This window comes from Rhamphochromis longiceps, linkage group LG14, assembly GCF_057381845.1.
Source record: "Rhamphochromis longiceps isolate RC_006_pf linkage group LG14, R_longiceps_female_GT1.1, whole genome shotgun sequence".
Classification (NCBI taxonomy): Eukaryota; Metazoa; Chordata; class Actinopteri; order Cichliformes; family Cichlidae; genus Rhamphochromis; species Rhamphochromis longiceps.
This window is the reverse complement of record NC_140570.1, coordinates 37,417,821-37,540,320: the sequence shown is the minus strand read 5'-3', so window position 1 is coordinate 37,540,320 and position 122,500 is coordinate 37,417,821. Positions and strand designations below refer to the sequence as shown.

The 122,500-nt window shown below is 41.3% G+C and overlaps 3 protein-coding genes, 2 long non-coding RNA genes and 3 pseudogenes across 7 annotated transcripts; 3 read left to right on the top strand and 5 right to left on the bottom strand.

Annotated features, from left to right (window-relative positions):
* Nucleotides 1–35,729: 35,729 nt before the first annotated feature.
* Nucleotides 35,730–38,239, bottom strand: LOC146654645 (uncharacterized). The gene is made up of 3 exons (XR_014914759.1): nt 38,170–38,239; nt 36,852–36,974; nt 35,730–36,116 (listed from the first exon to the last, which is right to left on the bottom strand). It is a non-coding gene; the product is annotated as an uncharacterized LOC146654645 (long non-coding RNA).
* An 8,460-nt stretch (nt 38,240–46,699) lies between these two features.
* LOC146654642 (hemicentin-1-like) lies at nt 46,700–92,101 on the top strand. The gene is made up of 2 exons (XM_085429334.1): nt 46,700–47,270; nt 91,325–92,101. The coding sequence occupies exons 1-2, from the start codon at nt 46,710–46,712 to the stop codon at nt 92,099–92,101; spliced, it is 1,338 nt and encodes a 445-aa protein (XP_085285460.1). The 5' UTR covers nt 46,700–46,709.
* Nucleotides 49,343–64,789, top strand: LOC146654643 (hemicentin-1-like). 3 transcript variants are annotated; one of them, XR_014907216.1, is made up of 4 exons: nt 49,435–49,785; nt 63,007–63,119; nt 63,205–63,316; nt 63,397–64,789. XR_014907216.1 is itself a non-coding variant. In XM_085380287.1 (2 exons), the coding sequence occupies exons 1-2, from the start codon at nt 49,769–49,771 to the stop codon at nt 61,311–61,313; spliced, it is 1,491 nt and encodes a 496-aa protein (XP_085236413.1). In that variant the 5' UTR covers nt 49,343–49,768; the 3' UTR covers nt 61,314–61,986. The 3 variants fall into 3 exon arrangements, 1 of the variants encoding a protein (XP_085236413.1); XR_014907217.1 differs by lacking the exon at nt 63,007–63,119 and having other exon boundaries at nt 49,436–49,785; XM_085380287.1 differs by lacking the exons at nt 63,007–63,119; nt 63,205–63,316; nt 63,397–64,789 and adding an exon at nt 59,840–61,986 and having other exon boundaries at nt 49,343–49,785.
* LOC146654644 (tubulin alpha chain-like) lies at nt 55,727–57,081 on the bottom strand (annotated as a pseudogene).
* Nucleotides 92,102–96,234: 4,133 nt separating the features above from the next.
* Nucleotides 96,235–97,589, bottom strand: LOC146654641 (tubulin alpha chain-like; annotated as a pseudogene).
* A 5,726-nt stretch (nt 97,590–103,315) lies between these two features.
* On the top strand, nt 103,316–116,749 carry LOC146654639 (uncharacterized). Its single transcript, XR_014907320.1, has 3 exons — nt 103,316–103,665; nt 116,494–116,606; nt 116,692–116,749. It is a non-coding gene; the product is annotated as an uncharacterized LOC146654639 (long non-coding RNA).
* LOC146654640 (tubulin alpha-1C chain pseudogene) lies at nt 109,226–113,539 on the bottom strand (annotated as a pseudogene).
* Nucleotides 116,750–117,311: 562 nt separating the features above from the next.
* LOC146654638 (uncharacterized) lies at nt 117,312–118,744 on the bottom strand. The gene is made up of 5 exons (XM_085380871.1): nt 118,552–118,744; nt 117,911–117,972; nt 117,772–117,834; nt 117,628–117,687; nt 117,312–117,545 (listed from the first exon to the last, which is right to left on the bottom strand). The coding sequence occupies exons 1-5, from the start codon at nt 118,742–118,744 to the stop codon at nt 117,312–117,314; spliced, it is 612 nt and encodes a 203-aa protein (XP_085236997.1).
* Nucleotides 118,745–122,500: the final 3,756 nt, after the last annotated feature.

Sequence of the window (122,500 nt, the reverse complement as noted above, 5' to 3'; positions counted from 1 at the left end):
AATTGCTACTCAAGAACATTAATGGAAATTATGATCCGTCAGAAAGGATGAAATAATAATAAAACTATAACAGTGAAATTTTAAATTCAAAACTCATCTCTTGGTCGGCTGTAAACTCAGTTTTGATGTCAGAACTGGGAGGAGAGTACGTGGTGGGTACAAAATATCATCCTAAAATAGTCCTGAAAAAGTTGATTAATAAGGCATCAGTCAGTCACTTTGTTATACGTCAAAGTAATGCAGTGTGAGGTTGGCTTTTCATTACAATACAGCGGCATCACAGCCCACTTTGATCTTAAGTGGGTCGGACCAGTGAAACTTTTTTTTCTGTCTGTGTGAAGAAGGTTAATTACACATTTAATCCCTGATAGGTCTTAATAAAAGAAGAAGAAGTGCCGCTTGAAACTTTGTTTTCCTGCATAATAAAGAAATGCTGCTGGAGTAAAGGAAAGCAATGTTTCTTGGTCCACTCATGCCTATTTTAAATTGTGTTCTTTTTTCTGTATTTCTTTTATTTCTTTATCTTTTTTATCTTCAAATAGCTGTTCAGCACTTTGTTTGAAAGCACTTTATAAATAAAGTTATTATTTTATTTACCTGCATGGTTAAAGGACAGTCGCCAGCTTTTGGAGTTTTACCAGCTCTGATGGAGTTAAAATTACTAGCTTGTGCTTTTTTTTGTATAAAGCAGCAAAAACAGCCTCTTGATTTTTTAGTAGATGAGTCTTGTTTGCTCCATATTAGCAGGACTGTCTGTAATGCATCTAATTTTGCTTTTCAGTGTCATAAAGCTGTTGAATTTGACTTAGAATAGAATAGAATAGAATTAAACTTTATTGTCATTGCACATGCACAGGTACAGGGCAATGAAATGCAGTTTGCATCCATCCAGAAGTGCTTTAGCCATGATATAGATATATTACAATATATATTAGCAATAATATAGATATGTAAGTATATTACAGAAATGGGTCTATTACGGTATGTTATAATGTACACGGTATGAAGTATGTTATGAATGTGCTATAACTATAAGTATGTACAGGCTATGAACAGGACATAAATATGAAAAACTATACAGAAATCTGAGATATACAGCTATACAGAAATGTGAACTATGCAGGTTATAAACAGTTGTAGAATTAAAAATTATCGTATTTACAGAATGATTATTTACACAGAACTATACAGTAGTGCAGTTAAGATAAGTGAGATATGTGGATAATTTCTACAGAGGCTATATAAAGTGCTAGTGGTTGTGAGTGGTGGTTCAGTCCATGTTATTATTGTGTGTTTGAGGGTACAGGTGTCCATTGTGTGTGTAGGTGGTTGTGGGTGTGTGTATGTTCAGTCCATGAGTTTAACGTGGGTCAGATGTCAGGAGGCAGAGTTCAGGAGTCTGACAGCTGTGGGGAAGAAGCTGTTCCGGTACCTGGTGGTCTTAGTCCGGAGGCTCCTGTAGCGCCTCCCAGAGGGCAGGAGGGTGAAGAGTCCATGTGATGGGTGACTGGGGTCTTTGATGATTTTCCCAGCCCTTTTCAGACACCGCTTCCTGTAGATGTCTTTTATGGCAGGAAGTGGTGCTCCGGCGATGCGCTGGGCAGTTTTCACGACCCTCTGCAACGCCTTCCGGTCCGAGGCAGAGCAGTTCCCGTACCAGACTATTATACAGTTGGTCAGGATGCTCTCGATGGTGCAACGATAGAAGTTCCCCAGGATGTCTGAGGACAGGTGGTTCTTCCTCAGAGTCCTCAAGAAGAAGAGGCGCTGGTGAGCCTTCTTGACCAGCTTGGAGCAGTTGGTCGTCCAGATGAGATCCTCAGAGATGTGGACTCCCAGGAACTTGAAGCTGCTCACACGCTCCACAGCCATCCCCTTAATGTGGATGGGTGGATGTGGGTCAGCATTCCTCCTGTAGTCCACGATGAGCTCCTTGGTCTTCTCGGTGTTAAGCAGCAGGTTGTTTGTGTCGCACCACTCAGCCAGACGATCCACCTCCTCCCTGTAGGCGGCCTCATCATTGTCACTGATGAGGCCAATCACCGTGGTGTCATCTGCAAACTTAATGATGGTGTTGGAACCATCAGCAGGTCTGCAGTCGTGGGTGAAGAGGGAGTAGAGGAAAGGGCTCATCACACAGCCTTGTGGTACACCGGTGTTCATTGTGATGGTAGATGAGCAGCGGTTATCCAGCCGGACATGTTGGGGGCGGTTGGTCAGGAAGTCCAGTAACCATTTGCAGATGAGGGAACTGATACCCAGGTCTGTCAGTTTCCTGATGAGTTGTGAGGGGTGGATTGTATTGAATGCTGAACTGAAGTCTATAAACAGCATTCTGGCGTAGGTGTTGTTGTTGTCCAGGTGTGAGAGGACAGAGTGCAGTGCGATGGAGACTGCATCCTCTGTGCTCCTGTTCCGGCGGTATGCGAATTGGTGGGGGTCCAGGGTGGGGGGGGAGACAGGATTTGAAGTGTGCTAGGACCAGCTGCTCTAAGCACTTTGTGATGATGGGGGTGAGTGCTACTGGGCGGTAGTCATTGAGGCAAGATGGGTTGGAGTTTTTGGGTATCGGGACGATGGAGGTGGATATGAAGCAGGCCGGTACCACAGCGTGGGCCAAGGACAGGTTGAATATGTCTGTCAGCACTCCTGCAAGCTCCCCAGAACACGCTCTGAGAACACGCCCGGGGATGCCATCAGGACCTGCAGCCTTGTGGACATTGATCCTGCTCAGCACCGCTCCTACATCGGTGGGGGAGAGAGTCAGAGGTTGGTGGTCTGGCGTCACGTCTGCTTTGGTTGTGATTGTGGGGTTCCCTCGCTCAAAACGAGCATAAAAGTTGTTGAGCTCGTTGAGGAAGGAGACATCAGAGGATGCGGGGGAGGGTTTGGTGGTCCTGTAGTCTGTAATGGTCTGGAGTCCTTGCCACATGCGTCGGGGGTTGGAGTTGGAGAAGTGTTCTTCTACCTTCTTTTTGTAATGGTGCTTGGCTTTTTTTTTTTTTTGGCTTGAAATAGTCTTTCAGCGCAGCAGCATCTTCTACCAATGATGGTGGTCTGAAGTTCAGAGCAATCGATTGTGCGAGAGAATTTGTAAGTTTGTCAAATGTTGACTTACTAATTTTGGTCCTGAAGCCAGTCATTTCATCAGGTTTGGGCTGCCGACACCTTTTGTTTGTCGACCTTCTAGCGTTAACAGCTCCCAGTGTTTCTGTGCTTGTTGCAATATGTTTTGCATTTAGATGGTACCTTCAGGTTGAAGTGCTTCGGTGGTAATGCAAACTCCTTTTTGCACAGTTTGCACAAAACCACGCTTTTATCAAGGCTTCTGTCGGGTAGTCTTTTGAAATGAAATTTCAAAAGTCCGAGATCAGTCTGCGCTTTCTTCTGACTCTTTGTAGCTCCGATGTGTGCATCAGTGGTATACGAGGAAATCGTGCATTGACAAAAGTTCCCCTTTACTTGGAATGCAAAGTGCAATTAAATGCGTTTTTTTTTTTCAAATTAATTAATCACAATTAACGCGCTAAATTCCCACCTCTACTAAATCTCCTTCACTGTACAACATGATCAAAGTGCTTGATAGCTGTACACCAACATATCTTTAATGAGAAGAGTGATTTACCTGAACAGCAACTAAAACACAAAACCTGTGAGTGCTCCACCTCTGCCTGTCTGAAGCATGCATTCATTCAAAGTTTGGAGACAGATGAAATAGAACAGATAATCACGATGCCTTGAGTTACACAGCATGATTTCAAGGCTAGAAACACCCAGAATAACAGAGTTTCTGTTGCTGTTTGAAGCCTTCTATTAAAAACCGTGTTTCATCACTTCTTCCTCTCAGCAGCTTTAGTGAAGTGACACTTTAGCCTGTCACTAATCTCTCATGCAATGAAAAACACAGATGCCTGTGCTGTCACTCACTATGGAAAGCTGGCATAAGCTTTCTCATTATTAATTAGCATAGATCATCACTAGGTGTCATACTGTACCCATGTTTTTATCCCAATTACTGCAATGAAGAGAATTTAATTATTTTATGTTTTGAAATAAAATGTGCTTGAGCTCAGAATCGTTCAATTGTCACAGCTCTGGTTCCTTTTGACTCAGTGTTTTTGACTTCTTGTGTTTTAGTGTTACTTTGTATCATAGTTCATACTCTGGTTCATTTGTAGTCTTAGTTATTCTGTTTTGAGTTTCTTATATTCCCTGTTTAGCTTCTTGATTATCAGATTCCCTCTTGTGTCCTTGGCCTCTGTGTCTCTCTGTGTGTCCGTGTTTATGTATGTTGTGAGTTCTTGTGTCTTGCTTCCCTCCTCATGCTTCCTGTCTTATCGTGAAGGTCTATAGCTGTGCCCCAATTCAGGTGCCGCACTGTATGCGGCCTTCGCGGACTACGTGGGGCAGGAACTCTGAAGAGCCAGAAGGGCAGAAGTGTGAGGCTTGTGAAATGGGACGTCTAGCCTCCGTCACGCTGCTCAGGTTGCCTAGCAACCATGATACTAACCACTGGAAATGTTTCACACAGAATTGTTTGACAGAAGGAGAAAAAATGTTTTTTGTTCGTTTGTTGTTTTATGAGATGTTTTGATTTGTTGAGTATCTGAGGCTGAGACCACAGGACTGTAAAAACATGATTGTTGGGCTTCATTTCTGTACTGAACAGTCATTTAAGATTAGCTAGTAAATAACAATCAGCTAATGTTGTTCATGAGACTAAAGTCATAACACTTTGGTAATGTAAACACAATATGGCCAATATTATATTTATTATTATATTAATTATGATTCATTACAGCAGTGAGTTCAACTTGTTGCTGCCTTTCATGGTGTGTAACTTGAAGGCCCTGAGTACTTTCTCCCACACTGAAAACACTGGGATGATCACATTATTTGAACATTACCTAATAAGACTGATTCAGCACAGACAGTTATGTCAAACTTTCCTAGCAGTCCTTCACAAACAGGGAACAGTCTGTCTATTCTCTCCATCTGTCAGCTGCTGCTGGCTCTTCCTCCTCCTCTTCCTCACACGCTGCTGAGTTTGTCCTGGTGGATCATCAGGGCTGCAAAGCCTCACAGATGATGTGCAGCAGTGGCTCCCTCAGTCTGTCCTCACTCTGGACACTTGCAGTCGTCACACATGGAAATCAAATGTGTGATAAGCTGCAGGATTCAAACACAAGTGTAACTTATAAATACATGTTCATACTTTTATTCCACAATCAGAGAGAAAGAAAAAGAGAGAGAGTGCAGGACAGACAGACAGGTGACAGTCTCAGGTGTAGACACTGCTACAAACAGGAGGATTTAGTGTTTGTGTTATTACGAGTGCTGAACAAGAAGAGTTCCCAGATGGTACAGTGGACACATGTGTGACTCTTTCTTTCAGCTTAACGAGTGAACCGTCTGTTATGAAACGACTGTGTGCAGGCAGGAAAAGGACCCAAAGTGCAGACTCCGGAGACAAACGTGAACTCAAACAGCTTTAATGCTGAACTCAAAGTAACAAACTTCCAAAATACAAACAATAAACGCAGGCAGGCAGAACACACAGCATGAATGAGGGTAGATAAGGGAGATTGCGACACAGATCAAAGAGAACACAGGGCTAATATACACAGCAATCAGGGATTGAGAGACAGGAGGGAAACACAGCTGGGACAAATCAGGGCTGACGAGACAAAGGAAGCAAAACCAGACGCATTAACATGAGACACAGACTTTTAAAGTAAAACAGGAAACATAACACAGAGACATAAACCATAATACAGAACTCTAACAAAGAAGCCAAAGACTATAAATGATAAATAATATCAAAATCAATTTCAATAATATAATAAACTCAAAACTCTGGGTCAACAACCCAGGCACCGTAACCGTCAGCTCGTTCAAACACACGTCAAAGTCCGTTTGGCTCGACAACACCGAGCAGAGGCAGCAATATAACATAGCTAACATTAAAAGTGCAGTGAATCCTGCTTGTGCCGTGATATTCAGGACTGCAAACCGAGCAGCATCACTGACTTTCAGCTTGTTGTGTTTGTGGATATATGACTGACTTTAACTATCCATAAAATCATCACATTCTCTGTAAAATTAAGGTCGACTATTAAACAGCGTATATTTTAAAGTAAAGGCTTTAAAACCAAGTTAGTACAAACATCACTAATGTCACATAACTTTGCCGACATGTGGCCAACAGTAATGTTTTAATGTTCTTCATTATTAAACATTCGCACATAAATAACTGACATAATATTCAGTACTTACTTTTAAAGAATAACTCTTCAGCCGCCCGCCGTTTTTTTCTGACAGAAATATCCACACCCAACGCCGCGCTATGTATTTTGGGACAGGTTGGGTCACAAAGTCTTATGCCGGACACAGCCTTCAAATTTGGGGAAATGAACTGTGCATTGGAGTACACTTCGAATTGGGACACCCTTCGTTGCATCGCTGTGACGTAATCGGGCTACAAATGTAAGTATACGTAAGTATAGTGTCGCATTCTCCCTCATCGCTGTGCGTTTCCCCTGTGTGCCTCTTCATATGTTTAGTTTATATATGTCCCAGTAAAGTTTTGCATTATTGCCCTTTCAGCAAATAAAGCTGTATTTTTGAGCTTCCCGTTTCTGCGAGTCTGCATTTTGTGTTCTTTCTTGCCTGCATTACAGCCGTCTATGACATTAATATCATATCTATTAGAGGTGGGAATCACCATACATCCTACGATATGATATTATCACAATACTTAGTGCACGATACGATATTATTGCAATTTTTTAAAAATATTTTGCAATATTCAGATTCTGTACATAAAGGTAAACTTTATCAATATTCATTTTATGTAATAACAAAGTCTCACACTCAGTCTTTCTCTCATTTCAGTCAGTTTTATTGTTGACAAACTGAACGGTTTGTATTACAGTCTAGTCCAACTTAACTGAATGCAACCATCTGGTACAATTATAGCTATTCTAAACTATGCAATTTGTGAAAACTATGCAGCCCCTTCAGCAACTGAAGAATTTGAAAGTAAATTAAAACGAAATATAATTTTACATTAAATAAAAAAGTTTTAAACTTAATTAAAATAAAACATGTTTATTGCTGCCAAAAAAAAGTTAAACACATTTGGACAGTGAAGGAATGTCAGGGTTCTTGCTCAGAAAAAGGATCAACATGCTCTGAAGTCAGAGTCCACAAAAACTTTTTTGTAACAAAATATCGATTTCTGCTGTCCCTGTATCGATACATTATTAGCAAACAAAATATCACGATACTACACAGTATCGATTTTTTCCCCCACCCCTAATATCTATAAAGTGCAAAGAAGATACTTACTCCAGTGTATAAACTTCACCTTAGACATGCATTCAAAAACACAATCTTGACTGTTAAAACTGCTGCTGTTAGACATTTACATGAGGCAGATATATAGTGATCGAGTATGTATCTCGAGGCGCGATCGTGGCTCAAGAATTGGGAGTTCGCCTTGTAACCGGAAGGTTGCCGGTTCGAGCCCGGGGCCCTGTTTCAGGAAGCCGGTTTAGTGGAAAAACTGAGTAAGTATACCCTGAGTTAACGAAAACTCTGGGTTTTCGGTTTCACAAAGCGAGTTCAGATGAACCCTCCCACGGACATACAAGATGGAAGCGCAGTCAGAGACACCATATGTCACAATCATTTCTTTTGACCCATCACCTCAACATGTTGAAAGAAGAATAAACAGATTTTTTGTTCAACTGGCTTTATTGGTCGCCTGTATTTCCTGTACACAAAGTATTAAAAGATGTAAACCTCATAAAGTGTCTCTGTTGCTTCCTCCTCTGTAACAGCTGTCAATGTTTCTTCATTATTTTCCTGTAGTAAAGAAATAAACAACATTGCTGTTCTACTGTAAACTCATATAATCTGTGGAGTATTACTCACAACTGCATGTTGGTCTGGCTCAACAGGAGGCTGCACCAGATGCAGTACACCACCACCATCAACTGATAGAATATGAGGTTTACACAGGTCACTTATAACTTACAAGGGACCAAATGGCAATTAACAAACATACCAATCACCTTACACTTCATTGTCATTATGCTCTCAAAGACAACCAAGACTGAGGGAAGGCAAAATCAGTAGGAAAATAACTTCACTACAAAATAATCCATTATGGTAAAGAGTTTATCAAATGAATGAGCAGCACTGCAAAGGTGACTGTGAAGAAAGGATGTATGCACATCATGTATTATTTTGAATTTACCCCCTATGTAGGCACTTGTGTCTTGCGGGGTTATTGACTCAGAGGATGTCCCCGCAGAGATGCCTTCGGCCACAGGGCGCCCACTGTTTTGGCTGAGGGCCAACTGCTCAGCCTCTGTGAGTGGTGGTGGTGGAGGACCCCCACCTGTTTTTCGGGCCTCCGCTTTTTTTCTGTTGGCTATAACGGGTCACATTTGAGCACACAGAGTAAGCAAATATGTACTTGTAATGTGCTCAGATAATTTCAATAAGTGCTTACAGAAAGAAAATTAATGTAGCCTCTAACTGCAATTGATTTACATCGGACAAACAGACCAAGCACTATGGCTCATAATACAATTACACCTCACCTGTTTGGACTATATTTTTATATTTCATTTTTACTTGCTGCCAGGAACGTTTGGGGCCTGTTGGGTTGCACCTGCGCTCACATCACGTCACAAAATAAAATGTATAAAATAACAAATAAAATAAATATAATAAAATAACGTGTTGAATGGGTGGAAATCCCTAGATCAATGTTTAAATTAACACTCACGCATTGACTCTGTCGGCTATGTTTTGCCATGCATGCTCCCTTTCTTTTGCAGCTGTGGCTGTGTTACTTTTTTCCGCGGAATTTGCATGTTATCGGCATATGCTGCCATCAGAATTTCGGCCTCAAGCGCTGTGAAATACATTGACCGCGCCTTCTTTCCCTCCGTCTCCATGGTGACTCGCTTAATCTGTGCTCCGCTTATCAGGGCTTTATGTATCCTCGTCCGTGCGCTTCACTTGGGGTTGATGCAACTCCGTGTTGATTGAACTAATTGTTATCAGCCTTTCTGAAACCGAATATTCCGAGTTGGACAGTTCGGGGTTACTCAACCCTGAGTATCATTTTTCACTCTGAGTTTTCTAAACCGGCTTCCTGAAACAGGGCCCTGGCTCCGACAGGCTTGGTTGTTATGTCCTTGGGCAAGACACTTCACAGGTTGCCTGCTGGTGTTGGTCAGAGGGCCTGGTGGCGCCAGTATCCGGCAGCCATCACCAGTGTGTGGATGACTGAATGTGTAAAACGCTTTGTGTCCTTAGGGACTAGTAAAGCGCTACACAAATACAGGCCATTTACTACTGATTTGAGAAGTGTGGATGCTCTGCAATCTGTTTTCATGTTAAAGTTGTTTTTTCTTTGACTTTATAATCTGATACTCTCTCTCACACACACGTGGCTTTTATCTGTTTCGTACACTTTCCCACACGCAGTTCTTTATTATCTCTGAAAACATGTTTACTTCAGTGGTTTGATGTCCGTTTCCTCCCACATATCCTCCACATCTGTCCATCAATCATTTCTCTGCAACAAATGACCTTAATTTTGTGTAGATTTGGTATAAATCCCTACACATACTAAAAAACATTTTAACATTTTAGCCTTTTTCCTGAAAGGGTAAAAAGCATGTAGCAGCATGCTGGGGTCAAGACTCTTGCAAAAGAGATTTTATCTCTAGAGTCATAATTTTCTGGTTCAGTGAAAGTTAAACAGTTATACATACATACATATATATATGTATATATATGCCCTTGTGAAGTGGCTGTTTGGTATCTCCAATGACCAAACAGCCACTTCACAAGCGCATGGCACAACATAGAAGAGCCACCTCCACAGGACAAGACTCAGCAGTCCATCCGCATCTTAAGGATAAAGGACACTCTTTTGAGGATGCAAATGTTCACATTTTGGACAGAGAGGACAGATGGTTTGAAAGAGGAGTGAAAGAAGCCATCTATGTCCACTGTGAGCGACCATCTTTGAACAGAAGCGGTGGTTTACGACACCAACTGTCTGCCATCTATAATCCAGTTTTGAGATCCCTCCCCAGACACCTTAACGCCCACTCACATCCTGGGCCATCTGACCTCAGGAATTCGCATGATAAGGTGGGGCCAGGTTTCACAACGAGCTCACCTGAAACTCTGGCTGATTGGGACCCACACCCAGTTTCACACCTTGGCTCAGGCGATTAGAGGATCATCAGGAGGTCCTTTTGTCCCTCTGTGGGGGGAAACTCCCACTAGGTTTAAATCTGGGACTCTCCACCATTTGACCTTAGAACTGAAGAAGCTTCTCGGATGAGAGGTGAAACGTCTTCAAGCAACTTAAAGAAGTCCAGACGCTTTTCTTTGCAGGCTTCTTTGACTAAGATGACCTGGATGACTGAGAGCCTTCACAGACAAACTTTGTTGTTGTTTCTCTGGGCTCAATTTCAGCCTCAGGAGCATCTCTCAGAAGAAAAGCGTTTTGCAAATAATAAGATAAAAAGATTGTTGAACCAGGTGGTATTCTCTGGAGTTTAAGACCAAACTCAAACAGTGAATTGACATTAGACTGGAATTCATAAGATGAATAGAAATGCTCCTGAAGCTAAAGGATTCATTCGTGTGGGTGTGTGTGTGTGTGTGTGTATATATATATATATATATACACACACATATATATATACACACACACACACACACACATATATGTCACGGTTCTGGGTCCGTTGGACCCAGTATTTTGAGTTTATTGTGTTTTGATTTAAGTTTTCATCAGGGATTGTGTTCTTGTTCTCTTGTCGTGTTATGGTGATGATTATGATTTCTATTATTAGAGTTCCATGTTTCTGTTTATCTGGGTTTACGATGTGAGTTTAGTTTCATATGTCATTTCCTGTCTGTCTCTCAGTGTCAGGTCTGCGTCTTGGTGTGGTGTTCTCATTTCCTGTTTTATTGTGAAGGTCTGGGTCTCATGTGAGTGTGTTCAGTTTTACCTTTGTCTCGTCTTGTTGATTATTCCCAGCTGTGTCCACCACCTGTGTGTAATTCCCCTGTGGTTCTCTGTGTATTTAAGTCATGTCTTCCGTCATTGTTGTTGCTGGTCCGTCTGTGTATTCCACCCTGCCTGATCTGTGTATCTACCATGTCTCACCCGTGTGTTCTCCCTGCTGTCCATCATCATTCTCCTCTGGTCGTTCTCGTTAAGGTTTGTGCTCTGTAGTTTAGTTTATCCCAGTATAGTTTAGTTCTAGCTCCATTTTGCCGTTTGTATTTACTTTCATGTTCAATAAACCACCTTCACACCTTCACGACTGCCTGCATTTGGATCCTCCTTCATTTCCTCCACACGGCTCACCTCACTCGCCGTGACAGTGTGTGTGTGTGTACATATATACACACACACACATACATACATACATACATACATACATACATACATACATACATACATACATACACACACACACACACACACACACACACACATATATATATATATATATATATATATATATATATATATATATATATATATATATTCCACAATTCATTATTTAAGAACAGAATTCTTTATTTTGATGCACATGGCTCTTGTGGTCCTCCATAGAGAAAATGAGTCCAGTATTATTCACCTCCTCTATTCACCCTGCTCACTCCCCCCCACCCCCAACAACAGCATCCAATACACACTCAACACAAGGCTCCAGCCTGTCTCTCTCAACCACCCAGGTTAGGAGGGAACTGAGGAGGATTAATGGCAAGAAGGCAGCGGGCCCAGATGGCATCAGCTCGAGGGTCGTCAGGTCCTGCGCGGACCAACTGTGTGGGGTGATGGAGCACCTCTTCAACCTGAGCCTGAGGTTGGGAAGAGTCCCACAGCTCTGGAAAACCTCCTGTGTTGTACCAGTGCCAAAGACTTCACGCCCCAAGGACCTCAACAGCTACAGGCCGGTGGCTCTGACATCCCACCTGATGAAGACCCTGGAGCGGTTGGTCCTGGCTCAGCTTCGGCGCCTAACAAGCTCATCACTGGACCCACTTCAGTTTGCCTACCAGCCTGGCATTGGAGCGGATGATGCCGTCATTCACCTCCTACATCGTTCCCTCGCTCACCTGGAGACCGCTGGAAGCACTGTGAGAATCATGTTCTTTGATTTCTCCAGTGCCTTCAACACCATTCTTCCCTCGGTTCTAAAGGACAAGCTGGTGAACTCTGGAGTGGACCATCACCTCACTACCTGGATCCTGGACTACCTCACCGACCGACCACAGTATGTGAGGACTCAGGGCTGTGTGTCGGACAGGGTCGTCTGCAGTACGGGGGCCCCACAGGGAACGGTTCTGGCTCCGTTCCTCTTCACCATCTACACTGCAGACTTCTCCCACAATTCCACCCAGTGCTTCCTGCAGAAGTTCTCTGATGACTCTGCAATAGTCGGCCTCATCACTGATGGGGACGACAAGGAGTACAGAGGACTGACTCAAGACTTTGTGGACTGGTGCCAGCTGAACTACCTCCAGATCAACGCCAGTAAAACCAAGGAGCTGGTGGTAGACTTCCGCAGGCACAAGCATTCTCCACTGCAACCACTGAACATCCAGGGTATGGACATTGAGGCTGTGGACAGCTACAGGTACCTTGGTGTTCATCTGAACAACAGACTGGACTGGACTCATAACTCAGACGCCCTCTACAGGAAAGGGCAGAGCAGGTTGTACCTGCTGCGGAGACTCAGGTCGTTTGGGGTGGAGGGCCCACTCCTGAAGACCTTCTATGACTCTGTGGTGGCTTCTGCTATCTTTTATGGTGTGGTCTGCTGGGGCGGCAGCATCTCTGCTGGGGACAGGAAGAGACTGAACAGGGTGATCCGAAGGGCCAGCTCTGTTCTAGGATGCCCTCTGGACCCAGTGGAGGTGGTGAGTGACAGGAGAATGGCGGCTAAGCTGTCATCCCTGTTGGACAACGTCTCCCACCCCATGCAGCAGACTGTGACAGCACTGAGCAGCTCCTTCAGTGGGAGACTGCGGCACCCACGGTGTGGGACGGAGAGATTTCGCAGGTCTTTCCTCCCCACTGCTGTCAGACTCCACAACAAAGACTTTAACTGAACAAACACACACATCCACACATGTGCAATAACACTAAGTGCAATAATCTTTTCTGGCATCGTTGTATTTTTACTCAGTTGTATATAGCATTCGTATTCTATTTTTATCTTATTGTATATTTTTATTCTATTTTATTCTACTGTATATAGTATATTATTTTATTCTATTCTGTACAGCTGTGTACTGTATTTATTCTTATTGTATTCTAATTTTTGCGTCATAACTTTTGCACTGTCCACTTCCTGCTGTGACAAAACAAATTTCCCACGTGTGGGACTAATAAAGGTTATCTTATCTTATCTTATCTTATCTTATAGAATGAAACCAAAAACACCCGCTGCTGCCTTTTGACGGTGCAAAACGTTTCGTCTATATTTTTGTGTTTGTTGGGGAGAAGACTTACAAACATACTGTACAGCACTTCAGAGTCACACTGCTAGTGATCAAAGATTTATGTAAAATTGACAAGCTGAACGAATTTTGTACTGTACAGGAGACACGGCACCAGATTGATTTGACAATGGTCTACAGCCAATCAGGATACAGAACACAATGCGTTGTTAACCCCCCTCCCAAAAAAAAAAAAAACATGCAAAACTGCACACAAAAAAATCAGCGAAAGGTAAACCGCATTATAGCGAGGGACTACTGTACACAGGACAGAGACAATACGAAGTGGATTGTGCAGTAGGTATTAAATACCAGGTTCAAGTTATGGTCGGGATATAGTAGACACGACAGGACACTGTGTGGCTGCTGCGACCTAGCGCCCCGCCATATTTCTGTCTTTTTTGTGAAAAAAACTATTAATAGTTTAGAAAGGACTTTTACATATTCATAAATATTCAATGCTGTTTGGTAAAGCTGACATAATCTCACTTGTAATGGTTCAGATTGGACACTGTGACTGGCCGGTTCTGTGCTCCAGACCACATGTTTGATACCCCTGGACCCATGCAACGAAGTATAAAAAAAACTATGTGTTCACTCCTTTGGCCTGTGAAGAGTGAAAGCAGATATACGGCGTGATATCGACCCAAATGCTTCAAAGTGTTCCTTGATGATGTGATAAAGAAGTGGCGTTCCTCCTCCAACCACAAACAGGAAGCTCATGAAGCGAGCAGAGTCAGTGCTTGTACGACACTCACCAGGAGACCTCTGAGCAGGATGGCTGCAGTCGCACAGCTCTGCTTCTCCCTGCTGTTCACTCTCATCAGCAACATTCATGCAGAAGAATTTATCGCCATAAGAAAAGAAGGAGGCTCTTTACAGTTCAAGCTCCCAGATCAAAACAGCTCCTGCATCACCTCCAGACGTGTTGGTGAAGATACTCTGGTCCTGTGGAACATCTCTGACCCCTGGAACAGAAACTTCACAGTACATGAAGACCTGACAGGACGACTCTCATTTCCTGAGACATTTCATGGTTCTCCTTCATTTACTCTCAACAACCTGACCCACTCAGACTCTGGACTGTACCAAGATGTGTGCTGGACTCAGGGCAACATGACATATGAGAGAAACATCAGCCTGACTGTGTGTAAGACAGTAAGGGGGGAAGAATCTATCGCAAGTCTTGAAGACACTGTAGACGTACAATGTAAAGGAGCAGGTGAGAATCTGACGGTGCGTTGGATCAGACATGACAGTAAGTGGCAACAAGCCGAGCCGAGTAGTTTTGAAGACAGAACAATTTTGAAGGTGAATAAAGTCCAAGAAAGTTTCCTGGAGGCAAAAAACGCATCTCTTCTTCATGTCAACACACGACCAACGTTTTACATCTGCCTGGTGATGAACCAACAGCAGTGTGTGAGCACTTACTCTGTACGTTTGACCAAACAAACAAAGCTACGTTATGCTTCAGAGGGAGACACAGCTGTGCTGGAGTGTCCCTTCATGGACCCCATTCATGACCAGCCCCCAGTTTGGATGAAGGTAGCAATTTCCCTGGATACTGTTCAAGAAGTTGGTCGAAACTTCTCGCTGGTACTTCCATCACTAATGTTAAATGATTCAGGTATCTACAGCTGTGAAGGTGAAACAGTAGAACATGCGTACTGGCTTTTCGTGTGCCCTAAATTTGGTCCACCTGTAGTAAAGGTTTTCTCAGAGGGAGATGAAGTCACTATGAGATGTAAAGCTGGATTTCTATCCGTTTGGTTCATTAAGTCGATTCAAACAGAAGGTAAAATTGTGTACGATGATGAGTTCTGCAATTACAACAGAATCACTTGTTCCCATGACAGCCTGATAATCTCTAATGTCTCACTGGAAGATGCAGGAGAGTATATGTGTACACGTTTTAAGTCAGAGGGTGAGTGTGTGTCAGGAGAAAAAACAGTTCTGATCTACAGAGAGCCCTTTGGGGTTTACTCGACCTTCTACAAAGTCAGGTGGATACTGCTCAGCGGTCTGCAGGTGATGCTTTGTGTTGTTGTGGTCTGTGTGATACAGAAAACCAGGAGAGGAGAGCAGCTTTCAGCTCAGACACACACTTAATATGCTCATCAGCATTTATTATTATCATTCATGTATCTCTCAGAGTATCATTTTGAATATTCTTCTGTTTCTATCAGTGATCAGTTCGATCTATAAGAAATGTTAGAAACCAGTAAATGTATTCGTTCTTCACTCTGATGTGAATCATTATCATCTCTCTTGGAAAATGTATTTTGTTATTGTGTTTAAGAGCAGATTCATTGCAGCGCCATGTTTATCTGCACTATATTGTTTTCATTGTTGTGAATAAACATGATTGTCTGATACAGCAAACACTTCATAATATGGACTTGACTGCTTTGATTGTGTTTTTATATTCTCCATTTATGTCAGGAAACATTTCTGAAATAAAAATATCTAAATATAATTTAACAGGCTGAATGTTGATGCTCTTCTGTCAATGACTCCACGATGATTTTTAATTTTAATAAACACACAATCCACATATTTCAGTGCAGGATGTAGAGCAGAGTATATCAGTCAACTGGATCAGAGCTCCTAAACTTTGACTTCAAATGAATAATCAGCGTTTTGAACTTAACATGCAGCCAACACACTTTAACATGTAGAGTGAAACATATTATGGAAAAATGGAAGACGAGAGAAGCTGCACATGGTTATCATTTATTATTTTTATTCTATTTTTGTTTGTGGCAGAGTTTAAAGTTTAGGTTTTTTTTTTTAATATTTCATTTTGATGAATTAAAAATGTTTTAATGAAAAACTATGAATTTAAAAGTCATGATATTAACAGCATGATGATGACAACAACTGCCATTACGATTATTACAGTTAATATTATTACTATTATTGCGTAGCACGTAGTATTCAATAATGTAATTTTATTTGATGAACATTAAAACTAAAAGTTACAATTTTACAAATAAATATTAATATGATGAGAAACATTAAGTGACAATGTGTGGTCCAGCTGCTCTGCACAGCGTCCAAGCAGGGGTTTCTTTTATTTACAACAACGGTCCCCAACCCCTAGGCCATGGACTGGCACCGGTCCGTAAATCATTTGGAACCAGACCGCGAGAGTTGAGGTCGGGTGTGAAATTGATGTTTTTCAGGGGTTTGAATAACTCTTCTTTTTTTGGCAGCAGTACTGGTTTTATTTTGTTGTATTTATCCTCGACACCTTAAAGGCTGGTCCATGAGAATATTGCATACATAAACCGGTCCATTGCACAAAAAAGGTTGGGGACGCTGATTTACAGGACTGACGGGACTCCAGGAAACACAAACAAAGTCAGTGTTAGAGCAGACAGTGCTCATCAGCAGACCCGGGCTATCTTTCCATCATCTGGATTCACTTACCCTAACGTTTGTAATCGGGATAAACTGTTTTTAGGACATCCTGATAATAATGAATTACAGCCTGGAAGTAATAAATGCGTGAACTAGTTTTTCAGCGTCACTCTGAGACAGGATATTTCTAACTTTAGAGATGTTGCGCAAATGGAATAAAGCAGTCTTACATATTTGTTTAATATGTGCGTTGAAGGACATGTCCTGGTCAAAAATGACTCCAAGGTTCCTCACAGCGTTACTGGAGGCCAAGGTAATGCCATCCAGAGTAAGAATCTGGTTAGAGACCATATTTCTACGATTTTCAGGGCCGAGTACAATAACCTCAGTTTTATCTGAATTAAGAAGCAGAAAGTTAGCGGCCATCCAGATCTTTATGTCTTTAAGACATTCCTGCAGTTTAACTAATTGGTGTGTGTTATCTGGCTTCATGGACAGATAGAGCTGGGTGTCATCTGCATGTGTAAATGTATGCTATGTCTTCTAATGATGCTGCCTAAGGGAAGCATGTATAGTGTAAACAGAATTGGTCCTAGCACTGAACCCTGTGGAACTCCATAATTAACCTCAGTGTGTGAAGAGGACTCTCCATTTACATGCACAAATTGGAGTCTATTAGATAGATATGATACAAACCACTGCAGCACAGTACCTGTAATACCTACAGCATGTTCTAATCGCTCTAATAGGATATTATGGTCGACAGTATCGAATGCTGCACTAAGGTCTAGCAGGACAAGCACAGAGATGAGTCCACTGTCAGAGGCCATAAGAAGATCATTTGTAACCTTCACTAAAGCTGTTTCTGTGCTGTGATGAGCTCTGAAACCTGACTGAAACTCTTCAAATAAACCATTCCTCTGCAGATGATCTGTTAGCTGTTTGACAACTACTCTTTCAAGGATTTTTGATATGAAAGGAAGGTTGGAGATTGGCCTATAATTAGCTAAGACTGCTGGGTCTAGAGATGGCTTTTTGAGTAAAGGTTTAACTACAGCCAGCTTGAAGGCCTGTGGTACATAGCCGATCATTAGAGATAGGTTGATTGAAGAATTAATTAATGGAAGGACTTCTTTGAGCAGTTTTGTAGGAATGGGGTCTAAAAGACACGTTGATGGTTTGGAGGAAGTAATTATTGAAGTTAACTCAGAAAGATCAATTGGAGAAAAAGAGTCTAACTTAACATCAGTGGTACTAAGAGTAGCTGTAGATAATATTACATCTGTGGGATGATTGTTGGTAATTTTTTCTCTAATGATAAAAATTTTATTTGTGAAGAAGTTCATGAAGTCATTACTAGTTAACGTTAAAGGGATGGTTGGCTCAAAAGAGCTCTGACTTTTTGTCAGCCTGGCTACAGTGCTGAAGAGAAACCTGGGGTTGTTCTTATTTTCTTCAATCAGTGATGAATAGTAAGATGTTCTGGCTTTGCCGAGGGCTTTCTTATAAAGCAGCAAACTATTTCTCCAGGCTAAATGATGATCCTCTAAATTTGTGACACGCCATTTCCTCTCCAGATTACGAGTCATCTGCTTTAGGCTACGTGTTTGAGAATTATACCACGGAGTCAGGTACTTCTGATTAGAGACCTTAGTTTTCACAGGAGCTACAGTATCCAGAGTCGTACGTAGTGAGGAGGTGAAATTATTAACAAGATAATCGACCTCTGTTGGGGTAGCGTTCAGATAGCTGCTCTGCTCTGTGTTGGTACAGGGCATTGAAGATGATAACAGTGGGTGGATTATATTCTTAAACTTAGTTACAGCGCTTTCAGAACAACATCTACTTTGATAAAGTCTACTCTCCACCGCTGTGTAATCAATTATTGTAAATGTAAATGTTATCAGGAAATGATCAGACAGGAGAGGGTTTTCAGGAAACACTGTAAAATGTTCAGTTTCTATGCCATATGTTAAAAACAAGATCTAGAGTGTGATTAAAGTGGTGGGTGGGTTCTTTTACATTTTGAGAGAAGCCAATTGAGTCTAATAACAGATTAAATGCCATGTTGAGGCTGTCATTTTTAGCGTCTACATGGATGTTAAAATTACCCACAATAATTATTTTATCTGAGCTCAGAACTAAATTAGGTAAAAAGTCTGAGAAATCAGACAGAAACTCTGTGTAAGGCCCAGGTGGACGATAGATGATAACAAGTAAGACTGGTTTCTGAGTTTTACAGCTGGGGTGGACGAGGCTAAGCATCAGGCTTTCAAATGAATTAAAAGTCTGTCTTGGTCTTTGGTTGATTAATAGGCTGGTGTGAAAAATTGCTGCCACACCGCCCCCTCGGCTTGTGCTTCGAGATTTCTGGTAGTTAGAATGATTCGGGGGTGTTGATTCATTTAAACTAACATAATCATCCTGCTGCAACCAGGTTTCTGTAAGGCAGAGTAAATCGATTTGTTGATCAATTATTAAGTCATGTACTAACAGAGACTTGGAGGAGAGAGACCTAATATTTAATAATCCACATTTCACTGTTTTACTCTTTAGTTCAGATGTGGCTACTGTATTGTTCTTTCTTTGTAATTGTTTATGTTTAAGTTGTTTGTTGCTGGATTTTAGTTTGTTTTTTGTCTTTTTGGAAGCTGACACAGTCTCTATGGAGATGGGTTTTTGGGGGGGTAGCAGGAGGAGAGAAGCTGCAGAGAGGCATGTAAGACTGCAACTCTGCTTCCTGGTCCCAACTCTGGATAGTCATATTTTGGGGGGGTTTAATAAATTTGTCCATATTTCTAGAAATGAGAGCTGCTCCATCCAAAGTGGGATGGATGCCGTCTCTCCTAACAAGACCAGGTTTCCTCCAGAAGGTTTGCCAATTATCTATGAAGCCCACATCGTTTCTGGGACACCACTCAGACAGCCAGCAATTTAAGGAGAACATGCGGCTAAACATGTCACTCCTGGTCTGATTGGGGAGGGGACCAGAGAAAACTACAGAGTCCGACATTGTTTTGGAAAAGTTGCACACCGATTCAATATTGATTTTAGTGACCTCCGATTGGCGTAACCGGCTGTCATTACTGCCGACGTGAATTATGATCTTACTGAATTTACGTTTACCCTTAGCCAGCAGTTTTAAATTTCCTTCAATGTCGCCTGCTCTGGCCCCTGGAAGACAATTGACTATGGTTGCCGGTGTCTCTAGCTTCACATGTCTGAGAACAGAATCACCAATTACCAGAGTTTGACCCCCGGCGGGTGTGTCTCCGAGTGGGGAAAAACGGTTAGACACATGAACGGGTTGGTGGTGTACCTGGGGCTTCTGTTTAGGACTATGCTTCCTCCTCACTGTCACCCAGCCGCCCTCTTTCCCCAGCTGCTTGGGGTCTGCCGGGGAACAGCTAGCGGGGCCTACGCTATCTTCGGCTGCACCAGCTTCAGGGGCCTGGATAGCTATGGGTGAATGAAGGGTGCGAAGCAGAGTCTCCAATTCAGTAATCCTGGCCTCCAGCGCTGCAAATATGCTACATTTGTTACAGATATCATTATTGCTAAAGGAGGCCGAGGAGTAACTAAACATCTGACACAATGAGCAAGAAAGTGCAGGAGGGACAGGTGAAGTAGCCATGGTGCTAACGAGTCGGCTACGAGCTAAGCTAAGCTAGCGAAACAGTACAGAGACAGTGAGTGAATACTTTGGCTATAAATTAGGTAGTGAGTACACAGAAAGTGTGCTTCGGATGAAGCACGTGAAGATTATACTATGAAAAAGAATGTATTTAAAAGTTGTTAATTAAATTGCTAAGCAAATAAGCTACTCAGAAACACCACTGTGTTTGAGCAGGAACAGGGAGTGATACTCTACCGCAGAGCGAGCGAACACCAAGTGACAGCGCCACCAAGAGTCGATTATGTGGAGGAAAAGGAGCCGAGCCAGCCGGAGCGACGAACAGGTAGGCTAAAATAGCTCAAACAGTTAAGCTAGTGCAGCTCACTGAGAAGACGACGTAAGAGCACATTCAGCTGAAATAGCAGATGTTGAGGACAAGCGTTGCAAATCAATCCCTGGCAGAGATCGATCTGGTCCTGAGTGTGAATGTCCCTGTTCATTCAAATCTGAATCCAAATAATCGAAAATGTACCAGTGAGTAGCGGTAGCCAGGCGCGCCAGCGTTCACTCAAGCCGGAACCCAATTGATATTGATATGAGAGTGGTTAAAAGATATAGTAAGGCTGTTATAAAACCGTTTACGTACATCTGTAATTTATCATTTCAAACTGGTCGATTTCCAGGCAGAATGAAAATAGCAAAAGTTATACCTCTATACAAATCTGGCAACAAACACCATTTCATAAACTATAGGCTTGATAAAAACAAATTATCATTAAATTTGAATAAAACTAAAATTATGTTATTTGGAAATAGTACTTTAAATACAATGCTAAGATTAAACTAAATGGTGTTGATATTGAAAGAGTCAGTGAAAATAAATTTCTGAATGAAAATAAATTATATTATATCAGAAATCTGTTCACTATTTTTATTACAGATTATATCAGTAAGGAAGCTGACTAAATGTTGACGGATAACTTATGGCAAAGGGGTGGGATTAAATAAGTGTGTACTTCTTCCCTCTCCCTTTCGACATATAAATGAATCAGAACAGAAGCAATATTGAAATGTATTAACTTTATTTTGTATAGTATTTTTTTCTCTAATTTTCTTTGCTAAATGTACCTGTATATTGTTTACATGATTGAAATAAATTAACAAACAGACCCAAATACAGGAGAAGGACGGCTGAGAGTGGAAAAAAAAAATCACAAAAATAAATACTGCCAGATTTTCAACTTCGGTCTACAAGAAAATAAGAAGATCATGGGATTAGCCTCGATTGCACTTTGGAACTATTGACGGGATGCGCTCCGTCCCTTGATGCATGTACACTTTCAATTTCTGGTTGGGCTGCTTGGGTGCAAAGTAAGTTTCATCATCAGATGATGAGCTTCATGTAAACATATGCATGGAAACTGGATGCCTGGACTTCTCTGCTTACTTAGGCCAAACCAAACCCTGATTTATGTTGGAAAATATGTGATGTTTTATGAAGGATCACATAGGAAACAACATTTTTTATTTGTTTTTGAAACTAAAAAACTATTCAAAAAGTTTTAATTACAGGGAGTGCAGAATTATTAGGCAAGTTGTATTTTTGAGGAATAATTTTATTATTGAACAACAACCATGTTCTCAATGAACCCAAAAAACTCATTAATATCAAAGCTGAATGTTTTTGGAAGTAGTTTTTAGTTTGTTTTTAGTTTTAGCTATTTTAGGGGGATATCTGTGTGTGCAGGTGACTATTACTGTGCATAATTATTAGGCAACTCAACAAAAAACAAATATATACCCATTTCAATTATTTATTTTTACCAGTGTGTCAGGGACCAAGCAGTAAAGCATAAAGGACACAGGTGGTTTTAATTCAAAAAATGGGTTTTATTGACCCAAAAATATGAAAACATATTTAACAAAGCCAAAACTTAAACAGGCAGACCAATAAAAGAGGTCAACTCAATAGACTAAACTCAAGATAATAATTAACAAAACCTCAAACAAACATATGACAAACTGACCTGCTGAAATGACACACAGGGGGACTTAAATACTGGTTTAGCTAAACCAAATGACACACGGGGGAAAACAAGATGGCTGCCATATAACCAACTAATACAAAACATTTAAACAAACATGAAACACCCCCCAGGCAATGAAGCATGTGGTGCAATCCAATTAGGCTGTCAGTAGTACTTCAGGTCTCCCAGCCCTTTGCCAGACAGGAGGAGACACCAACCCCCAGGTAACTCAAACAAAGAAAGATGTATTAATATAACATAAAACAGAACTTTGACCTTGCAAGGTTAATATGTGTGCACGCCATATAAACATTGGAAGGTGTGATGGAAAAATGAATACATTTAATAAAGAAACGATATTGAACAATAAATAGAATATTTTAAAGTAGTGACTGTAAATTAAACTAAAGTGAATCAACGGGTGATGAGGTGTGGAGCTTACCATGTGTGGCATGCCATCACACACCTCCCCTCTTCAGAGCTCTCGCTGGAACAGCGAGAGAGATAGTCAGCAGTAAGGTTCTCCTTGCCTGGTACGTGGTGGACAGTGAATCGGAATGGCTGTAAGGCCAGGTACCAGCGGGTAATTCGCCCATTTGTGTCCTTCATCTGCTCAAGCCACTGTAGTGCTTTGTGATCAGTTTCCAAGGTGAAGTCTCTTCCCAGTAGATAGTAGCGGAAGGAGTCCAGGGCCTACTTGATCGCTAAGGTCTCCTTCTCTACTGTGGAATACCGAACTTCCCGTGGAAACAGTTTCCGGCTGATGTAAGCCACTGGATGGCGGCCTTCCATGGTTTCCTGAAGGAGGACAGCTCCCAGGCCCCGATCTGAAGCATCAGTCTGTAATATGAATGGTTCATCAAAGTTGGGACTGTACAAAACCGGTTGCTTACTTAGTGACTGTTGTATGTCATGAAACGCTGCCACTGCCTCCTCTGTCCACTGGATGTAATTGGGGGAACGTGATCCCGTCAGGTCTGTGAGCAGAGCTGCCCTGTTGGAGAACTGAGGGATGAAACGACGGTAGAAACCTGCCATGCCCAAAAAGGATCTCAGCTGCTTCCTTGTTTGGGGCAGGGGGGATGATTCCATGGCCTCGATTTTGCTGACTTGTGGCCTGATAACCCCCTTGCCGATGACATGGCCCAGGTATTCTGTCTCAGCAGCGGCGAAAACACACTTTGACGGATTCACCGTCAACCCAGCTGAGTGCAGGTGGTCCAGAACAGTTCGCAGGTGTTCCACATGCTCCTCCCAGGTGTTGCTGTGGATAACAATATCATCCAAGTAAGCAGCAGCAAAGTCAGAGCAGTCATGTAATACCTGATCCATCAGCCGTTGGAAAGTTGCTGGAGCTCCATGTAGTCCAAATGGCAAGACTGTAAATTGGAAAAGCCCCCATGGTGTTCTGAATGCTGTGAACTCTCTGGACCGTTGAGTGAGTGGGACCTGCCAGTAACCCTTACACAGATCTATTGTGGTCAGGTACCTTGCTTTTCCCAGACGTTCAAGTAGATCATCAATTCTTGGTGTCGGGTAGGAGTCAAACATGGATATGGAGTTCAGGTACCTGAAATCAATGCAGAACCACATACTCTCATCCTTTTTGGGTACCAAGACCACAGGGTTGCACCATTCACTCTTAGATCTTTCGATGATCCCTAGGGATAACATCAAATCAATTTCCTTCTTCAATGAAGGCAGCAGACGTTCCGGGATCCTGTAACTTAATCGTCTCACAGAGGCACCTTCTCGTACCACAATATCATGTTCGACAATGTCAGTTCTCCCTGGATTCTCTTGAAAGACTGCTGATTTACACATTTCTCTCACCTGCTGCTGCTTGTCCTCTGGGAGATGGCTGAGATCATAATCCAGAGAGCCAGCAGGTGGTAAATATTGCTCATCTGCTTCATCTTCTTCAGGCACTCGCCGTATGAGCATTGCATCTGCCTTGTGTTCAATACGCTCCACCCACTCCTTCAGAAGGTTTATATGCAAGACCTTGCTGGAGCGCAACTGCCCTGGGGTGGACACCTCATATGTGGTGGGTCCCAGCTTCCTCATGACTTCAAATGGCCCCTGCCACTTTGCCAACAATTTGTTGTTGTCACTGGGGAGGAGCACGAGCACCTTTTGTCCTGGCTCAAACGCACGCTGACGAGCAGATTTATCATACCAAGATTTCTGCTGCTGCTGGGCCTCCACCATATGTGATTGAGCAAGTTCACTCATTTTCTCTAACCGTTCTCTCATCTGAATGACATAAGACAAAATGTTCTTGGGTCCCTCCTCCACCTTGTCTCCCTCCCAGGTCTCCTTTAACAGAGTTAGAGGGCCGCGAACCTCATAACCATACAACAGCTCAAAAGGTGAAAAACCTGTGGAGGCTTGGGGGACTTCTCTATAAGCAAAGAGTAGATATGGCAGCCATTGATCCCAATCGTTACCACTGTCGTTGACAAACTTCCTGAGCATCTGTTTCAATGTCTGGTTAAACCGTTCTGTCAGCCCATCAGTTTGAGGGTGGTATGGTGAAGTTCTCAGACCCCGGATACCCAACAACTGATAAACTTGCTTTAACAAAGTAGACATGAAGTTAGTGCCTTGATCAGTTAGTATTTCTCGTGGAAACCCAACTCTTGCAAAGAACTGCACTAAACAAAATGCAATGGGCTTGGCCTTTATAGATTTTAAAGGGAACACCTCCGGATATTTTGTGGCATAATCTGTTACAACAAGCATGTAACGATTTCCTGCTTTGCTCCTCTCAACAGGCCCTACAATATCCATTCCAAGACGCTCAAAAGGAGTGCCGATGACAGGGAGAGGTTGGAGTGGAGCTCTATGGGGGATTTTAGCAGATGTTATCTGACACTGTGGGCAACTTTTACAAAACTGAGCCACATCTTTGCTAAGACCAGGCCAGTAGAAATGATGTTTGATGCGAGCTGTGGTCTTGTGTTTACCAAGGTGGCCAGCCCACGGAATAGAATGCCCTAAGGTGAGAATGGCGTTTCTAACCTTCTGGGGAACCACCAGCTGCAGCACCGACCCCTGCTGACGATAGAGAATGTCATTTTGCAAGATGTACTCACTGTTAACCTGCTCCACTCCAGGTTCCTTTTCTTTGGCCTTCCGGAAAAGAGATATTAAAGATTGATCAGATTTTTGGAGTTCAGCAATTTCAGTTGGAATATTAAACCCTAGGGGTGACGGTGTTGGCTCAGCGTCTGTTAGTGTATCCACAGGTGAAAATTTGAATTTCTCCTGCCTTCTTTGTCTGCGGGTCTTCCGTGGCTTCACCACAGTTGTCTCAAACTCCTCATTAAAAAAGGGCAGGGCACTCAGGGTCTCAGAGTGGGTACTGACTTGCTTAGCCTGAGCTCTGGTAACAGCTACATTGCACTCCTCAGTCTGCTCAGACTCCAACAAATCAAAAAGCACAGGAAGGTCACGCCCTAACACGGCAGAGTAAGGCAAACTGTTCACAACACCCACATTCAGCAGATACATCTGGTCCTGAACTTTAATGTAGATGTCAGCTGTCAGATATCTTTTCTCATCTCCATGGACACAACAGATTGAAATTGTATCACTGGTGCGAACAATATTAGGTGGGGCAAAATCTGAGTGAATAAGAGACCGAGAACTGCCAGAGTCAAGAAGGGCATTGAGTAGAACCCCATTCACTTCAATCTGGCTCATTTTGATGGATTTGGCACTCTCCTGCTCAGGATCAGCATTAGAACGAGGAGCAAAACACATTTGCACCATTTTAGCAGAATTTCTTGGGCACATAGGTTTTGTATGGCCCTCTAATCCACAAAGATAACAAATGAGCTTCTTACCAGAGGCCTTTGGTGGTCTAGTGGTAGACTGAGAGCTCTTACTGGTGCTTGTATTTGCTGAATCCAGATGGTTTTGCTGAGGTATCTTCCGGGTGTCCCTCGATACCTTCCATGCATTATGGCTCCATGCTTGCCCCTTCTTTCTGGCAGCAACAAAAACATCAGCTAACCGAGCCGCTTCCATTGCTGAACCAGGGTTGTGTTCTCTGATCCAAACCTGAAGCTCAGGAGATAACATTCTGAGAAACTGCTCCAAGATTATAGTTTCACCAATGTCATGAATAGTTTTACCCTTCGGCTGGATCCATTTCCCATAAAGCTCCTTCAGTCTCGCATATAGCTCCCGAGGGCTTTCATCTGGTTGAACGTCCAGGGATCTGAATCTTTGCCTATATGTTTCAGGGTTAATGTCATATTTTGACAGAATAGCTGATTTCACTTTATCATAGTCTAATGAATCATCAATGTCCATGTGAACATAGGCACCTCTAGCTTTACCAGTAAGCAAGGGTATCAAATGAAAAACCCAATCTGACTTCTGCCGTCGATAAGCTGTAGCCATACGTTCAAATGTGATCAGGAAATGTTCAATATCATCAGCTTCAGTTAATCTTTCCAATCTGCCCTCTATTTGTAGGGGAAACTGAAATGCTGGTGAAATGGCTGGATTGGAATTAGTCATAACTGGTTCAGCCTGGGCCTGCTGAACAGAGGAAGAAGGATGAATATCAAACTCTAATGAGTCAGAGCGAGCTTCTGCAGAATCTGATGGTGATGTTCTGACTTGGATTCCTGACTGCAAAAGTCTAAACTGATGTTGAAAGGCTTTAAATCGCTGTTCTTGTCGTGCATTTAACTCACTCTGTTTTGCATCCCGGATGTCCTGTTGTTCCATGTGAGCATGTAGCATATTGACTAGATCAGACAAAGTAGGCTCCTTTTCAACTCTCTCCACAACTTCAGTGACTCCTGAGGCTCCATTTTCCTCCTCTTCGCAGGTTTGCTGAGCAGATCCCTTTTTCTTTTCATTCTTGCCACCACGATGCATTCTTCCTCCTCATGGGGAAAAACAGAAGAAAGAAAAAAAAGAAAAAGAAAAAAGACCTGTGTCCAATACTGGATGATCCCACTGCTTCCACCAATTGTCAGGGACCAAGCAGTAAAGCATAAAGGACACAGGTGGTTTTAATTCAAAAAATGGGTTTTATTGACCCAAAAATATGAAAACATATTTAACAAAGCCAAAACTTAAACAGGCAGACCAATAAAAGAGGTCAACTCAATAGACTAAACTCAAGATAATAATTAACAAAACCTCAAACAAACATATGACAAACTGACCTGCTGAAACGACACACAGGGGGACTTAAATACTGGTTTAGCTAAACCAAATGACACACGGGGGAAAACAAGATGGCTGCCATATAACCAACTAATACAAAACATTTAAACAAACATGAAACACCCCCCAGGCAATGAAGCATGTGGTGCAATCCAATTAGGCTGTCAGTAGTACTTCAGGTCTCCCAGCCCTTTGCCAGACAGGAGGAGACACCAACCCCCAGGTAACTCAAACAAAGAAAGATGTATTAATATAACATAAAACAGAACTTTGACCTTGCAAGGTTAATATGTGTGCACGCCATATAAACATTGGAAGGTGTGATGGAAAAATGAATACATTTAATAAAGAAACGATATTGAACAATAAATAGAATATTTTAAAGTAGTGACTGTAAATTAAACTAAAGTGAATCAACGGGTGATGAGGTGTGGAGCTTACCATGTGTGGCATGCCATCACACAGTGAAACCAATATAACATTTTAGGGGGATATCTGTGTGTGCAGGTGACTATTACTGTACATAATTATTAGGCAACTCAACAAAAAACAAATATATACCCATTTCAATTATTTATTTTTACCAGTGAAACCAATATAACATCTCCACATTCACAAATATACATTTCTGACATTCAAAAACAAAACAAAAACAAATCAGCGACCAATATAGCCACCTTTCTTTGCAAGGACACTCAAAAGCCTGCCATCCATGGATTCTGTCAGTGTTTTGATCTGTTCACCATCAACATTGCGTGCAGCAGCAACCACAGCCTCCCAGACACTGTTCAGAGAGGTGTACTGTTTTCCCTCCTTGTAAATCTCACATTTGATGATGGACCACAGGTTCTCAATGGGGTTCAGATCAGGTGAACAAGGAGGCCATGTCATTAGTTTGTCTTCTTTTATACCCTTTCTTGCCAGCCACGCTGTGGAGTACTTGGACGCGTGTGATGGAGCATTGTCCTGCATGAAAATCATGTTGTTCTTGAAGGATGCAGACTTCTTCCTGTACCACTGCTTGAAGAAGATGTCTTCCAGAAACTGGCAGTAGGACTGGGAGTTGAGCTTGACTCCATCCTCAACCCGAAAAGGCCCCACAAGCTCATCTTTGATGATACCAGCCCAAACCAGTACTCCACCTCCACCTTGCTGGCGTCTGAGTCGGACTGGAGCTCTCTGCCCTTTACCAATCCAGCCACGGGCCCATCCATCTGGCCCATCAAGACTCACTCTCATTTCATCAGTCCATAAAACCTTAGAAAAATCAGTCGTGAGATATTTCTTGGCCCAGTCTTGACGTTTCAGCTTGTGTGTCTTGTTCAGTGGTGGTCGTCTTTCAGCCTTTCTTACCTTGGCCATGTCTCTGAGTATTGCACACCTTGTGCTTTTGGGCACTCCAGTGATGTTGCAGCTCTGAAATATGGCCAAACTGGTGGCAAGTGGCATCTTGGCAGCTGCACGCTTGACTTTTCTCAGTTCATGGGCAGTTATTTTGCGCCTTGGTTTTTCCACACGCTTCTTGAGACCCTGTTGACTATTTTGAATGAAACACTTGATTGTTCGATGATCACGCTTCAGAAGCTTTGCAATTTTGAGACTGCTGCATCCCTCTGCAAGATATCTCTGTTAGGGTCCCTGGGTCGTTGACCCAGTGTTTTGTGTTTTTGGTTCTTTGATTTTGTTATTTCATTATATTCTAGCTTTGCTTTATGGGTTTTAGGATCATTCTTAGTTTAGGTTCTCTGGGTGGGGTTTGGTTAGAGTTTTAGTGTTCTGGTTTTGAAAGTCCATGTCTGATGTTAATGTGTCTGGTTTTGCTTCCCCTTGTCTCGTTAGGCCTGATTTGCCCCAGCTGTGTTTCCCTCCTGTTACCCATTCCCTGATTGCTCCCTCTGTGTATTTAAGCCGCGTGTTTCTTTGTGTCTGTGTCGTGATCTACTCTCATTTATGCTGTGTGGTCCGTTTGCCTGGTCATGTAAGTTTATTTGGATTTTGGATTTCTGTTACATTTTGCCACTTTTTTGCCATCTAGCAATAACAGCTGAGTTTTGAGCCACTTTCCGCCTCCGAGTGTCTGCACTTTGGGTCCTTCTACTTCCACTCCTACCTGCACACAGCCTTAACCTGACAGAAGATCACGACCAGAACATGGACCCCGCAGACTTTTCAGCTTTTGGATTCAACGCTGAGATGGAGCGGATGATTAAGCTCCTTGACCGCATTGCTCAGGCCAATGATTTGAGGACCATGGCCGTTGGGCTAAGCGCTGTAGATGCCATCATTCGGAGCAACCCTCGGCTTACTCAGCTTTCTATGGACACTGTGCTGGGCAGCTCCATAGCTGCCTGGAGGGAGCAAGTCAGGGCTGGCGAGCTTGCTCTCTCTACCTCCACCTCCACTTCTTTACCGCCACCCCAGGACAACGCACACTCACCACCTGCCTCGTCGCTACCTCAGACTGCCTCTCCTTCCTCACACCAGCCGGGACCTTGTTCGCCTGTCCATTCGCCTGCCTTTTTCCTGGCGGCCATGTGGTCAGAGGATGAGGTCTCCATTTCTCCACCGGTTCCTGTTCCCTCGTCTAGAAGGAAGCGACGCCACCGTCACTCCTCTCCTCGGTCATCCGTTCAGCAACCTGCCTCCGCTGGAGGGTCCGAGGGACCACTTCAGCCGTCTGTTCCCGCTGGAGGGTCCGTGGGACCGCTTCAGCCGTCTGTTCCCGCTGGAGGGTCCGAGGGGCCCGTTCAGCCTCCTGTCTCCGTTGGAGGGTCCGAGGGCCCGTTCAGCCTCCTGTCTCCGCTGGGGGGTCCGAGGGGCCCATTCAGCCTCCTGTCTCCGCTGGAGGGTCCGAGGGGCCCGTTCAGCCTCTTGCCTCTTCAGCTGGGTGTCCGGGAGGACCCAGCCAGCACATCCCAGTGTCTGTTGACGGTTCTGGCGAGGCCATTCAGCCACCACCGGCTCCACTGCCTGCAACCTCAACATCCACACCGCCCGCAGCATCTGCTTCCGCCTCGCCTGGTCCAGCCTCTGCAGCTCCGCCTGGTCCAGCCTCCGAGTCTTCAGCTCCGCCTGGTCCAGCCTCCGAGTCTTCAGCTCCGCCTGGTCCAGCCTCTGCAGCTCCGCCTGGTCCAGCCTCAGCCTCTGCAGCTCCGCCTGGTCCAGCCTCCGAGTCTTCAGCCCCGCCTGGTCCAGCCTCTGCAGCTCCGCCTAGTCCAGCCTCAGCCTCTGCGTTTCCTGGTCCAGCCTCGCTCGGTCTCGCTTCGTCTGCGCCTGAGGTCCCCATGCTGTCTGGTCCTGCACGTCCCGTCCGGCCTGCTCATCCTGCACGTCCCGTCCGGCCTGCTCGGCCTGCACGTTCCTTCCGTCCCGTCCGGCCTGCTCGTCCTGTACGTCCGGTCCGGCCGATGACTGGACGTCGTTGCCATCATGGCCGGCTCCCTGAACTACGCCGCCGTCATGGACAGCCCCCTGAACTACGTCGCCGCCGGTGCCTCTCGCCCGGCCGGCCTCCTGATCTGCTCGGTCGCCGCTGGTGCCTCCCGCCCGCCCGGCCTCCTGATCTGCTCGGTCGCCGCCGGTGCCTCCCGCCCGGCCGGCCTCCTGATCTGCTCCGCCGGTGCCTCCCGCCTGCCCGGCCTCCTGAACTGTTTTCTGGGCTCTTGGACCGTCAGCCTCCGGGCCGCCCCCCTGACCATCCCGGATTTGGACTGTTGTGCCATCAGCCTCCGGGCCGCCCCCCTGAACTTTTTCGAGACTGTTGCCTGGGCCTCTGCGCCTTTCATGGGCTCTTTTGTTTGTTTGCTTTTGGACTGTTCCTAGGCCTTAGTGCTGTTGTTTTGGACTTTGTTCCCTGTGTTTTGGTTTATGGCTCGATGTGTATCATTTGTTTCGTGCCCTCCGTCCTGTTTCCCCCACCGCCCGCCCTGGTTGGGTTGTTTTTTGTTTTTGGTGTTCTGATTTGGGCTGTCTGGAAGCCAGCCCTTAAGGGGGGGGGGGGGGTACTGTTAGGGTCCCTGGGTCGTTGACCCAGTGTTTTGTGTTTTTGGTTCTTTGATTTTGTTATTTCATTATATTCTAGCTTTGCTTTATGGGTTTTAGGATCATTCTTAGTTTAGGTTCTCTGGGTGGGGTTTGTTTAGAGTTTTAGTGTTCTGGTTTTCTGTCTGTGTTCCATAGTTGCTGTCTCTCCTGTCTGCTGTATCCCCACATCCAGTCAGTGTCTATGTCTGCCCTGGTCCCACGTCTTTGTTCCCTTTGTTATAGTGCCTGCCTGTGAGTCTGTATTATGTTTCCTGTTTTACTTTGAAAGTCCATGTCTGATGTTAATGTGTCTGGTTTGGCTTCCCCTTGTCTCGTTAGGCCTGATTTGCCCCAGCTGTGTTTCCCTCCTGTTACCCATTCCCTGATTGCTCCCTCTGTGTATTTAAGCCCCGTGTTTCTTTGTGTCTGTGTCGTGATCTACTCTCATTTATGCTGTGTGGTCCGTTTGCCTGGTCATGTAAGTTTATTTGGATTTTGGATTTCTGTTACATTTTGCCACTTTTTGCCATCAAGCAATAACAGCTGAGTTTTGAGCCACTTTCCGCCTCCGAGTGTCTGCACTTTGGGTCCTTCTACTTCCACTCCTACCTGCACACAGCCTTAACCTGACAATCTCACAATTTTTGACTTTTCTGAGCCTGTCAAGTCCTTCTTTTGACCCATTTTGCCAAAGGAAAGGACTTTGCCTAACAATTATGCACACCTGATATAGGGTGTTGATGTCATTAGACCACACCCCTTCTCATTACAGAGATGCACATCACCTAATATGCTTAACTCATTCACTGCCAGCCATTTTCAAATCAGGTAACTCCCCACTGCCAGGGTTTTTGAGCATTTTTACTCATTTTTGAAGAGCCACAGAAAACTGTGTGTTATGATCATATAAACGCTGAACCTACCAAAATGAAGAACAGACTCTCTTCTTTCATCCAAAAAAAAAAGCTTGTTTCTACCATTTTCCATTCTTTAGTAATCAGCTGTAGAAGAGAGGTGGGTTCCACCAAAAATGCCTGTTTTGACCAAAAAAAGGGAGAAAACGAGCTTTTTGTGAAAAATACATTTCAAGCAGAAAAGTGCCTTTGACACTAATATTTCTTGCTTTGTGACACCTCTAACATATAAAATAGTTTTTCACTTCTATAAAACAGAAATAACACTGAGAAAGGTTATGTTTTATCAAAACAATTTATTTACAAATATATGAAAAAATAAAATTCACTGACAAGCTGCCCGAGGTTGTATTCTGGCCCCTCCCATTGAAAAACGTAATTGACGTCTATAGACGTCAATGGCAGTCAACGTAAGTTTTTCAATTGACGTCTATAGACGTCAATGGCAGTGAATGAGTTAATTGGTAGTAGGCTTTCGAGCCTATACAGCTTGGAGTAAGACAACATGCATGAAGAGGATGATGTGGACAAAATACTCATTTGCCTAATAATTCTGCACTCCCTGTAGTTTAAAAAGGACTTTTACATTTTTATAAATATTCATGGCTGTGTGGTAAAGCTGACATTATCTCACTTGTAATGGTTCAGATTGGACACTGTGACTGGCCAGTTCTGTGCTCCAGACCACATGTTTGATACCCCTGGACCCATGCAACGAAGTATAAAAAAAAACTGTGTCCACACTTTGACCTGTGAAGAGTGAAAGCAGATATACGGCGTGATATCGAGCCAAATGCTTCAAAGTGTTCCTTGATGATGTGATAAAGAAGTGGCGTTCCTCCTCCAACCACAAACAGGAAGCTCATGAAGCGAGCAGAGTCAGTGCTTGTACGACACTCACCAGGAGACCTCTGAGCAGGATGGCTGCAGTCGCACAGCTCTGCTTCTCCCTGCTGTTCACTCTCATCAGCAACATTCATGCAGAAGAATTTATCGCCATAAGAAAAGAAGGAGGCTCTTTACAGTTCAAGCTCCCAGATCAAAACAGCTCCTGCATCACCTCCAGACGTGTTGGTGAAGATACTCTGGTCCTGTGGAACATCTCTGACCCCTGGAACAGAAACTTCACAGTACATGAAGACCTGACAGGACGACTCTCATTTCCTGAGACATTTCATGGTTCTCCTTCATTTACTCTCAACAACCTGACCCACTCAGACTCTGGACTGTACCGAGATGTGTGCTGGACTCAGGGCAGCGTGACATATGAGAGAAACATCAGCCTAACTGTGTGTAAGACAGTAAAGGGGGAAGAATCTATCTTAGCTTCTGATTCTAGTGTAGACGTACAATGTAAAGGAGCAGGTGAGAATCTGACGGTGCGTTGGATCAGACATTACGGGGAGTGGCAACAACAAGCCGGGCTGAGTAGTTTTGAAGTACTACTACAACTACTCAGGACGAGTTTCGAAGACAGAATTTTGAAGGTGAATAAAGTCCAAGAAAGTTTCCTGCAGGTGACAAACGCATCACTTCTTCATGTCAACACACAACCAACGTCTTACATCTGCCTGTTGATGAACCAACAGCAGTGTGTGAGCACTTACTCTGTACGTTTGACCAAACAAACAAAGCTACGTTATGCTTCAGAGGGAGACACAGATGTGCTGGAGTGTCCCTTCATGGACCCCATTCATGACCAGCCCCCAGTTTGGTGGAGGGAGGCAGCTTCCTACAATATTATTGGTCAAAACTTCTCGCTGGTACTTCCATCACTAATGTTAAATGATTCAGGTATCTACAGCTGTGTAGGTGAAAAAGTAATACATTCGTACGGGCTTTTGGTGTGCCCTAAATTTGGTCCACCTGCAGTAAAGGTTTTCTCAGAGGGAGATGAAGTCACTATGAGATGCTCTGATGATTGGAAAACTAGTACTTCGGGCTTTATGTTCATGAAGTCGATCCAAACAGAAGGCAAAATTGTGTACGATATTGAGTTCTGCAGTGACAATAGAATCACTTGTTCCCGTGACAGCCTGATAATCTCTAATGTCTCACTGGAAGATGCAGGAGAGTATGTGTGTGCAGGTTTTAAGTCAGAGTATGAGTGTGTGTCAGCAGAAACATTTGTTCTGATCTACAGAGAGCCCTTTGGGGTTTACTCGACCTTCTACAGAGTCAGGTGGATACTGCTCAGCGGTCTGCAGGTGATGCTTTGTGTTGTTGTGGTCTGTGTGATACAGAAAACCAGGAGAGGAGAGCAGCTTTCAGCTCAGACACACACTTAATATGCTTATAATAATAATAATAATAATAATAATAATAATAATAATAATACATAGAAGTGATTAAATCCAAACAAAAATATTATTGTAGATATGAATCTGTGACCTGACTGGACGGTTCAGTCTCTTATGTGATTATATATTTTAAACATTTTGCCTTTTTCTATCTTTTGACTTAATTCTTCTATATTTCTGCTCATATTTTATTTCAGTTATAGTGATTTTGTGCTTTTTGTTTTATGTGATTTGATGTTTATCCACATCTCATTCATGTATCTCTCAGAGTATCATTTTGAATATTCTTCTGTTTCTATCAGTGATCAGTTCGATCTATAAGAAATGTTAGAAACCAGTTGTAAATGTATTCGTTCTTCACTCTGATGTGAATCATTATCATCTCTCTTGGAAAATGCATTTTGTTATTGTGTTTAAGAGCAGATTCATTGCAGCGCCATGTTTATCTGCACTATATTGTTTTCATTGTTGTGAATAAACATGATTGTCTGATACAGCAAACACTTCATAATATGGACTTTACTGCTTTGATTGTGTTTTTATATTCTCCATTTTTATTAGGAATCATTTCTGAAATAAAAATATCTAAATCTAATCTAACAGGCTGAACATTGATGCTCTTCTGTCAATGACTCCATGATGATTTTAAATTTTAATAAACACACAATCCTCATATTTCAGTGCAGGATGTAGAGCAGAGTATATCAGTCAACTGGATCAGAGCTCATCAGCATTTTGAACTTAATATGCAGCCAACACACTTTAACACGTGTCTGAAACATATCAGGGAAAAATGGAAGACGAGAGAAGCTGCACATGGTTATCATCATTTATTTATTTATTTATTTGCCTGTCCCATTTGGATCTTTAGCTATCAGAATTGTTGTTTGAAGGCCGAGAAAGATGCCATGTTGGTCCATTTGATTGACCTTTATTATAATTGTGTATTTATTTTATTTTATTATCAGTTGTTACAGACGGGACAGACATGACTGGGGGAAAGGACAGGGAGAAGGAAAGAATGAAAGAAAGAGGGAGAGAAAGAAAAACAGAGGGGAGAAGAGATGATGAGAAAGGGGGGAAGGAACAAAAAGAAAAACAAACAAAACACCTGGATCACCTGTATGGAGAAAAAAAACAGAAGAGAAATCAAACAAAGAGCAACATAATAAATACATGTTATCATCATTTATTATTATTTTTATTTTTTGATTTTTGGTGGTAGAGCTTAAATTTTTTTTTTAAATATTTTATTTTAATTAAAATATTTTAATGAAAAACTTTGAATTTTTAAGCATTATTTTTTAAAATCTTTTTTAATCATTAACTCTGTTTCCCTGGGTCTTTTCTCATGTGTTTTGAATAACTCTTCTTTTTTTGGCAGCGGTACTGGTTTTATTTTGTTGTATTTATCCTCGACACCTTAAAGGCCGGTCCTTGAGAATATTGTAGGTCTGTGGCACAAAAAAGGTTGGGGACGCTGGTTTACAGGACTGACGGGACTCCAGGAAACACAAACAAAGTCAGTGTTTAAGTGGAGACTCATCAACAGACCCGGGCTATCTTTCCATCATCTGGATTCACGTACCCTAACGTTTGTAATCAGGATAAACTGTCACACAGAGTTTGTTATCAGTTCTCTAACCCAGGGTCTTCCCTGCACGCTTACATGAAAGGGGCGGAGTTTGGCAGGATTGAGAAAAAGATGCCAGCCAGCAGATTCGGATACAACACAACCCACAATGCACTGTTAGCACAATTTGAGTCTACAGCAGCGATAATGTGCAGAGTCTGCAGTGGCGGTACGCTGGACCTGACTTCCCTAAAGGAACCCCACATGACTCCACTCACTCACCTCTGGCAAGCAGAGTGTGTGATTCAGTTGAAACAGCCATCATGTCAGCTCTGCTGGGCACACTGGGCTGTCAGGTGTCCCTGTCCCTTTTTGCCTGGGCTCCAACAGACTTGAGAATCACCCCTGCAGGTTACATAGGAAATATATAAAACCTTTTCTGCTTCAGCAGAGGATCTTTGTCTCGCTGTTTATCACTACTACTGTAACTCGTGTTTTCTGAGAGGTTGCCATCAGTCTGTGAGCTGTACATCTGGACTGCACAGCAGTGGAAAGATCTTGTCCACTATCACTGAAGTGGTTCTGTGTTATCTTAACTGAAACACCTCTTCTGTTTCAAAATACATTTCTAATAAAATCATTTTTAACATTCATGAATGCAGATTATGACTGTAAAAGGAGAAACAACATTAGTGTTCCCATGTTCTTGTTATGGTGCGACTGGATGGCCTTTGAACCCTGGGGCATATACTACGAAGTGATTTCAGCATGCCCAGGTTTTCTTTCCATCATCTGGATTCACTTACACTAACAGTCGTGATCTGGATAACCGCTGGTTAGCAAAGTTAATTCAGGGTTTCTCATGCACCTTCACAAGGAAAGGGAGGTGTTGGCAGCATCTGACTAATCACAAAAAGGAAATTCACAGATAATATGACTTGTCTTGATGCCTAAAATGTTTTTATGCTTGATTCAATTTAGCTGTTAAGTGTCTTTTACTCTGCTGGTGCCGGTTAGGTTCCAGATTAGAGATCAGCAGGTATGAAATCACGACGTACTGACCAATCAATTCTCCAGAAAATAGTGTCACTATTCCTGGAAGATCCCTTTGACTTCTGTTGGGGGAAGAGAGGGTCTAAAGTTTCATTTTTGTCTAATGTCTTTGTGTTTCACTAATGAGCATCAGTAAGAAAAAAACGTGTTCTTAGATGCAACTTTTCTCCTTTGATGTTTTTTTTCTGTTGTCAGCAAACAACCACACGATCTGCGTTAATTCACTAACGGAGATTTGCCGCGTGGCGTTAACGTCATTTTAATGAGATTAACACTGACAGCACTAGTTTTAATATTTAATATATTTAAGCATTTAATTTTTAAATCTTTTTTTCATTTATGTATTTATTTTATTGTTATTTCACTTTCTTTGTCTGTTTATGTTTTTTTTTTTTTTACTATTATCTCAGTTTTTGTGATGGAAAGCACTTTATTCAACCATTTTGGTTTTAACGTACTCTATAAATAAAGTTGGATTGGATTGGACTAATATGATGAAAGCAAGCCCAAGCCTGAAATCGACTCCTGATCTTTGATCCGTCCTCACCTGGTCGTGAACGTGATGGTCAGCCAGGTATCCAGTTTACCTTTGAGTAGACTTGTAGTCAAGACCGCCTAATCCGAGACCAAGACAAGACCAAGACCGAGACCGAGACAAAAAAAGTCTTTAAACTGCAGCCAGATGCTATTCTATATACATATGCAGGACACCTTAAACTAGTTTTTTAATTAAGCAGCAAGGCAGAACAAAGTCGGGCCTGTATCAAGACACAGGGACTAAACCCCAATTCAACCAGACTCAGAACTGATCCGGAATTAAAACAGGACTACAACAGTAACCAAGACAGAACCAGAATCAGAACTAGATGATAGTAGCACTAAAAATCATCATAGACCTGCACTACACTTATTTTTTAATTCTACCAAAGTACAATATTTAGATTGAGAAAAGTTTATATAATTATTTAGCCTTGTTGTGCAAACAAGCCTGCATAACTTAATAAATATAGAATTTGAAAAGTAACAAATGGTATCTAAAAAGAAACACTAGGTACATGTTCTGATGAGTTTTGGCAAACAACCATTTGACTAACATGTGTGTCTCACCTGCTCTTGTTCATCTCTGTTCTGTCGTCATTCTCTCTCTCCCTCTCTGCTCCTCTCCCTCTCTGCTCCTCTCTCTCTCTCCCTCTCTGCTCCTCTCCCTCTCTGCTCCTCTCTCTCTCTCCCTCTCTGCTCCTCTCTCTCTCCCTCTCTGCTCCTCTCTCTCTCTCCCTCTCTGCTCCTCTCTCTCTCTCCCTCTCTGCTCCTCTCTCTCTCCCTCTCTGTTCCTCTCTCTCCCTCTCTGTTCCTCTCTCTCCCTCTCTATTCCTCTCTCTCCCTCTCTGCTCCTCTCTCTCCCTCTCTGCTCCTCTCTCTCTCTCCCTCTCTGCTCCTCTCTCTCTCCCTCTCTGTTCCTCTCTCTCCCTCTCTATTCCTCTCTCTCCCTCTCTGCTCCTCTCTCTCTCCCTCTTTGTGCTGACAAGCTAAACACCAACATCATCAACTATACAGTTGAAACCAGATATTTATGTACTCTTCAGATAAAAACACAAACACTTTTTTAATTGTAACATCAAATCAGACTAAATGTTTATTTTTTTAGATTGCTAAATATAAAAAACATATTTGTTAACTTTAAGAGTAAAGAGAGAAACTATCTGTATTTCTTAATTGCAAATGGCACCAAATTGTATTCAAACTGAGCCACACTTATGGAGCTCCACAATTCTTTTCCTGGTGTTTTGGTTGACATCTCTTGATTTTCCCATGTCACAGAAACAGGCTCTGTGTTTTGCCTTATATGCATCCACAGGTGTGCCACCAATTTACTCACATGGACTCTACTAACCTATCAGAAGCTTCTTCAGCTCAGAATGGAATCGTCTGGAGTTTCTTATTAATTAACAATAAACTTAGTGTACATGTACTCCTACATTTGATGAAAGTGATTAAAATAGACAGCTCCCTCTTTTTATTCCGACATTTCACTAATTCAAAAGATATTTCAACATTTATTTATCTAAAACAAAAGTTTACTCTAAATTGATGTTTAACAGTAAAAAAAAGTTTTTATGTTTTCTCCATAAAGTGTATGTAAATATCTGGTTTCAACTGTGAATATCCTGCTGTGTATTGAAATTCCTCCTGTTTTGCATAGATATACTGAACAACATCCAAAGCATAATATATAAAATAACATCTACCTGAGTTTTTTCTTTGAAAGAAGCTCCTTATGTCCATTGTTGTGTACATCAGTACACAACTGAAACCGATTTAGAGAGTTTGTTTAGCCGTGGAGGGAAACAACTGAAAATATGAAATGTAAGCTAAGACTCTCTAAAAAATCAGCATTGCTGTTCGGCTTTTTATTTATCCATTTGTTGATTCACTCGAAGAGCAAGTAACGCAACCAAGTGATCAGTTTGATATCAATCTTTTGTGATACACCGTCATATTTACATTATTAGTTCAGTATGAATGATTTGCTTTGGTACCTGGTCAAACTTAAGCTCTCCTCTGTCTGCTGCAAACTCGCAGGCAGCAGCTTCTCCCCCCTCGCTCACATGGGTGCTGTGCTCAGTCGCCTAGTGCCTGAGCTCGGATCATACCAAAATTAGGGGGAATTTACGACGGTGCGCTCTGTGCTTCGTGTGTTGTTCTTGTTTTATACAGTTGTCAGTCAGGCATCTAACTAACAAATTACACTCCAAAAGACCCCATGCTTCTGAAAAAATGACCCGGGCTTAAGCCCAGTAAGCCACCCCCCCGCTCCGCTGATGGTTGACTCCAAATCTCCCGAACACTATGTCGATTTGAGAACGCAGGACCGAAACAGCGAGACCAAGACAAGACCAAGACCAAAGTCCGTCGAGACCAAGACCGAGACCAAGACAAAAGTCCGTCGAGACCAAGACGAGACCAAGACCACGTAAAAGTGGTCTTGAGACCGGTCTCGAGACATCCAACTCTACCTTTGAGTGTCAGATTTAGGCAGATTTGATTGCTTCCGTTTCATGATGACAGATTTAAGTGAACTCCTCTGTCTCCATTCCCAGACTTCTACTTTTGAATAAACTTTCCTTTAACTTGCTCCGAGTGCTCTTTTGTCTGCATGGTGTAACTGCAGCCTGGCATGCTGAATAACCAGTGAGTGGACCTTCCAGAAATATGTGATTTTGGCTGTTGAAGTAGGTCAGTCACCTTTGAAGGGCTGAATATTTATTTCATTGAGCAATAATAAAAAGACTGTTATTATATTTTTAACATTATATGATTATATTCACAGTGATGCTTTGAGGAAGACTGCACTGTTTGTCCCAGAATAATCAAACTGCCATGAAATACATTCACTAATTTACTATTTGGAACTAACACACTATTAGTACATCTCAGAGACACCTTCTTTCTCACATGAAGAGTAACAGATTACATCTCTCACTGTGTCCGACCAAACAACTGCTGTGGAAAGTCAGTTATTAGCAGTTTTTTAACTACACCCGTAAATGAACGTTTGACTGAATGCTGATAAGTGAATACTGAGAAGTTAGGAGGAAATGTTTTCAAATTTTCCTCCAGAGAATCTGATTAAAATGTTTTTTGTGAGCAAGAATCAGTTTGATCAGTGACCTTTTTTCAGCCAGAAACCTTTAAGGTCACACATCCGCTGTAATATTATAATTTGCTGTTCTTTTTTTTAATACACCTTTGTAGAGAAGAAAAACATCTGGATGTCCTGATGCAAGATGCTTTTCTTTCCAAGCTCCTTACAGTGGCTTGCAAAAGTGTTTCGGCCCCCTTAAACTCTTCCACATTTTGTCACATTACAGCCGCAAACATGAATCAATTTTATTGGAATTTCACGTGAAAGACCAACACAAAGTGGTAAACATGTGAGAAGTGGAACAAAAATCATACATGATTCCAAACATCCACTAAAATTAAAGATTAAAATCAAAAATTCTAAAATTCACAGATCTGGTTCATTTTCTCACAGCACAAATTATATATAAAGCAATAAATAACCTGCTTCCTGACAATATTCTAAAAATGTTTTCTAAAAGGGAACGGGGATACAATTTGAGGGGGGAATTAAATTTAAAACATCCTCGTATCCGTACAACATTAAAAAGTTTTTGCATCTCTGTGTGTGGAGTGAAGCTGTGGAACAGACTAAGTAAAGATATGAAGCAATGTCCGAGCATGGCGCAGTTTAAAAAGCGGTTTAAGGATATGGTTTTTACAGGGTACAGGGAAAAGGTAGAGATTTGATAGGGTGTTCTTGTCTAATATTTTCATGTGTGTGCAGGTGCACGGGTATGTTGGTATGGGTATATATATATATATATTTGTAGGTTGTGTATCCTTGAGGTGTTAATGGGGTTATTGAAAATGTGTATATGTGCGTATGTGTGTATACATATGTATGGATAGATAGAAACATATATGTATATATATTAAAAAAATAAATAAATACACAGGACATATAATGTAATTGGAAGGAGGTATTTCTGTAGTCTATTGATACTAGATAGTGGAAAAGGGGTGGGATTAAATAAGCTTATGCTTATTATGAGTTGTGGTTGCTCGTTTTCCTTTTGTTTTGCTTTGTTCATTTGTCTCTTTTAATTCTATTTTGTTGTACTTTTTCAACATGTTCAAAATAAAGATTCAATCAATCAAAACATTTTTTACAAATAAATAACTGTAAAGTGCGGTGTAAGTAATATTAGATTAGTATATTATTAGATAATTAATAATTAATATTACTAATAATTATTATTAGTAATATTAGAGTAAGTAATATTATAGAGTAATAACCTGCAGTTCAAAAAAGCTCCCCTCCGACAGCCAAACCCATCTGTTCTCTGATTGGATTGTTACATTTGTGATTGACATGACATTGACCAATCAGATGAAAGGAAGAAAAATAGGGTCAAAATTCGTACTTGTAACTTGCAGAGATTCACACGGGGTTTTTTTTTTGGCTAAGTCCACATACAAATCTTTTTTACACACACACACAAATTCTTTTTACACATACAAAAGTACAAGTACAAAATATTTCTAACCACATTTTGAGCCCACAAAGCTGTACGTGAGCTCCACTGCAGTGGCTCGTGCACCGCTGCGTTCACGGCGTTTGCTGTAAATTACACAGCATTGACATATGTATGTAAAATGTTTACTGAAGTTAGTGAAACAGTGTTTGTAAGGACTATAAGGTCCATAATTACTGAGGCAGTTGGGCTCAGTACACACACACACACACACACACACACACACACACACACACACACACACACACACACACACACACACACACACACACCATTTTTATCTGTATCTAACATTTCCGAGCAGCATGTCTTTATTATCTGTGTGTCTGCACTCTGCAAACACTCTGATTTCTGTGGTTTCAGATCCATTTCTCTCTCAAGGGAAATAAAGGGATTACACGGCCGTCTTTTCCTGTTTCATATGTTAGGCTATGGCTGTTTCCCAATTCAGGGTCTGCAGCCTTAAAGGCCGCATTTTAAGGCCGATTACGTCACAGCGACGCGACGAAGGCTGTCCCACTTCGAAGGCTGCTCGAAATCCGGCCCTCAAATGCGTCCTTCATTTCCCTGAATTTTAAGGATGTGGCGGTGTAGACTTCGTGGCCCAACATATCCCAGAATGCATAGCGCGTCAGTGGGTGTGGATAATTTTGGCAGAAAAAAATGGCGGATGAGGGGCGCCCGAAGAGTAAACTTTAAGGCTTTGTGAACTAGGGGGGTTAAGAAAGATATAGATTCACTAAAAATGTCGCTTTTAGTTATTATAATGTTAAATTATTATATTTTAATTTATTTACGTTATTTTACTTTATTCAGAATTAACCTGGCGGTTAACTTTCTTTTCTAGATTTTGGGGGGTTAAAATTAAGCACACCAGTGATTAAACAGCTCATGTACTCTTTATTAAGCAGCACCTTAATAAAAGAAAGTGCTGATATTGAAAGAACAGAACTACAAAACAAAGTGGTCATGTCTCCATGTTACACTCTCACATAGCATTAAAACACATTTTCAAACACATTTATTTAAAGTTGAAAAATATACACAGGAATGTGTAACAAGATTTGGTAGAACAACGTAACAGTGCTTCTGAGCGAACTTGCATAACTTTGATGATTTTATTGCAATGAACCTACTCCTCACCTTCCTCATCTCCCTCCCCATCAACAGAGTCAACTCCAACCTCTTCATAATCCTTCTCTAGAGCTGCCATGTCCTCTCTAGCCTCAGAAAACTCACCCTCCTCCATTCCCTCACCCACATACCAGTGAACAAATGCACGCTTGGCGTACATCAAGTCAAACTTGTGGTCAAGTCGTGCCCAGGCCTCAGCAATGGCGGTGGTGTTGCTCAGCATACACACAGCCCTCTGGACCTTGGCCAGGTCTCCACCAGGAACCACAGTGGGTGGCTGGTAGTTGATGCCGACCTTGAAACCGGTGGGGCACCAGTCCACGAACTGGATGGTGCGCTTGGTTTTGGCTAGGCTAGGTTAGCCTTCTTGTGTGAGCTTTTCAAGTGCACTTTAAGGTTTGTGGGATTTTTTTTTCCTTTCGAAATGTCCCTCATAATTTGTCTCTTTCCACTACAAGACACTTGCTTTATCCAAAACACAGTCATATTCATAGTAATCCCAAATTGGACTCTGGAGCTTTCTCCTGACTTTTCCTGACATGATTCTGCAGCAACTGGACGGAGCAGCAACACAGACGACTCGACTAACGTACTGCCACCTGCTGGCATAATGAGACACAGCAAGAAAAAAATCTGTAAACTAAACTTCATTTTCACCCTTGACTATTGTAGGACACACACACATCAATGAAAACTAAACACATTTTAGGTCATTAGGTCTCCTATGTTTATTTGCTTATTAGTTCCCCCTTGTGTTTCCAACCCATGTTAAGTCTCCCCTGCTCTTCATGTGTTTCATGTCTGTGTCTTACGTTGTCAAGTTCTGGTTGTCATGTCTGCGTCTCATTATGTTTCCTATTTTATTTTGAAGAGATCTCGTGTTTTTATATTATGGATTATGTTTTGAGTCCTTTGTTGTACTGTTTCTTGTTTCCCTAGGTCTCAGTTATGGTTATCATAGGTTTAGTTCTTTGGCTTTGTAATATGGCTTCCCTGTGTTCCATGTTGTGTCTACTGTGACGTTTTTGTACCATGTTTCAGGTTCCTATGTTCTGTCTCCCCAGTTGCTGTTAAGTTTACATGTCTAGAGTTCAGTCAGTGTGTTTCCTGTTTTACTTTGAAGGTCCGTGTCTCATGTCAGTGTTTCTAGTTTTGCTTCCCTTGCCCCATCCAGCCTGATTACTCCCAGCTGTGCTCTCCTTCTGTGTCTTGTTCCCTCGTGTATTTGAGCCCTGTGTTTCTCTTTGTCAGTGTCGTAGTCTCCCTCATTGCTGTGTTTCCCTGTGTGTTAGTTATCCATGTCCCAGTTTAGTTTTCCATGCCATTCTGCAATAAAGCAGCTTTTTGAGTTTAATTTCATTGTCTTGAGTTTTGCGTTTGGGTCCTTCTCCTGCCTGTACACAGCCGAAACATGACAGTTATAAAGATATGATCTTCTTGAGCTATGAAGAAAAGGGAAAATGTTGAAATTAAGTGAATGTCGCTATTTAGAAAATTTCCTGATGTGATATTATAGTATATATTATATCAGAAATCTGTTCACTATTTTTATTACAGATTATATGGTAAATGGCCTGTATTTATATAGCGCTTTACTAGTCCCTAAGGACCCCAAAGCGCTTTACATATCCAGTCATCCACACATTCACACACTGGTGATGGCAGCTACATTGTAGCCACAGCCACCCTGGGGCGCACTGACAGAGGCGAGGCTGCTGGACACTGGCGCCACCGGGCCCTCTGACCACCACCAGTAGGCAACGGGTGAAGTGTCTCGCCCAAGGACACAACGACCGAGACTGTCCGAGCCGGGGCTCGAACCGGCAACCTTCTGATTACAAGGCGAACTCCCAACTCTTGAGCCACGATCGTCCTTCCTTATCAGTAAGGAAGCTGACTAAATATTGACGGATAACTTATGGCAAAGGGGTGGGATTAAATAAATGTGTACTTCTTCCCTCTCCCTTTCGACATGTAACTGAATCAGAACAGAAGCAATATTGAAATGTATTAACTTTATTTTGTATAGTATTTTTTTCTCTAATTTTCTTTGCTAAATGTACCTGTATATTGTTTACATGATTGAAATAAATTAACAAACAGGCCCAAATACAGGAGAAGGACGGCTGAGAGTGGAAAAAAAATCACAAAAATAAATACTGCCAGATTTTCAACTTCGGTCTACAAGAAAATAAGAAGATCATGGGATTAGCCTCGATTGCACTTTGGACCTATTGACGGGATGCGCTCCGTCCCTTGATGCATGTACACTTTCAATTTCTGGTTGGGCTGCTTGGGTACAAAGTAAGTTTCATCATCAGATGATGAGCTTCATGTAAACATCTGCATGGAAACTGGATGCCTGGACTTCTCTGCTTACTTAGACCAAACCAAACCCTGAATTATGTTGGAAAATATGTGATGTTTTATGAAGGATCACATAAGAAACAACATTTTTTAGTTGTTTTTGAAACTAAAAAACAATTCAAAAAGTTTTAAATAGTTTAGAAAGGACTTTTACATTTTCATAAATATTCATGGCTGTGTGGTAAAGCTGACATTATCTCACTTGTAACTGTTCAGATTGGACACTGTGACTGGCCGGTTCTGTGCTCCAGACCACATGTTTGATACCCCTGGACCCATGCAACGAAGTATAAAAAAAACCGTGTCCACACTTTGGCCTGTGAAGAGTGAAAGCAGATATACGGCGTGATATCGAGCTAAATGCTTCAAAGTGTTCCTTGATGATGTGATAAAGAAGTGGCGTTCCTCCTCCAACCACAAACAGGAAGCTCATGAAGCGAGCAGTGTCAGTGCTTGTACGACACTCACCACGAGACCTCTGAGCAGGATGGCTGCAGTCGCACAGCTCTGCTTCTCCCTGCTGTTCACTCTCATCAGCAACATTCATGCAGAAGAATTTATCGCCATAATTGAAGAAGGCGGCTTTTTACAGTTCAAGCTCCCAGATCACAACAGCTCCTGCATCACCTCCAGACGTGTTGGTGAAGATACTCTGGTCCTGTGGAACATCTCTGACCCCTGGAACAGAAGCTTCACAGTACATGAAGACCTGACAGGACGACTCTCATTTCCTGAGACATTTCATGGTTCTCCTTCATTTACTCTCAACAACCTGGCCCACTCAGACTCTGGACTGTACCAAGATGTGTGCTGGACTCAGGGCAGCGTGACATATGAGAGAAACATCAGCCTGACTGTGTGTAAGACAGTAAAGGGGGAAGAATCTATCATAAGTCCTGATGCCACTGAAGACGTGCGATGTAAAGGAGCAGGTGAGAATCTGACGGTGCGTTGGATCAGACATTACGGGGAGTGGCAACAAGCCGGGCTGAGTAGTTTCGAAGACAGAATTTTGAAGGTGAATAAAGTCCAAGAAAGTTTCCTGCAGGTGACAAACGCATCACTTCTTCACGTCTTCAACACACAACCAACGTCTTACATCTGCCTGGTGATGAACCAACAGCAGTGTGTGAGCACTTACTCTGTACGTTTGACCAAACATACAAAGCTACGTTATGCTTCAGAGGGAGACACAGCTGTGCTGGAGTGTCCCTTCATGGACCCCATTCATGACCAGCCCCCAGTTTGGATGAAGGAAGTACGTTACGATACTGATCAAGAAATTGGTCGAAACTTCTCACTGGTACTTCCATCACTAATGTTAAATGATTCAGGTATCTACTACTGTGAAGGTGAAAAAGTAATGCATATGTACTGGCTTTTGGTGTGCCCTAAATTTGGTCCACCTGCAGTAAAGGTTTTCTCAGAGGGAGATGAAGTCACTATGAGATGCTCTGATGATTGGGAAAATAGTACTTCGGGCTTTATGTTCATTAAGTTGATCCAAACAGAAGGCAAAATTGTGTACGATGATGAGTTCTGCAGTGACAATAGAATCACTTGTTCCGATGGCAGCCTGATAATCTCTAATGTCTCACTGGAAGATGCAGGAGAGTATGTGTGTACACATTCAAAGTTACTGAATGAGTGTGTGTCAGCAGAAAAATTTGTTCTGATCCACAGAGAGCCCTTTGGGGTTTACTCGACCTTCTACAGAGTCAGGTGGATACTGCTCAGCGGTCTGCAGGTGATGCTTTGTGTTGTTGTGGTCTGTGTGATACAGAAAACCAGGAGAGGAGAGCAGCTTTCAGCTCAGACACACACTTAATATGCTTATAATAATAATAATAATAATAATAATAATACATAGAAGTGATGAAATCAAAATAAAAACAAACAAAAATATTATTGTAGATATGAATCTGTGACCTGACTGGACGGTTCAGTCTCTTATGTGATTATATATTTTAAACATTTTGCCTTTTTTATCTTTTGACTTAATTCTTCTATATTTCTGCTCACATTTTATTTCAGTTATAGTGATTTTGTGCTTTTTTGTTTTATGTGATTTGATGTTTATCCACATCTCATTCATGTATCTCTCAGAGTATCATTTTGAATATTCTTCTGTTTCTATCAGTGATCAGTTCGATCTATAAGAAATGTTAGAAACCAGTTGTAAATGTATTCGTTCTTCACTCTGATGTGAATCATTATCATCTCTCTTGGAAAATGTATTTTGTTATTGTGTTTAAGAGCAGATTCATTACAGCACCATGTTTATCTGCACTATATTGTTTTCATTGTTGTGAATAAACATGATTGTCTGATACAGCAAACACTTCATAATATGGACTTTACTGCTTTGATTGTGTTTTTATATTCTCCATTTTTATTAGGAATCATTTCTGAAATAAAAATATCTAAATATAATTTAACAGGCTGAATGTTGATGCTCTTCTGTCAATGACTGCACGATGATTTTTAATTTTAATAAACACACAATCCTCATATTTCAGTGCAGGATGTAGAGCAGAGTATATCAGTCAACTGGATCAGAGCTCATCAGCATTTTGACCTTAATATGCAGCCAACACACTTTAACACGTGTCTGATGTTGAGTGAAACACATCAGGGAAAAATGGAAGACGAGAGAAGCTGCACATGGTTATCATCATTTATTTATTTATTTATTTGCCTGTCCCATTTGGATCTTTAGCCATCAGAATTGTTGTTTGAAGGCCGAGAAAGATGCCATGTTGGTCCATTTGATTGATGTTAAGTCTAATTGTTGAATGTTGCCATTGTGTTTCTTAAATTTGTATAGTCTTAGTTTAAGCAGTAGGATCAAAGCTATTCCTTTGATTCTGACCACCTCTCCAGCCACTCTGTGCTGGGGGAGGTTTTATTGTAGATACATCCTATCTGAAAGATCTGTTTCTTTTGATGTAGGCTTCCTGGGTTTATGACCCTTTGGTCAGCAGGAGGTCACACATTCTCACATAACACACACACACACACACACACACACACACACACACACACACACACACACACACACACACACACACACACACACACACACACACACATTCTCACATAACACACACACACACACTTACATACAGTACCTTGTCTATGTAACCAAAGGGGGGTTGCAAGGGGAGGTGCTTTGTAAACTATTGTTTGAAGATTGTCAATAAAAGGCAGCGAGAGGAGGCCACCATTTGGCGTTCTTTGTCGTGCTGGACACAGACGAGGCCTCCCTTGTGCAAGTAATGGATCGATCGACTGTCTTGTTTTCTTCATGATGAATAAGTCTCTAGAATTAGCGGGGTTTGTGGAAACACAGACCCAACATTTATTTGGTCCTTCGGAGCCGGAGCCTAACACATTGCATCCACCGAGGAGAGGGAGAGGACGCCACCGCAACGTCTGGGATGATTGACGTAAAGCCCTGGTGTTTTTGGCTTGCCACCAGGCCGGGAAGTTTGCGCCTGACCTCCCCTCGGGATGGATGACGATTGACGGGATCCAGAGATTCCCATGAACGTAAACAAACAGTGAGTACAGAAGGCCTTAGAGAGCGGCTACGTGACCCTGCGTTGACCGCAGGTACGGGAGCGCGCTAGCCGCGTGAGAGAGACGCAGGCTTCTCCGCCGTTTGGGGCGTGGAGATAACCTAGGTTCAGAGTCCGGAATCTCCGCCATTTGGGGCGTTTGAGAGTTTTCAACAGAGAGCGCTAGCTGTGCGTGCAGACGCAAGCGATAGGCCTATGTTGTGTGTGTGTGCGGGCCAGACGTGGTCTGCGTGAGTGTGGCTGATTGTTGTCTTGTAATGGAGAATAAAATGTGTAAGTCTGCCTTAGAAGGAGATGTAAAATTTATGCAGAATTTTTTACCAGGCAGCACGCAGTATGTAGGTTGTTGGTGTAAGAAATGTGGATTTGAAGGGACATTAGTGGAAGTTCAGTGTAAAATGCTGGTAGAAAGAATAGCTGTAAGTGTAGCAGGTAAAACAGGTAAAGCGAAGCAGAGGAAGGAATTGCAGTTAGCAGTTGCTAAGTTGTGGCTGGAGCAGGCTCAGAAGAGGAGAGAAGAGCAGAATGTTAGTAGAAAGTAGAGCCAGAGAAGAGCGTGAGAGAGCAGAGGCAGAGGTGGAGGAGAGACTATAGGCTGAGTCAGCATTGAGTCCAAGGCAGACTAGGCAGGGTAGGAAACAGAAAGTAAAGTTAGTGAACACAAACGTTACAACTACATATCCATCCCTGACACAACACAAAAAAAAACATATGGTTTTTCTGTAACAGAGTGTGAAGGGCTCTGCTGGGCACACTGGGCTGTCCGCTGGTTAGCAATGTTAATCCAGGTTTTCTCATGCACCTTCACAAGGAAAGGGAGGCGTTGGCAGCATCTGACCAATCAAAAAAAGGGAAATTCACAGATAATATGACTTGTCTTGATGCCTAAAATGTTTTTATGCTTGATTCAATTTAGCTGTTAAGTGTCTTTTACTCTGCTGGTGCCGGTTAGGTTCCAGATTAGAGATCAGCAGGTATGAAATCACGACGTACTGACCAATCAATCCTCCAGAAAATAGTGTCACTATTCCTGGAAGATCCCTTTGACTTCTGTTGGGGGAGGAGAGGGTCTAAAGTTTCATTTTTGTCTAATGTCTTTGTGTTTCACTAATGAGCATCAGTAAGAAAAAAACGTGTTCTTAGATGCAACTTTTCTCCTTTGATGTTTTTTTGTTGTCAGCAAACAACCACACGATCTGCGTTACAGTTTTTTACAGACGCTAGGACACATTTCTCAATACTTAGGTCACTTGTGCAAAACTCTTCACACAATCCTCCTAACTGACCGTCAGCTTGGCAAAGCAGTTCATTTCACATTCAAAATGCACTACAACTACCAAAACACTTCATTCAGGTCTCAAATAAACACATTCCTCCAGAACACTAGCAAAGGTTGACAGCCGACAAACACACTTTGTCACCCACAAAACAATGACCTAAAAAACACTAACAACATGTAGCATTACAGTGTTTTCCTGTGTAAAACAAGGGCACATCTCTGTTTATAATTTCAATATATGTTACTGGAATGAATCAGACATCATGCAGAATTCGTTAATATTTGTTTATGTATTTTTATTTTTTTGCACTAAGTAATCCCAAAATACAAGAATTTGTGTACACGCCATCCACTGATACACATACAATAGTAATGCTAATCTACTCGGTCTTCTCCATTTGGCCACAGGTTCTCATCCACATCACATCTTATGTCATCTTGGGCAACACACCTAGGAAAGAATCTCCTGGCTGCCAGAATTGAAGGAGTTGAAAAATTGAAGGAGTAACACCTGTGTAGATGTTCATCTACAATGAGAATCAGCTGTGGCTGGTTAAACTGCATTTTTAGATTTAAAATATGTTTCAATAAAATATTGCTGTTGGATTTTGCTGTCTTTTCAAGTTTTGCATTGTGTTATTGTTTTGACCATGAGTTTAACAGTTTTGAAAACAGTATGTAAGCACATGCAAAATGTCCTGTCCGTACAAAGGTTTTTGGCAGTTGTTGTGTCTGAGTGAGAAGATGATTCATGAAATTTGAGAGATGTAGTCATTGAATGCATTTTGTGCCAAAACAATGATAACTGATCCTCAGTTTAGCCCACATAGACTTCTGTTGTGCTCACTGTGTGAGGAGTTTTGCAAACGTGACCTAAGTATTGAGACGTGTCCTAGCGTCTGTAAAAAACTGTAATTCACTAACGGAGATTTGCCGCGTGGCGTTAACGTCATTTTAATGAGATTAACGCTGACAGCACTAGTTTTAATATTTAATATATTTAAGCATTTAATTTTTAAATCTTTTTTTCATTTATGTATTTATTTTATTGTTATTTCACTTTCTTTGTCTGTTTATGTTTTTTTTTTTTTACTTTTATCTCAGTTTTTGTGATGGAAAGCACTTTATTCAACCATGTTGGTTTTAACGTACTCTATAAATAAAGTTGGATTGGATTGGACTAATATGATGAAAGCAAGCCCAAGCCTGAAATCGACTCCTGATCTTTGATCCGTCCTCACCTGGTCGTGAACGTGATGGTCAGCCAGGTATCCAGTTTACCTTTGAGTGTCAGATTTAGGCAGATTTGATTGCTTCCGTTTCATCATGACAGATTTAAGTGAACTCCTCTGTCTCCATTCCCAGACTTCTACTTTTGAATAACCTTTCCTTTAACTTGCTCCGAGTGCTCTTTTGTCTGCATGGTGTAACTGCAGCCTGGCATGCTGAATAACCAGTGAGTGGACCTTCCAGAAATATGTGATTTTGGCTGTTGAAGTAGGTCAGTCACCTTTGAATGGCTGAATAATTATGGAGTCATCAGTTGACGTTCGTTTGTGGAAGTCTGTTTTCACTCTGATAATAAAGAGGATTTATTTATTTCATTGAGCAATAATAAAAAGACTGTTATTATATTTTTAACATTATATGATTACATTCACAGTGATGCTTTGAGGAAGACTGCACTGTTTGTCCAAGAATAATCAAACTGCCATGAAATATATTCACTAATTTATTATTTGGAACTAACACACTATTAGTACATCTCAGAGACACCTTCTTTCTCACATGAAGAGTAACAGATTACATCTCTCACTGTGTCCGACCAAACAACTGCTGTGGAAAGTCAGTTATTAGCAGTTTTTTAACTACACCCGTAAATGAACGTTTGACTGAATGCTGATAAGTGAATACTGAGAAGTTAGGAGGAAATGTTTTCAAATTTTCCTGCAGAGAATCTGATTAAAATGTTTTTTGTGAGCAAGAATCAGTTTGATCAGTGACCTTTTTTCAGCCAGAAACCTTTAAGGTCACACATCCGCTTTAATATTATAATTTGCTGTTCTTTTTTTAATACACCTTTGTAGAGAAGAAAAACATCTGGATGTCCTGATGCCAGGTGTTTCGGCCCCCTTAAACTTTTCCACATTTTGTCACATTACAGCCGCAAACTTGAATCAATTTTATTGGAATTTCACGTGAAAGACCAACACAAAGTGGTAAACATGTGAGAAGTGGAACAAAAATCATACATGATTCCAAATATCCACTATTCTTAAAATCAAAAATTCTAAAATTCACAGATCTGGTTCATTTTCTCACAGCACAAATTATATATAAAGCAATAAATAACCTGCTTCCTGACAATATTCTAAAAATGTTTTCTAAAAGGGAACGGGGATACAATTTGAGGGGGGAATTAAATTTAAAACATCCTCGTATCCGTACAACATTAAAAAGTTTTTGCATCTCTGTGTGTGGAGTGAAGCTGTGGAACAGACTAAGTAAAGATATGAAGCAATGTCCGAGCATGGCGCAGTTTAAAAAGCGGTTTAAGGATATGGTTTTTACAGGGTACAGGGAAAAGGTAGAGATTTGATAGGGTGTTCTTGTCTAATATTTTCATGTGTGTGCAGGTGCACGGGTATGTTGGTATGGGTATATATATATATATATTTGTAGGTTGTGTATCCTTGAGGTGTTAATGGGGTTATTGAAAATGTGTATATGTGCGTATGTGTGTATACATATGTATGGATAGATAGAAACATATATGTATATATATTAAAAAAATAAATAAATACACAGGACATATAATGTAATTGGAAGGAGGTATTTCTGTAGTCTATTGATACTAGATAGTGGAAAAGGGGTGGGATTAAATAAGCTTATGCTTATTATGAGTTGTGGTTGCTCGTTTTCCTTTTGTTTTGCTTTGTTCATTTGTCTCTTTTAATTCTATTTTGTTGTACTTTTTCAACATGTTCAAAATAAAGATTCAATCAATCAAAACATTTTTTACAAATAAATAACTGTAAAGTGCGGTGTAAGTAATATTAGATTAGTATATTATTAGATAATTAATAATTAATATTACTAATAATTATTATTAGTAATATTAGAGTAAGTAATATTATAGAGTAATAACCTGCAGTTCAAAAAAGCTCCCCTCCGACAGCCAAACCCATCTGTTCTCTGATTGGATTGTTACATTTGTGATTGACATGACATTGACCAATCAGATGAAAGGAAGAAAAATAGGGTCAAAATTCGTACTTGTAACTTGCAGAGATTCACACGGGGTTTTTTTTGGCTAAGTCCACATACAAATCTTTTTTACACACACACAAATTCTTTTTACACATACAAAAGTACAAGTACAAAATATTTCTAACCACATTTTGAGCCCACAAAGCTGTACGTGAGCTCCACTGCAGTAGCTCGTGCACCGCTGCGTTCACGGCGTTTGCTGTAAATTATACAGCATTGACATATGTATGTAAAATGTTTACTGAAGTTAGTGAAACAGTGTTTGTAAGGACTATAAGGTCCATAATTACTGAGGCAGTTGGGCTGTTTTGCAATCTTGGCTCAGTACACACACACAGTTTGCTAAATCCACACGGAGCCATGAAGCTGCAGTAACACAGGTCAGCTGATCACGGCCCGGAAAAGGAAGAAAGGAAGGAATGCAGGAATAAAGAATGAATGAATGTAGAAACAAAAGAAAATAATTGTTTTTCTTTTATTACCTAAAGAAAAAATATCCGGTTCACAGTGCAAATGATTTTGTGATTTCTTTCTTAACGAACTCTCTCCTCCCTCGTGCCTACACAGGAACTTCAGGTTCCCCACCTGAAAGTGCAGAGTCCAGACTCAAAGTTAGTTTATCTAAAATGTTGTCACATCAGACAAATGGAGTGGTATTAAAACTGCACCCATCTACTCTGACACACACACACACACACACACACACACACACACACACACACACACACACACACACACACACACACACACACACACACACACACACACCATTTTTATCTGTATCTAACATTTCCGAGCAGCATGTCTTCATTATCTGTGTGTCTGCACTCTGCAAACACTCTGATTTCTGTGGTTTCAGATCCATTTCTCTCTCAAGGGAAATAAAGGGATTACACGGCCGTCTTTTCCTGTTTCATATGTTAGGCTATGGCTGTTTCCCAATTCAGGGTCTGCAGCCTTAAAGGCCGCATTTTAAGGCCGATTACGTCACAGCGACGCGACGAAGGCTGTCCCACTTCGAAGGCTGCTCGAAATCCGGCCCTCAAATGCGTCCTTCATTTCCCTGAATTTTAAGGATGTGGCGGTGTAGACTTCGTGGCCCAACATATCCCAGAATGCATAGCGCGGCAGTGGGTGTGCATAATTTTGGCGGAAAAAAACGGGGGATGAGGGGAGCCCGAAGAGTAAACTTTAAGGCTTTGTGAACTAGGGGGGTTAAGAAAGATATAGATTCACTAAAAATGTCGCTTTTAGTTATTATAATGTTAAATTATTATATTTGTAATTTATTTACGTTATTTTACTTTATTCAGAATTAACCTGGCGGTTAACTTTCTTTTCTAGATTTTGGGGGGTTAAAATTAAGCATAGCAGTGATTAAACAGCTCATGTACTCTTTATTAAGCAGCACCTTAATAAAAGAAAGTGCTGATATTGAAAGAACAGAACTACAAAACAAAGTGGTCATGTCTCCATGTTACACTCTCACATAGCATTAAAACACATTTTCAAACACATTTATTTAAAGTTGAAAAATATACACAGGAATGTGTAACAAGATTTGGTAGAACAACGTAACAGTGCTTCTGAGCGAACTTGCATAACTTTGATGATTTTATTGCAATGAACCTACTCCTCACCTTCCTCATCTCCCTCCCCATCAACAGAGTCAACTCCAACCTCTTCATAATCCTTCTCTAGAGCTGCCATGTCCTCTCTAGCCTCAGAAAACTCACCCTCCTCCATTCCCTCACCCACATACCAGTGAACAAATGCACGCTTGGCGTACATCAAGTCAAACTTGTGGTCAAGTCGTGCCCAGGCCTCAGCGATGGCGGTGGTGTTGCTCAGCATACACACAGCCCTCTGGACGTTGGCCAGGTCTCCACCAGGAAACACAGTGGGTGGCTGGTAGTTGATGCCGACCTTGAAACCGGTGGGGCACCAGTCCACGAACTGGATGGTGCGCTTGGTTTTAATGGCAGCAATGGCAGCGTTGACATCTTTGGGCACCACATCGCCACGGTACAAAAGGCAGCAGGCCATGTACTTGCCGTGGCGAGGGTCACATTTCACCATCTGATTGGCTGGCTCGAAGCAAGCGTTTGTGATTTCTGATACAGTTAACTGCTCGTGATAAGCTTTCTCTGCAGAGATGACGGGGGCGTAGGTGGCCAGGGGGAAATGGATACGAGGGTAGGGCACCAAGTTGGTCTGGAACTCTGTCAGATCAACATTGAGGGCGCCATCAAAGCGGAGCGAAGCAGTGATGGAGGACACAATCTGGCTGATCAACCTGTTCAGGTTGGTGTAGGTAGGACGCTCAATATCGAGGTTCCTACGGCAGATGTCATCTCGTTATCTACCATGAAGGCACAGTCAGAGTGCTCTAGGGTGGTGTGGGTGGTCAGGATGGAGTTGTATGGCTCAACCACAGCGGTGGACACTTGGGGAGCTGGGTAGATGGAAAACTCCACCTCCTGTGCAAATCTCCCATCCAGACGTTTATGCCTAAAGGGTTGTATGGTCTAAAGAGATTGTTGATTGAGCATTAAACACCAAGTGTTGTTCTTCTTTCAGCCCAAAGATCAAAGAATTGGGGTATTTAACAGGATCCAACCATCGCCCTGATCAGACATATTCTAACAGGATTGCACACAGGATGCTGCAGAAGCAAAATCAGTTTCCAAAACGTCAATCTGGATATCAGCCTGTTTTCTTTTCCTCATTACATCATGAGCTTTAGAGTATCTGCTGAGCTACTGGGCACAACTTAATATAAGCTGTTTATATTTATTTCTGATCTACAACAAGCAGGACAACTGTTAGAACTGTCACAGCTGGCATTAACTTAGATGGAAACCTACTTCCACGACAGAGTTTACCTCCTATGGTGTCAATATAAGCTCAGACGCATGTTGAATAACAAATATCCACTTTCCCTGCTGCCACCTGCATGAACATTACAGCCAACAGGTGGATTTTCCCGTTTCACAGCTAGCCAAACAACGAGGAAACACTGACTGTTTAGGAGACACAGAGTGAAAGTGGACAGTACATCTTTGGTTTCTTAACATGAAACTCTTTGCTGTAGCCAGGGGGAGCACCAAAGTGACCCCCTTAGACTTGTTAGTTTTAATCTTGTTTTCCACTGAGGTTCACTGGTTTTCTAATATAATGTAAGTCTATGAGCCGCAGCCAACCCACCAACCTGATGACGTCACGTTCTGTTGTAAAAACTTCAAGCGCTTCTTTCTTAAATCTAACTTCAGAGACAATGTTACATCTATGCAAGTTTGTGAGAGCAGGGCTTCATGGTGCAAATTAATCTTTATACATGTGGTGTTTAATGTCCACTTTTTTTTTAAAGTGGACATTCAAATTTTTTTAATGACTTTATTTTAGGGCAAATTCAAAAAACGTTTGGCAGTTTATTTAAATAATATTAAAATGCCCCATAAGTAGGATGGCAAAGGGTCCAATTTGTCCCAGTGGATGGAAATGCAAGGTGTGAAACTGCAGCGTGGATCATTGTTTTCTATTTTTACATAACTGGGAATGCCCAGCAGGCAGACCCAGGACACACTGGAGAGATTATATCTCTCGGCTGGCCTGGGAACGCTTTGGTGTTCCCCCGGATAAGCTGGAGGAGGTGGCTGGGGAGAGGGAGGTCTGGGCCTTTCTGCTTAGGCTGCTGCCCCCGCGACCCGGCCTCGGATAAAGCGGATGAAGATGGATGGATGGATGGTGTTGATATTGAAAGAGTCAGTGAAAATAAATTTCTGGGGGTAATAATAGATGAAAAACTGGAGTGCTCACGTGAGATATATTCATTCCAAAGTATCACGAAGCATTGCAATACTAAACAAGGCAAAGCAGGTATCACACGGGACATCACTTCATATTCTCTACTGTTCACTGGTTTCACCATACTTAAGCTTTTGTGCAGAGGTCTGGGGCAACAACTATTAAACCACATTACTTTCACTTTTTACTCTTCAACAAAAAAGCAGTTCGAATCATCCACAATGCAGGTTATAGGGAACATACAAACTCACTATTTTTGCAGTCTGAAATATTGAAATTTGCTGATCTAGTGAAATTCCAAACAGCACAAATTATATTCAAAGCAAAAAATAAGGAACTGCCAGATTATATTCAGAGTATGTTTTTTTTAAAGGAGTAAGTTATAATTTAAGGGGTTTTTGTAACTCAAAACAGGGAAGGTACGTGCAACAGGAAAAAGCGTTTGTGTTTCAGTGCATGGAGTGAAGCTGTGGAACAGTTTGAATATGGAATTGAAGCAATATCCAAACATAAAACAGTTCAACAAGAGTTATAAAGATATGATCTTCTTGAGCTATAAAGAAAAGGGAAAATGTTGAAATTAAGTGAATGTCGCTATTTTGAAAATTTCATGGTGTAATATTATATTATATATTACATCAGAAATCTGTTCACTATTTTTATTACAGATTATATGGTAAATGGCCTGTATTTATATAGCGCTTTACTAGTCCCTAAGTACCCCAAAGCGCTTTACATATCCAGTCATCCACCCATTCACACACTGGTGATGGCAGCTACATTGTAGCCACAGCCGCCCTGGGGCGCACTGACAGAGGCGAGGCTGCCGGACACTGGCGCCACCGGGCCCTCTGACCACCACCAGTAGGCAACGGGTGAAGTGTCTCGCCCAAGGACACAACGACCGAGACTGTCCAAGCCGGGGCTCGAACCGGCAACCTTCCGATTACAAGGCGAACTCCCAACTCTTGAGCCACGATCGTCCTTCCTTATCAGTAAGGAAGCTGACTAAATATTGACGGATAACTTAAATAAATAAGTGTGTACTTCTTCCCTCTCCCTTTCGACATGTAAATGAATCAGAACAGAAGCAATATTGAAATGTATTAACTTTATTTTGTATAGTGTTTTTTTCTCTAATTTTCTTTGCTAAATGTACCTGTATATTGTTTACATGATTGAAATAAATTAACAAACAGGCCCAAATACAGGAGAAGGACGGCTGAGAGTGGAAAAAAAATCACAAAAATAAATACTGCCAGATTTTCAACTTCGGTCTACAAGAAAATAAGAAGATCATGGGATTAGCCTCGATTGCACTTTGGACCTATTGACGGGATGCGCTCCGTCCCTTGTTGCATGTACACTTTCAATTTCTGGTTGGGCTGCTTGGGTGCAAAGTAAGTTTCATCATCAGATGATGAGCTTCATGTAAACATCTGCATGGAAACTGGATGCCTGGACTTCTCTGCTTACTTAGACCAAACCAAACCCTGAATTATGTTGGAAAATATGTGATGTTTTATGAAGGATCACATAGGAAACAACATTTTTTTAGTTGTTTTTGAAACTAAAAAACTATTCAAAAAGTTTTAAATAGTTTAGAAAGGACTTTTACATTTTTATAAATATTCATGGCTGTGTGGTAAAGCTGACATTATCTCACTTGTAATGGTTCAGATTGGACACTGTGACTGGCCGGTTCTGTGCTCCAGACCACATGTTTGATACCCCTGGACCCATGCAACGAAGTATAAAAAAACCCATGTCCACACTTTGGCCTGTGAAGAGTGAAAGCACGACACTCACCAGGAGACCTCTGAGCAGGATGGCTGCAGTCGCACAGCTCTGCTTCTCCCTGCTGTTCACTCTCATCAGCAACATTCATGCAGAAGAATTTATCGCCATAAGTGAAGAAGGAGGCTCTTTACAGTTCAAGCTCCCAGATCAAAACAGCTCCTGCATCACCTCCAGACGTGTTGGTGAAGATACTCTGGTCCTGTGGAACATCTCTGACCCCTGGAACAGAAACTTCACAGTACATGAAGACCTGACAGGACGACTCTCATTTCCTGAGACATTTCATGGTTCTCCTTCATTTACTCTCAACAACCTGGCCCACTCAGACTCTGGACTGTACCGAGATGTGTGCTGGACTCAGGGCAGCGTGACATATGAGAGAAACATCAGCCTGACTGTGTGTAAGACAGTAAGGTGGGGAGAAACTATCATAGCTTCTGATTCTACTGTAGACGTACAATGTAAAGGAGCAGGTGAGAATCTGACGGTGCGTTGGATCAGATCTTACTTAGGGGGACTATTATATAAAGACACAATTATGAACGTGAATAAAGTCCAAGAAAGTTTCCTGGAGGTGACAAACGCACCACTTCTTCATGTCAACACACGACCAACGTCTTACATCTGCCTGGTGATGAACCAACAGCAGTGTGTGAGCACTTACTCTGTACGTTTGACCAAACAAACAAAGCTACGTTATGCTTCAGAGGGAGACACAGCTGTGCTGGAGTGTCCCTTCATGGACCCCATTCATGACCAGCCCCCAGTTTGGTGGAGGGAGGCATTTGCCTACAATATTGATCAAGAAGTTGGTCAAAACTTCTCGCTGGTACTTCCATCACTAATGTTAAATGATTCAGGTATCTACAGCTGTTCAGGTGAAAAAGTAACACATGCGTACTGGCTTTTGGTGTGCCCTAAATTTGGTCCACCTGCAGTAAAGGTTTTCTCAGAGGGAGATGAAGTCACTATGAGATGCTCTGATGATTGGGAAAATAGTACTTCGGGCTTTATGTTCATTAAGTTGATCCAAACAGAAGGCAAAATTGTGTACGGTGATGACTTCTGCAGTGACAATAGAATCACTTGTTCCGATGACAGCCTGATAATCTCTAATGTCTCACTGGAAGATGCAGGAGAGTATGTGTGTACAGGTTTTAAGTCACAGGATGAGTGTGTGTCAGCAGAAAAATTTGTTCTGATCTACAGAGAGCCCTTTGGGGTTTACTCGACCTTCTACAGAGTCAGGTGGATACTGCTCAGCGGTCTGCAGGTGATGCTTTGTGTTGTTGTGGTCTGTGTGATACAGAAAACCAGGAGAGGAGAGCAGCTTTCAGCTCAGACACACACTTAATATGCTTATAATAATAATAATAATAATAATAATAATAATAATAATAATAATAATAATACATAGAAGTGATTAAATCAAAATAAAAACAAAGAAAAATATTATTGTAGATATGAATCTGTGACCTGACTGGACGGTTCAGTCTCTTATGTGATTATATATTTTAAACATTTTGCCTTTTTCTATCTTTTGACTTAATTCTTCTATATTTCTGCTCATATTTTATTTCAGTTATAGTGATTTTGTGCTTTTTTGTTTTATGTAATTTGATGTTTATCCATATCTCATTCATGTATCTCTCAGAGTATCATTTTGAATATTCTTCTGTTTCTATCAGTGATCAGTTCGATCTATAAGAAATGTTAGAAACCAGTTGTAAATGTATTCGTTCTTCACGCTGATGTGAATCATTATCATCTCTCTTGGAAAATGTATTTTGTTATTGTGTTTAAGAGCAGATTCATTACAGCACCATGTTTATCTGCACTATATTGTTTTCATTGTTGTGAATCATTTATATTTGCATTTCAATTGTTGTGATGCAGCAGACTGGAAACATGATTGTCTGATGCAGCAAACACTTCATAATATGGACTTTACTGCTTTGATTGTGTTTTTATATTCTCCATTTTTGTTAGGAATCATTTCTGAAATAAAAATATCTAAATCTAATTTAACAGGCTGAACGTTGATGCTCTTCAGTCAATGACTCCATGATGATTTTTTATTTTAATAAACAAACAATCCTCATATTTCAGTGCAGGATGTAGAGAAGAGTATATCAGTCAACTGGATCAGAGCTCATCAGCATTCATCAGCATTTTGAACTTAATATGCAGCCAACACACTTTAACACGTGTCTGAAACATATCAGGGAAAAATGGAAGACGAGAGAAGCTGCACATGGTTATCATCATTTATTTATTTTTTTGCCTGTCCCATTTGGATCTTTAGTCATCAGGGCCCTATTTCAGGAAGCCGGTTTAGTGCAAACTCTGAGTAAGTATACCCTGAGTTAACGAAAACTCTGGGTTTTCGGTTTCACAAAGCGAGTTCAGATTAATCCTGAGTGAGTTACTATGACGACACACTCCGTGAAGCTAACCTGCTCCCCAGCAGGTTTACTTCAACTAACCCTGACTTTCCCCGCCTCTTTGTCAGAAACCTGACTGTAGGAAGTGTCAGACATGGCGTGCCCCTACCTCGAAGAGCCAGTAGATGTTGAAGCCCAAATTCTCCGCAGAGCTCTCTGCCGGGAGAGAGTGATTAGAGCGCGTTTGGACATTTTATCATTACCTGATGATTTTCTGTGCGAACGTTACCGTTTCTCAGCACAATCTATAAGTTATTTGGATAACATCCTCAGGCCATATATTACGCATGTGACACATCGCGGACATGCTCTCAGTTCATTACATATTCTTTGTACTGCACTCCGTTTTTTTGCAAACGGGAGCTTTCTGTATAATATTGGTGACGCTGAGCACGTTTCCAAGGCTACCGTCTGTCGGGCAGTCAGGAATGTTACAGTTGCACTGAAACGTCTCCTGTACTCGTTTGTGGTGTTCCCCGGTCACAGACCCACAAGATTTATCAAAGAGGGATGCCACAAAATTGCAGGTATCAGGATGACCAAAACTTAATTCATGATGTGGTGATACTTGGACTACTACTTAAATGGTACATTAATTTCCAGGGTTCCCAGGCGTGATTGGCTGTACAGATGGCACTCACATTCCAATCATTGCACCCTCAGTAAATGAAGGAGACTATGTGAACAGGAAGTCTTTCCACAGCATTAATGTGCAGGTACATAGTTCCCTGTAGCATTTCACACTAACAAGTGATGGCATCATAGTAATGGATGCTAATTTGTGTTCTCTGCACTGTGTAGATCATATGTGATGCTGCCAACATCATCACAAATGTGGAAGCCAAGTGGCCAGGCTCTGTACATGACTCACGAATCTTCCGGGAATGTACACTGAGCACCAAATTTGGACATGGTGGGTCAAAGTTACTGTGAAATATACAGAGACCAATTGCCACAGGGACGTTTGCACTGACATGTATTCTTCTGTCCTAGGAGAGTTCACTGGCCACCTGCTTGGTGATAGGGGGTACCCATGTCTACCCTATTTGCTCACCCCTTACCCTGACCCTGAACCGGGCCCACAGCAGCGTTATAATCTGGCCCATTGCAGGACACGGGCCAGAGTTGAAATGACCATCGGAATGCTCAAGGCCCGGTTCCAGTGCCTTCAAAGACTCAGGGTCGCCCCAGAAAGGGCATGTGACATTATTGTGGCATGTGTGATTCTTCACAACATTGCCACGATTAGAGGTGAACACTGTCCAGCTGAACCAGACATCAGCAGTGATCCACACGATGAACATCCTGACCCACCCACGAACGTACAGGATGGAAGAGCAGTCAGAGACACCATATGCCACAACCATTTCCTGTGACCCGTCAACCCAACATGTTACAAGACAAATACACAGATTCTGTGGTCAACTGGCTTTATTGGTCACCCTGTATGTCATATAAATGCGTATATTAGTATGTTGTACAAACACTGACATGATTCGTCCATCTCTGATCACTCCACCCACCCTTAACTGTTGTTCCAGCAGTACAATCTCCAACTTGGACTTTTGGATCTGCAGCTTGAGGTGTACCATTTCCATGTCGCACTTCTGTATTTTCCTGACCAGATATGTCTTGTACAGCTGCTTCACAGGGAGCTATTGCAACACAGGACATAGCATTGGCATCCATAGTACATGCCTACTTAGGTTGGTTGTAAATCAGTGCTGAAAATCCTACTGTGGAAAGGTTTGTTGTAGGAGTGGCTGGACCCTCTTCCTCTTCATTTCCAGCATCACTCTGCCAGGGACATAGTAAGTCCATGGTGTTATCATAGTACCACATTGTAGTCAGTTGTTATATTTTCCACTGTACACTGTATACCTCATAGTGTGGCTCTGTTGCGTCCTCCTCTGTAACAGCTGTCACTGTTTCGTCATCATATGCCTGTGGTGGAGACATTTAACAACATTGCTGTTCTACTGTTGACACATGTAGTCTGTGGAGTATTACGAGTACTCACAACTGCATGTTGGTCTGGCTCAACAGGGGGCTGCACCAGATGCAGTACACCATCACCATCAACTGGCAGAATATGGGGTTCATACAGGTCACTCATGACTTATGTGGGCACAACTGGCAACTACCAGACATACCAATCACCATACACCTCATTGTCAGTATGCTCTCAGAGACAACCGACACTGAGGGAAGGCAAAATCAGTAGGTGTTAAGGTGGAAATGCTTTTATGAGTTTTATGTTGCATTAGAGTATATGTTCATATGTTACTCTTAATGGGGAAAGAACAAAATGTACTACTCGCTCTGTCTCTAGAAACAGGAAGCTCACCCTGTGAGAGATTAACACACACACACACACACACACACACACACACACACACACACACACACACATGTATGCAAAATTAAAGGACACTGCTATGCTATAAATAAAGACGAACTACCTGCAGCTCGGTGTGAGTGGGTCTCTCCCTGAGCCCTCACCCGTGCAGCACGTTAACAGTCTCCAAGTGTCTCAGTGTTGTTTATTCACCTAACTGTTTGATAACTGTAAATCTCTGACAGTAGGACAATAACTTCACTACGACATAGTTCATTTTGGTCAAGGTGACTGTGAAGAAAGGATGTATGCACATCATGTATTATTTTGAATTTACCCCCTATGTAGGCACTTGTGTCTTGCGGGGTTATTGACTCAGAGGATGTCCCCGCAGAGATGCCTTCAGCCACAGGGCGCCCACTGTTTTGGCTGAGGGCCAACTGCTCAGCCTCTGTGAGTGGTGGTGGTGGAGGACCCCCACCTGTTTTTCGGGCCTCCGCTTTTTTTCTGTTGGTTGTGACGGCACACATTTGAGCATACAGAGTAGGCAAATGTGTACTTGTAATGTGCTCAGGTAATTTCAATAAGTGCTTACAGGAGGTAAATTAATGTAGCCTGTAACTGCAATTGGTTTACATGGGACAAACAGACCAAGCACTGTGGCTCATACTATAATTACACCTTACCTGTTTGGACTATGTTTTTATATTTCATTTTTACTTGCTGCCAGGAACGTTTGGGGCCTGTTGGGTTGCACCTGCGCTGTATGACATAAAAAATGAAATAACATATACTAAGATAACGTGTTAAATGGGTGGAAATCCCTAGATCAATGTTTAAATTGACACTCACGCATTGACTCTGTCGGCTATGTTTTGCCATGCATGCTCCCTTTCTTTTGCAGCTGCGGCTGTGTTACTTTTTTTCTGCAAGATGTGCATGCTGTCGGCATATGCTGCCATCAGGGTTTCGGCCTCAAGCGCTGTGAAATACGTCGACCGCACCTTCTTTCCCTCCGTCTCCATGGTGACTCGCGTAATCTGTGCTCCACTGATCAGGGCTTTATGTATCCTCGTGCGCGCGCTTGACTTGGGGTTAATGCAACTCCGCGTTGATTGAACTACTTGTTATCAGCCTTTCTGAAACTGAATATTCCGAGTTGGACAGTTCGGGGTTACTCAACCCTGAGTATCGTTTTTCACTCTGACTTTTCTAAACCGGCTTCCTGAAACAGGGCCCAGAATTGTTTGAAGGCCAAGAAAGATGCCATGTTGGTCCATTTGATTGACCTTTATTATAATTGTGTATTTATTTTATTTTATTATCAGTTGTTACAGACGGGACAGACATGACTGGGGGAAAGGACAGGGAGAAGGAAAGAATGAAAGAAAGAGAGGGAGAGAAAGAAAAACAGAGGGGAGAAGAAATGATGAGAAAGGGGGGAAGGAACAAAAAGAAAAACAAACAAAACACCTGGATCACCTGTATGGAGAAAAAAAACAGAAGAGAAATCAAACAAAGAGCAACATAATAAATACATGTTATCATCATTTATTATTATTTTTTAGTATTCGGTTTTTGGTGGTAGAGTTAAAAAAAATTTAATATTTTATTTTAATTAATTAAAATGTTTTAATCAAAAACTGAATGTAAAAAGTCACGATATTAACAGCATGATGACAACAACAACAACAACAACTGCTATTACGACTATTAGAAGTACTATTATTACTATTATTGCGTAGCACGTAGTATTCAATAATGTAATTTTATATACTGAACATTAAAACTAAAATTTACTATTTTACAAATAAATATTAATATGATGAAAAATGTTACGTGACAATGTGTGGTCCCGCTGCTCTGCACAGCCTTCAAACAGATTCCTTTTATTCACAGCAGCGGTCCCCAACCCCCGGGCCACGGACCGGCACCGGTCGTTTGGTACCAGGCCGCGAGAGTTGAGGTTCGGGTGTGAAACTGATGCTCTTCAGGGGTTTTAGCGTTATTTTTTAAAATCTTTTTTAATCATTAACTCTGTTTCCCTGGGTCTTTTCCCATGTGTTTTGAATAACTCTTCTTGTTTTGGCAGCGGTACTGGTTTTATTTTGTTGTATTTATCCTCGACACCTTAAAGGCCGGTCCTTGAGAATATTGTAGGTCCGTGGCACAAAAAAGGTTGGGGATGCTGGTTTACAGGACTGACGGGACTCCAGGAAACACAAACAACGTCAGTGTTTAAGTGGAGACTCATCAACAGACCCGGGCTATCTTTCCATCATCTGGATTCACGTACCCTAACGTTTGTAATCAGGATAAACTGTCACACAGAGTTTGTTATCAGTTCTCTAACACAGGGTCTTCCCTGCACGCTTACATGAAAGGGGCGGAGTTTGGCAGGATTGAGAAAAAGATGCCTGCCAGCAGATTCGGATACAACACAACCCACAATGCACTGTTTGCACAAATCTGAGTCTACAGCAGCGATAATGTGCAGAGTCTGCAGTGGCGGTACGCTGGACCTGACTTCCCTAAAGGAATCCCACATGACTCCACTCACTCACCTCTGGCAAGCAGAGTGTGTGATTCAGTTGAAACAGCCCTCATGTCAGCTCTGCTGGGCACACTGGGCTGTCAGGTGTCCTTGTCCCTTTTTGCCTGGGCTCCAACAGACTTGAGAATCACCCCTGCAGGTTACATAGGAAATATATAAAACCTTTTCTGCTTCAGCAGAGGATCTTTGTCTCGCTGTTTATCACTACTACTGTAACTCGTGTTTTCTGAGAGGTTGCCATCAGTCTGTGAGCTGTACATCTGGACTGCACAGCAGTGGAAAGATCTCGTCCACTGTCACTGAAGTGGTTCTGTGTTATCTTAACTGAAATACCTCTTCTGTTTCAAAATACATTTCTAATAAAATCATTTTTAACATTCATGAATGCAGATTATGACTGTAAAAGGAGAAACAACATTAGTGTTCCCATGTTCTTGTTATGGTGCGACTGGATGGCCTTTGAACCCTGGGGCACATACTACGAAGTGATTTCAGCATGCCCAGGTTTTCTTTCCATCATCTGGATTCACTTACACTAACAGTCGTGATCTGGATAACCGCTGGTTAGCAAAGTTAATTCAGGGTTTCTCATGCACCTTCACAAGGAAAGGGAGGTGTTGGCAGCATCTGACTAATCACAAAAAGGAAATTCACAGATAATATGACTTGTCTTGATGCCTAAAATGTTTTTATGCTTGATTCAATTTAGCTGTTAAGTGTCTTTTACTCTGCTGGTGCCGGTTAGGTTCCAGATTAGACATCAGCAGGTATGAAATCACGACGTACTGACCAATCAATTCTCCAGAAAACAGTGTCACTATTCCTGGAAGATCCCTTTGACTTCTGTTGGGGGAAGAGAGGGTCTAAAGTTTCATTTTTGTCTAATGTCTTTGTGTTTCACTAATGAGCATCAGTAAGAAAAAAACGTGTTCTTAGATGCAACTTTTCTCCTTTGATGTTTTTTTTCTGTTGTCAGCAAACAACCACACGATCTGCGTTAATTCACTAACGGAGATTTGCCGCGTGGCGTTAACGTCATTTTAATGAGATTAACACTGACAGCACTAGTTTTAATATTTAATATATTTAAGGATTTAATTTTGAAATCTTTTTTTCATTTATGTATTTATTTTATTGTTATTTCACTTTCTTTGTCTGTTTATGGTTTTTTTTACTTTTATCTCAGTTTTTGTGATGGAAAGCACTTTATTCAACCATGTTGGTTTTAACGTACTCTATAAATAAAGTTGGATTGGACTAATATGATGAAAGCAAGCCCAAGCCTGAAATCGACTCCTGATCTTTGATCCGTCCTCACCTGGTCGTGAACGTGATGGTCAGCCAGGTATCCAGTTTACCTTTGAGTGTCAGATTTAGGCAGATTTGATTGCTTCCGTTTCATAATGACAGATTTAAGTGAACTCCTCTGTCTCCATTCCCAGACTTCTACTTTTGAATAAACTTTCCTTTAACTTGCTCCGAGTGCTCTTTTGTCTGCATGGTGTAACTGTAGCCTGGCATGCTGAATAACCAGTGAGTGGACCTTCCAGAAATATGTGATTTTGGCTGTTGAAGTAGGTCAGTCACCTTTGAATGGCTGAATATTTATGGAGTCATAAGTTGACGTTCGTTTGTGGAAGTGTTTTCACTCTGATAATAAAGAGGATTTATTTATTTCATTGAGCAATAATAAAAAGACTGTTATTATATTTTTAACATTATATGATTATATTCACAGTCATGCTTTGAGGAAGACTGCACTGTTTGTCCAAGAATAATCAAACTGCCATGAAATACATTCACTAATTTACTATTTGGAACTAACACACTATTAGTACATCTCAGAGACACCTTCTTTCTCACATGAAGAGTAACAGATTACATCTCTCACTGTGTCCGACCAAACAACTGCTGTGGAAAGTCAGTTATTAGCATTTTTTTAACTACACCCGTAAATGAACATTTGACTGAATGCTGATAAGTGAATACTGAGAAGTTAGGAGGAAATGTTTTCAAATTTTCCTCCAGAGAATCTGATTAAAATGTTTTTTTGCACTCAGCGAGCAAGAATCAGTTTGATCAATGACCTTTTTTTCAGCCAGAAACCTTTAAGGTCACACATCCGCTGTAATATTATAATTTGCTGTTCTTTTTTTAATACACCTTTGTAGAGAAGAAAAACATCTAGATTTCCTGATGCCAGATGTTTTTCTTTCCAAGCTCCTTACTGAGCTATAATGTACTGAGTGAGTCATAGTGAACTTTCTCAAATGTGCATTGTATATATTTAATTTTTTTATTATTCAGATGGAATTTTTGTAATACTAAGGTTCCACATGTCACTGTTGTAGTGGGGCATCAGTGGGACACCGATAGTACATGTGTGGGGTTTCCCAGCCAGAACTGCATGGACTCCACACTGATAAGGCTCATTCTCCGTAGCTCCTCCCCCTTTACTAAATTATAAGTTTGGTGTATTTTGCTTTACTAAGTATTAGTTCTTAGGGCTAAATGCCCCCAATGTGCTGATGAAGGGATGTAGGGATCAAGAGTATGGAGGGTCAGGAGTGACAAAATTAATTAATTAATACACCATAAATAATTAATTAAATGTGGCAGTAATTAATAGATGCCCATTAATTTCATTTTCCATTTTTAATTAATTATACAAAACATTTAATTCATTATTTAATTATGTATTTTTTTTTTATTCATTTTGGCACTCCTGACCCTGCAGCTGTGTTCTTGATTTATTTTTATCTGTCAGCATCACCCATCAAACTCAGGGGGCGGGGTTAACGCTGTTTGAGTCAAAACCATTGCTTTGGGCTGGTGGCCATTCCTTCAGTGGGCGTTTCTCAACAACAACAACTATGAACATGCAGAAAATAACTGAACTGTGATTTGAAGTACTCTGTTTGTGTGTCACCAAATAAACTTTTAATATTTTTTTAGCCGAGGATGTAGCGGTTTGTTAAGATAGAGCCTCTTTGAAGAAGTGCTGATTTTGTGGATTTCCAGGATGTCTGTCTCACAGCAAAGCGTGTGATAGACCCAGTACACAACTGTCATAACCCCAGCTGGCTGTACACCGGCTTCATTTACTAGGGTTATATCTACTCGTTTCAGTCGCCATTTCTGAATTATAACTAATATTAAAAAGGAGGAGAGAGATTAAATAAATCAGATTAACACCTGATCTTTGTGCTTTCTGTCCAATAATCAGTGTGACCTGTGTATACACTTTTTTAAAAGAGATAATATTGGTGTTCCCGCCATATAGTAACTCTCAGGTTTAACTGTACCAGGCTTGTTCGACACTGTGAAACCTATACAGACTTCACGATGTTCGACTAATATTTTCATTGTGGACATTAATCATGAGGCTAAACAGGCAGTCCAGATGCTGTCTCAGAGTCCTGTACACCACGGAGCAAAGTCAGCATATCCAGGATATCTTTCCGTTAGTTGATTTAAACCAGCAGCGCAGTTACATGAAAGTGTTGACAGCATCAAACTAATCGAATTCACATGTCGATATTCTTTTACAGACAATAATCCTTATTACTGCCAACTATTCCAGAGACATGAAAATCTACAGTATAAAGAAAATAACAATATAGCAGTCAAACACAACACTGTTGTAAAAGAGGTGAATGCTTCAGTTTGTCGCAGATCAAAGTGGAATGTGATTGGTTGAACAGGTGTTCCTGCATGTTCTGTGATATTGGCATTTCCATCAGTGTAAAAGACTCAGCAGCAGATTAAAATCAAGTATAAAAACATTTATACATTTAATAAATCACCAAATTAATTCACACATGTTGCTGTGCCACTGTTTGCTCTTCATTCAGTGATTTTCGCACAGCAGGCTTTACAACTGCTGTTCATTTAAAACATATTCCCCCATCATTCCCCCATTTTAAACGCTTTAAAACATGCTGTAAATAAAGACTGAGTGAAAACGTCCTGCTGATTTATAATCCAAAAATCAAACCAGCTCCGACAGTTTGAGTTTGTTATTCTCTCAGCTGCAGATTCGTTTTTACCAACATGAGAAAGTTAAATAAAGTTGTGTCTGTGACTTTGTTACTGATACTCATCCGGGAAACTTAAAGACTGTAAAGGCAGACCCGCTATTTTCATCATCAACACGTTTCCGTTTGCAATACCCTGCTGGAAAACTCTCTACACAGCTGATGAACGACCACTTTTTAGTTTCAGAGACATGAGGAGTATTTCCCAAAGTCTGACCTGCGTCGATCCAGCCGTAGTTAGCGTGGTTACTGCATAGGTTGATCTGATTTCCTCGTGTTGGTGTTGTTCCCAGATCATCATACTAAATGTTGTTCCAGGATCAACATTGCAAGTGACCAATCAGAATGTTGTGACGTCATACTTTTGCGACTTCGGGAAAAAACGGCGTAAAACAAAAAACTGTACTAAAGCTGCGTGAAACCGCCTCTGTCCGCCGATCAACGGACCCTGACCCTAACCCTAACCGTAACCCTTTAATAAACAGTAAGCAGAATTGATATTGTCCTTGCAACATTGGAATTTCATAAATGCACGAATGGCTTGGCGCGCAAAAGAATAACGTCACAACAATGTGATTGGTCACTTGCAATGTTGAACCTGGAACAACATTTTCATGATGGTCTGGGAACAACACCAACACGAGGAAATCAGATCATCCTACTGCATAAGCTTACTGTGAATTAAACAGCTGGCACTGCAATAACTTACCAGCTGTTCTGTTATCACTAAAAGTTGTGAAATGTTGTATCACCAAAATATCATTCTCAGTCAGTTGTTATTCATTATGTGTTTACAGCGCCCTCTGTGGTTGCTCCAAGTAATGCACTTCAGAAACGGCTTTATTTAGAAAAAACTTTATTGAACAGGAAGTCAGCTCAGTCAAGAAAAGCGAGTGAGCAAAAGAAGTGAAACATATCGGCACGCAGTTTATGGTGTCCTGTCGGAGAAAATACTGTCTGCATCTTCTGTTTGTGGTTGTATCGCTGGTATGTACTTAAAGTATAAGTTGTAACTTTGTTTTTGTGCAATATGTTGCCCACCAATGCAGTATTTGGCTGTAAAGCTAATCCTTTTGTTAAGCTAGTTACCCGCGATTTTGGAGGTTGTCTGGGATAGCATCGATAGTACAAGTTCACATAATTAGACATTAATTAGACAATTAGACATATGCTATGTAGTAGCAGGGTGGTATATAAATGCATATTATGCTGCACATATGTATGTCATGACTGTATTTTTTATCTTGTTTTCATCTGCATCTAAAAGACAAAGGTCACTCTTTCGAGGATCCCAACGTTAGCATAGATGTGGCTGTCCACTTCCTCCCCTTTGTTAGGGTGGGAGCAGTGCCTCTCACTATTGGGCCCTGGGAGTACGTGAGCCTCACTTTTGCACATTTAAACTCCTCTACCAGACTAGGGATGGGCAATGGCAGTATCCCATCGCTATAGAGTCCGACACTGCTGAGGCATTTGGGAAGTTTGAGCCACTTCTTAACGTAGGAGCTCAATAGCCTCTCTAGTCGATTGGCAAGATTGAGTGAGATCTTGTACATTGTCAAAGGCGATCGTGGCTCAAGAGTTGGGCGTTCGTTTTGTAATCGGAAGGTTGCCGGTTCGAGCCCCGGCTCTGACAGTCTCGGTCGTTGTGTCCTTGGGCAAGAGACTTTACCGGTTGCCTACTGGTGGCGCCAGTGTCCAGCAGACTCGCCTCTGTCAGTGTGGCTACATGTAGCTTGCCATCACCAGTGTGTGAATGGGTGGATTATTGTGTATAGTGTAAAGTGTTTTGGGGTCCTTAGGACTATAAAGCGCTATACAAATACAGAACATTTACCATTACATTAGTCTGGGTAACAATAGCTTCAGTTTCCCTGGGAGTGCAGTGTTGTTAATCCGCCTTAGGTCATCAGCCAGGCTCTGCCTTAGTTCTAGTTGCCACGTATCCTTGAGGTCTGCATTGTAGCACCGTCGCAGGCTCTTTATTGGCTTCTCTAAGACTGTTGGAATTTGTTCTCCACTGATATAGAGTTGCTCGGCTGTCAGTTTTCCTTTTATGATGGAGATGCTGCGAGATTTACTTGGCTTAAACTCCATTCTTGCCCATTCTATGTTTTCCTGGAGCTTCTGTAGCAGTCACCTAGTACAATGGCGTAGATTTGGTTTTGGCATTAGTGGGGACGGATGATTCAACCACCGAACCCTACCCTGTTTCTTTTTTTTTCCTTTCTGTCTTTGCTTTTTGATAATAAAAAAAAGGAGAAATATACTTGCCTGCATATGCTATTCTACATGCTTTTAAATTATTTAAAATTACAATTCATAGTTTTATATGTGAATTATGTAATGTTAAATTACTATTAAACAAATTACTAAGTATTTTAGGCTTTAGTTTACTTCAGCCATATTCCATATACACTCTAAAAAGTAATTCAGAGGCTTGGTAAATATCACTATAAATATAAGCTAGATGAGCCTGATAAAATCTATGAATATCCTTTTAGTAATTATTTGAGTTTGGTAAGTTGAAATAAATTTCTCAAATTTTAACGTTTGTGTTAAAATAAGGTATTTATTTACATTTATCTCAGACAAAAAATTCAGTATGTGGTTCACAGAATACCTTTGCATGTACTTTACATTTTAGTTTAAAATTGAATCAAAATATTTGAGAAATAGTTATCTATACTCATCAGTATCTCGTACTAAAATCATTAATTATTCAAATCAATATTATTTATTGTCAGCAACCACAACTGAAAAGTGCAAGTAAAACACAATAACGTCGAGAAAAACACAACTACATATTAGTTTGTTTGTTTTTTAGACTTAGACTACCAGTGAAATACAATAACATTCATATTTGAAAGTTAGGGGGTGATCGTCGCTCAAGGGTTGGCAGTTTGTCTTGTAATCGGAAGGTTGCCAGTTCGAGTTCATCCAAGAACAGCTGTATAAGATCTCTGTAGGCTCCTCTTGTTCATGTGAATCTTTTATCTTTATTTCTTAATTTCCACTTGTGTTATTTCAGTTTCAGTGTCTGAGGCAGGAGGGGAAAAAAGGAGGGCGAGAAAATATATTAAAAGGATAGAGTACAAATACACATGCAGAATGTGTCACTACCAGTTACTGCACCTGTAAGAAAAATTAAAGATACAACACCTGGAACACAAAAATTAGAAAATGCACAGATACATAAACCCACAATCCTTTTGTAGCCTGAGAGGGAGAGGAAGAGAGTGTGTCTTTGACATGAAATGTACTTGAAATCGTTGCCCAGGAGCCACAGGGAGAGAGAGATGGAACCAGGACCACCGGACCATCCGCAGTCCCGAAGAGTACTGAAGACCTGAGAGCGCACAAAACAGTGACATCGGCGCATGCATCCCAGAAGGAGAAGGAAGGAGGCCCCAGATAGGGTCCCCACGATGCCGCTAAAGGCCAGCCACCCTGGTACAAGAAGTAAGAATGAGGTCCCAGGGCCCCAGGCACCCAAGAACCGCTTGTCACCCCCCCTTTCCCACAGGGGCCAAGTCTCAGCATGTGCTAGATCCAGACAAAAGATGGACAAAAAAAAGCCCATCTTACTTCACCAGAACATGATCTAACCTTGTTGTTTCATGCAGGTCATTTAAATGAGACGCATGTGTGAAAAATATCCGTTCAGTACAAACACCGGAAATTTAAAGAAAAGTTACACTTTGGGTCAAATTTACTAACATCTGCAGCAAAAAGTGTTTAATGTTAAAAAGCTGCTGGATTTACTGAAGAGGCACAGTGTCAGTTTTGTAACTGAAAGTTGTGAACAGGAATATTTTTGCAGCTAAATTTATGGCTTAGCCTGTGAGTTTGTAGTTACACTTATATGTGTCAAATAAATGTGAATAAGAAGTCTTTGGCACACAATTTATTGCTTTTCAAAAATGTCCGACTGCGACGGCTCGTGATCTGAAGGTAAATAATGTTTTGTGCTCTTCAGCTCATTGTGCCGGTCACCTGTTCACATGCATTTAGTGTTTATAGGGTGGAACAGTTTGTAATAATGCCACGCTCCTCTTGATGAATCTGCACCTGAGTCCTAATTCTCAGACCCTTTGCTCAGCAATTTCTACCCAAAGAGTTATTTGTGATATAAACAGCATGTTGATTTTTCTTCAGCCTCCTCATTTTTCTTGTTTGGAATTAAGCAAAGGGCATTATTACTGCAAACTGATTATATCGAGCCTTAAACACACTTGACTTTATATAAATGTGCGTTTTTCATGCAAAGCAACAACTCAACAAGAAGCAGTTTTTATTCCAGCAGTGTGATCTTCAGAGTTCAACAGTGAGCTTAGAAACTGTTAAAACTCCAAATATGACAGCAGGTTTTGGCATGAATAGGAAAATACAGTTAGAATGAACATTTGCATGATCTGTGTCACTTTATTTACTGTGTTAATGGTTATCATGAATGAAGGCCCGCTGCAGTGAAATATGGAACAGCATTTTCTCATCTTCTGTTAAATTATATTTTGATATTATTTTATTTCAGAAATGATTCCTAACAAAAATGGAGAATATAAAAACACAATCAAAGCAGTAAAGTCCATATCACACATCCTCAGCCCTGAGTCTCAGCACTGGCTCACCCCAGGGCTGTGTGCTCAGTCCACTGCTCTACTCTCTCTACACACACGACTGCACTCCTCGCCACCACAGCAACATCTTTGTGAAATTTGCAGATGACACCACAGTGGTGGGGCTCATTTCCAAGGGAGACGAGTCTACGTACAGAGACGAGGTGGAGCAGCTGACGTCATGGTGTAAGGCCAATAACCTCCTCCTCAACACTTCAAAAACCAAAGAACTCATAATAGATTTCAGAAGGAAAAAGGCAGAGATCCAACCACTATTCATAAATGGGGACTGTGTAGAAAGGGTGGCAAGCTTCCGCTTCCTGGGAGTCAATATAGAGGAGAACCTTTCCTGGAGTGTGAACACCTCCGAGCTGCTTAAAAAGTCCCAACAGAGACTGTACTTCCTGAGAATTCTCAGGAGGAATAACATCACACAGAGACTGCTGGTGTCCTTCTACAGAGCCACCATTGAGAGTGTTCTAACTTACTGCATATGCATCTGGTACACTAGCTGCACAGGGGCTCAGAGGAAAGCACTCCAAGGGATCATTAACACCGCCCAAAAGATCACTGGCTGCCCTCTCCCCACACTGGAAGTTCTACACAACGCCCACTGTTTTAAAAAGGCCCAAAACATCATAAAAGACACCTCACATCCTGGCCACTCCCTGTTCGAACTGTTGCCCTCAGGCAGACGGTACAGGGCAATCAGAGCAAGGACTAATAGACTCAAACACAGCTGTTATCCAACTGCAATAACACATCTGAATACTACAAAAAAAATGTCCATCACGCCACTCTTGTGTTAATCTATGCACGGTCTGAAGCATGTGTGTGGGAATGTATGTGAATGTTTTACTGTTACATCTTATTAGTATTTTAAGTATTCTATCTAATTTATTTATTGAATTTTATTGTTTTATTTATATTTTGATATTGCTAGGGATGATGCAATGATCGGGGACCATTCTTCATTTCGTTGTTCTCGTGACAATGACAATAAAGTTTCTAAAGTCTAAATATTATGATATTATATATTCATTTCTACAATAATATTTTTGTTTTCACGTTGTCTGTGAAGGTTCTCAGTCATCCAGGTCATCGTAGTCAAAGGAGCTTGCAAAGAAAAGCGTCTGGACTTCTTTAAGTTGCTTGAAGACGTTTCACCTCTCATTCGAGAAGCTTCTTCAGTTCTAAGGTCAAATGGTGGAGAGTCCCAGATATAAACCTAGTGGGAGTTTCCCCCCACAGAGGGACAAAAGGACCCCTGATGATCCTCTAATCACATGAGCCAAGGTGTGAAACTGGGTGTGGGTCCCAATCAGCCAGAGTTTCGGGTGAGCTCATTGTGAAACCTGGCCCCACCTTATCATGCGAATTCCTGAGGTCAGCTGGCCCAGGATGTGAGTGGGCGTTAAGGCGTCTGGGAAGGGAACTCAAAACTGGATTATAGATGGCAGACAGTTGGTGTCGTAAACCACCGCCTCTGTTCAAAGATGGTCGCTCACAGTGGACGTAAATGGCTTCTTTCACTCCTCTTTCAAACCATCTGTCCTCTCTGTCCAAAATGTGAACATTGGCATCCTCGAAAGAGTGTCCTTTATCCTTAAGATGCAGATGGATTGCCGAGTCTTGTCCTGTGGAGGTGGCTCTTCTGTGTTGTGCCATGCGCTTGTGAAGTGGCTGTTTGGTCTCTCCGATGTAGAGGTCTGAGCATTCCTCGCTGCACTGTACAGCAAACACCACATTGTTAAGTCTGTGTTTTGGAGTTTTGTCTTTCGGGTGAACCAGTTTTTGTCTGAGCGTGTTGCTGGGTCTGAAATGGGATGGGGAACCAGGATGTCATGCTTGGAGAAAACTCTCCTGAGTTTCTCTGATACACCGGCTACATAGGGGATGACAATGTTGTTGCGTCTGTCCTTCTTATCCTCCCTCGCTGGTGTCTGGTCTTCTTTTCTGTGCCTCTTTGCTGACTTTAAGAACGCCATTAGAGGATCATCAGGGGGTCCTTTTGTCCCTCTGTGGGGTCCACTAGCCATCTCCCACTAGGCTTAAATCTGGGACTCCCCACCATTTGACCTTAGAACTGAAGAAGCTTCTCGGATGAGAGGTGAAACGTCTTCAAGCAACTTAAAGAAGTCCAGTTTTTTTCATGTTGTTACTTTTATGTATAATAATAATAATAATAATAAATGGTGATAAGGATTTCTTCTTCTTCTTCTTCTAAATGCTGATGAGCATACTAAGTGTGTGTCTGAGCTGAAAGCTGCTCTCCTCTCCTGGTTTTCTGTATCACACAGACCACAACAACACAAAGCATCACCTGCAGACCGCTGAGCAGTATCCACCTGACTCTGTAGAAGGTCGAGTAAACCCCAAAGGGCTCTCTGTGGATCAGAACAAATTTTTTGTCCTGACACACACTCATCATCTGAATTTATCTTTGCACACCAATACTCTCCTGCATGTTTCAGTGAGACATTAGAGAATATCAGTCTGTCTTTAGAAAGAGTTGTCCTGCCAAGTTGTTTAATAAGCCAATCAGAATGAATATCAAAGTGCACAATCTTTCCTTTTGTTTGTATCGGCTTCATGATCCACCTCATGAATAATAGACTTTTTGCTGAACATCTGACAGTGACATCATCTCCCTCTGAGAAGACCTCTACTGCAGGAGGACCAAATTTGGGGCACACCAAAAGTTTGTATCGTTGTATCATTGTTTGACCTTCACAGCTGTAAAGCGACCTGAAACCTCCAGTCCATAAATCGTCCCCAAGCATCTTTTCATATTTGATCCATTGGACTGTCAGATTCTCACCTGCTCCCTCACATCGTACGTCCACTGTTGCTTCAAGAGTTTTAATATAACTTGTTTCCTTACTTACTGTCCTGCACACAGTCAGGCTGATGTTTCTCTCATATGTCACGCTGCCCTGAGTCCAGCACACATCTTGGTACAGTCCAGAGTCCGAGTGGGTCAGCTTATGGAGAGTAAATGAAGAAGAACCATTTAATGCTGAATGAAAGACTCGTCCTGTCACATCTTCATGTAATGTGGGGACTCTCTTCCCAAAGTGAGAAATGTACCACCAACATGTTGGAGGTTATCCAGAAGTCACCCTCACCTAGGAGCTTGAATTCAAAAGAGCTTCCTTCCTTGATTATGACCATGAGTTCTTCTGCATGAATGTTGCTGATGAGAGTGAACAGCAGGGAGAAGCAGAGCTGTGCGACTGCAGCCATCCTGCTCAGAGGTCTCCTGGTGAGTGTCGTACAAACACTGACACTGCTCGCTTCATGAGCTTCCTGTTTGTGGTTGGAGGAGGAACGCCAAATCTTTATTACATCATCAAGGAACACTGAAGCATTTAGATAAGATAAGATAAGATAAGATAAGATAAAACTTTATTAATCCCTCAGGTGGGTTCCTCTGGGAAATTCGGTTTCCAAAAGCACAGCACTGACAGAAGTTACAGAGTTACAGAATATTACACACACACACACACACACACACACACACACACACACACACACACACATAAATACAGAGACATATATAAATAAAATATACGAAGGGGATAAATAGAATAAATAGGAATAAAAATAAAAGTAAAAATACAAGTGAATTGCACATTTCTTTTTCTTTTCTTTTTTTTTATTGAAAGTTTTGTAATTATGACAGTCATCCACATGAAAAAAAAAAAAAAAACAGTAAAAAAACCAAACAAACAACTCATGATCATCGCTTCACTCTCATGGTATGTTCTGACCAGACACAAATCCCTCATTTCCCATGATTACATATAGAGATACAAAATTTGAGCCTCAGTCATCTTTATGGACCGCCAGCCCTGTATCATTCAGCTTTGATATGGAAACAGAAAAAAATAGGAAGGGAAAAGTTTGTAAAATCAAAATTCATTCTATATCTCACAAATGTTCATTTCTGTGCAGATTGTACCTTCTTATTTTCCTTTGACTTTGCTAAAAAATAACGTCTTATTGCAGATTATATTCTGCCACTGAGAACCTCATAAGCTCTTTTATAAAAAGGTACTTTAATTTAGCAATACACACAAACAAACAAACAAGCAGGGAGATTTGAGATTTGAGATCGGCCTGTAGTTCTTCATTTGTATCTTGTCAAGATTGTCCTTTTTCAGTATAGGTTTAATTACAGCAGTTTTTAGTGGTTCTGGAAACACAAATGACATTAAAGAAAAGTTGAAGATCTGTAACAGGTCTGACTCTAAAGTCTTTGAGACCTTTTTGAAAAACAGGACATCTAAACAGCAGGAGGAGGAGTTCAGTTGACCTAAGATGTCCTCCAGGTCTTTGCTGTTAATCGGGTGAAACTGTTTCATGGTGTTTAAACAGTTTTTCGGTGGACACAGTACATATCCTGAATCTGCTGTTGATGTACCAATTGCTTGTTTAATCTTTTGGATTTTGTCTGTGAAGAATTTGGCAAAGTCATTGCAGGTCATGGTCAAATGAAGTTCAGCTGCCACTGACACAGGAGGGTTTGTTAGCCTGTCAACTGTAGAAAATAAGACCCGAGCATTATGGCTGTTTTTGGTGATGATGTCAGAGAAGTAGGACCTCCTTGCACTCCTCAGTTGTAAATTATAATTGTGAAGTTTCTCTTTATAGATGTCATAATGAACCCGAGTTTTTAGGACATCCTAATAATAATGAATTGCAGTAATCCAGCAGAAGTAATAAAGCTATGCGCGTGAGCAGTCGCGCACTGCTGACACGGTCTCCCCACACAGAAAATCTGCGCTGCGCACAAAAAAAATCAAGCCTGAATTGGAATAAAAGTAAATACATGTAGTTATTTTATTTCGCTGATTTACAGTGCGCGGAGACTGTGTTAGCAGTGCACGATTGCTCAAGTGCTCAGAGGGAACAGTGACTGACACAATATCTGAAATGACACAAAAAGGCAAAAAAATAGAAAAAGTATAAAAAGTGGATAATAATCAGTACTTGACGATAGTACATTTACTGCACATAGCTTGGAGGACTGTGCTGAATCAACTCCGTTCACTGAGCAACACAAAGGCCTACCACACCCGGTGCACGGCATTGGTGCATGGGGGTTGTAGTGCAAGATGTAATAAAAGAATAGAGTCCAAATAGAAATGCACAATCACCAACTGCTGCACCTGTAAGAAAAAACAAACATACAACAGCTGGAACACAAAAATCTGAAAATGCACAGATACATAAATCAACAATCTTGTCCTGCAGCAGTCAAACAGTCTCGTTATCACACCTGCATGAAGCACTGTGTAAATGACCGCATCTACCACGTGCACGCGGTACTTCTCCTGCATTGATTGTTTGTGTGTGATAACAGTCTGAACCACTGCAGTGGCTCGTGCACCGCTGAGTTCACGGTGTGACATATGTATGCAAAATGTTTACTGAAGTTAGTGAAACAGTGTTTGTAAGGACTATAAGGTCCATAATTACTGAGGCAGTTAGGCAGTTTTGCAATCTTGGCTCAATACACACACACACACACACACACACACACACACACTCCATTTTTATCTGTATCTAGCATTTCCGAGCAGCATGTCTTCATTATCTGTGTGTTGTGTCTGCAAACACTCTGGTTTCAGTGGTTTCAGATCCATTTCTCTCTCACGTTGGTACAAATTAGTAAACACTTTTTATATTTCACTGTTTTTACACAAGTAAGCAGCACATATTTATCAAGATCAATAAGCTGCTCGCAAACAAGAGTTGTAGTCAAAGGTAATGTAGTAATAATTAAACATTTTAGTATTATTATCCTGGCTTGCTCGAGGCTGCTGTTTTCTCTGACAGTTTTAATCAAAATTAGAAATGCTGCTCTGAGACTGAGAGAACTAATAGTGCTGCCTGTTGTGCAGTTAGTTTCCAAAACACGTTATTCACGGTTACATACAGTTTTAGACTGATGTGGGCCAAAGCCTAGCATAGCCTGTAACGTTATTATGACGGACACATTTTATGAGTGAACTTGGCTTTAAGTGACTTACAGGTTTCTTTGAAAAATACTTTCTTATATCCAGGTTCTTCCTTTTTGCTGCCATCCTCCTCTCCTACTTGCAGGTCCTCACAGTGCAGGCTTGCTGCTGCTAAAACTAAACAGAGCTCCCTGAAAGGCACAGCCAATCACATTGGCCATATTTGTCACATGAGGTAGAGAACGTAATTTAAATCTTTCTTCACCGCTGGTTGAATGAGACGTTGACAGATCGTTTTTTTCTTTCTATCGCGTTTGTTTTTCTTTACTTGAAGAGATCAAATTATTGGTGGGGACATGTCCCCTCTGTCCATGCCAAATCTACGCCCTTGGCCTAGTACATGGTTTTGTTGTTGTAATGATGGTCATGTCATCCATGTAGGCCCTAATGGGAGGAAGACTAAGGCAGTTTGGCAATCTTGGCTCAATACACACACACACACACACACACACACACACCATTTTTATCTGTATCTAGCATTTCCGAGCAGCATGTCTTCATTATCTGTGTGTCTGCAAACACTCTGGTTTCAGTGGTTTCAGCTCCATTTCTCTCTCACGTTGGTACAAATTAGTAAACACTTTTTATATTTCACTGTTTTTACACAAGTAAGCAGCACATATTTATCAAGATCAATAAGCTGCTCGCAAACAAGAGTTGTAGTCAAAGGTAATGTAGTAATAATTAAACATTTTAGTATTATTTTTTGACTCCATGTTCTGAGTGTTACATTTTGCCAACTTGTCTATTGGCGATAAAAAGTTAAAGTTAGACTGAAAGTGGGTTTAAGTTTCCAGTGTTCTTCATGTCATGATGTTGCAGTGCACTCACATAGAGGCTGTGGATGCTCCAACAGCACAACTGTGGTTTGTCACTGATATGTGAGACTTGAGTTTGTGCAGCTGAAAGCAGATGAAGAGGTAATTAAAAAAAAATAAAACAAATTTATATTTTTATATGTATATATATTTGTGTGTGTGTGTGTGTGTATATATATATAAATTTGTTTGTGTGCTGCAGCAGGCCCTGTTGATGAGGTCCGCATGGTTCCATCATTTAGATCCAGGCAGACTTTGAGGTCATAAGTCATGATGTGAGCTGTTAACTTTTGGATTAGTTTGTGTGTCATTGCACTGAACATCTCAAGAACTTCAATGTTCTTTTATTTATTTTCAGTGTTGGGGAGTAACGGAATACATGTACCGAAGTTACGTATTAAAATACAAAATATGAGTAACTGTATACAGTTACCATTTAAAATGGTGGTATTCAGAATACAGTTACTTTTTTGAAATAAAGGGATTACACGGCGGTCTTTTCCTGTTTCATATGTTCGGCTATGCCCTCTCTGTTTTTGGCAATTCCATACCGACAGAAACCCCCCAAAAAAACACGCATTAAGAGGCTCTAATGGCGGTGTCTCAATCGCGCGGCCCATGTCACCCTACTTGCAGCCCACATAATGACGTAGAGAAATTCTTTTTTTCAATTATTGTTCAAAAATTATTTAATATAAAAGCAACAGGCAGACTGTTCCAGGCATAGCCCTAAAGAATGTAGCCTCAGCTGTAAGTAAGCTATTAAGAGTCGACTGTACACTGTGTTTGTGTTTTCCTCCGAAACAATAAGTTCCGTTGGAGCAGCCTTTCAACGCCTCTCTCTGTCCCTCGCTAGCAAAGTTGACCCAGACAACAAAGTAAAGCTAGTTTTGGGCGACAAGCCCGACACGAACCCGATGTATTAGCCAGAGGTCCCTTTACTACGGTTCGGAGCCGCGGACCTGTTTTATATACCTGCGGAATAGTTTTCTATATGAGATCGCTGCTAAAAGTGCAGCTTTACCTAATGTCCACCTACTGTTACTCATTTTTTATTAAGATTTAAAAATCTAGTTGGTATTGGTATGGCAAGAACCTACAGTAATAGTAACAAATCACACAGCAATAGTACATTCATGTAGTTGTAAATAGCGTGATAATATATTAAGTAATCCAAAGTATTCAGAATATGTTACTCTCATTGAGTAACGTAACGGACATGAACCACCAAGTCATCATCCAATTTCACCTGTGATCTTGTATTACCATTACTCTCTGAGTTTTGTGTTGGTTCTTCTGTCACCTGATAAATAGGACATACATGACAATAAGAATAAAATGTGTAGCTACTTCAGTGTTTCTGTCACTTTGTGCAGATCTTGACTCATCAGTAATGTTTGCAGGCTGAGTGCATTTTTAAAACAATTTGTGCAAACTGCACTACAAGGTGGAATATTTGCAAAATCATGACTACCTCATGATATTTTGTCTCAAAAATTAACCCTATGAATATGTCAGTACCATTAGGATGAAATTATTGTGTCACCAACATTTTAACGTTAGACATATAATTTTAACAGCTTCTATAAATTAATATCCTGGCTTGCTCGAGGCTGCCGTTTTCTCTGACAGTTTCAATCAAAATTAGAAATGCTACTCTGAGACTGTTAGAACTAATAGTGCTGCATGTCTTGTGTTTTAGTGTTACTTTGTATCATAGTTCATACTCTGGTTCATTTGTAGTCTTAGTTATTCTGTTTTGAGTTTCTTATATTCCCTGTTTAGCGTCTTGATTATCAGATTCCCTCTTGTGTGTTTGGCCTCTGTGTCTCTCTGTGTGTCTGTGTTTATATATGTTGTGAGTTATTGTGTCTTGCTTCCCTCCTCATGTTTCATTCTCTTCCCCCCTGCCTGTTATGTTTCTCATGTCTCCTCTCGTTCCCTCGCTCCCTCTAATCTACCTTTCCTCCACTTCTCTGTCAAACTCATGTGTCAGTCTTGCGTTCCTTATGTGTCTTCTGTTCCCTCGTCATTGTACTTTGTGTTTGCCGCTGTCTCTCTAAGTATAGTGTCGCATTCTCCCTCATGGCTGTGCGTTTCCTCCGTGTGCCTCTTCGTATGTTTAGTTTATATATGTCCCAGTAAAGTTTTGCATTATTTGCCTTTCAGTGTTTTTGAGTTTCCCGTCTCCGTCTGCATTTTGGGTGCCTGCATTACAGCCGTCTATAACATTAATATCAAACCTCTTTAGTGCAAACAAGATACTTACTCCAGTGTAGAAACTACACCTTGGACATCCATTCAAAAACACAATCATGACTGTTATAACTGTATGACTCTGATACAGGATATTGGACTGGATTATCAAAGTTAAAGAGGTAATTGCAGGCTAGCTAACAAGCTACCAGGCTAACAGCTGAGAAAGCTAACAGCTGACCGAGGAAACAGCTGACTGAACCTGCTACCAGTGGAACCAGATACAATGGGGCTGAAGAAGACTCCATCAGCTGAGGACATTAAAAGGTCTCTTTACTTCTTAATGGAGGAAATTTCCACTATCAGGTTGCAGCAGAAAAATATCCTTGAAATTGTGGAGGTAAAGCTCCTTCACATCCAAAATGCAGAAAAATTACTAGACTACCAGGATCACATCACATTGTGCAACTCTCATAGACAACATTTTTACAAATGACATTAAAAATAAGACTGTAAGTGGACTCCTGATTAAAGACATAAGTGACCATCTTCCAATTTTTACCATCTATGATAGGAATTACAAGATCAATAAAGTGGACAGTAAAAAACAGTACAGACAAGCAAGAACAGAAGAAAGAGTGAATGCATTGAAAAAAGATTTAATGAAACAGAACTAGGGTGAAATATATCAGAAACAAGACGTTCATAGTGCGTATAATGAATTCCTTAGAATGTTTACATTATTGTATAATACCAACTGTCCAATAAAGCAATATAGTAGGAAACATAAATATATGGGCTGTCCATGGATAAGAAAAGGTCTGCAAAATGCATCTATAAAGAAAAATGTCTTAAGAAAGAGAACTGAAGATGCTGAAATCAGATACAAAAGATATAAAAATAAGTTAATTAATATACTTAAATATAGTAAAAAGGAATACTATAAGAAGCAATTAGATATAAATAGAAATAATATTAAAAGTTTATGGGAAATACTGAACAGTGTTATAAAACGTGGAGCTGGACAAGAGAACCATCCCAAGTATTTAATTTGTAATGACCGTGAAGAATATAATATGGATGTTGTGGCAATCTTTGGATTGTACTGATATTAACAATAATGATAATAATAAATTTTATTTATGAGCGCCTTTCAAGTCACCCAAGGACACTTTACAATAGGATCAAAACATAATAAAACAATGTCAAAATAAGAACAATAAAACAAAAAGCACAAGATTAAATTAACTAACAGTTTCACAGTGAATATGCAGATTTGAACAGATGGGTTTTGAGTTGGGATTTACACTGGAGGAGAGAACCAATGTTTCTTATATATGGGGGTAGAGAGCTCCACAGTCTGGGAGCAGAGCAGCTGAAAGCTCTGCTTCCCATGGTGGTGAGGCAGAAAGAAGGTACAGCAAGCTGGATAGAAGAAGAAGATCGAAGTGAACGGGCAGAACAGGTACTGCTTAACAGGTCAGAAAGGTAAGGAGGAGCGAGGTTACGAATGGCCTTGAAGGTGAGCAGAAGAAGTTTGAATATTATCCGGAATTTCACAGGGAGTCAGTGAAGTTCCTGAAGAACAGGGGTGATGTGCTGGTAGGAGGGGTTCTGGTGATAATGCGGGCAGAAGAGTTCGGAACCAGTTGAAGCTTATGGAGGGATTTTTGGGGGAGACCATGCAAAAGAGAATTGCAGTAGTCAATACGGGAGGTAACAAGACTGTGGGCAAGAATGGACGTAGACTGGGTGGAAAGAGAAGAACGTAATCTGTTAATGTTACATAGATGCAAATAGGCAGAACGGGTGAGATTATTGATGTGAGATTTATAGGATAGTGAACTGTCTACGATGACACCAAGGCTCTTAACCTGAGGAGAAGGGAAAACTGTGGAGTTATCGATAGTGAGAGAGAAATGGTTCACCTTCAAAAGGTTGGATTTGGTACCAATAAGAAGAATTTCACTTTTATCCTCGTTGAGCTTGAAAAAATTAGAGATAAACCAGGATTTTAACTCGGATAGACATTCTGAAAGGGAGGAAGGTGGGACGGAGGAATCAGGTCTGCAAGAGAGATATAACTGGGTGTTATCAGCAAAACAGTGAAACTGAAGATCAAATTTGCGGGAAATGGTACCTAGAGGGAGGATGTATATTATGAAGAGAAGAGGGCCAAAAACTGAGCCTTGGGGTACACCAGAGGTGACGGGGAAGAGACGAGAGTGGAATGATCTTAGTTGAATAAACTGGGAGCGGTCAAGGAGATATGATTGAAACCAGGCGAGGGGTGTGTCAGAGATGCCGAGAGAGGAAAGTCTGCTTAGAAGTACAGAGTGAGAGATGGTGTCGAAGGCTGAGCTCAGATCCAAAAGGATGAGAATGTTGAGAACACCAGAGTCAGCTCTGACTAAAAGATCATTAGTGACTTTAAGTAAAGCAGTTTCTGTACTGTGACATGAGCGAAAACCAGATCGAAATCTCTCGTAAATATTATTATTAACCAGGTGTAAATGAAGTTGAGCTGCAACCACTTTTCAAGTATTTTAGAGATGAAAGGTAGATTGGAAATCGGACGGAGGTTGTTAAAGTTGTTAGGATCTAAAGAAGGTTTTTTCAGTATAGGAATGACTAGAGCAGAATAAGAAGAGAACAATACCGGTGGTGAGAGAAGAGTGAATGATAGCACAGATGAGTGGGAGTAAGGAACAGAGGCAGGATTTCACAAGCCCTGTGGGCATGGGGTCAAGATGACATGTGGCAGGCTTTGATTTACATATGAACTCGGAAATATCGGATAAATTGGGAAGATGAAAAGTGGAAAACGGCTCAAAAAGGAGAAAAGGTTCTGGAGAGGGCGTAGACACAACATTTGATCTGAGTTGCTGGTGGATGTTATTCATTTTTGTAGTCCAGAACAGCATCAAGGAGTTGCAGGTTTCAGAGGAATAGAAGTGTGGTGGTAAAGCATTGGGGGGTTGAATTAGTTTGTTGGGAACTGAAAACAGAGTCCTTGCATTACCCTAATAAGACCTGATAATACCAGAGTAGAAACTTTGTTTGGCCTTGCTGATGGAGTCTTTTAAGTACATGGTATTTATAGATTTCTGCGTCAACAGTTAAAGCAGATTTCTTATATTTACGCTCTAGCTGCCGAGCTTTGGCCTTCAAAACTCGGAGGTCAGAGGTAAACTAGGCAGCAGAGCAAGCAAAGGAAACAGAGTGGGTTTTTACAGGAGCCAGAGAATCAAGGACAATGCGTAGACAATTATTATAATATAACAACAAATCATCAGGAGTAGATTAGAAGTCCGGAATCTGAACATTGTCCAAACTGGTAACGAGAATGTCCATATCAATGTTCTTGATGTTGCGGAACGAGATGAGACGGGTTGGCTTGGTAGTAGCGCAACAGAGAGTGAGGTTAAATGAAAGGAGGAAGTGGTCAGTTATGGGGATTTCAGCAGCAGAAAGATTCGAGGGAGTAAGACCAGAACAGCAGACCAAGTCCAGGGTGTGTCCTTTAGAGTGAGTGGCAAAGTCAGTAAATTGTTTAAATTCAGAGCCTTCGAGACAAGAGGAAAGGTCTCTGGTGAGCAGACGGTCATTATTATCCATATGAATGTTGAAATTTCCCACCAAGATCACATTTGGGGAGAGAGATAAAAGATGGGTTAGTAGATTAGCAAAGTCACTGAGGAAGACAGGGTTAGGTTTGGGGGGGGGGCAGTATACAGTAGCTATGATGGTGGGAATGGGTCCAGTCAGCTCACATGCAAGGCACTCAAGGGAACTAAAGGTATCAACATTAACTGGCAGGACTTTCAAGTGCTGGCGAAAGAAGATCGTGAGACCACCCCCACGACCTATGCAGCGAGGTTTAGAAAGGTAAACAAACCCCAGAGGAGTAGATTCATTTAGCTGAGAAAAGTGATCAGGTTGTTGCCAGGCTTCAGTTTAGCAGAAAAAGTCAAATTTACGGTCAGATAGGAGCTCTTGGATGAGAGGCCCCTTTATTTGTCAGTGAGCGAATGTTTAGAAGATCGAAACTGAGTGGAGTATTTTCTTTTTTGCTAATCGCGGTCGGCGCCCTGGGCAGGTGGGCTAGAGATCGGTGGTTGACAACCCGATCAGGGTTCCTGCGAGGGCGGCAAGTAACAGACCAAAACGATTTAGTTCCATTGGAGTTATGGAAAATCCTGCAGGACCCGCGATAGATGTATCTCCGGCGAGGCTGGAAAGTGATGTCTGGGTGGTAGTGGAGCTCCGCTGGCGACGGGAGCGACAGCTGCCCACGAAGGTGCAGGAGCTCAGCGGCTGTATAGCGGAGCAGTCCAGCCATAGGATGGTAGACGAGCGTCAGGAGAATCCAAAATAGTGCCGACCAGCTCAGGAACATCTTGGGCCACATCTTCGATTATGTGGAGGAAAAGGAGACGAGCCAGCCGGAGCGACGAACAGGTAGGCTAGTGCAGCTCACTGAGAAGAAGACGTAAGAGCACATTCAGCTGAAACAGCAGATGTTGAGGACAAGCGTTGCAAATCAATCCCTGGCAGAGATCGATCTGGTCCTGAGTGTGAATGTCCCTGTTCATTCAAATCTGAATCCAAATAATCTAAATAATCAAAAATGTACCAGTGAGTAGCTCAGCCAGGCGCACCAGCATTCACTCAAGCCGGAACCCAATTGATATTGATATGATATGAAGGGAAAATGTTGAAATTAAGTGAATGTCGCTATTTAGAAAATTTCCTGATGTGATATTATAGTATATATTATATCAGAAATCTGTTGACTATTTTTATTACAGATTATATCAGTAAGGAAGCTGACTAAATATTGACGGATAATTTATGGCAAAGGGGTGGGATTAAATAAGTGTGTACTTCTTCTCTCTCCCTTTCGACATGTAAATGAATCAGAACAGAAGCAATATTGAAATGTATTAACTTTATTTTGTATAGTATTTTTTTCTCTAATTTTCTTTGCTAAATGTACCTGTATATTGTTTACATGATTGAAATAAATTAACAAACAGACCCAAATACAGGAGAAGGACGGCTGAGAGTGAAAAAAAAAACACAAAAATAAATACTGCCAGATTTTCAACTTCGGTCTACAAGAAAATAAGAAGATCATGGGATTAGCCTCGATTGCACTTTGGACCTATTGACGGGATGCGCTCCGTCCCTTGATGCATGTACACTTTCAATTTCTGGTTGGGCTGCTTGGGTGCAAAGTAAGTTTCATCATCAGATGATGAGCGTTATGTAAACGTCTGTATGGAAACTGGATGCCTGGACTTCTCTGCTTACTTAGACCAAACCAAACCCTGAATTATGTTTCAAAATATGTGATGTTTTATGAAGGATCACATAGGAAACAACATTTTTTTTTAGTTGTTTTTGAAACTAAAAAACGATTCAAAAAGTTTAAAATAGTTTAGAAAGGATTTTCATAAATATTCATGGCTGTGTGGTAAAGCTGACTTTATCTCACTTGTAATGGTTCAGATTGGACACTGTGACTGGCCGGTTCTGTGCTCCAGACCACATGTTTGATACCCCTGGACCCATGCAACGAAGTGTAAAAAAAACGTGTCCACACTTTGGCCTGTGAAGAGTGAAAGCAGATATACGGCGTGATATCGAGCCAAATGCTTCAAAGTGTTCCTTGATGATGTGATGAAGAAGTGGCGTTCCTCCTCCAACCACAAACAGGAAGCTCATGAAGCGAGCAGTGTCAGTGCTTGTACGACACTCACCAGGAGACCTCTGAGCAGGATGGCTGCAGTCGCACAGCTCTGCTTCTCCCTGCTGTTCACTCTCATCAGCAACATTCATGCAGAAGAATTTATTGCCATAAGTGAAGAAGGAGGCTCTTTACAGTTCAAGCTCCCAGATCGAAACAGCTCCTGCATCACCTCCAGACGTGTTGGTGAAGATACTCTGGTCCTGTGGAACATCTCTGACCCCTGGAACAGAACCTTCACAGTACATGAAGACCTGACAGGACGACTCTCATTTCCTGAGACATTTCATGGTTCTCCTTCATTTACTCTCAACAACCTGACCCACTCAGACTCTGGACTGTACCGAGATGTGTGCTGGACTCAGGGCAGCGTGACATATGAGAGAAACATCAGCCTGACTGTGTGTAAGACAGTAAAGGGGGAAGAATCTATCGCAAGTCTTGAAGACACTGTAGACGTACAATGTAAAGGAGCAGGTGAGAATCTGACGGTGCGTTGGATCAGACATTACGGGGAGTGGAATCAATTATATAAAGACAGAATTTTGAACGTGAATAAAGTCCAAGAAAGTTTCCTGCAGGTGACAAACGCATCACTTCTTCATGTCAACACACGACCAACGTCTTACATCTGCCTGGTGATGAACCAACAGCAGTGTGTGAGCACTTACTCTGTACGTTTGACCAAACAAACAAAGCTACGTTATGCTTCAGAGGGAGACACAGCTGTGCTGGAGTGTCCCTTCATGGACCCCATTCATGACCAGCCCCCGGTTTGGATGAAGGAAGTACGTTACGATACTGATCAAGAAATTGGTCGAAACTTCTCGCTGGTACTTCCATCACTAATGTTAAATGATTCAGGTATCTACAGCTGTGTAGGTGAAAAAGTAATACATGCGTACTGGCTTTTCGTGTGCCCTAAATTTGGTCCACCTGCAGTAAAGGTTTTCTCAGAGGGAGATGAAGTCACTATGAGATGCTCTGATGATTTGGAAAAAAGTACTTGGGGCTTTTGGCTCATGAAGTCGATCCAAACAGAAGGCAAAATTGTGTACAGTGCTGAGTTCTGCAGTGACAAAAGAATCACTTGTTCCCGTGACAGCCTGATAATCTCTAATGTCTCACTGGAAGATGCAGGAGAGTATGTGTGTGCAGGTTATAAGTCACGGTATGAGTGTGTGTCAAGAGAAACATTTGTTCTGATCCACAGAGAGCCTTTTGGGGTTTACTCGACCTTCTACAGAGTCAGGTGGATACTGCTCAGCGGTCTGCAGGTGATGCTTTGTGTTGTTGTGGTCTGTGTGATACAGAAAACCAGGAGAGGAGAGCAGCTTTCAGCTCAGACACACACTTAATATGCTGATGATGATGATAATAATAATACATAGAAGTGATTAAATCAAAACAAAAACAAAGAAAAATATTATTGTAGATATGAATCTGTGACCTGACTGGACGGTTCAGTCTCTTATGTGATTATATATTTTAAACATTTTGCCTTTTTCTATCTTTTGACTTAATTCTTCTATATTTCTGCTCATATTTTATTTCAGTCATAGTGATTTTGTGCTTTTTTGTTTTATGTAATTTGATGTTTATCCATATCTCATTCATGTATCTCTCAGAGTATCATTTTGAATATTCTTCTGTTTCTATCAGTGATCAGTTCGATCTATAAGAAATGTTAGAAACCAGTTGTAAATGTATTCGTTCTTCACTCTGATGTGAATCATTATCATCTCTCTTGGAAAATGTATTTTGTTATTGTGTTTAAGAGCAGATTCATTACAGCACCATGTTTATCTGCACTATATTGTTTTCATTGTTGTGAATAAACATGATTGTCTGATACAGCAAACACGTCATAATATGGACTTTACTGCTTTGATTGTGTTTTTATATTCTCCATTTTTGTTAGGAATCATTTCTGAAATAAAAATATCTAAATCTAATCTAACAGGCTGAATGTTGATGCTCTTCTGTCAATGACTGCGTGATGATTTTTAATTTTAATAAACACACAATCCTCATATTTCAGTGCAGGATGTAGAGCAGAGTATATCAGTCAACTGGATCAGAGCTCATCAGCATTTTGACCTTAATATGCAGCCAACACACTTTAACACATGTCTGATGTTGAGTGAAACACATCAGGGAAAAATGGAAGACGAGAGAAGCTGCACATGGTTATCATCATTTATTTATTTATTTATTTGCCTGTCCCATTTGGATCTTTAGCCATCAGAATTGTTGTTTGAAGGCCAAGAAAGATGCCATGTTGGTCCATTTGATTGACCTTTATTATAATTGTGTATTTATTTTATTTTATTATCAGTTGTTACAGACGGGACAGACATGACTGGGGGAAAGGACAGGGAGAAGGAAAGAATGAAAGAAAGAGAGGGAGAGAAAGAAAAACAGAGGGGAGAAGAGATGATGAGAAAGGGGGGAAGGAACAAAAAGAAAAACAAACAAAACACCTGGATCACCTGTATGGAGACAAAAAACAGAAGAGAAATCAAACAAAGAGCAACATAATAAATACATGTTATCATCATTTATTATTATTTTTTAGTATTCGGTTTTTGGTGGTAGAGTTAAAAAAGTTTTTTTTAAATATTTTATTTTAATTAATTAAAATTTTAAAAGTCACAATTTTAACAGCATGATGACAACAAAAACAATAACTGCTATTACGACTATTAGAAGTAATATTATTACTATTATTGCGTAGCACGTAGTATTCAATAATGTAATTTTATTTACTGAACATTAAAACTAAAATTTACTATTTTACAAATAAATATTAATATGATGAAAAACGTTACGTGACAATGTGTGGTCCCGCTGCTCTGCACAGCCTTCAAACAGATTCCTTTTATTCACAGCAGCGGTCCCCAACCCCCGGGCCACGGACCGGCACCGGTCGTTTGGTACCAGGCCGCGAGAGTTGAGGTTCGGGTGTGAAACTGATGCTCTTCAGGGGTTTTAGCGTTATTTTTTAAAATCTTTTTAATCATTAACTCTGTTTCCCTGGGTCTTTTCCCATGTGTTTTGAATAACTCTTCTTGTTTTGGCAGCGGTACTGGTTTTATTTTGTTGTATTTATCCTCGACACCTTAAAGGTCGGTCCTTGAGAATATTGTCGGTCATAAACTGGTCCGTGGCACAAAAAAGGTTGGGGACGCTGGTTTACAGGACTGACGGGACTCCAGGAAACACAAACAACGTCAGTGTTTAAGTGGAGACTCATCAACAGACCCGGGCTATCTTTCCATCATCTGGATTCAAGTTGGATTGGACTAATATGATGAAAGCAAGCCCAAGCCTGAAATCGACTCCTGATCTTTGATCCGTCCTCACCTGGTCGTGAACGTGATGGTCAGCCAGGTATCCAGTTTACCTTTGAGTGTCAGATTTAGGCAGATTTGATTGCTTCCGTTTCATAGTGACAGATTTAAGTGAACTCCTCTGTCTCCATTCCCAGACTTCTACTTTTGAATAAACTTTCCTTTAACTTGCTCCGAGTGCTCTTTTGTCTGCATGGTGTAACTGCAGCCTGGCATGCTGAATAACCAGTGAGTGGACCTTCCAGAAATATGTGATTTTGGCTGTTGAAGTAGGTCAGTCACCTTTGAAGGGCTGAATAATTATGGAGTCATCAGTTGACGTTCGTTTGTGGAAGTCTGTTTTCACTCTGATAATAAAGAGGATTTATTTATTTCATTGAGCAATAATAAAAAGACTGTTATTATATTTTTAACATTATATGATTATATTCACAGTGATGCTTTGAGGAAGACTGCACTGTTTGTCCCAGAATAATCAAGCTGCCATGAAATACATTCACTAATTTACTATTTGGAACTAACACACTATTAGTACATCTCAGAGACACCTTCTTTCTCACATGAAGAGTAACAGATTACATCTCTCACTGTGTCCGACCAAACAACTGCTGTGGAAAGTCAGTTATTAGCAGTTTTTTAACTACACCCGTAAATGAACGTTTGACTGAATGCTGATAAGTGAATACTGAGAAGTTAGGAGGAAATGTTTTCAAATTTTCCTGCAGAGAATCTGATTAAAATGTTTTTTGTGAGCAAGAATCAGTTTGATCAGTGACCTTTTTTCAGCCAGAAACCTTTAAGGTCACACATCCGCTGTAATATTATAATTTGCTGTTCTTTTTTTAATACACCTTTGTAGAGAAGAAAAACATCTGGATGTCCTGATGCAAGATGCTTTTCTTTCCAAGTTCTTTACAGTGGCTTGCAAAAGTGTTCGGCCCCCTTAAACTCTTCCACATTTTGTCACATTACAGCCGCAAACATGAATCAATTTTATTGGAATTCCACGTGAAAGACCAACACAAAGTGGTAAACATGTGAGAAGTGGAACAAAAATCATACGATTCCAAACATTTTTTACAAATAAATAACTGTAAAGTGCGGTGTAAGTAATATTAGATTAGTATATTATTAGATAATTAATAATTAATATTACTAATAATTATTATTAGTAATACTAATAATTATTATTAGTAATATTAGAGTAAGTAATATTATAGAGTAATAACCTGCAGTTCAAAAAAGCTCCCCTCCGACAGCCAAACCCATCTGTTCTCTGATTGGATTGTTACATTTGTGATTGACATGACATTGACCAATCAGATGAAAGGAAGAAAAATAGGGTCAAAATTCGTACTTGTAACTTGCAGAGATTCACACGGGGTTTTTTTTGGCTAAGTCCACATACAAATCTTTTTTACACACACACACAAATTCTTTTTACACATACAAAAGTACAAGTACAAAATATTTCTAACCACATTTTGAGCCCACAAAGCTGTACGTGAGCTCCACTGCAGTGGCTCGTGCACCGCTGCGTTCACTGTATCTAACATTTCCGAGCAGCATGTCTTCATTATCTGTGTGTCTGCACTCTGCAAACACTCTGATTTCTGTGGTTTCAGATCCATTTCTCTCTCAAGGGAAATAAAGGGATTACACGGCCGTCTTTTCCTGTTTCATATGTTAGGCTATGGCTGTTTCCCAATTCAGGGTCTGCAGCCTTAAAGGCCGCATTTTAAGGCCGATTACATCACAGCGACGCGACGAAGGCTGTCCCACTTCGAAGGCTGCTCGAAATCCGGCCCTCAAATGCGTCCTTCATTTCCCTGAATTTTAAGGATGTGGCGGTGTAGACTTTGTGGCCCAACATATCCCAGAATGCATAGCGCGGCAGTGGGTGTGCATAATTTTGGCGGAAAAAAACGGGGGATGAGGGGAGCCCGAAGAGTAAACTTAATGCTTTGTGAACTAGGGGGGTTAAGAAAGATATAGATTCACTAAAAATGTCGCTTTTAGTTATTATAATGTTAAATTATTATATTTTAATTTATTTACGTTATTTTACTTTATTCAGAATTAACCTGGCGGTTAACTTTCTTTTCTAGATTTTGGGGGGTTAAAATTAAGCACACCAGTGATTAAACAGCTCATGTACTCTTTATTAAGCAGCACCTTAATAAAAGAAAGTGCTGATATTGAAAGAACAGAACTACAAAACAAAGTGGTCATGTCTCCATGTTACACTCTCACATAGCATTAAAACACATTTTCAAACACATTTATTTAAAGTTGAAAAATATACACAGGAATGTGTAACAAGATTTGGTAGAACAACGTAACAGTGCTTCTGAGCGAACTTGCATAACTTTGATGATTTTATTGCAATGAACCTACTCCTCACCTTCCTCATCTCCCTCCCCATCAACAGAGTCAACTCCAACCTCTTCATAATCCTTCTCTAGAGCTGCCATGTCCTCTCTAGCCTCAGAAAACTCACCCTCCTCCATTCCCTCACCCACATACCAGTGAACAAATGCACGCTTGGCGTACATCAAGTCAAACTTGTGGTCAAGTCGTGCCCAGGCCTCAGCGATGGCGGTGGTGTTGCTCAGCATACACACAGCCCTCTGGACCTTGGCCAGGTCTCCACCAGGAACCACAGTGGGTGGCTGGTAGTTGATGCCGACCTTGAAACCGGTGGGGCACCAGTCCACGAACTGGATGGTGCGCTTGGTTTTAATGGCAGCAATGGCAGCGTTGACATCTTTGGGCACCACATCGCCATGGTACAAAAGGCAGCAGGCCATGTACTTGCCGTGGCGAGGGTCACATTTCACCATCTGATTGGCTGGCTCGAAGCAAGCGTTTGTGATTTCTGATACAGTTAACTGCTCGTGATAAGCTTTCTCTGCAGAGATGACGGGGGCGTAGGTGGCCAGGGGGAAATGGATACGAGGGTAGGGCACCAAGTTGGTCTGGAACTCTGTCAGATCAACATTGAGGGCGCCATCAAAGCGGAGCGAAGCAGTGATGGAGGACACAATCTGGCTGATCAACCTGTTCAGGTTGGTGTAGGTAGGACGCTCAATATCGAGGTTCCTACGGCAGATGTCATCTCGTTATCTACCATGAAGGCACAGTCAGAGTGCTCTAGGGTGGTGTGGGTGGTCAGGATGGAGTTGTATGGCTCAACCACAGCGGTGGACACTTGGGGAGCTGGGTAGATGGAAAACTCCACCTCCTGTGCAAATCTCCCATCCAGACGTTTATGCCTAAAGGGTTGTATGGTCTAAAGAGATTGTTGATTGAGCATTAAACACCAAGTGTTGTTCTTCTTTCAGCCCAAAGATCAAAGAATTGGGGTATTTAACAGGATCCAACCATCGCCCTGATCAGACATATTCTAACAGGATTGCACACAGGATGCTGCAGAAGCAAAATCAGTTTCCAAAACGTCAATCTGGATATCAGCCTGTTTTCTTTTCCTCATTACATCGTGAGCTTTAGAGTATCTGCTGAGCTACTGGGCACAACTTAATATAAGCTGTTTATATTTATTTCTGATCTACAACAAGCAGCACAACTGTTAGAACTGTCACAGCTGGCATTAACTTAGATGGAAACCTACTTCCACGACAGAGTTTACCTCCTATGGTGTCAATATAAGCTCAGACGCATGTTGAATAACAAATATCCACTTTCCCTGCTGCCACCTGCATGAACATTACAGCCAACAGGTGGATTTTCCCGTTTCACAGCTAGCCAAACAACGAGGAAACACTGACTGTTTAGGAGACACAGAGTGAAAGTGGACAGTACATCTTTGGTTTCTTAACATGAAACTCTTTGCTGTAACCAGGGGGAGCACCAAAGTGACCCCCTTAGACTTGTTAGTTTTAATCTTGTTTTCCACTGAGGTTCACTGGTTTTCTAATATAATGTAAGTCTATGAGCCGCAGCCAACCCACCAACCTGATGACGTCACGTTCTGTTGTAAAAACTTCAAGCGCTTCTTTCTTAAATCTAACTTCAGAGACAATGTTACATCTATGCAAGTTTGTGACAGCAGAGCTTCATGGTGCAAATTAATCTTTATACATGTGGTGTTTAATGTCCACTTTTTTTTTAAAGTGGACATTCAAATTTTTTTAATGACTTTATTTTAGGGCAAATTCAAAAAACGTTTGGCAGTTTATTTAAATAATATTAAAATGCCCCATAAGTAGGATGGCAAAGGGTCCAATTTGTCCCAGTGGATGGAAATGCAAGGTGTGAAACTGCAGCGTGGATCATTGTTTTCTATTTTTACATAACTGGGAATGCCCAGCAGGCAGACCCAGGACACACTGGAGAGATTATATCTCTCGGCTGGCCTGGGAACGCTTTGGTGTTCCCCCGGATAAGCTGGAGGAGGTGGCTGGGGAGAGGGAGGTCTGGGCCTTTCTGCTTAGGCTGCTGCCCCCGCGACCCGGCCTCGGATAAAGCGGATGAAGATGGATGGATGGATGGTGTTGATATTGAAAGAGTCAGTGAAAATAAATTTCTGGGGGTAATAATAGATGAAAAACTGGAGTGCTCACGTGAGATATATTCATTCCAAAGTATCACGAAGCATTGCAATACTAAACAAGGCAAAGCAGGTATCACACGGGACATCACTTCATATTCTCTACTGTTCACTGGTTTCACCATACTTAAGCTTTTGTGCAGAGGTCTGGGGCAACAACTATTAAACCACATTACTTTCACTTTTTACTCTTCAACAAAAAAGCAGTTCGAATCATCCACAATGCAGGTTATAGGAAACATACAAACTCACTATTTTTGCAGTCTGAAATATTGAAATTTGCTGATCTAGTGAAATTCCAAACAGCACAAATTCTATTCAAAGCAAAAAATAAGGAACTGCCAGATTATATTCAGAGTATGTTTTTTTTAAAGGAGTAAGTTATAATTTAAGGGTTTTTGTAACTCAAAACAGGGAAGGTACGTGCAACAGGAAAAAGCGTTTGTGTTTCAGTGCATGGAGTGAAGCTGTGGAACAGTTTGAATATGAAATTGAAGCAATATCCAAACATAAAACAGTTCAACAAGAGTTATAAAGATATGATCTTCTTGAGCTATAAAGAAAAGGGAAAATGTTGAAATTAAGTGAATGTCGCTATTTAGAAAATTTCATGGTGTAATATTATATTATATTATATATTACATCAGAAATCTGTTCACTATTTTTATTACAGATTATATGGTAAATGGCCTGTATTTATATAGCGCTTTACTAGTCCCTAAGGACCCCAAAGCGCTTTACATATCCAGTCATCCACCCATTCACACACTGGTGACGGCAGCTACATTGCAGCCACAGCCACCCTGGGGCGCACTGACAGAGGCGAGGCTGCCGGACACTGGTGCCACCGGGCCCTCTGACCACCACCAGTAGGCAACGGGTGAAGTGTCTCGCCCAAGGACACAACGACCGAGACTGTCCAAGCCGGGGCTCGAACCGGCAACCTTCTGATTACAAGGCGAACTCCCAACTCTTGAGCCACGATCGTCCTTCCTTATGAGTAAGGAAGCTGACTAAATGTTGACGGATAACTTATGGCAAAGGGGTGCGATTAAATAAGTGTGTACTTCTTCCCTCTCCCTTTCGACATGTAACTGAATCAGAACAGAAGCAATATTGAAATGTATTAACTTTATTTTGTATAGTATTTTTTTCTCTAATTTTCTTTGCTAAATGTACCTGTATATTGTTTACATGATTGAAATAAATTAACAAACAGGCCCAAATACAGGAGAAGGACGGCTGAGAGTGGAAAAAAAATCACAAAAATAAATACTGCCAGATTTTCAACTTCGGTCTACAAGAAAATAAGAAGATCATGGGATTAGCCTCGATTGCACTTTGGACCTATTGACGGGATGCGCTCCGTCCCTTGATGCATGTACACTTTCAATTTCTGGTTGGGCTGCTTGGGTGCAAAGTAAGTTTCATCATCAGATGATGAGCTTCATGTAAACATCTGCATGGAAACTGGATGCCTGGACTTCTCTGCTTACTTAGACCAAACCCTGAATTATGTTGGAAAATATGTGATGTTTTATGAAGGATCACATAGGAAACAACATTTTTTTAGTTGTTTTTGAAATTAAAAAACTATTCAAAAAGTTTTAAATAGTTTAGAAAGGACTTTTACATTTTTAGAAATATTCATGGCTATGTGGTAAAGCTGACATTATCTCACTTGTAACTGTTCAGATTGGACACTGTGACTGGCCGGTTCTGTGCTCCAGACCACATGTTTGATACACCTGGACCCATGCAACGAAGTATAAAAAAAACCGTGTCCACACTTTGACCTGTGAAGAGTGAAAGCAGATATACGGCGTGATATCGAGCCAAATGCTTCAAAGTGTTCCTTGATGATGTGATAAAGAAGTGACGTTCCTCCTCCAACCACAAACAGGAAGCTCATGAAGCGAGCAGAGTCAGTGCTTGTACGACACTCACCAGGAGACCTCTGAGCAGGATGGCTGCAGTCGCACAGCTCTGCTTCTCCCTGCTGTTCACTCTCATCAGCAACATTCATGCAGAAGAATTTATCGCCATAATTGAAGAAGGAGGCTCTTTACAGTTCAAGCTCCCAGATCAAAACAGCTCCTGCATCACCTCCAGACGTGTTGGTGAAGATACTCTGGTCCTGTGGAACATCTCTGACCCCTGGAACAGAACCTTCACAGTACATGAAGACCTGACAGGACGACTCTCATTTCCTGAGACATTTCATGGTTCTCCTTCATTTACTCTCAACAACCTGGCCCACTCAGACTCTGGACTGTACCAAGATGTGTGCTGGACTCAGGGCAGCGTGACATATGAGAGAAACATCAGCCTGACTGTGTGTAAGACAGTAAAGGGGGAAGAATCTATCATAAGTCCTGATGCCACTGAAGACGTGCGATGTAAAGGAGCAGGTGAGAATCTGACGGTGCGTTGGATCAGACATTACGGGGAGTGGCAACAAGCCGGGCTGAGTAGTTTCGAAGACAGAATTTTGAAGGTGAATAAAGTCCAAGAAAGTTTCCTGCAGGTGACAAACGCATCACTTCTTCATGTCAACACACAACCAACGTCTTACATCTGCCTGGTGATGAACCAACAGCAGTGTGTGAGCACTTACTCTGTACGTTTGACCAAACAAACAAAGCTACGTTATGCTTCAGAGGGAGACACAGCTGTGCTGGAGTGTCCCTTCATGGACCCCATTCATGACCAGCCCCCAGTTTGGATGAAGGAAGCAATTTCCTACGATACTGATCAAGAAATTGGTCGAAACTTCTCACTGGTACTTCCATCACTAATGTTAAATGATTCAGGTATCTACTACTGTGAAGGTGAAAAAGTAATGCATATGTACTGGCTTTTGGTGTGCCCTAAATTTGGTCCACCTGCAGTAAAGGTTTTCTCAGAGGGAGATGAAGTCACTATGAGATGCTCTGATGATTGGGAAAATAGTACTTCGGGCTTTATGTTCATTAAGTTGATCCAAACAGAAGGCAAAATTGTGTACGATGATGACTTCTGCAGTGACAATAGAATCACTTGTTCCGATGGCAGCCTGATAATCTCTAATGTCTCACTGGAAGATGCAGGAGAGTATGTGTGTACACATTCAAAGTTACTGAATGAGTGTGTGTCAGCAGAAAAATTTGTTCTGATCTACAGAGAGCCCTTTGGGGTTTACTCGACCTTCTACAGAGTCAGGTGGATACTGCTCAGCGGTCTGCAGGTGATGCTTTGTGTTGTTGTGGTCTGTGTGATACAGAAAACCAGAAGAGGAGAGCAGCTTTCAGCTCAGACACACACTTAATATGCTTATAATAATAATAATAATAATACATAGAAGTGATGAAATCAAAATAAAAACAAACAAAAATATTATTGTAGATATGAATCTGTGACCTGACTGGACGGTTCAGTCTCTTATGTGATTATATATTTTAAACATTTTGCCTTTTTCTATCTTTTGACTTAATTCTTCTATATTTCTGCTCACATTTTATTTCAGTTATAGTGATTTTGTGCTTTTTTGTTTTATGTGATTTGATGTTTATCCATATCTCATTCATGTATCTCTCAGAGTATCATTTTGAACATTCTTCTGTTTCTATCAGTGATCAGTTCGATCTATAAGAAATGTTAGAAACCAGTTGTAAATGTATTCGTTCTTCACTCTGATGTGAATCATTATCATCTCTCTTGGAAAATGTATTTTGTTATTGTGTTTAAGAGCAGATTCATTACAGCACCATGTTTATCTGCACTATATTGTTTTCATTGTTGTGAATAAACATGATTGTCTGATACAGCAAACACTTCATAATATGGACTTTACTGCTTTGATTGTGTTTTTATATTCTCCATTTTTATTAGGAATCATTTCTGAAATAAAAATATCTAAATATAATTTAACAGGCTGAATGTTGATGCTCTTCTGTCAATGACTGCACGATGATTTTAAATTTTAATAAACACACAATCCTCATATTTCAGTGCAGGATGTAGAGCAGAGTATATCAGTCAACTGGATCAGAGCTCATCAGCATTTTGACCTTAATATGCAGCCAACACACTTTAACACGTGTCTGATGTTGAGTGAAACACATCAGGGAAAAATGGAAGACGAGAGAAGCTGCACATGGTTATCATCATTTATTTATTTATTTATTTGCCTGTCCCATTTGGATCTTTAGCTATCAGAATTGTTGTTTGAAGGCCGAGAAAGATGCCATGTTGGTCCATTTGATTGATGTTAAGTCTAATTGTTGAATGTTGCCATTGTGTTTCTTAAATTTGTATAGTCTTAGTTTAAGCAGTAGGATCAAAGCTATTCCTTTGATTCTGACCACCTCTCCAGCCACTCTGTGCTGGGGGAGGTTTTATTGTAGATACATCCTATCTGAAAGATCTGTTTCTTTTGATGTAAGCTTCCTGGGTTTATGACCCTTTGGTCAGCAGGAGGTCACACATTCTCACATAACACACACACACACACACACACACACACACACACACACACACACACACACACACACACACACACACACACACACACACTTACATACAGTACCTTGTCTATGTAACCAAAGGGGGGTTGCAAGGGGAGGTGCTTTGTAAACTATTGTTTGAAGATTGTCAATAAAAGGCAGCGACAGGAGGCCACCATTTGGCGTTCTTTGTCGTGCTGGACACAGACGAGGCCTCCCTTGTGCAAGTAATGGATCGATCGACTGTCTTGTTTTCTTCATGATGAATAAGTCTCTAGAATTAGCGGGGTTTGTGGAAACACAGACCCAACATTTATTTGGTCCTTCGGAGCCGGAGCCTAACACATTGCATCCACCGAGGAGAGGGAGAGGACGCCACCGCAACGTCTGGGATGATTGACGTAAAGCCCTGGTGTTTTTGGCTTGCCACCAGGCCGGGAAGTTTGCGCCTGACCTCCCCTCGGGATGGATGACGATTGACGGGATCCAGAGATTCCCATGAACGTAAACAAACAGTGAGTACAGAAGGCCTTAGAGAGCGGCTACGTGACCCTGCGTTGACCGCAGGTACGGGAGCGCGCTAGCCGCGTGAGAGAGACGCAGGCTTCTCCGCTGTTTGGGGCGTGGAGATAACCTAGGTTCAGAGTCCGGAATCTCCGCCATTTGGGGCGTTTGAGAGTTTTCAACAGAGATCGCTAGCTGTGCGTGCAGACGCAAGCGATAGGCCTATGTTGTGTGTGTGTGCGGGCCAGACGTGGTCTGCGTGAGTGTGGCTGATTGTTGTCTTGTAATGGAGAATAAAATGTGTAAGTCTGCCTTAGAAGGAGATGTAAAATTTATGCAGAATTTTTTACCAGGCAGCACGCAGTATGTAGGTTGTTGGTGTAAGAAATGTGGATTTGAAGGGACATTAGTGGAAGTTCAGTGTAAAATGCTGGTAGAAAGAATAGCTGTAAGTGTAGCAGGTAAAACAGGTAAAGCGAAGCAGAGGAAGGAATTGCAGTTAGCAGTTGCTAAGTTGTGGCTGGAGCAGGCTCAGAAGAGGAGAGAAGAGCAGAATGTTAGTAGAAAGTAGAGCCAGAGAAGAGCGTGAGAGAGCAGAGGCAGAGGTGGAGGAGAGACTATAGGCTGAGTCAGCATTGAGTCCAAGGCAGACTAGGCAGGGTAGGAAACAGAAAGTAAAGTTAGTGAACACAAACGTTACAACTACATATCCATCCCTGACACAACACAAAAAAAAACATATGGTTTTTCTGTAACAGAGTGTGAAGGGCTCTGCTGGGCACACTGGGCTGTCCGCTGGTTAGCAATGTTAATCCAGGTTTTCTCATGCACCTTCACAAGGAAAGGGAGGCGTTGGCAGCATCTGACCAATCAAAAAAAGGGAAATTCACAGATAATATGACTTGTCTTGATGCCTAAAATGTTTTTATGCTTGATTCAATTTAGCTGTTAAGTGTCTTTTACTCTGCTGGTGCCGGTTAGGTTCCAGATTAGAGATCAGCAGGTATGAAATCACGACGTACTGACCAATCAATCCTCCAGAAAATAGTGTCACTATTCCTGGAAGATCCCTTTGACTTCTGTTGGGGGAGGAGAGGGTCTAAAGTTTCATTTTTGTCTAATGTCTTTGTGTTTCACTAATGAGCATCAGTAAGAAAAAAACGTGTTCTTAGATGCAACTTTTCTCCTTTGATGTTTTTTTGTTGTCAGCAAACAACCACACGATCTGCGTTACAGTTTTTTACAGACGCTAGGACACATTTCTCAATACTTAGGTCACTTGTGCAAAACTCTTCACACAATTCTCCTAACTGACCGTCAGCTTGGCAAAGCAGTTCATTTCACATTCAAAATGCACTACAACTACCAAAACACTTCATTCAGGTCTCAAATAAACACATTCCTCCAGAACACTAGCAAAGGTTGACAGCCGACAAACACACTTTGTCACCCACAAAACAATGACCTAAAAAACACTAACAACATGTAGCATTACAGTGTTTTCCTGTGTAAAACAAGGACACATTGCTGTTCATAATTTCAATATATGTTACCGGAATGAATCAGACATCATGCAGACGTCGGTAATATTTGTTTATGTATTTTTATTTTTTTGCACTAAGTAATCCCAAAATACAAGAATTTGTGTACACGCCATCCACTGATACACATACAATAGTAATGCTAATCTACTCGGTCTTCTCCATTTGGCCACAGGTTCTCATCCACATCACATCTTATGTCATCTTGGGCAACACACCTAGGAAATAATCTCCTGGCTGCCAGAATTGAAGGAGTTGAAAAATTGAAGGAGTAACACCTGTGTAGATGTTCATCTACAATGAGAATCAGCTGTGGCTGGTTAAACTGCATTTTTAGATTTAAAATATGTTTCAATAAAATATTGCTGTTGGATTTTGCTGTCTTTTCAAGTTTTGCATTGTGTTATTGTTTTGACCATGAGTTTAACAGTTTTGAAAACAGTATGTAAGCACATGCAAAATGTCCTGTCCGTACAAAGGTTTTTGGCAGTTGTTGTGTCTGAGTGAGAAGATGATTCATGAAATTTGAGAGATGTAGTCATTGAATGCATTTTGTGCCAAAACAATGATAACTGATCCTCAGTTTAGCCCACATAGACTTCTGTTGTGCTCACTGTGTGAGGAGTTTTGCAAACGTGACCTAAGTATTGAGACGTGTCCTAGCGTCTGTAAAAAACTGTAATTCACTAACGGAGATTTGCCGCGTGGCGTTAACGTCATTTTAATGAGATTAACGCTGACAGCACTAGTTTTAATATTTAATATATTTAAGCATTTAATTTTTAAATCTTTTTTTCATTTATGTATTTATTTTATTGTTATTTCACTTTCTTTGTCTGTTTATGTTTTTTTTTTTTTACTTTTATCTCAGTTTTTGTGATGGAAAGCACTTTATTCAACCATGTTGGTTTTAACGTACTCTATAAATAAAGTTGGATTGGACTAATATGATGAAAGCAAGCCCAAGCCTGAAATCGACTCCTGATCTTTGATCCGTCCTCACCTGGTCGTGAACGTGATGGTCAGCCAGGTATCCAGTTTACCTTTGAGTGTCAGATTTAGGCAGATTTGATTGCTTCCGTTTCATCATGACAGATTTAAGTGAACTCCTCTGTCTCCATTCCCAGACTTCTACTTTTGAATAACCTTTCCTTTAACTTGCTCCGAGTGCTCTTTTGTCTGCATGGTGTAACTGCAGCCTGGCATGCTGAATAACCAGTGAGTGGACCTTCCAGAAATATGTGATTTTGGCTGTTGAAGTAGGTCAGTCACCTTTGAATGGCTGAATATTTATGGAGTCATCAGTTGACGTTCGTTTGTGGAAGTCTGTTTTCACTCTGATAATAAAGAGGATTTATTTATTTCATTGAGCAATAATAAAAAGACTGTTATTATATTTTTAACATTATATGATTATATTCACAGTGATGCTTTGAGGAAGACTGCACTGTTTGTCCCAGAATAATCAAACTGCCATGAAATACATTCACTAATTTACTATTTGGAACTAACACACTATTAGTACATCTCAGAGACACCTTCTTTCTCACATGAAGAGTAACAGATTACATCTCTCACTGTGTCCGACCAAACAACTGCTGTGGAAAGTCAGTTATTAGCAGTTTTTTAACTACACCCGTAAATGAACGTTTGACTGAATGCTGATAAGTGAATACTGAGAAGTTAGGAGGAAATGTTTTCAAATTTTCCTGCAGAGAATCTGATTAAAATGTTTTTTGTGAGCAAGAATCAGTTTGATCAGTGACCTTTTTTCAGCCAGAAACCTTTAAGGTCACACATCCGCTTTAATATTATAATTTGCTGTTCTTTTTTTTAATACATCTTTGTAGAGAAGAAAAACATCTGGATGTCCTGATGCCAGGTGTTTCGGCCCCCTTAAACTTTTCCACATTTTGTCACATTACAGCCGCAAACTTGAATCAATTTTATTGGAATTTCACGTGAAAGACCAACACAAAGTGGTAAACATGTGAGAAGTGGAACAAAAATCATACATGATTCCAAATATCCACTATTCTTAAAATCAAAAATTCTAAAATTCACAGATCTGGTTCATTTTCTCACAGCACAAATTATATATAAAGCAATAAATAACCTGCTTCCTGACAATATTCTAAAAATGTTTTCTAAAAGGGAACGGGGATACAATTTGAGGGGGGAATTAAATTTAAAACATCCTCGTATCCGTACAACATTAAAAAGTTTTTGCATCTCTGTGTGTGGAGTGAAGCTGTGGAACAGACTAAGTAAAGATATGAAGCAATGTCCAAGCATGGCGCAGTTTAAAAAGCGGTTTAAGGATATGGTTTTTACAGGGTACAGGGAAAAGGTAGAGATTTGATAGGGTGTTCTTGTCTAATATTTTCATGTGTGTGCGCGTGCACGGGTATGTTGGTATGGGTTGTGTATCCTTGAGGTGTTAATGGGGTTATTGAAAATGTGTATATGTGCGTATGTGTATATATGTATGTATGGATAGATAGAAACATATATGTATGTATATTTTAAAAAAAATACACATGACATATAATGTAATTGCAAGGAGGTATTTCTGTAGTCTATTGATACTAGATAGTGGAAAAGGGGTGGGATTAAATAAGCTTATGCTTATTATGAGTTGTGGTTGCTCGTTTTCCTTTTGTTTTGCTTTGTTCATTTGTCTCTTTTAATTCTATTTTGTTGTACTTTTTCAACATGTTCAAAATAAAGATTCAATCAATCGATCAAAACATTTTTTACAAATAAATAACTGTAAAGTGCGGTGTAAGTAATATTGGATTAGTATATTATTAGATAATTAATAATTAATATTACTAATAATTATTATTAGTAATATTAGAGTAAGTAATATTATAGAGTAATAACCCGCAGTTCAAAAAAGCTCCCCTCCGACAGCCAAACCCATCTGTTCTCTGATTGGATTGTTACATTTGTGATTGACATGACATTGACCAATCAGATGAAAGGAAGAAAAATAGGGTCAAAATTCGTACTTGTAACTTGCAGAGATTCACACGGGTTTTTTTTTTTTGGCTAAGTCCACATACAAATCTTTTTTACACACACACACAAATTCTTTTTACACATACAAAAGTACAAGTACAAAACATTTCTAACCACATTTTGAGCCCACAAAGCTGTACGTGAGCTCCACTGCAGTGGCTCGTGCACCGCTGCGTTCACGGCGTTTGCTGTAAATTACACAGCATTGACATATGTATGTAAAATGTTTACTGAAGTTAGTGAAACAGTGTTTGTAAGGACTATAAGGTCCATAATTACTGAGGCAGTTGGGCTGTTTTGCAATCTTGGCTCAGTACACACACACACACACACACACACACACACACACACACACACACACACACACACACACACACACACACACACACACACACTCCATTTTTATCTGTATCTAACATTTCCGTGCAGCATGTCTTCATTATCTGTGTGTCTGCACTCTGCAAACACTCTGATTTCTGTGGTTTCAGATCCATTTCTCTCTCAAGGGAAATAAAGGGATTACACGGCCGTCTTTTCCTGTTTCATATGTTAGGCTATGGCTGTTTCCCAATTCAGGGTCTGCAGCCTTAAAGGCCGCATTTTAAGGCCGATTACGTCACAGCGACGCGACGAAGGCTGTCCCACTTCGATGGCTGCTCGAAATCCGGCCCTCAAATGCGTCCTTCATTTCCCTGAATTTTAAGGATGTGGCGGTGTAGACTTCGTGGCCCAACATATCCCAGAATGCATAGCGCGGCAGTGGGTGTGCATAATTTTGGCGGAAAAAAACGGGGGATGAGGGGCGCCCGAAGAGTAAACTTTAAGGCTTTGTGAACTAGGGGGGTTAAGAAAGATATAGATTCACTAAAAATGTCGCTTTTAGTTATTATAATGTTAAATTATTATATTTGTAATTTATTTACGTTATTTTACTTTATTCAGAATTAACCTGGCGGTTAACTTTCTTTTCTAGATTTTGGGGGGTTAAAATTAAGCATACCAGTGATTAAACAGCTCATGTACTCTTTATTAAGCAGCACCTTAATAAAAGAAAGTGCTGATATTGAAAGAACAGAACTACAAAACAAAGTGGTCATGTCTCCATGTTACACTCTCACATAGCATTAAAACACATTTTCAAACACATTTATTTAAAGTTGAAAAATATACACAGGAATGTGTAACAAGATTTGGTAGAACAACGTAACAGTGCTTCTGAGCGAACTCGCATAACTTTGATGATTTTATTGCAATGAACCTACTCCTCACCTTCCTCATCTCCCTCCCCATCAACAGAGTCAACTCCAACCTCTTCATAATCCTTCTCTAGAGCTGCCATGTCCTCTCTAGCCTCAGAAAACTCACCCTCCTCCATTCCCTCACCCACATACCAGTGAACAAATGCACGCTTGGCGTACATCAAGTCAAACTTGTGGTCAAGTCGTGCCTAGGCCTCAGCGATGGCGGTGGTGTTGCTCAGCATACACACAGCCCTCTGGACGTTGGCCAGGTCTCCACCAGGAACCACAGTGGGTGGCTGGTAGTTGATGCCGACCTTGAAACCGGTGGGGCACCAGTCCACGAACTGGATGGTGCGCTTGGTTTTAATGGCAGCAATGGCAGCGTTGACATCTTTGGGCACCACATCGCCACGGTACAAAAGGCAGCAGGCCATGTACTTGCCGTGGCGAGGGTCACATTTCACCATCTGATTGGCTGGCTCGAAGCAAGCGTTTGTGATTTCTGATACAGTTAACTGCTCGTGATAAGCTTTCTCTGCAGAGATGACGGGGGCGTAGGTGGCCAGGGGGAAATGGATACGAGGGTAGGGCACCAAGTTGGTCTGGAACTCTGTCAGATCAACATTGAGGGCGCCATCAAAGCGGAGCGAAGCAGTGATGGAGGACACAATCTGGCTGATCAACCTGTTCAGGTTGGTGTAGGAAGGACGCTCAATATCGAGGTTCCTACGGCAGATGTCATCTCGTTATCTACCATGAAGGCACAGTCAGAGTGCTCTAGGGTGGTGTGGGTGGTCAGGATGGAGTTGTATGGCTCAACCACAGCGGTGGACACTTGGGGAGCTGGGTAGATGGAAAACTCCACCTCCTGTGCAAATCTCCCATCCAGACGTTTATGCCTAAAGGGTTGTATGGTCTAAAGAGATTGTTGATTGAGCATTAAACACCAAGTGTTGTTCTTCTTTCAGCCCAAAGATCAAAGAATTGGGGTATTTAACAGGATCCAACCATCGCCCTGATCAGACATATTCTAACAGGATTGCACACAGGATGCTGCAGAAGCAAAATCAGTTTCCAAAACGTCAATCTGGATATCAGCCTGTTTTCTTTTCCTCATTACATCGTGAGCTTTAGAGTATCTGCTGAGCTACTGGGCACAACTTAATATAAGCTGTTTATATTTATTTCTGATCTACAACAAGCAGGACAACTGTTAGAACTGTCACAGCTGACATTAACTTAGATGGAAACCTACTTCCACGACAGAGTTTACCTCCTATGGTGTCAATATAAGCTCAGACGTATGTTGAATAATAAATATCCACTTTCCCTGCTGCCACCTGCATGAACATTACAGCCAACAGGTGGATTTTCCCGTTTCACAGCTAGCCAAACAACGAGGAAACACTGACTGTTTAGGAGACACAGAGTGAAAGTGGACAGTACATCTTTGGTTTCTTAACATGAAACTCTTTGCTGTAACCAGGGGGAGCACCAAAGTGACCCCCTTAGACTTGTTAGTTTTAATCTTGTTTTCCACTGAGGTTCACTGGTTTTCTAATATAATGTAAGTCTATGAGCCGCAGCCAACCCACCAACCTGATGACGTCACGTTCTGTTGTAAAAACTTCAAGCGCTTCTTTCTTAAATCTAACTTCAGAGACAATGTTACATCTATGCAAGTTTGTGACAGCAGGGCTTCATGGTGCAAATTAATCTTTATACATGTGGTGTTTAATGTCCACTTTTTTTTTAAAGTGGACATTCAAATTTTTTTAATGACTTTATTTTAGGGCAAATTCAAAACACGTTTGGCAGTTTATTTAAATAATATTAAAATGCCCCATAAGTAGGATGGCAAAGGGTCCAATTTGTCCCAGTGGATGGAAATGCAAGGTGTGAAACTGCAGCGTGGATCATTGTTTTCTATTTTTACATAACTGGGAATGCCCAGCAGGCAGACCCAGGACACGCTGGAGAGATTATATCTCTCGGCTGGCCTGGGAACGCTTTGGTGTTCCCCCGGATAAGCTGGAGGAGGTGGCTGGGGAGAGGGAGGTCTGGGCCTTTCTGCTTAGGCTGCTGCCCCCGCGACCCGGCCTCGGATAAAGCGGATGAAGATGGATGGATGGATGGTGTTGATATTGAAAGAGTCAGTGAAAATAAATTTCTGGGGGTAATAATAGATGAAAAACTGGAGTGCTCACGTGAGATATATTCATTCCAAAGTATCACGAAGCATTGCAGTACTAAACAAGGCAAAGCAGGTATCACACGGGACATCACTTCATATTCTCTACTGTTCACTGGTTTCACCATACTTAAGCTTTTGTGCAGAGGTCTGGGGCAACAACTATTAAACCACATTACTTTCACTTTTTACTCTTCAACAAAAAAGCAGTTCGAATCATCCACAATGCAGGTTATAGGGAACATACAAACTCACTATTTTTGCAGTCTGAAATATTGAAATTTGCTGATCTAGTGAAATTCCAAACAGCACAAATTCTATTCAAAGCAAAAAATAAGGAACTGCCAGATTATATTCAGAGTATGTTTTTTTTAAAGGAGTAAGTTATAATTTAAGGGGTTTTTGTAACTCAAAACAGGGAAGGTACGTGCAACAGGAAAAAGCGTTTGTGTTTCAGTGCATGGAGTGAAGCTGTGGAACAGTTTGAATATGAAATTGAAGCAATATCCAAACATAAAACAGTTCAACAAGAGTTATAAAGATATGATCTTCTTGAGCTATAAAGAAAAGGGAAAATGTTGAAATTAAGTGAATGTCGCTATTTAGAAAATTTCATGGTGTAATATTATATTATATATTACATCAGAAATCTGTTCACTATTTTTATTACAGATTATATGGTAAATGGCCTGTATTTATATAGCGCTTTACTAGTCCCTAAGGACCCCAAAGCGCTTTACATATCCAGTCATCCACCCATTCACACACTGGTGATGGCAGCTACATTGTAGCCACAGCCGCCCTGGGGCGCACTGACAGAGGCGAGGCTGCCGGACACTGGCGCCACCGGGCCCTCTGACCACCACCAGTAGGCAACGGGTGAAGTGTCTCGCCCAAGGACACAACGACCGAGACTGTCCAAGCCGGGGCTCGAACCGGCAACCTTCCGATTACAAGGCGAACTCCCAACTCTTGAGCCACGATCGTCCTTCCTTATCAGTAAGGAAGCTGACTAAATATTGACGGATAACTTAAATAAATAAGTGTGTACTTCTTCCCTCTCCCTTTCGACATGTAAATGAATCAGAACAGAAGCAATATTGAAATGTATTAACTTTATTTTGTATAGTGTTTTTTTCTCTAATTTTCTTTGCTAAATGTACCTGTATATTGTTTACATGATTGAAATAAATTAACAAACAGGCCCAAATACAGGAGAAGGACGGCTGAGAGTGGAAAAAAAATCACAAAAATAAATACTGCCAGATTTTCAACTTCGGTCTACAAGAAAATAAGAAGATCATGGGATTAGCCTCGATTGCACTTTGGACCTATTGACGGGATGCGCTCCGTCACTTGATGCATGTACACTTTCAATTTCTGGTTGGGCTGCTTGGGTGCAAAGTAAGTTTCATCATCAGATGATGAGCTTCATGTAAACATCTGCATGGAAACTGGATGCCTGGTCTTCTCTGCTTACTTAGACCAAACCAAACCCTGAATTATGTTGGAAAATATGTGATGTTTTATGAAGGATCACATAGGAAACAACATTTTTTTAGTTGTTTTTGAAACTAAAAAACTATTCAAAAAGTTTTAAATAGTTTAGAAAGGACTTTTACATTTTTATAAATATTCATGGCTGTGTGGTAAAGCTGACATTATCTCACTTGTAATGGTTCAGATTGGACACTGTGACTGGCCGGTTCTGTGCTCCAGACCACATGTTTGATACCCCTGGACCCATGCAACGAAGTATAAAAAAACCCATGTCCACACTTTGGCCTGTGAAGAGTGAAAGCACGACACTCACCAGGAGACCTCTGAGCAGGATGGCTGCAGTCGCACAGCTCTGCTTCTCCCTGCTGTTCACTCTCATCAGCAACATTCATGCAGAAGAATTTATCGCCATAAGTGAAGAAGGAGGCTCTTTACAGTTCAAGCTCCCAGATCAAAACAGCTCCTGCATCACCTCCAGACGTGTTGGTGAAGATACTCTGGTCCTGTGGAACATCTCTGACCCCTGGAACAGAAACTTCACAGTACATGAAGACCTGACAGGACGACTCTCATTTCCTGAGACATTTCATGGTTCTCCTTCATTTACTCTCAACAACCTGACCCACTCAGACTCTGGACTGTACCGAGATGTGTGCTGGACTCAGGGCAGCGTGACATATGAGAGAAACATCAGCCTGACTGTGTGTAAGACAGTAAGGTGGGGAGAAACTATCATAGCTTCTGATTCTACTGTAGACGTACAATGTAAAGGAGCAGGTGAGAATCTGACGGTGCGTTGGATCAGATCTTACTTAGGGGGACTATTATATAAAGACACAATTATGAACGTGAATAAAGTCCAAGAAAGTTTCCTGGAGGTGACAAACGCACCACTTCTTCATGTCAACACATGACCAACGTCTTACATCTGCCTGTTGATGAACCAACAGCAGTGTGTGAGCACTTACTCTGTACGTTTGACCAAACAAACAAAGCTACGTTATGCTTCAGAGGGAGACACAGCTGTGCTGGAGTGTCCCTTCATGGACCCCATTCATGACCAGCCCCCGGTTTGGATGAAGGTAGCAGCTTCCTACAGTTTTAATCAAGAAATTGGTCGAAACTTCTCGCTGGTACTTCCATCACTAATGTTAAATGATTCAGATATCTACAGCTGTGAAGGTGAAAAAGTAATGCACGCGTACTGGCTTTTGGTGTGCCCTAAATTTGGTCCACCTGCAGTAAAGGTTTTCTCAGAGGGAGATGAAGTCACTATGAGATGCTCTGATGATTGGGAAAATAGTACTTCGGGCTTTATGTTCATTAAGTTGATCCAAACAGAAGGCAAAATTGTGTACGGTGATGACTTCTGCAGTGACAATAGAATCACTTGTTCCGATGACAGCCTGATAATCTCTAATGTCTCACTGGAAGATGCAGGAGAGTATGTGTGTACAGGTTTTAAGTCACAGGATGAGTGTGTGTCAGCAGAAAAATTTGTTCTGATCTACAGAGAGCCCTTTGGGGTTTACTCGACCTTCTACAAAGTCAGGTGGATACTGCTCAGCGGTCTGCAGGTGATGCTTTGTGTTGTTGTGGTCTGTGTGATACAGAAAACCAGGAGAGGAGAGCAGCTTTCAGCGCAGACACACACTTAATATGCTTATAATAATAATAATAATAATAATAATAATAATAATAATAATACATAGAAGTGATTAAATCAAAATAAAAACAAAGAAAAATATTATTGTAGATATGAATCTGTGACCTGACTGGACGGTTCAGTCTCTTATGTGATTATATATTTTAAACATTTTGCCTTTTTCTATCTTTTGACTTAATTCTTCTATATTTCTGCTCATATTTTATTTCAGTTATAGTGATTTTGTGCTTTTTTGTTTTATGTAATTTGATGTTTATCCATATCTCATTCATGTATCTCTCAGAGTATCATTTTGAATATTCTTCTGTTTCTATCAGTGATCAGTTCGATCTATAAGAAATGTTAGAAACCAGTTGTAAATGTATTCGTTCTTCACGCTGATGTGAATCATTATCATCTCTCTTGGAAAATGTATTTTGTTATTGTGTTTAAGAGCAGATTCATTACAGCACCATGTTTATCTGCACTATATTGTTTTCATTGTTGTGAATCATTTATATTTGCATTTCAATTGTTGTGATGCAGCAGACTGGAAACATGATTGTCTGATGCAGCAAACACTTCATAATATGGACTTTACTGCTTTGATTGTGTTTTTATATTCTCCATTTTTGTTAGGAATCATTTCTGAAATAAAAATATCTAAATCTAATTTAACAGGCTGAACGTTGATGCTCTTCTGTCAATGACTCCATGATGATTTTTTATTTTAATAAACAAACAATCCTCATATTTCAGTGCAGGATGTAGAGAAGAGTATATCAGTCAACTGGATCAGAGCTCATCAGCATTCATCAGCATTTTGAACTTAATATGCAGCCAACACACTTTAACACGTGTCTGAAACATATCAGGGAAAAATGGAAGACGAGAGAAGCTGCACATGGTTATCATCATTTATTTATTTTTTTGCCTGTCCCATTTGGATCTTTAGTCATCAGGGCCCTATTTCAGGAAGCCGGTTTAGTGCAAACTCTGAGTAAGTATACCCTGAGTTAACGAAAACTCTGGGTTTTCGGTTTCACAAAGCGAGTTCAGATTAATCCTGAGTGAGTTACTATGACGACACACTCCGTGAAGCTAACCTGCTCCCCAGCAGGTTTACTTCAACTAACCCTGACTGTCTCCGCCCCTTTGTCAGAAACCTGACTGTAGGAAGTGTCAGACATGGCGTGCCCCTACCTCGAAGAGCCAGTAGATGTTGAAGCCCAAATTCTCCGCAGAGCTCTCCGCCGGGAGAGAGTGATTAGAGCGCGTTTGGACATTTTATCATTACCTGATGATTTTCTGTGCGAACGTTACCGTTTCTCAGCACAATCTATAAGTTATTTGGATAACATCCTCAGGCCATATATTACGCATGTGACACATCGCGGACATGCTCTCAGTTCATTACATATTCTTTGTACTGCACTCCGTTTTTTTGCAAACGGGAGCTTTCTGTATAATATTGGTGACGCTGAGCACGTTTCCAAGGCTACCGTCTGTCGGGCAGTCAGGAATGTTACAGTTGCACTGAAACGTCTCCTGTACTCGTTTGTGGTGTTCCCCGGTCACAGACCCACAAGATTTATCAAAGAGGGATGCCACAAAATTGCAGGTATCAGGATGACCAAAACTTAATTCATGATGTGGTGATACTTGGACTACTACTTAAATGGTACATTAATTTCCAGGGTTCCCAGGCGTGATTGGCTGTACAGATGGCACTCACATTCCAATCATTGCACCCTCAGTAAATGAAGGAGACTATGTGAACAGGAAGTCTTTCCACAGCATTAATGTGCAGGTACATAGTTCCCTGTAGCATTTCACACTAACAAGTGATGGCATCATAGTAATGGATGCTAATTTGTGTTCTCTGCACTGTGTAGATCATATGTGATGCTGCCAACATCATCACAAATGTGGAAGCCAAGTGGCCAGGCTCTGTCCATGACTCACGAATCTTCCGGGAATGTACACTGAGCACCAAATTTGGACATGGTGGGTCAAAGTTACTGTGAAATATACAGAGACCAATTGCCACAGGGACGTTTGCACTGACATGTATTCTTCTGTCCTAGGAGAGTTCACTGGCCACCTGCTTGGTGATAGGGGGTACCCATGTCTACCCTATTTGCTCACCCCTTACCCTGACCCTGAACCGGGCCCACAGCAGCGTTATAATCTGGCCCATTGCAGGACACGGGCCAGAGTTGAAATGACCATCGGAATGCTCAAGGCCCGGTTCCAGTGCCTTCAAAGACTCAGGGTCGCCCCAGAAAGGGCATGTGACATTATTGTGGCATGTGTGATTCTTCACAACATTGCCACGATTAGAGGTGAACACTGTCCAGCTGAACCAGACATCAGCAGTGATCCACACGATGAACATCCTGACCCACCCACGAACGTACAGGATGGAAGAGCAGTCAGAGACACCATATGCCACAACCATTTCCTGTGACCCGTCAACCCAACATGTTACAAGACAAATACACAGATTCTGTGGTCAACTGGCTTTATTGGTCACCCTGTATGTCATATAAATGCGTATATTAGTATGTTGTACAAACACTGACATGATTCGTCCATCTCTGATCACTCCACCCACCCTTAACTGTTGTTCCAGCAGTACAATCTCCAACTTGGACTTTTGGATCTGCAGCTTGAGGTGTACCATTTCCATGTCGCACTTCTGTATTTTCCTGACCAGATATGTCTTGTACAGCTGCTTCACAGGGAGCTATTGCAACACAGGACATAGCATTGGCATCCATAGTACATGCCTACTTAGGTTGGTTGTAAATCAGTGCTGAAAATCCTACTGTGGAAAGGTTTGTTGTAGGAGTGGCTGGACCCTCTTCCTCTTCATTTCCAGCATCACTCTGCCAGGGACATAGTAAGTCCATGGTGTTATCATAGTACCACATTGTAGTCAGTTGTTATATTTTCCACTGTACACTGTATACCTCATAGTGTGGCTCTGTTGCGTCCTCCTCTGTAACAGCTGTCACTGTTTCGTCATCATATGCCTGTGGTGGAGACATTTAACAACATTGCTGTTCTACTGTTGACACATGTAGTCTGTGGAGTATTACGAGTACTCACAACTGCATGTTGGTCTGGCTCAACAGGGGGCTGCACCAGATGCAGTACACCATCACCATCAACTGGCAGAATATGGGGTTCATACAGGTCACTCATGACTTATGTGGGCACAACTGGCAACTACCAGACATACCAATCACCATACACCTCATTGTCAGTATGCTCTCAGAGACAACCGACACTGAGGGAAGGCAAAATCAGTAGGTGTTAAGGTGGAAATGCTTTTATGAGTTTTATGTTGCATTAGAGTATATGTTCATATGTTACTCTTAATGGGGAAAGAACAAAATGTACTACTCGCTCTGTCTCTAGAAACAGGAAGCTCACCCTGTGAGAGATTAACACACACACACACACACACACACACACACACACACATGTATGCAAAATTAAAGGACACTGCTATGCTATAAATAAAGACGAACTACCTGCAGCTCGGTGTGAGTGGGTCTCTCCCTGAGCCCTCACCCGTGCAGCACGTTAACAGTCTCCAAGTGTCTCAGTGTTGTTTATTCACCTAACTGTTTGATAACTGTAAATCTCTGACAGTAGGACAATAACTTCACTACGACATAGTTCATTTTGGTCAAGGTGACTGTGAAGAATGGATGTATGCACATCATGTATTATTTAGAATTTACCCCCTATGTAGGCACTTGTGTCTTGCGGGGTTATTGACTCAGAGGATGTCCCCGCAGAGATGCCTTCGGCCACAGGGCGCCCACTGTTTTGGCTGAGGGCCAACTGCTCAGCCTCTGTGAGTGGTGGTGGTGGAGGACCCCCACCTGTTTTTCGGGCCTCCGCTTTTTTTCTGTTGGTTGTGACGGCACACATTTGAGCATACAGAGTAGACAAATGTGTACTTGTAATGTGCTCAGGTAATTTCAATAAGTGCTTACAGGAGGTAAATTAATGTAGCCTGTAACTGCAATTGGTTTACATGGGACAAACAGGCCAAGCACTGTGGCTCATACTATAATTACACCTTACCTGTTTGGACTATATTTTTATATTTCATTTTTACTTGCTGCCAGGAACGTTTGGGGCCTGTTGGGTTGCACCTGCGCTGTATGACATAAAAAATGAAATAACATATACTAAGATAACGTGTTAAATGGGTGGAAATCCCTAGATCAATGTTTAAATTGACACTCACGCATTGACTCTGTCGGCTATGTTTTGCCATGCATGCTCCCTGTCTTTTGCAGCTGCGGCTGTGTTACTTTTTTTCTGCAAGATGTGCATGCTGTCGGCATATGCTGCCATCAGGGTTTCGGCCTCAAGCGCTGTGAAATACGTCGACCGCACCTTCTTTCCCTCCGTCTCCATGGTGACTCGCGTAATCTGTGCTCCACTGATCAGGGCTTTATGTATCCTCGTGCGCGCGCTTGACTTGGGGTTAATGCAACTCCGCGTTGATTGAACTACTTGTTATCAGCCTTTCTGAAACTGAATATTCCGAGTTGGACAGTTCGGGGTTACTCAACCCTGAGTATCGTTTTTCACTCTGACTTTTCTAAACCGGCTTCCTGAAATAGGGCCCAGAATTGTTGTTTGAAGGCCAAGAAAGATGCCATGTTGGTCCATTTGATTGACCTTTATTATAATTGTGTTTTTATTTTATTTTATTATCAGTTGTTACAGACGGGACAGACATGACTGGGGGAAAGGACAGGGAGAAGGAAAGAATGAAAGAAAGAGGGAGAGAAAGAAAAACAGAGGGGAGAAGAGATGATGAGAAAGGGGGGAAGGAACAAAAAGAAAAACAAACAAAACACCTGGATCACCTGTATGGAGAAAAAAAACAGAAGAGAAATCAAACAAAGAGCAACATAATAAATACATGTTATCATCATTTATTATTATTTTTTAGTATTCGGTTTTTGGTGGTAGAGTTAAAAAAAAATTAATATTTTATTTTAATTAATTAAAATGTTTTAATCAAAAACTGAATGTAAAAAGTCACGATATTAACAGCATGATGACAACAACAACAACTGCTATTACGACTATTAGAAGTACTATTATTACTATTATTGCGTAGCACGTAGTATTCAATAATGTAATTTTATATACTGAACATTAAAACTAAAATTTACTATTTTACAAATAAATATTAATATGATGAAAAATGTTACGTGACAATGTGTGGTCCCGCTGCTCTGCACAGCCTTCAAACAGATTCCTTTTATTCACAGCAGCGGTCCCCAACCCCCGGGCCACGGACCGGCACCGGTCGTTTGGTACCAGGCCGCGAGAGTTGAGGTTCGGGTGTGAAACTGATGCTCTTCAGGGGTTTTAGCGTTATTTTTTAAAATCTTTTTTAATCATTAACTCTGTTTTCCTGGGTCTTTTCCCATGTGTTTTGAATAACTCTTCTTGTTTTGGCAGCGGTACTGGTTTTATTTTGTTGTATTTATCCTCGACACCTTAAAGGCCGGTCCTTGAGAATATTGTAGGTCCGTGGCACAAAAAAGGTTGGGGATGCTGGTTTACAGGACTGACGGGACTCCAGGAAACACAAACAACGTCAGTGTTTAAGTGGAGACTCATCAACAGACCCGGGCTATCTTTCCATCATCTGGATTCACGTACCCTAACGTTTGTAATCAGGATAAACTGTCACACAGAGTTTGTTATCAGTTCTCTAACACAGGGTCTTCCCTGCACGCTTACATGAAAGGGGCGGAGTTTGGCAGGATTGAGAAAAAGATGCCTGCCAGCAGATTCGGATACAACACAACCCACAATGCACTGTTTGCACAAATCTGAGTCTACAGCAGCGATAATGTGCAGAGTCTGCAGTGGCGGTACGCTGGACCTGACTTCCCTAAAGGAACCCCACATGACTCCACTCACTCACCTCTGGCAAGCAGAGTGTGTGATTCAGTTGAAACAGCCCTCATGTCAGCTCTGCTGGGCACACTGGGCTGTCAGGTGTCCTTGTCCCTTTTTGCCTGGGCTCCAACAGACTTGAGAATCACCCCTGCAGGTTACATAGGAAATATATAAAACCTTTTCTGCTTCAGCAGAGGATCTTTGTCTCGCTGTTTATCACTACTACTGTAACTCGTGTTTTCTGAGAGGTTGCCATCAGTCTGTGAGCTGTACATCTGGACTGCACAGCAGTGGAAAGATCTCGTCCACTGTCACTGAAGTGGTTCTGTGTTATCTTAACTGAAATACCTCTTCTGTTTCAAAATACATTTCTAATAAAATCATTTTTAACATTCATGAATGCAGATTATGACTGTAAAAGGAGAAACAACATTAGTGTTCCCATGTTCTTGTTATGGTGCGACTGGATGGCCTTTGAACCCTGGGGCACATACTACGAAGTGATTTCAGCATGCCCAGGTTTTCTTTCCATCATCTGGATTCACTTACACTAACAGTCGTGATCAGGATAACCGCTGGTTAGCAAAGTTAATTCAGGGTTTCTCATGCACCTTCACAAGGAAAGGGAGGTGTTGGCAGCATCTGACTAATCACAAAAAGGGAAATTCACAGATAATATGACTTGTCTTGATGCCTAAAATGTTTTTATGCTTGATTCAATTTAGCTGTTAAGTGTCTTTTACTCTGCTGGTGCCGGTTAGGTTCCAGATTAGAGATCAGCAGGTATGAAATCATGACGTACTGACCAATCAATTCTCCAGAAAATAGTGTCACTATTCCTGGAAGATCCCTTTGACTTCTGTTGGGGGAAGAGAGGGTCTAAAGTTTCATTTTTGTCTAATGTCTTTGTGTTTCACTAATGAGCATCAGTAAGAAAAAAACGTGTTCTTAGATGCAACTTTTCTCCTTTGATGTTTTTTTTCTGTTGTCAGCAAACAACCACACGATCTGCGTTAATTCACTAACGGAGATTTGCCGCGTGGCGTTAACGTCATTTTAATGAGATTAACACTGACAGCACTAGTTTTAATATTTAATATATTTAAGGATTTAATTTTGAAATCTTTTTTTCATTTATGTATTTATTTTATTGTTATTTCACTTTCTTTGTCTGTTTATGGTTTTTTTTACTTTTATCTCAGTTTTTGTGATGGAAAGCACTTTGTTCAACCATGTTGGTTTTAACGTACTCTATAAATAAAGTTGGATTGGACTAATATGATGAAAGCAAGCCCAAGCCTGAAATCGACTCCTGATCTTTGATCCGTCCTCACCTGGTCGTGAACGTGATGGTCAGCCAGGTATCCAGTTTACCTTTGAGTGTCAGATTTAGGCAGATTTGATTGCTTCCGTTTCATGATGACAGATTTAAGTGAACTCCTCTGTCTCCATTCCCAGACTTTTGAATAAACTTTCCTTTAACTTGCTCCGAGTGCTCTTTTGTCTGCATGGTGTAACTGTAGCCTGGCATGCTGAATAACCAGTGAGTGGACCTTCCAGAAATATGTGATTTTGGCTGTTGAAGTAGGTCAGTCACCTTTGAATGGCTGAATATTTATGGAGTCATAAGTTGACGTTCGTTTGTGGAAGTGTTTTCACTCTGATAATAAAGAGGATTTATTTATTTCATTGAGCAATAATAAAAAGACTGTTATTATATTTTTAACATTATATGATTATATTCACAGTCAT

Excerpts from the sequence above, each read along its gene's own strand:
- LOC146654642 (XM_085429334.1), top strand. The coding sequence starts at position 46,710 with ATGGCTGCAGTCGCACAGCTCTGCTTCTCCCTGCTGTTCACTCTCATC. Across the intron at positions 47,271-91,324 it reads TCCAAGAAAGTTTCCTGCAG|GTGACAAACGCATCACTTCT; the intron begins GTGACAAACGCA and ends AGTTTCCTGCAG.
- LOC146654638 (XM_085380871.1), bottom strand. The coding sequence starts at position 118,744 with ATGTGTGCCGTCACAACCAACAGAAAAAAAGCGGAGGCCCGAAAAACA. Across the intron at positions 117,835-117,910 it reads AGCCAGACCAACATGCAGTT|GCATATGATGACGAAACAGT; the intron begins GTGAGTACTCGT and ends TCTCCACCACAG. Across the intron at positions 117,688-117,771 it reads CAACAGAGCCACACTATGAG|AGTGATGCTGGAAATGAAGA; the intron begins GTATACAGTGTA and ends TGTCCCTGGCAG.